Here is a 142,443-nt window from a genome sequence, read left to right on the forward strand (position 1 = left end):
TCAAGGCACATATGGGAGTTGATGCTTCCAGCTCCTTCTCTCTGTCTCTCTCTCCTCTCTCTCCCTCTCTGTCTCTCTCTCTCTCTCCCTTTCTCTCTCCTCTCTAAAAATGAATAAATAAAATTTAAAAAAAAAAAGAAAAAGTAGAAGGGGAGAAGGGAGAGGGAGAGAGAAGAGCTGAGAGGCCTCAGTATAAGGCTGAAGGGGAGGCAGCTGTGCTCTGTATGAACTCACAGACTGACTGGGGTGTCTTAGCGAATGCCAAAGAGAAAGAGTACTGATGATCAAGCACCAGAAGTCCCTGACCCCTCCCCTCAATGCCTCTGGCACATCAGGAACCCTTGAGAAAATTAGCGGCACCTCTGGAGAAAATGGCTGGGGAGTCCCTGCATTCCTAGGGATTAAGTTCTTGTTACTTGATGGGAAAAGGGCTGAAAACAGAAATGGGGTTTGATTATAGAAACATAAGGAAGTTAATATTTCTTGGACATCTAAGTTTGCATCCTGACATTATATCCACTATTTCAGTATTTGATTTTTTCAATGAGAATATAAGACTATATCATATTATTTGTGTAAATTAAAAATGAATTTGTTGTATGATTCCACTTATTGAGGTACTAGAGTAGTCAAGTTCATAGAGACAGAAAGTAGAATGCTGACTGCCAGGGGCTGGGGGATGGGAGCAAGGGGAGTTATTGTAGAACGGGTACGGCATTTCAGTTTGGCAAGATGAAAAAGTTCTAGAGTTCAACAGTAATGATGGTTGCACAACAATGCGAATGTCCATTTTAAATGGTTAAAATGGTAAATTTCATGTTGTTTATCACAATAAAAATGAATGTAAAAGAGAAAAATGATTATTGCAAAATTACTGAAATAGTTCTGATTCTAGGTGCTTCTTGAAAACTGGCATGGTTCATATTCAATCCATTACCACTTACAGAGTGCACCTCCAGCTTACTTATGCCCATAGATTTGGCAGCAAGTCTCTATTTCTGGGTTTCTGCATAGTCACAAGCCAAAAAACAGCTTGCCGCTTCCTTCTCAGCTTAGCCACACACTACCTTGGTTGTCCTTTTCTTGCAGTGGACAGCTTGTGCTTTGTCTTAAGAATCAGGGTGCCTTGGCTGAGTGGCTCAGTTGGTTAGAGCATCATCCCAAAACACAGAGGTTACAGGTTTGATCCCTGGTCAGGGCACATACAGGAAGAGATCAGTGTCCCTGTCTGCTTGTCTCTCTCTCTCTCTCTCTCCCTTCCTCTCTTCTTAAAATCAATAAAATAAACAAAAGAAAGAAAGAAAGAAAGAAAGAAAGAAAGAAAGAAAGAAAGAAAGAAAGAAGAAAGGGAGGGAGGGGGAGAGAGAGAGAGAGAAAGAGAGAGAGAGAAAGAAAGAAAGAAAAAAGAAAGGAAAAGAAAGAAAGAAAAAAGAAAGGAAAAAAGGAAGGAAGGAAGGAAGGAAGGAAGGAAGGAAGGAAGGAAGGAAGGAAGGAAGGAAGGAAGGAAGGAAGGAAAGAAGGAAGGAAGGAAGGAAGGAAGGAAGGAAGGAAGGAAGGAAGGAAGGAAGGAAGGAAGGAAGGAAGGAAGGAAGGAAGGAAGGGCATGAAACCAATGACACACAGTGGGCACCCTGGGTAGCGTCACCCTGGCTCTGCACGCCTCTGGCCCTGGCACACATTCAAGTTTCTTGCACACTTAAAGTTCTGCTTGATCTCTTCATTTGAAGTCCCCTTGAAGATGGCAGAAAGCAGTTGTACCCTTTTGGAAGCCTTTAACAGAAACATTTTTCTTAGCCATTGACTCTCAATATCTCTCTTTTAGTTAAAATAGATTCCAGCAGAGAGACTGTAAATAGAGATGTGTCTTCACCAACTCATGCCTTGTCTGAGTCATCCTGACACACAGTGGGATATGTCAGGGGACAGAGTCTGAGACACCCTTCAAGATTTTGGCTTACCCAGTCCCAGTCTGATTTGCAGAATTGAGGAATGCCTCTGGGTAGCAAGGAAGCAGTGAAGGATGTTGGAAGGGGTGAAATGGTCATTCTCTTGGATTCTCTGATTGTAGAAAAAGAAAGAAAAGAGCAATCCATACTAATCCCCAGGGGTTTTGCTAGGCAGATTCACTTGGATATAGGTCATTTTGGTGAACAATGCTTACACTTTGGTGTCATGTTTTGTCTGTTGTCTATTTCCTGCTCAAATGTCCAAAGGCTACATGTGCTACCCAAAATACCAAGAAGCAGTATTTCTTTTTTCTTTTCTTTCTTTTTTCTTTTTTTTGAAACAGAGAGAGACAGACAGACAGAAAGGGAGAGAGATGGGAAACATTAACTCGTAGTTGTGTCATTTTAGTTGTTCATTGATTGCTTCTCGTATGTACCTTGACGGGGGGAGGGCAAGCGCAGCCAGTGACCCCTTGCCCAATCAGCAACCTTGGACTCAAGCCAGTGACCTCGGGATCATGCTGATGATCCCATGCTCAAGCCGGCAACTTTGGGGTTTCGAACCTGGGCTCTCAGCATCCCAGGTCGATGCTCTATCCACTGTGCCACTACCAGTCAGGCTAGAGGCAGAATTTCTGAGGCAGTATTAACTGCTTTTTAAGAAAATATTACAATTAAAATGAAGAACTCTTATTTATTAAAAAAAAATAAGATAATTAAAAGACAAACCACAGACTTGGAAACCACATGCTACTTCTTTCAGATCACTTAGGACAAAGTCAAAATAATCTGTTTATTGTGTCTCCTTCCAACCCCAATCCCAGAAGATTATAAACTCTTTCAAGTCAAGTGTTGTGTCTTATATATATTTATTCCCAGAAACTAGCATAGGCCTGGTGATAGTATGTAGTGAATAAACATATTTTGAACTTCAATAACTTGCACTGATCAAAAGTCTGAAAGTGGCCCTGGCCGGTTGGCTCAGTGGTAGAGCGTTGGCCTGGCGTGCAGGAATCCCGGGTTCGATTCCCGGCCAGGGCACACAGGAGAAGCGGCCCATCTGCTTCTCCACCCCTCCCCCTCTCCTTCCTCTCTGTCTCTCTCTTCCCCTCCCGCAGCCAAGGCTCCATTGGAGCAAAGATGGCCTGGGCGCTGAGGATGGCTCTGTGGCCTCTGCCTCAGGTGCTAGAATGGCTCTGGTCACAACAGAGTGATGCCCCAGATGGGCAGAGCATCGCCCCCTAGTGGGCATGCCGGGTGGATCCCGGTTGGGTGCATGTGGGAGTCTGTCTGACTGCCTCCTCGTTTCCAGCTTCGGAAAAATGCAAAAAAGAAGAAAAAAAAAAAAGTCTGAAAGTGAGAAAGTGGGCAAAAGGAAGTGGTCTATTTGGCTAAAGCAGTAGGGAGAAGGGACAACAGTGAAGGGATTTGTTATCAGACAAAAGAATTGCATTTAATTCCATTGACAATAGGAAACACTGAATTTTTTTTTTAAATTCAGTGAGGAGGGGAGGCAGAGACACAGACTCCCGTATGCGCCCCAACCCAGATGGCAAGCCCACTTGAGGGCAATGCTCTGCCCATCTGGGGCGTTGCTCCATTGTTCAGCAACCAATCTCTTCTTAGTGCCTGAGGTGGAGGCCATGGAGCCATCCGAAGCACCTGGGGCCAACTTGTTCCAATCAACCCATGGCTGTAGGAGGGGAAGAAAGAGAGATGGGGGGGTAAGAGGGAGAGGGAGGGAAGCAGATGGGTATTTCTCTTGTGTGCCCTAACCAGTAGTAATTGAACCCAGGACATCCACACACTGGGCCAACACTCTACCACTTAGCCAACCAGCCAGGGCCTGAATTTTTTTCTTTCTGAGGAGTGCTTGCCATACCATTTGCCTTTTTATTGTATTGTTGAGTATATCTCATCCCCATCACTAGGCCCTAACCTGCTGGAGGACAGACACCACATCCTCTCTATCTTTGTATCTCCTGCAGTGATTCTCACAGCTCTTGACACATAACAGAGACTCAAAAATGAATGCTAAATGTATCAATAAATGAACAAGTTACTCAAATGAATGGGGCAGAAGTAGGAGAGGGTCAACATATAAATGGGCATGATAAGGATGAAGGTATTTCTCTTCTAAATCCAGAATGGCTATCTTGTCTGGTGTCTAGACTGTGTGCGCTGAAGATATATTCCTTTTAGGTGCAGTTGTGTCTGAGAGACAAGAACAGCCACACTTGCATCTTTTCAAACCTGGAGAAACTGCTTAGAAAACAATGCTTTGGAAATGAATGAAAATTTCTGCCATCAGGTGGTTCCTGAACGCCTCTTGTGTGCTCAGCATCTGGCCGTAGGGCCTCTGAGTAAGTGTACAATAGAAGAGTAGCATCCAATCATTAAGGTAGATTTTTTCAAGCCAGAAACAATTAGAAAAGAATATACTGAACTGTTGTGCTGTAAAAAAGCAATATAGTCTGGCACAGCCAAGGAAGGCTACCCAGAGGGGATGGGGATGGGTGAGATTTGCATAAGGAAAGAGGCATTTCAGGGAAGCCACATACAGAGGCCTGAAGAAAGAGCAGATTGGTGGTTGTGTGTAGAGAAGTTGTTTTTATTCATACCTGGAGTGCCTCCTGTGTGCTTGCTTAGGTGTGACACTACAGGGTCAGGAAACTTTTTGGCTGAGAGAGCCATGAACGCCACATATTTTAAAATGTAATTCCATAAGAGCCATACAACAACCCATGTACCTTACGCATTATCTAATAAAAATTTGGTGTTGTCTCAGAGGACAGCTGTGATTGGCTCCAGCCACCCGCAACCATGAACATGAGCAGTAGGAAATGAATGGATTGTAATACATGAGAATGTTTTATATTTTTAACGTTATTATTATTTTTATTAAAGATTTGTCTGTGAGCCAGGTGCAGCCATCAAAAGAGTCACATCTGGCTCACGAGCAATGGGTTCCTGACCACTGCACTAAACAATGGAAAACAGACAACCTGTCCTTAGGGAGCTTTATAGGTGATAGGTATTATTGTACAAAAATGTAAGTCCCCAGATAGTAGAAACCTTATCTGTCCTGCTCATCACTGTATCCTCAGTACCTAGAACAGTGCCAGGCACAAATTAGGTGCTCAATAAATGCAGACTGAATGAAGAAATGCTACAAGGAGATATAAAATAATAGTAATATTAAGTTATCATTTATTAAGCACATACATATGCCAGACAATATGCTAAGAGTTTTACATACACTATCTTATCTGATCTTCCAACATTTCAAGTGTATTATAATTATCTCATTTTAAATATTTGGGAACCAAGGCTTTATAGAAGTTAATGCTTGCCTCAAGGTAACCTAATCAGCAAGTGACAGAACTGAAACTTGAATTCATAACTTATAAACTTTACAGTCCAACCTCTGCACCTGGAGTCTATTGTTCAAATGCTGTTTGGGGAAGTTTGTCTGAGAGTTTATTGAAAAGTGCAAGGAGCCTGACCTGTGGTGGCGCAGTGGATAAAGTGTCGATCTAGAATGCTGAGGTTGCCAGTTTGAAACCACAGGCTTGCCTGGTCATGGCACATATGGGAGTTGATGCTTCCTGCTCCTCCCCCCCCTTCTCCCTCTCCCTCCCTCTCTCTCTACTCTCACTAAAATAAGTAAAACAAAAAAGAAAGAAAGAAAGAAAGAAAAGAAAAGTGCAAGGAAAGACCTAAGGGAGATTACTGCAGTAAAAACAGTCTACAGTAATGATTATGGACAAAAGTGGTTCTAGTGGGAATGGAGAAGAAAGGACTTACTTCTTTGGCACCTCAAAGGTCTTCTAAATAAAGCTCAGATCTTGATGACTTACTGGATGAAGGAGATGGCTAAGTGTCTTGCCTGTAAATAGAAAAGATGCTGGCAACCCTGAGAGAAATAGCTTTTCTCTAAATCATGGTTTGACAGTACATTCGAGATTCTCCATATATGACCAAATCTCTAGGTGTGCCAATACCGCAAACCACCTGATCAGGTGCTGGTCACATACGGTAAGGGCAAGCCAGCCTGAAAAGTCACTAAAGAGGGCAGAATAATAAAAGCAAACCTGTCCTACGTGCCTCGCATCTTCGAGGCCCGCTGGAACTACAAAAGGAAAGGCGGGGCTTACCCAGAAACTACAACTCCCAGAAGGCATCGGGCCGGAGCAACAGGGTTTCCTGCCAAAGCTTATTTCCGGTCTTTCGGGTGCTGACGCTCTTTTCCGGTTTTTGTGCTTTTTTTTTTTTTCCCCCCTCTCCCCTCCATCCCGTACCGCATCCGAAAATCTTTCGGGATGTGCACGGTAAGTCCAGAGGGTTCAAGACCGCAAGCAAGAGGGACGAGAGGCTCATATGCACAGAGCACCCAGCGGCTGAGGGTTAGCTCGTGGGAGAGGGGGCGAGGACAAGGGAAGGGGTGCACCGCCGGAGGACGTGTAATCTTGGCGGAGGGACGGGCTAGGGGAAAGGGCAGAGGGGACTGAACTCCGGGAGGGACCAACAAAGGGATGTCGGGGCGAGGAGAATGGGATCCCAGGAGAAGGATGGAGGGTGAGATACAGGGATGTGGGGGAAGACCGGCGAGCGCGCGGTGCTGTCTCAGTGGAGCTGGGCGGTGGAAGGAAGGCAGGAGTGGAGGGGGACTGCTTTGCAAAGGAAAGCTGGAAGCTGCTGCAGGTTTGAGATGGGTCGAAACCGGGCGCCCCAAGGAAAGCCCTATTCTAGCCAGATGCTGTCATCTCAGAGACCTACTCCGTTGGGGAGCACCGTGAGCCCCTGGCAGACGGAGGGTAGCGGATATGCTGGTGCGTAGACAGATTTTCTGAGGGCTTGCAGGGCAGAAATGGTAGGAGAGTCACTCGAATAGGTTAGCTCCAGTGGCTTAGAGACTGCTCTGTGGAAGGGGCTGCTGCTTTGATAAGATCAAAGAGCTTTGATAGACTTTGTCAGGGAAGACCATCAGGAAAATTTTGGTGATTTACATACTTGGGTTGACTGCTCACTTTGCTTCTTTTTCCACAGATGAGGCTGCTGGCATTTGTGGTATTGGCTCTATTTACTGTCAGTCAAGCAGAGGAGGGAGCCAGACTTTTGGCTTCCAAATCACTGCTGAACAGATATGCCGTGGAGGGAAGAGACCTGACCTTACAGTACAACATCTACAATGTTGGCTCAAGGTAAGGAGGCTCTGGAGCTCTAGGTTAGGCCCTTTTCAGGCTTCTTAGATATCCCAGCTGGGAACAGGGACCAGCTGCATTTATCCGGTAATCTCCAGGAATAGATAGCATGAGTGAACGAATACACTGCTGGACCTGATTTTGGAAGAGGAGGGCATTCTTACCTAAGCTACAGGAAATCATTTTCCACTTTTTTGAGTTGGAAAAGTTTTAGAGTGGGGAAGAAGTGACCTTGGCTGGGTAGTTCAATAGGTTAGAACAGGGGTCAGGAACCTATGGCTTGCGAGCCAGATGTGGCTTTTGATGGCTGCATCTGGCTCGCAGACAAATCTTTAATAAAAAAAAAATAACGTTAAAAATATAAAACATTCTCATGTGTTACAATCCATTCATTTCCTACTGCTCATGTTCATGGTGGCAGGTGTTTGGAGCCAATCACAGTTGTCCTCTGGGACAACACCAAATTTTTATTGGATAATGCGTAATGTACATAGGTTGTTGTATGGCTCTCACAGAATTACATTTTAAAATATGTGGCATTCATGGCTTTCTCAGCCAAAAAGGTTCCTGACCCCTGGGTTAGAACATCGTCCCCAAGTGCAGAGGTTGCGGGTTCGTTCCCAGTCAGGGCACATACAGGAACAGATCAATGTTCTTATCTCTCTCTTGCTCTCTTTCTTCCTCTCTAAATCTTTAAAAAAAAAAAAAAGAGAGTGGGGAAGACAAGAATTGTGAAACAAGGAGAGGAGGATGAGAAGGCATAAAGTGTATGATCTTTTGTTGCCTTAGGGGTTCAAATTTTCAGCTTTCTTTTTTTATTAACCTACATGCACTTTTGTTGCCTTTTTAAATTTTGTTCCCTTTAATTTGATCCATATGTGTCTTGCTCCTCTCCCCCCTCCAATCCCCAATACGTGGAGAAATTGAGGGAAGAATGGGTTTGGGCCCATTTCTTCTTAGATACTTATTCTAGTCCTTCTGAGCCATAGAATCCAGTCCTTGACTTCGATTCTTCAATGCAGTAAACCCAAGTTACTATCTATGTGACTCATATCTGTCTTTTGTAGTTCTGAATTTTAAGGACAAACAGGCAGATTTGATTGCTGATTGCTTTAATTTAATGTCCATGACTTTCTAAATTTTTTTTGTTACCTTTGTTTCTAGTGCTGCATTAGATGTGGAATTATCTGATGATTCCTTCCCTCCAGAAGACTTTGGCATTGTCTCTGGAATGCTTAACGTCAAATGGGACCGGATTGCCCCGTATCCTCTTGACATTGGATGATGAAGGCTGGTGATGGGGGAGGGAACATTGCCAGCAAAGCAGCAGGGTGACTTCAAACAGTTCAGGTGTGCATGGCCATTGTTCTGTCTCTGTGGATGAGATGGGGCAAGAGATACTGGTGACAGTTGTGTGAGTGTTATTGAGGATAGACCTAAGGTTCTGAAGTTCAGGTTACAAGGCCCTAAAACATACTCTGTTGGGAGAAGTAGACACTTAGATGTTTGTGGCCCAGCAAAGATGAGTAAGGTGGCTTTAAAAGAAATTTAAAGCCACTTTGTGGTGGCACAGTGGATAAAGTGTCAACCTGAAATACCGAGGTCACCGGCTCGAAACCCCAGGCTTGCCTGGTCAAGGCACATGTGAGAGGCAACTACTGCAAGTTGATGCTTTCTGCTCCTACCCCCTTCTTTCACCTTCTTTCTCCTCTCTCTAAAATAAATATTTTCAAAACTTATTAAAAAAAAAGAAAAAGAAAGAAATTCAGTTGGATGCTAATGTGGAGGACCTGGGTATCTTTTAAAGACTATTGATAGTCAGTGAATCTTTTATTCTAATCTACCAGTTATCTCCTGAGTGTTTGAATTACATTTTTTTTCCCTTGTGAATTAAAGTATGTTTAGATTTTCTTTCTTTCTTCCTTTTTAAGATTTTATGTATTTCTCTTAGAGAGAGAGGAGGGGATGGGGGATGAGAAGTAGTTGCTTCACTCTAGTTGTTCATTGGTTGCTTGTCGAATGTGCCGTGCCCGGGCAAGCCTAGGGTTTGGAACCGGCAGCCTCAGTGCTCCAGGTCGGTGCTGTATCCACTGCGCCACCACAGGCTAGGCTAGATTTTCTGATGAAGGTGTACTCTTTGTGGTGTTCTTTTTTTTTAGTTTGGTTTAATTTGTATTTTCAAGAACTTCCTTCAGTTATAGTCATTGAAAGATTTTCTTTGAGCTTAAGTGACTAATTTTTTTTTTTTCCCCTGCATTTTTCCGAAGCTGGAAACGGGGAGAGACGGTCAGACAGACTCCCGCATGCGCCCGACCGGGATCCACCCGGCACGTCCACCAGGGGTGATGCTCTGCCCACCAGGGGGCGATGCTCTGCCCCTCCGGGGCGTCGCTCTGTTGCGACCAGAGCCACTCTAGCACCTGGGGCAGAGGCCAAGGAGCCATCCCCAGCGCCCGGGCCATCTTTGCTCCAATGGAGCCTCGGCTGCGGGAGGGGAAGAGAGAGACAGAGAGGAAGGAGAGGGGGAGGGGTGGAGAAGCAGATGGGCGCTTCTCCTGTGTGCCCTGGCCGGGAATCCAACCCGGGACTTCTACACGCCAGGCCGATGCTCTACCACTGAGCCAACCAGCCAGGGCCGTGACTAATTTTTCATCTATAACATAGATTGCTTTGAAAGTTTACTTCAAAAACCTTGATACTGAGTACATCATAGACTTAAAACTTGACTAAAAATGCATCATATTACGACATGCATGTTAGGCTTACAAAAAAGTGTGTGTTTACTATTCTTGCAGAGTATTGTAAGAATGAAATCACCACATGTGTTGGCAACTTATTTTGTGAATGGTACATTTAGTCCACAAGCTGAAAGGTGGTTACAACTTAAGCTTCATCACTTTCCCTTCCTTAACTCTTGGGCCAGTGCTAGCAATGTCTCACATACGGTGGTTCTGCGCCCTCTCAAGGCTGGTTATTTCAACTTCACCTCAGCCACTATTACTTACCTGGCCCAGGAGGATGGACCCGTTGTGGTGAGTTGCCCAAACCTTTAGCTGGATGGGGCTCAAATTCTTGCAGAGAATTTTCAAAGCATCCACTAAATTCTGAAAAAGATAAGAAGAACTAGAAACTTGGGATATTGTCTTTAGGAGTATGTTTCAAATTGTAAGGTTCTAGAATAAAGTAATTGAAATGGATGGGAGGGGAGTACTGTAGAGCATTCCCTTCCTCTTCATTCCTTCTGCTTAGCTTTTCATTTCGAATGTGCCACTTACTGCCCTGTTTTTTGCCATCTTTGCCCTTCCAATTCGTCTTCTATGCTGTTGTCAGATTATTCCCCACCTTCACTCTTTCTCTTTCCCTTGATTAGAACACTCCTGCTTACCGCATCAAAGCCAAGCTTCACTGCCTGTCATTGCGTCCCCTCCCACAGGCCGGCTGTTCTCTGCCTTGCCAGCTTTCTCTCCCACGCGATGCACAACTCCATCCTCCTTAGGCCAGACTCCTTCTTGCGCTTCCTTCTCCTCTCAGTGCTGTTCTTCTCACTTTGCCTTTGTTCTCTGAAGTACTCTCTCTCCTCCACTTCATTATCCAAAACCTTCTCAAGATCCAGCTCTGAGCTGCAAGTCCTTGTTTATATCTTTTGCTTTTACAGTTCACATTGTTTCTTCCCACTCATTCTTTCAATACTCATCGACTGCAGCCAGACTTCTGTAGCTCTTATATCATATGCCACTTAAACATTTAATTATTTACTGTCTTCAGTAGTGCTCTTATGTATAGGTCTTTCCGCCATCCCCACCTCCCAATGTAATAAAAACTCCTTGAAGCCAGGGACTTTGTCTTAGATTCTCTGTGTTTCCCATATGTAATAGAAACACGGTAGTAAACAATCTTTTGATTGATGTAAAGGTCAAGAGACATTTATTGAGCCCCTACAATGTGACTCTAGGGAATACCAAGACAATTAAGACACTGCTCCAGCCCTCAACAATCTTTGGTCATGAATTTATAAAGGCCTCTGATGGGACCATACAGATGGGCTATAGGCTACTCAGTAAGTGCACGGTAGGGAAGGAACTTTGAGCAGAGTCAGCCATAGAACTAAAAGAAGTCCATAGAACTAAAAGATTCTCTAACATTAAATGAACTTTTTGAATTTTCTTTTTTATAAACCATGTGGAAGCATATTTTTGTAACCCTAATTACATTTTCACATCTTGTGTCATTTCTGCTTTCAGAACCAACTTTAGAAATAGTCGTGGGGATGTAAAGTACAGCATAGGGAATATAGTCAATAATACTGTAATAACTGGTATGGTGCCAGCTGGGTCCTGGAAATACCAGAGGAAACACTTTGTAAAGTATGTGATTGTCAGGCCACTGTGCTGTACACTTGAAACTAATACAAAATAATACTGAACATGACCTGTAATTGATAAGTAAATAAATAAATAAAACATTTTTAGGATTCTTTGGTTCTACCTGGTATTTGATGGGTTAAAAGATAAAACCAAAGGCTTAGCTGCCACTTTAGAACAAAGTTGTTTGCAGGGTGCTCCAAAGCCTTGGCCTCCTCTCTGAGACTGAGGAATGTGGGCAGACTCAGCCCCCTCTAGAAATGTACATTTAGGCAGGGCTTCATACTTTTCAGAATCCTTCTTGTTTCATTTGAGCTTCATGGTACTCTGAGATAGAAGAGATTTTCACTGGAGGAGTAAGGAAATGATTGCCAAGGGCAAGTCATTCTATCAGCCTTTCCAGAGTCTGAGATGAAGATAGAAGGATTTGGTTTGAATTTCAGCTGTGTACCTGGCTTCTTGTTTAGTAAATACTCCTCCTCTGTTCCTCAGGTCTCCTGGCTCCTCATATACTCCTCTTTTTTTTTCTTTCTTTTTTTTGTGACAGAGAGAGAGAATCAGAGAGAAGGACAGATGGGGACAAACAGACAGGAAGAGAAAGATGAGAAGCACCAATTTTTCATTGTGGCACCTTAGTTGTTCATTGATTACTTTCTCCTATGTGCCTTGACCGGGGCGCTATAGCAGACGAGTGACCCCTTGCTCAAGTCAGTGACCTTGGGTTCAAGCTGGTGAGCCTTGCTCAAACCAGATGAGCCTGCACTCAAGCTGGCAACCTCAGGGTCTCAAACCTGGGTCCTCTGCGTCCCAGTCCGGCGCTCTGTCCACTGTGCCACCGCCTGGTCCGGCCTCTACACTCCTCTTTACAGCACAGACTCATCCAGCCATCTAGTTCAAAGCTTTTCCTCCTCTTGAAGCTCTAAGAATCTAATGCTTAGAACAAGGTTGGTTAAGGACTGCCCTTTCTCAGATGAGAAAGTGTGGGACTTGCCTTGAAATGCCCTTCTTTTATTCTTTTCAGGTTGGCTTTACCAGTGCACCTGGACAGGGAGGAATCCTGGCTCAACGGGAGTTTGATAGGAGATTCTCACCTCACTTTGTAAGCTGTACAGTGTTGTTCTGGGACCTCTTAGCTTCCTTAGAAGATTTGTTTATCTATTTTTTGGTATCTGATACAGAAATTAAATATTCTGATTTAACCATGATTAGAGATTTTTGGTATGAGATTATAATTTCCAGAACCAAAATACTCTCCTTTTTCTCTACTCAACCTTGAGTAGAGAGAGCCCCAGAGTCTGTTTTGAGATTTAAAAATAATATATACTTATATTCAAAGAGTTGTTGAACATTGGGAAGGTACAGTGGGAACTTTCTGTGGTTTAGTCTAGGAGAGAATTTTTTGAGAATTCGCATGAAGTACTGAATGAAGAAATTCATTTACATACTCATTCATTCAGTGAATAATTATGAAGTTTCTAATTATGTGCTAGAGATCATATGCCAGGAGCGGAGGAGCATGCAGCAGGAACAGCAAAGCTGGCCTCTGAGAGTCAGGGAGGTTTTTCTGGAGGAGGCAGCGTTTAACCAGTCAAATAGGAGCTTAGGAAGGATGGGCATCCTGGGAAGAGGGAGCAGTTCAGAGTGAGAACGACCATGGTGCAATCCGGGAATGGCAAGTAGTCCACTGAGGCCAGAGGGCAGACTGAGGCGGAGGAGTGGGGGAGAGGAGCTGGAGGTGAAAGTGGCGTTAGACAGGGCAAGACCTGGCCATTTCCCTCCTCAGAGATTGTCTGGAAAAGAAAAGCTTCTCTTCCAGTCTGGGTTGGGTCAGGCGAGGCTTCGACTTCACATCCTGAAAGATAGATTAATCTTCAGAGAGCCATGGTCTATCAGGAGTGGTCAAAGAGGAAATTGCTGTCACGGTTCTGCTTAAAATTTGGGTTGGGCTGCTCCCTTTCTCGTTGGACCCTCCTTCCTGGTCCTTTTCTATGTCCTACTCCAGATTTCTAAGCAGTGCCTTTGTTGTCTTCCACAGCTGGACTGGGCAGCCTTTGGGGTCATGACCCTCCCCTCCATCGGGATCCCCCTGCTGTTGTGGTACTCCAGCAAGAGGAAATATGACACTCCCAAAACCAAGAAGAACTGAGTGTTTTCAGAGCCCTCCCTTCCCAAGGAATCCAGGTGCTTTCCAGACTCCAAAGGGTATCTCACATGCTGTCTCCTTCCTTAGCCACCTTCTCCTGGATCCTGCCCTGCTGTCAGCCAGAGGAAAGGACTAGGCGTCTATGAGCCGTACAAAGAATGCCTTGAGCCCTGTGGGCCCTCTGGTGTGCCACTGAGGTGCCATGGGTTATATTACTGGCAGTGTGACCTCTCGGGTACAGAAGGCAGCATTCGGAGACTGCATGACACCACCCCATCTCCTGCTCTTCCTTCTCAGAAGAGGGTAGAAGATAGAATGGAAGCTGTGGGACTCTTGGAGGCTACTTAGTCTCTGTTCTGGGGTAGGGGAGTGCCTACCAAATGGGTTTTCTAATAAAAACAAATGCTACACTGGCTTGTCCATTTTCTCATCAGGTGGGTGAGTACAGGGTGTTGGAGCTCAGGCCCAAGAGCAGAGGCTCCTGGGAAGGTGAGCTAAACCCCTGCCTCATTGCTGTGGGGGTTGGGGGTCCTGTTCCCATGGACGTATCTGCCCCTTTTGAGCACCTCTGCTTCCACCTCTTATTTTCTTTCTGTTCTCACCAATCACTACATACTCCCCTAAACCTTTCTTGACTGTTAGCTCCTCTCCACAGCTCAAGAAGATAGGTTGGGGAAGCTGTTTTTGTGCAGTGGAAAGATTCTGGTCTGATTTATTTACTGATGTCTTTTTTTTTTTTGTATTTTTCTGAAGCTGGAAATGGGGAGAGACAGTCAGACAGACTCCCGCATGCGCCCGACTGGGATCCACCCGGCACGCCCACCAGGGGCTACGCTCTGCCCACCAGGGGGCGATGCTCTGCCCCTCTGGGGCGTTGCTCTGCCACGACCAGAGCCACTCTAGCACCTGGGGCAGAGGCCAAGGAGCCATCCCCAGTGCCCGGGCCATCTTTGCTCCAATGGAGCCTTGGCTGCGGGAGGGGAAGAGAGAGATAGAGAGGAAGGGGGGGGGGGTAGAGAAGCAAATGGGCGCTTCTCCTATGTGCCCTGGCCGGGAATCGAACCCGGGTCCCCCGCACGCCAGGCTGACACTCTACCGCTGAGCCAACTGGCCAGGGCCTATTTACTGATGTCTTGAAAAGCTATGGCCCCAGATGGGCAAAGCATTGACCCCAGATGGGTTGCCAGGTGGATCCTGGTTGGGGCGCATGTGGGAGTCTGTCTCCCCTCCTCTCATTTGGAAAATAAGGAAAAAAAAGATTTTATTTATGATTTTATAGAGGAGAGGGTAGTGGGAAGTATCAACTCATAGTTGCTTCACTTTAACTTTCGTTGATTGCTTGTCGTATGTGCTTTGACCGGGCAAACCCAGGGTTTTGACCCCACGATCTCAGCATTCAAGGTCGATGCTTTACCACTGGGCCACCACAAATCAGGTCTCTCTTTTTTTATATATATATATATATATTAAAAAGCATCAATCATCAGTTTTTCGTTGGGAGACCTTAGTTGTTCACTGATTGCTCTCTCCTATATGTGCCTTGACCACGGGCCTTCAGCAGACCGAGCAACCCCTCGCTCGAGCCAACGACCCTGGATCCAAGCCGGTGAGCCCTTTTTTTTATTTTAAGCCAGATGAGCCCGCGCTCAAGCTGGCGACCCCAGGGTCTCAAACCCGGGTCCTTCCGCATCCCAGTCCGATGCTCTATCCACTGCGCCACTGCCTGGTCAGGCCAAATCAGGTCTCTTTTTAAAAAATGTTTTTTACTTTATTGATTTTTTTAGAGCAAGACAAGGAACAGAGAGACAGAAACATTGATTTGTTCCTGTGTATCCTGACCAGGGATCAAACCCACAACTTTTGTGTATCAGGATGATGCTCTAACCCAGTAGTCCCCAACTTTTTTTGGGCCATGGACCGGTTTAATGTCAAAATATTTTTACGGACCGGCCTTTAGGGTAGGATGGATAAACGTATCACGTGACCGAGACAAGCATTAAGAGTGAGTCTTAGACGGATGTAACAGGGAATCTGGTCATTTTTAAAAAATAAAACATCGGCCCTGGCCGGTTGGCTCAGTGGTACAGCGTCGGCCTGGTGTGCGGGGGACCCGGGTTCGATTTCCGGCCAGGGCACATAGGAGAAGCGCACATTTGCTTCTCCACCCCCCCCTCCTTCCTCTCTCTCTTCCCCTCCTGCAGCCAAGGCTCCATTGGAGCAAAGATGGCCCGGGCGCTGGGGATGGCTCCTTGGCCTCTGCCCCAGGTGCTAGAGTGGCTCTGGTCTTGGCGGAGTGACGCCCAGAGGGGCAGAGTATCGCCCCCTGGTGGGCGTGCCGGGTGGATCCCGGTCGGGCGCATGCGGGAGTCTGTCTGTCTCTCCCCGTTTCCAGCTTCAGAGAAATACAAAAAAAAAAAAAAAAAAAAGACTAAAAAATAAAACATCGTTCAGACTTAAATATAAATAAAATGGAAATAATGTAAGTTATTTATTCTTTCTCTGCGGACCGGTATGAAATGGCCCACGACTGGTACCGGTCCGTGGCCCCCGAGGGTTGGGGACCCCTGCTCTAACCAACCGAGCTGTCTGGCCAGGGCTTCTAGTCCTCCCTCTATTTAAGAACTAGTTTTTCTTGAACTTGAATTTATTTTTAATGTCTCTGTTTTGAGCTCTGGCCTGGCAGAAGCACCGGGATACCCTGAGTTGTTCCCTGAGCATGGCCTATGGAGAGACAGTGGTTTTTGCTGCAGCAGCAGTGGGGAGAAGCCACTCTGAGCTGACTCTGTCCAACCCAAGAATGCCGTGGTCCGAGAACAGCCTCCCAGGCAGGGGAGAAGGCCAACAAACACCCGCTTTGTTCCTGCCACCAAGTTTCTCAGTTTAGATTCTGCTGGGGATGGGGGGGGGGTGCTGCCCAACCAGTTTAACCTTTCCTTTGCCCAGTAGTGGAGTCTGGGCCCCAGGAAGGATGAAAAGGACATGGAGACAACGGGAGGCTCCAAATGGAGTAGCCCTTCACCAGCTCACATCCCTCCTTCATGGGCTGTGGCTTGGACACCCCAGGACTGGCCAGGTGAGAGGGCGAGGAGGATATATTTGCTGTTGTCATTGTGTTCCTGGTGGAGACCTGGGACTGAATGGGGGAGAAAGCAATGGGTCAGAAGCTTGGGACTGAGAACCCCAAGGACAGGAAAAAGGAGCTGGTTTGATAGGTATCATCTTATTCTCTAGGACTATGAAGTATTAGTGTTGGGAGGAGGGAGCACACTTTTCCATCTGTGTGGTCCCCACTGAAAACAGAATGAGTTAACCTGTATGTAGGAGGAGGTATTCTTTAGAGGACAGGATAAGCTTCCTAACTGGAAGGTGACAGAAGAGCTTTCCTCCCTCCTCAGTCTGAACTGAGAAGCGCTCCTTTTCCCAAAAGCTGGTGCAATCTTTACCTTTCCTCACAGAACTCGGCACTTTGTGTCCTGGTCCTTGTTAGAATGAAGGAGACAGGTGGGGTGGGGTGGGTGGGGAGGAGGCCCGATGGATAACAAGAGAAGCATTGTGAAGGCGGTTAGAGTCACAGGCACCTTGAAAAGGGGCCTAAACCAGATACTTCCTCTCTGAAGAGATCCATTTTCACTGGAGTCGGGATGGAATTTGAGCCTCCCATAAGTAGTGGGCTTGGAGAATATAAGAGCCTCTAAAATCTATAGGCAGCCTTAGCTGGAATACTCGTTGGCTTTGTGATTGAAGCCTGGTAACTTGAGGTAACTGAGTGGGAGGAGCTCACTGCAGACAGCAGTCCTTCGCTGTAATGGAAAGCACCCTCGGAAGGTGGGGAACCCTGATCTCCAGGTTGCCTGCAGGTCTGCATGGGAAAGGGAATGTAAGCCCTGGTCCCACATCCTTCCTGGAGGTTGGGTACCAACACTGAGGGGCTTCTCTCTAAAAGGCAATAGAGAGAGTAACCCAGCTGCCAACATGTTCCAGATCTCACCCTGAAAACCAGCCGTCTGCTCCTCCCACGTCATCCAAACTTTCAGCCGCCATCTGCTCACCCATACATACACCCAGTCCTGGTACCAGGAGGAACCAGGTGCCTGGATTTCCACCTTCTTCACATACTATGCTGTGGGACTCTACTTGAAGAAAGTCAATGGGAAACAGGTGTAAGAATTTCTAAGAAACTGGAAGTAATGCAGCGGCTTGGGGTGGTGGAAGCAGCAATGACCACAAATGGGGAGCAATGTTGGGTGTCCCCCCATCCCCATCTACCACTCACTGGCTGTCTGACCTAAGGTAAAGCAGTCCCCTCCTGGAGCCCGTGTCCTCATCTGAACCATCACGAGATTGTTTAATTAGAGGATTTTGAGGACCCCCACCACCACCAGTAAAATGAGGCAGGTGTTTTGCCATGTTGTGAAGTGAGAAGCTAACCCTGTTGCCCATCATGTGGTTTGAGGCCCAGCCAGGTAGGAAAAGGTGCACAGTTTCTAATTCTGGAAGTAGCTGCCCTATTCCTTTCACCCAGAGTAAGAATTTTTGAGCAAGCATAGACCATGGATCACCTCATTTAACCCTCTTATTTAATGGATCAGGAAAGGCACAGACAGTGAAGTGGCTTATCCAAGGTCACAGCAAGTGGCAGCTAGCTTATTTATTGAATAACTAAGATGGGCCCAGCACTTGTGTGTCACTATTTGCACACATCTCATTTAACACCCCCATTTTACAGATGAAGAAACAAGGCTAATAAGTGACTTCTCCAAGGCCTCATAACTAGTGAGTTGGCAGAGCCAGGCAAGGTCTTCCAACTCCAACAGGGCTGTCAGCAGAAGGGCTCCTCATTACCTCAGGAAGTCCAATGTCTGCCCATGCTGTCCTCTGCCCCAGGGAAGTGAGGGTGAGTCAGTCCCCCTAAGCTGTTATCAGGGAAGGGGGTGGGGGAGCTGGTCAGATATCCTGCACCTGGTGTCCACAACAATGGTGGAGCAAGCCAGAGCCGTGTATATGCTGAGCCACTTGGTTACCATGTTCCTGTGCGCTGAAGAGAGGGCCTGCCTCAGATGTAGCTGCCACTCACTGTAAGGGCTCCTCCCAACATCACAGAAAATCCAGTCTTGGCCCTGGCCAGTTGCCTAGCAGTAGAGTGTTGGCCGGGGTGTGGAATTCTCAGGTTCGGTTCCTAGCCAGGGCACACAGGAAAAGTGACCATCTGCTTCTCCACCCCTTCCCCCCCCCCCCCCAACTCCCACTCCCATTTCCCTTTCTCTTTCTCTCTCTCTCTCTCTCTCTCTCTCTCTCTCTCTCCTCCCCTCCCACAGCCATGGCTCAAGTGGTTCCAGCAATTTGGCCCAAGGCACTGAGGAGGGCTCCATGGCCTTCCCTCCTTTGCTGAAATAGCTCAGTTGCAGAGCAATGGAGCAGCATTCCCAAATGGGCAGAACATTGCCCTGTAGGGGGCTTGCCCCAGGTCTGGGCACATGCTGGAGTATGTCTCTCTGCCTCCCTGCTGCCCTGCCTCCCCGCCTCCCCACTTCTCAATCAAAAAAAAAAAAAAAAAAAAATCCAATTATTCTTCCTCTACCCCTGCTGAACCTGCCTCTTAAAGGGAACAACAAGCAATTTTGAAGCCAAATTTGAGAGAGGGCAAAGGGCCTCCCTGACCCCGATAGGACCTTGTTGTTAAGTAAGTTTCCAGCTGTGGGTCTTTCCCTGAGATAATCTTTTTCTCCCCTTAGCTTCACCCTGTCCCTGCTGGAGGGAGGGCGAACGTTCCCTAGGATGTCATGTTCCCACATAGCTAGCTGTCCCCTCAGGGTGACCTCAGCTTGACTTCCTCTACCTATTTCCACAAGAGCCTGAAATCTGGTGGCCACCCTTTGTCCAAGGAATTCTAAAGATAGGGGACCAAGGAATCCTCAGCACCAGCAGTGGCACCCAAGGAGTTAAAGGCCTGCTCGCAGCACTGTAGGGTGTTTAAAGTTGGGCGGGGAAGGGAAGTGCTAGAGTAATTGAAGAGGCAGCTAGTCTGGACTGGAATGAGTGCCCCCTGTCTCCTATGCAAACTTCTGGATCATGAGTCCTTCCCTTAAAAGGACCAAGAGAGAGGCACACCTATTAAGGTGCTGGACTGGATTCTTAGAGGGGCTACCTGAAGCAAGATTTTTACCTATATTGAAATCACCGGCTGAGGGCAGAGACAGGTGCCCCGTCTTTGGGCTATCTCCCAGGTCTGGTGAGTTTCCCTTTTTCCCTGGGTCCTTACCCTATAAATGGGCATTCCCCCAGAAGCAGAGGTCTTCAAGCACTCCCTGTGCCCCAGGAAGAAACGTCCAGAGCTGTTTGTAGCTTCTCTACCAGCCCTTTCCATTCAGCTCCCATTTTAAATTAGGGGGCTGTGTGTGTGTGTGTGTGTGTGTGTGTGTGTGTGTGTGTGTGTACGCTTGCAAATAGGGAATCACAGTTATGGACAACAGTTAACACTTAACTACTTGTATGGCAAGTGGTATCAAACCCTTCATATACAGTCACAGTCTTCACCATCCATGGGGTTGACATACCATAACCCCTATATTAAGGATGAGGTTTAGCCCCTGGCCGTGTAGCTCAGTTAGAGCCTCATCTCCAAAAGGCTGCTGGTTCCATCCCTGGTTAGTGCACATACAGGAAATCAATGAATGTGTAAATAAGTGGAATAACAGATTGATCTCCCCCCCCCCCCATACTCCCTCTTTCTCCCTTCCTTTCTCTAAAATCAATCAATAAAGTAAATAAAGATGAGGTTTAGAGAAGTTAAACAACTAACGCTTGTAAATTGAGATAAATTGTAGGACTGGGGTTCAGACTCAAGTTCCTCTGACACCAAAGTCCATTATGTTGTCTTCTGGTCTCTTTTCTTACTCAGGAGGTATGGACAGGAAGGATGGCTCTGAGATTTCAGAACCTTGATATCCAATTCATTTACAGTCCTCTTCCTCTAGGGCCTAACATTGTTCCTTTATCCCTGGGGGTTAATTGTGAAATTTAAAAGGCCACCAACTCATACCTGCAGCCAGGGATGTTCTGATTTTAGATTATTGTACCTATCAGATTAGGGGTTTCCTATTCTTCCCACTACTTTTAGCTGTCCCCTGGGATCTAATGGGTTAATTCCCTGGGACACAGTGGCCAAAGTCTTCTCAGGTGTGTCGCTCTGAACCTCAGACCCTCTCTTGCCTCTCTGGCACAGTACCCATAAAACATGCCAAGAAACTGGCAGGGGCAGGTAGGAGAGGACTGGTTGGTTTCTCCCTCTCTTTCATATCCCCCACACATCACGGGCTACTCTGGGTCCCAGTAAGCATTAAGGCCAGCAGAACCTGACCAGGCAGTGTTGCAGTGGACAGAGCGTCAGCCTGGGATGCTGAGGACCCAGGTTCGAAACCCCAAGGTCGCCGGCTTGAGCATGGGATCATAGACATGACCCTATTGGTCTCTGGCTTGAAGCCCAAGGTCTCTGGCTTAGCAAGGGGTCACTGACTCAGCTGGAGCCCCCCGGCCAAGGCACATATGAGAAAGCAATCAATGAACAACTAAGGTGCTGCAACTATGACTTGATGCTTCTCACCACTTCTCATCTCTCTCCCTTTCTGTCTGTCTGTCCCTGTCTGTCCCTTTCTCTCTCTCTAAAAAAAAAAAAAAAAGCCTGACTTGTGGTGGCGCAGTGGATAAAGGATCGACTTGGAATGCTGAGGTCGCCGTTTCAAAACCCTGGGCTTGCCTGGTCAAGGCACATATGGAAGTTGGTCCTTCCTGCTCCTCCTCCCTCTCTCTCTCTCTCTCTCTCTTCTTTAAAATAAATAAATAAAATCTTTAAATTAAAAAAATTTAAAAAGGCCCAGCAGAAAGAAAGAAGGGGATTTTGCAAACGTAGGCTTGGTTTGCAAAACAATTTTTTTTAAAAAGTGCTCACACTTGGAAGAATAGAGCAGCAAAATTCCTGACTAATTTGTGAGCCTAGTTTATCAAAGAGGTGGGGGTTATTTAGGGTGGTTGTTTGAGATGCCTGATTGCTGACTGAGAAGAAGGAGGTGTGGTTAGTTCAGGGACTGGGAATGCCTGACTCTCCAACTTTGAACTTTGGAATCAATAACTCTGCCCTGTGAGCCCTGGAAGCAGGTTGGTGCCTCTTGGAAGTCAACCTGGAAGCTGATATGGGCAGATGACTTTTGCCTGTATTTAGCCCTGTCCCACTAAGGGATGGTATACATGTCCCACCATTGTATTTATGCATAGATCCTACTGGGGTCTCTTCTCTGTGCCTGATACCTGAATGAACAAATCCTCTTTGCCTTTTATTTGATTTTTTGGCCGTTGACAGGGAAGTCAGAGAAGGAGAGTAAATTTTAGAACACCATTGTGTAACACATGTCAAAATCTCATATGTCTTACACTGAGAAATAGAGTAGTGACATGGCCATCAGGGTGAGGAGGGGAGACAGAGACTCAGTTGCTATGACCTGCCATAAAGTGGGGTGTCCGGGGAGCAGGGTGGGAAGGAACTGTGGTTACTGGGGCCTTCTTCATCTGAGGCTAAGGCTAAGAGAAGCGCTCCTTTAGCCCACTTTGCAGACACTGTTGGATTCATGGTTTACTTTCTACAGAAGAAACAGGTAGGTTAAATTTTGAACCATCAAAGGGTTTTCTATGATCTGCCACTGCCCTCCCCAACCTGGGAAACCAGGAGGAGAGCCAGCAGGCCTCTCGCTCCCATTCTTTACTATCTGGTTCTCTGGGTCTTGCACGTTGTTGCCCCCTCAGAAGATTTAGGATCCCAATACCAGACCCAGGGAGCCCCGCAGGCTGCAGAAGGGCTGTGTGGTTGCCAGCAGCAGTTACTATCTCCAGTGTTTGCTGGCACAGGCAGAGCCCTGCCTGCCCTGTGGCCTCATTCAGATTTCTAAGATAACAGAGGGAGTAGAAAGGACAAATTTAACTTTTTTGGAGCCTCCATCTAATTTCTTTAGAAGTTTCTTCTTTTCTTGGCTGGGGTCAGGGTGGGTGGAATGTGGGGTGATGAATAATAACAACATTGCCAGGTTTCTTTCAAAGCTAGCTACTTGCTCTCTTTGGTTGCTTCTCTTTTGGTTTCAGTAAAGAATCAGGCCCTATAGCAGGGGTCCCCAAACTTTTTACACAGGGGGCCAGTTCACTGTCCCTCAGACCATTGGAGGGCCAGACCATAAAAAAAACTATGAACAAATCCCTATGCACACTGCACATATCTTATTTTAAAGTAAAAAAACAAAATGAGAACAAATACAATATTTAAAATAAAGAACAAGTAAATTTAAATCAACAAACTGATTTAAACTATGCTCCTCTCACCGATCACCAATGAAAGAGGTGCCCCTTCTGGAAGTGCGGTTGGGGCCGGATAAATGGCCTCAGCGGGCCGGGCCGTAGTTTGGGGACCCCTGCCCTATAGTGTGATGGATTTGCTTTGAAAACTCAGCTCCACTTCCTACAGCCCTGTGACCTTCTAGTTATTTTACCCTTCTGTGCTGCCTGTTTCTTCAAATGGAAAATAGGGCTAGTGATGTATTCTAAGAAATGGTGAGGGTCCTACAAGGTTATGTAGGTGCTCATAGGTTAACGTTCTCCCCCCTGTAGGCTCCAGAGGCTGTTTAGGAAATGGGTATGTTGGGGTTTTCAGTGCTCCTCCTCGCCCCAGCTTGTGGCAGAAAGACTGGTTGGTGTGCAGAGAGCTTTAATGTCTTTCTTTGATCTCTTTTTCCTCCTTCCTAAGATTTTGAGACCCAGTTGCTGTAAGAAATTGGCAAACTTTATCTGTAAAAACCCAGATAACAAATATTTTAGGCTTGTGGGCCACATGATCTCTGTTGCAACTACCATTTTTTGCTGTTGTAATGCAAAGACAGCCACAGATCATATGTAAATGAATGAGTATGGCTGTGTTCTAAAAAAATGTTATGAGCACTGAAATTTAAATTTTATATCATTTTATATATATATATTTTTATTTTTTTATTATTTTTTTTATTTTTTTGTATTTTTATGAAGCTGGAAACGGGGAGAGACAGCCAGACAGACTCCCACATGCGCCTGACCGGGATCCACCCGGCACGCCCACCAGGAGCGAAGCTCTGCCCACCAGGGGGCGATGCTCTGCCCCTCCGGGGCGGGGCGTTGCTCTGCCGAGACCAGAGCCACTCTAGCGCGTGGGGTAGAGGCCAAGGAGCCATCCCCAGCGCCCGGGCCATCTTTGCTCCAATGGAGCCTTGGCTGCGGGAGGGGAAGAGAGAGACAGAGAGGAAAGCGTGGCAGAGGGGTGGAGAAGCAAATGGGCGCTTCTCCTATGTGCCCTGGCCGGGAATCGAACCTGGGTCCCCCGCACGCCAGGCCGACGCTCTACAGCTGAGCCAACCGGCCAGGGCCTAAACTTTATATCATTTTTATGTGTCACAAAGTAGTATTCTTCTTTTGATTTCTTTTTCAACCATTCAGAAAAGATAGGACAGATTTGGCCCACAGACTACACAGTTTGCCAACCATTCTGCTTTAAAAGTACCAGGGGTGACTTTGTCCTTCCCTTCTCTTGGAAGAGGACAGCTCCGTCATGGTACACCAGAGGCCCAAAGGACAGAAAAACTATTTCTTGTTGCTCCTTCTTGTTCTGGTTGTGTGCACTGTATTCTATCAGAAGTTATTTGTGATAACTAGTCCCCATTACAGCCATGACCTCTAGACTCTCGGGTTATTTATTCTTTCTCTTTTTAAAGAGATAGAGAACTAAAGACGCATGTAAGAAGCCTGGCATTTGTGGTGCATGCTCAGCAGCAGGAGAGACCAGAAGTTCGCAGTCCAGTATGAGGGTTTTGAGTATAGTATATTCTCATTTTGGTAGGCTCACCTTTCAGGTAAGGGTTTTCTAGACCTTTGATCCTTAAAAGAGACACAGTTCCAAATATATGTGTAATAAATCTGCCCTGTAGAGAAATCTGTGGGAAGTCATCTACATGCCTTGGGTAGACAACGGGAATTTCCCTCTTCTCATACCCCGGAGTTTTCTTTGTAGAATATCAAGATTTCTAGGTTCATAAGAATGTATGGCCCCACCTGTGGTGGCGCAGTGGATGGAGCGTCAACCTGGAATGCTGAGGTCGCTGGTTTGAAACCCCGGGCTTGCCTAGTCAGGGCACATGTGGGAGCTGATGCTTCCTGCACCTCCCCCTTCTCTTTTGCTCTCTCCTCTCTCTCTAAAAATGAATAAATAGCCTGACCTGTGGTGGTGCAGTGGATAAAGCGTCGACCTGGAAATGCTGAGGTCACCGGTTCAAAACCCTGGGCTTGCCTGGTCAAGGCACATATGGGAGTTGATGCTTCCAGCTCCTCCCCCTTCTCTCTCTCTCTGTCTCTCTCTCCTCTCTCTCTCTCTCTGTCTCTCTCTCTCCCTCTATCTCTCCTCTCTAAAAGTGAATAAATAAAATAAAAATGAATAAATAAAAATTTTAAAAATATATTTAAAAAATGATTTTGTGGTTAGGTATGAAGTCTAATGCATATCTGGTAGTGAGGATTGGAACAGGAAAAATGGGGGCAGGGCTTTACTTGTTATACATTTGCTGTTGTTTGTTATGTTAGGGTTTTCAAAAACCAGTTTGAACAGTGGGAATATAATAGGTGTCCAACAACTATCTGCGGTCAGTTGTGTAGGAATAAGATTCAGCCAAGTGTAGCCTGACCAGGCGGTGGCTAAGTGGATGGGGTGTCAGACTGGGATGCGGAAGGACCCAGGTTCAAGACCCCAAGGTTGCCAGCTTGGGTGCTGGCTCGTCTAGTTTGAGTGCTGCTCACCAGCTTGACTCTAGTTTGAATGCTGCTCACCATCTTGAGCCTAGGGTCACTGGCTCGAGTGGGGGGTCACTTGGTTTGCTGTGGCCCCCTGGTCAAGGCAAGTATGAGAAAGCAATTGATGAACAACTAGGGTGCCACGGCGAGGAATTGATGCTTCTCATCTCTCTCCCTTCCTGTCTGTCTGTCCCTCTCTCTGACTCTTTTTGTCTCTTGTCACAAAGAAAAAAGAAAAAGATTCAGCCAAGTGTATGCTAAAGACAGAGAAGGGAGGAGAGAGGACCCAGTATTCTGAACTCAAGTGGTTGTAAAGCAAGGCACTATACAAAACTTTGTGAGAGAGAATATTAGTGAGAATTATAAAAATTGCTGCCACGTGCCTGATCTGTGGTGGCACAGTGGATCAAGCATTGACCTGGAACACTGAGGTCACCAGTTCAAAACCCTGGGCTTGCCTGGTTAAAGCACATATGGGAGTTGATGCTTCCTGCTCCTCCCCCCTTCTCTCTCTCTCTCTCTCTTTGCCTCTCATCTCTAAAATGAATAAATAAATAAAAATAATTTTTATTTTATTTTGTTTTTATTTTATTTATTCATTTTAGAGAGGAGAGAGAGAGAGGAGAGAGAGATAGGGGGGAGGAGCTGGAGGCATCAACTCCCATATGTGCCTTGACCAGGCAAGCCCAGGGTTTCGAACCGGCGACCTCAGCATTTCCAGGTCGACGCTTTATCCACTGCACCACCACAGGTGGCTAAAAATAATTTTTAAAAAATTGCTGCCACAATTTATTGAGGACTTTCTATAGGCCAGTAATCAAACTAAGCACTTTATATATTTACTGTCTATATATGTGTGTGTGTGTTTAAGCACACATACTGTTTTCTTTGCTCCACATACCAAATATTAACAATAATTTCGAAGTAAGAACACAAATGAGCAAATAATAAAATTTAATTCTATAATTAAATTTAATTATATGATAACAAATAAATAACCACATTCAGGCAAACAGCCTTCACTCTATTTTGCAAATCACATGTTACCTTCTCTCATTAGGTAGAGGATTATTGAAATGTAATCCAAATACCCAAACAGGTACATGTACTTCAAATACAGCTTTTGATTTCTATGGTCTTATTTTTAGGTTGACCTTTTAAGTGAATCTATCACTATTGAAGCAGATAGAGAGTTCTTATATTTTAGAAAGAAAATTACTTGTAGTAAAGATAAATACTACAAAGTTCTCTCAGTATCTCTAATAATATTGAGGTCCTTGAGAAATACAAATAAAGATTTAAAGGGCAGAGTAAAGAAACAAACTGAAGTAAGCTCAAGTTTTTCCCCATCGGCAAGGATTTCTGCAACCCTACAGGAGCCACTTCCAGGGAAATTAACAGCTCTCAGTTCATCACTGCTTTATGCTAATGCATCCCTTGTTGCCTGTTCCTAGAGTTGGTCCTTCCACTCTTCCCTCCAACCTACTGCTCATATACGAATTAGAACTCAGAAAATGGAAATTAGAGTTACTTTATGAGAAAGAAAGAATTCTGAAGGAAAAAAGCCTGGATGTGAATCTGTGTTCTCCATTTTATGAACAAAATGATCTGGGCTTAGTAACAATGTTTCTGAACCTCAGTTTTCCTATCATTAAAATAGGGCTAAAATAGCCTGACCAGGCGGTGGCACAGTGGACAGAGCGTTGGACTGGGATGTGGAAGGACTCAGGTTCGAGACCCCAAGGTTGCCAGCTTGAGCGTGGGCTCATCTGGCTTGAGCAAAAAGCTCACCAGCTTGGACCTTGCTGGCTCGAGCAAGGGGTTACTCGGTCTGCTGAAGGCCCGTGGTCAAGGCACATATGAGAAAGCAATCAATGAACAACTAAGGTGTCGCAACGAAAAAATGATGATTGATGCTTCTCATCTCTCCCCTTTTCTGTCTGTCTGTCCCTATCTATCCCTCTCTCTGACTCTCTCTCTATCCCTGCAGAAAAAAAATAGGGTTAAAATATACATATACAATGTGTCTGTAACGTCATGGTGCACTTTTGACTGGTCATAGGAAGCAACAAAAGATGATAGAAATGTGAAATCTGCATCAAATAAAAGGAAAACTCTCCCAGTTTCATACCTATTCAGTGCAGTTCAATGTGGGCTCATGCACAGATTTTTTTAGGGCTCCTTAGGTAGCTATCCCGTATAGCCTCTACAGACTCATCACTGACTGATGGCCTACCAGAACAGGGTTTCTCCACCAAACTGCCGGTTTCCTTCAACTGCTTATCCCACCGAGTAATGTTATTCCTATGTGGTGGCGCTTCGTTATAAACGTGCCGATATTCATGTTGCACTTTGGTCACAGATTCGAATTTAGCGATTCACAGAAAACACTGAACTTTCCTCTGTACCATCCACATCTCAACTGGCATGGCCATGTGCTGCTCTGCTGTATACACGGTGTTATGTCATCATTTGCACATGTGCACATGCTGCCACATCATCCTACAGAAACTGGGAGGGTTTTTCTTTTATTTGGTGCAGATTTCACATTTCTATCGTCTTTTGTTGCTTTCCTGTGACTGGTCAAAAGTGCACCGTGACTTTACAGACACACTGTATATAAAAAAAGAGAAGATGGTGGAGTAACCATCTTATGATACCTATTCTGCTTCTGTGTTGGGCCTTTCTCTGTCCAGCTCTCCATTTCTCTATGGCACTATCTTGTTTCTCTGCCTCTAGATAATAAAAACAATAATAGTATTATTTATTAAGTAAATAATATGGTTCAAGCACAATGTTAGTCACATTACATACATTATCATTCAAGTCTGTCAACATCCTTACAAACTTGCCAAATCCGGCTTTGTGGGCAGAACTGGGGCAAGGATAGAGGATAGAGGCTGGGTACAGGGGGTGTAGCTCAAGCAGTGTTTTCTCTTCTGTGAGGTCACTACATGCCAGACCCAGGATTCTCACAGTGTTCCCTCAGTGCCCCTCAATTTATGTCTTGTTCCAAGTCCCCATTCCTTTCTTCCTGATCAGCATCTCCACTTCCTACTCTTCCCTCCACTACTGCCTCACTTTTACTTTTTGTGAACCCTCCACACCCCCAGAACTTAGTTTTGGAAACCACTGGTTGGCAGGGACAGTGCCCTGGCCCTCAGGCTCTGCCCTTCTCCCTGCAGATCTACCTATCCTATTTACAACAGCACATCAGATGGCAGGAAGCCCAGGTCTGTTGACAAGGAGAGAGAGGATCTTTCCCAATGGCTGCTGAGGGGTGCTCTCTACATTGCTTCCAGCTGTCATGATTATGGATGGGCACAGGGGTTTCCTGAGCCTCTTCTTATTTATCCTTAGACCTACCCATCAGGGCAAAATGGCACAGCAGAGGCCTGAGCACTGTCTCCTTCCTTCCCTCTGATAGGCAAAAGCATCTTCTCAGCAGTCCTAAGGGACATGGGAGCAGTGCACAGGTTGAAATGACAGAGGCAGCCTGACCTGTTGTGGCGCAATGGATACAGCATCGACCTGGAATGCTGAGGTTGCCGGTTCAAAACCCTAGGCTTGCCTGGTCAAGGCATATATGGGAGTTGATGCTTCTTGCTCCTTCCCCCTTCTCTCTCTCTCTCTCTCTCTTTCTCACTCCCCCCTCTCTAAAATGAATAAATGAAATCTTAAAAAATATCTATATCGATATAGATAGAAATGACAGAGGCAAAAGTAGAATGAGGGCCCTGGCCGGTTGGCTCAGCGGTAGAGCGTCGGCCTAGCGTGCGGAGGACCTGGGTTCGATTCCCGGCCAGGGCACACAGGAGAAGCGCCCATTTGCTTCTCCACCCCTCCGCCACGCTTTCCTCTCTGTCTCTCTCTTCCCCTCCCGCAGCCAAGGCTCCATTGGATCAAAGATGGCCCGGGTGCTGGGGATGGCTCTGTGGCCTCTGCCTCAGGCGCTAGAGTGGCTCTGGTCGCAACATGGCAACACCCAGGATGGGCAGAGCATCGCCCCCTGGTGGGCAGAGTGTCGCCCCCTGGTGGGCGTGCCGGGTGGATCCCGGTCGGGCGCATGCGGGAGTCTGTCTGACTGTCTCTCCCTGTTTCCAGTTTCAGAAAAAAGAAAAAAAAAAAAAAAAAAAAGAAAAAAGTAGAATGAAAGGCCAGATCTGTGGTGGTGCAATGGATACAGCATCGACCTGGAATGCTGAGGTTGCCGGTTCAAAACCCTGGGCTTGCACGGTCAAGGCACATATGGGAGTTGAAGCTTCCTGCTCCTCCCCACCTTCTGTCTCTCTCTCAATCTCTCTCTCTCTCTCCTCTAAATTAAAAAAAAAAAAAGAAAAGTAGAATGAAGGAACAATTTTTCCAACAACTTGGACTCTCCTGGGTGGAGTGGGTTAACCAGATAACTTGGAGTAAGTAGGTCTGACACCCTCACGGAAAGCTTGGGAGGAGGCAGTTTTCTGGCTCACTGCTTCCTGGTCCTCCTGGGTACTCCCAACATCGCACGCAGTAGCTGGGAGTGGTCCTGGGAGAAGGGGCGCCTGGGAGACTCATTCTAGCAGAAGGTCTAGAGAGACTGGATCTGGAAGTGAGTTGTTCAGAGATATGCAGTAATTGTAAGTTCCCTCCCCACCCCTTCAACACCTTGGTGCTCTGGAATTTGGTACTTCTTCCTGGAATGGGCTTATCATTTTCAACTTTAAGGGCACTTGAGAGTTCTTATCTTTGAGATACACCGAGGCAAGCCCTGGTGGCAGCCAGAAGTGTTGGGCTGTGAGAACAATGCCCACTCGGGAGAGAGAGGGAACTGCCCCGTGATTGATGTTAGAGCCCTTCTCTCTGCTCTGTGGGAGGGGTCGTAATGGTGCTCTTCCTCCCCATGTGATCAGTCTGAGAAGAAATCATAGTACTTTCTCACTCATGAACCTTTTCTCAGACTGCTTTATCTGCTTAGACTCCTCCCTCTCCAACTGGGCCAAATCCTAACCACTCCACCCCTCCAGGCCCATCTCAAAGGCTATTTCCTGTTTTCCCTTTTTTGAATCCTGCAACTGGTTATATACACTCATTCCTTTGATAGCACAAAGACTTTTGTTAAAACATCTCTAGTGGCAATTGACATACTCTGGCAAGTTAGTCATTTGTGACTTGTATTTCTGTCTGTGTGCACGTGTACATGTATACCCATGCACACACGCATACCGCACACGTGTCACTCACTAGACTAAATTCCTTGAGGACAAGAACAATGTCTATTTCTCTTTGCTTGGTTTGGTTTTCTGCCACATAGGTGCTCACTAAATGGAATAATAACACTAGACTGGGTGTCAGAAAACCCAACTCCTGGACCTGGCTCCTCAGTTAACTCCTGATGGGACCCTGAGTCAGCCACTCTCCGACTCTGTGGCTCAGTAAAGGGATGGTGACTCCACGCTCTAGGCCTGACTAATTGTGACACCTTTCTAGTTACAAGGTTCCAGAGTTCTAGAACTTGGCTCACCCTTCTCTGTCTTCTTGACTCAGACTGGCCTGTATGTGCCTCTCATGAACAGAGACGTCCCAGAGGTGTCCCTCACAGGTGGAGACCTGGTGCCCCAAGACCGTATTCCCTGCTGCCTGTCTGCGGGTGAATCCAGAGAGCAGCTGGAGGAAGAGGAGAAGGCGGAAGAGAAAAAGAAGGGGAGAGATGCCTTCCATGCTGTACCCCTTCGAAGATCGGGGGCTTTCCGTGCCCATACCCACAGCTATGACTCCTTCAAAAGACATAGTTGGGGGCCAGACAGGGAGCACCAGGATCCACTGAGCAGGTAAATCCCCAGGGGCTTTCCGGTCCCTATTTCCCTTAATTCCTAGACCTGGTTGGAAAGGAACCACTTGAATTAAAGATACCTGGGTCCCTGGTTCCTTCCCTAGAGGTGTAGAACCTGGGCGAGTCCTTGGGGAAGATGGACCTGGGGGAAGATGGATCCACCTTTCAAAACACAGCTCTCCCTAGTGGTTTTTTTTTTTTTTTTTTTGTATTTTTCTGAAGCTGGAAACGGGGAGAGACAGTCAGACAGACTCCCGCATGCGCCCGACCGGGATCCACCCGGCACGCCCACCAGGGGCGACGCTCTGCCCACCAGGGGGCGATGCTCTGCCTACCAGGGGGCGATGCTCTGCCCCTCTGGGGTGTCGCTCTGCCGAGACCAGAGCCACTCTAGCGCCTGGGGCAGAGGCCAAGGAGCCATCCCCAGCACCCGGGCCATCTTTGCTCCCATGGAGCCTTGGCTGCGGGAGGGTAAGAGAGAGACAGAGAGGAAGGAGGGGGTGGGGTAGAGAAGCAAATGGGTGCTTCTCCTGTGTGCCCTGGAAGGGAATCGAACCTGGGTCCCCCGCACACCAGGCCGATGCTCTACCGCTGAGCCAACTGGCCAGGGCCACTCTTCCCTAGTGTTTTTATGTTTTGTTTTGTTTTGTTTTGTTTTTGTACTTTTCCGAAGCTGGAAACGGGGAGAGACAGTCAGACAGACTCCCGCATGCGCCCGACCGGGATCCACCCGGCACGCCCACCAGGGGGCGATGCTCTGCCCCTCCGGGGCGTCGCTCTGCCGCGACCAGAGCCACCCCAGCGTCCGAGGCAGAGGCCAAGGAGCCATCCCCAGCGCCCGGGGCCATCCCTGCTCCAATGGAGCCCCGGCTGCGGGAGGGGAAGAGAGAGACAGAGAGGAAGGAGGGGGGGTGGAGAAGCAAATGGGCGCTTCTCCTATGTGCCCTGGCCGGGAACCGAACCCGGGTCCCCCACACGCCAGGCCGACGCTCTACCGCCGAGCCAATCGACCAGGGCCCCTAGTGTTTTTAGCTCCTTGTTCCTACCTGGCCTCAAGGGCAGGTGGGTGGGAATAGAGAAGGGGAGCTATGGAGGTGGGGTATCAGGACACTTGGGTCTTGTTGCCTCCATTTCCTACTTGGGTTTCAAAGAACCACACGAAGGTTCAATGCTGGAAGGGACTCAGGGATCATATGACCCAATCTCCTTATTTTACATATGAGGAAACTGTGGGAGTTTTTTTGAGAGAAGTGATCCCAGGGCTGGGGCATTGAACTGGCTTCTTCCAAATTGCTGCCTACTTGCTGGTTCCAGGCTGAGGCAGACCCAAGATGTCTTGGATATCATAGTGCAGCCCTGCAACGGGCAAGAGCGACTTGCTCAGAGGTCTGCATATGCTTGGCAGACCGGAAGTCAGGGACCCATCTCTTTTCCCTCTCCTGGAAAATCCCTGACCACTTTCCCAAAGACAAAGGAAGTCAGAAAGCAAAGACCCAGGGGTCAGCATGAAAAGTTCAGTGTGAGTGGTCATTGTGAGGGCCTGCTTGTGATGGGAGAGCCCTGTCTCTCTGCTTTGGCAGTGGTCTTGTCGCACAAGTTACTTTAGCTCTGGTGAATAGGCCAACTTCTTCTAGCTCTTGGGCAGGGTGAGGGGAGAGGACCCTGTGCCTTGTCCAAGAAATGGCTTGGGCCAGAACTCTAGTGAAAAACCTTGCCTGCAAGACTCATGGCACCTTCCTAATAGCTGGCTGAAGGCAGAGATGCCATGAGTACCCTGTACGTGGTGCCAACTGTACTTCAGGTCTTCCAGGTGTCATCTTTTATGATCAGGCATTAATTCTGCCCCCTCGGTAAAGAGAGAAGGGATTCCCTGGGTACACCATTTAGATGAGTAGAGACAAAAGTTGGCTTTCTTCTGGAAGGCAGTACTGTCTTTTGACCACAAGAGGCCACACTTGCCTGCAGCCTGCTCTGCAGTTCTGCCAAAGCACAGCCCCAAAGGGAGGGAGACCAGTGTGGGCCTGGGCTGCACCTATGCCAACAGGAAGGGCTGGGCTGGGGGCAAAGCAACGGAGCTGGGCTGAGGCGGTGTTCCTCCCTGGTGCCTGTCACTGGCCACTGAATACAGAGGGCCGTGGTGGCAATGTGTGTTTCAGGAGCAAACTGCAGGCATTGGGATGCACAGGCCCCCAGGAAGCCCCCTTACTGCAAAGCCAAGAGGACTTGGACACATTTCTGGAACTGCAGCACCAAGGTGGCCAACCTTCTAGTATGGTATGGATGGACAAATCCCCAGGGAACCCCTTGCCCCCTCCCCTTCCTCCTGCCCCCTTGCCTGTCCAGCCACCACTCTTTGCCTCTTCTGTTCTGCCAGCTTCTGGGTCTCTTTGCCCAGGCATCACTCTGACTCCATCTGACCGAATCTGAATCTATTGCCTATACCCCTCTGTCTGCTCCCTGGGCCTGCACACTCAGCCTCCCACCCTTGGTCTTCTGCCTCTGTCTCTTTTCTCTAAAACTCTCTGTTTCTCCCTTTATGGGCCTGTGTCTCTGTGCTGATGTGGGAATCTCTGTTCTCCTCTCATTAAAAGGCCCCTGTTCCCCTTGTTGTTACAACCACTTCTCAGATTTGAAGCTGAATTTATTATTTGTGGGAATGAAACTAGGCATCTGTTACTCTAAAGACAATAGTTCTCTAGAAAGATAATCAGAGGGTTATTGGATGAGAAATACAGAGATTGCTCAGCCTTCTGGCTTAAGGGATGTAACTGGAGGATCTCAAACCAGGACCCATGGGCCGCTGAGGGTACACAAGGGCTCAGAGACACCACTTGGTTAGCAAGCTAACAGTCTCTGAGTACGCAGAAATGTCTCACGCTCAGTGACTAAAAGACTGCCTCCCTTCCAGCTCTTCCTCTAGATGGCCAGGGAAACCAACTCCAGCCTTATTGCTCAGGTACCTGCAGTATGGGAGAGAGGCCGATTAAAAGGGGCTGTTACAGCCTATTAGGGGAGCAGCAGGACCCATCTTATCCCCTCATCTATTTTTCCCATCAGCATCTCTGCATGTCTCTCTTACCCTCATTTCAATGTGGTATGGTAGAAAGAACAGGATTTCAGAATCAAACTGACTCCTAGATCCTTCATTTACCAGCTGAACAATTTATTTCAACTTTCTAAAAATCAGGATAATAAAAATGATCTTTAAAAGTGATTGTTAGGCCTGACCTGTGGTGGCGCAGTGGATAAAGCGTCAACCTGGAAATGCTGAGGTCACCGGTTTGAAACCCTGGGCTTGCCTGGTCAAGGCACATATGGGAGTTGATGCTTCCAGCTCCTCCCCCTTCTCTCTCTCTCTCTGTCTCTCTCTCTCTCCCTCTCTAAAATGAATAAATTAAAAAAAAAAGTGATTGATCTGTGGTGGCGCAGTGGATAAAGCATCGACCTGGAAATGCTGAGGTCGCTGGTTCGAAACCCTGGGCTTGCCTGGTCAAGGCACATATGGGAGTTGATGCTTCCAGCTCCTCCCCCACTTCTCTCTCTCTGTCTCTGCTCTCTCTCTTTCTCTCTGTCTCTCCCTCTCCTCTCTAAAAAAAAAAAAAAAAAATGAATAAAAAAAAAAAAAAAGTGATTGTTAGCCTGACCAGGCGGTGGCACAGTGGATAGAGTGTTGGACTGGGATGCTGAGGACCCAGGTTTGAGACCCCGAGGTCTCCAGCTTGAGCACGGGATCATCTGGTTTGAGCAAAAGCTCACCAGCTTAGAGCCAAGGTCACTGGCTTGAGCAAGGGGTTACTCGGTTTGCTAAAGGCCCGTAGTCAAGGCACATATGAGAAAGCAATCAATGAACAACTAAGGCAGGGGTCCCCAAACTTTTTACACAGGGGGCCAGTTCACTGTCCCTCAGACCGTTGGAGGGCCAGACTATAAAAAAACTATGAACAAATCCCTATGCACACTGCACATATCTTATTTTAAAGTAAAAAACCAAAACGGGCCTGACTGGGCGGTGGTGCAGTGGATAGAGCATCAGACTGGGATGCCAAGGACCCTGGTTCGAGACCCCGAGGTCGCCAGCTTGAGCACGCGCTCATCTGGTTTGAGCAAAGCTCACCAGCTTGGACCCAAGGTCGCTGGCCCTAGCAAGGGGTCACTCGGTCTGCTGAAGGCCCACGGTCAAGGCACATATGGGAGAGCAATCAATGAACAATTAAGGTGTCGCAATGCGCAACAAAAAACTAATGATTGATGCCTCTCATCTCTCCGTTCCTGTCTGTCTATCCCTCTCTCTGACTCTCTCTCTGTCTCTGTAAAAAAAAAAAAAAAAAAAAGGAACAAATACAATATTTAAAATAAAGAATAAGTAAATTTAAATCAACAAACTGAACAGTATTTCAATGGGAACTATGCTCCTTTCACTGACCACCAATGAAAGAGGTGCCCCTTCCGGAAGTGCAGCGGGGCTGGATAAATGGCCTCATGGGGCTGCATGTGGCCTGCGGGCCATAGTTTGGGGATCCCTGAACTAAGGCGTTGCAATGCACAACGAAAAACTACTGATTAATGCTTCTCATCTCTCTGTTCCTGTCTGTCTGTCCCTGTCTATCCCTTTCTGACTCTCTCTCTCTGTCTCTGTAAAAAATAAAAAAAGTGATTGTTAGATGAAGAATAGTTGTCAAAGTGCCCAGTACAGAGACTAGCACACAGAACCAGCATGAGAAATAAGTTTCTTTTTCCTCTTCTTTCCTCCATTCCTTCATTACTGCTTTCCCTCTCTTCTGCCTTTCTCTTCTCCTGCCCACTTCCCCTTCTTAGTTCTGTATGTTTTCTTCTTTCCCCCTTTTCCCTAGTATTTTTCTCTGCCTTCCTGCTCTGATTTCCCTCCTCTCTCCATCTACTCATTAAGCAGTCTCTTCTTTGATTTTCCTTTGTCTATATGTTTTGGGTTTTTTGTTTCTTCCCGCAATTGCAGCTGCAACACAAAGATAAAAATCAGAAACAGAATATTAAATGAAAATGCAAATTATAGAAGATTTTGTACACTATAACATCATTGTTTTTAAATTCAGAAACAAGAAAAAGTATAATATTAGATAATGCATATATTTGTGTTAAAACTATTTTTATTTTTTAAATTTAAAAAAATTATTGATTTTAGAGAGAAAGGGGGAAAGAGAAAAAGAGACAGGAACATTGGTCTGTTGCTGTATGTACTCTGACCAGGGATCGAACAGGCAACCTCTGTGCTTTGGGATGCTGCTCTCACCAACAGAGCAATCCAGCCAGGGCAAAACTAGTTTTAAAAGTAAATAGGAGAAGCGCCCATTTGCTTCTCCACCCTCCTCCCCCTTCCTCTCTGTCTCTCTCTTCCCCTCCCGCAGCCAAGGCTCCATTTTTATCATTGTTCATTCATTTTCTTTTTTTTTTTTTTTTGTATTTTTCTGAAGCTGGAAACGGGGAGAGACAGCCAGACAGACTCCCGCATGCACCCGACCGGGATCCACTGGGCAGGCCCACCAGGGGCGATGCTCTGCCCACCAGGGGGCGATGCTCTGCCCCTCCGGGGCATTGCTCTGCCGCAACCAGAGCCACTCTAGCGCCTGGTGCAGAGGCCAAGGAGCCATCCCCAGCACCCGGGCCATCTTTGCTCCAATGGAGCCTTGGCTGCAGGAGGGGAAGAGAGAGAAAGAGAGGAAGGAGGGGGGGGGTGGAGAAGCAAATGGGCGCTTCTCCTATGTGCCCTGGCCGGGAATTGAACCCGGGTCCCCCTCATGCCAGGCCGACGCTCTACTGCTGAGCCAACCAGCCAGGGCCCATTTTCATCCCATTCTTCCGTTGATGGACATTTGGATAATTTCCATTTTTGTGTGTGTGTGTGTGTATTTTTCTGAAGCTAGAAACGGGGAGAGACAGTCAGACAGACTCCCACATGCGCCCTACCGGGATCCACCTGGCACGCCCACCAGGGGCGAAGCTTTGCCCACCAGGAGGCGATGCTCTGCCCCTCTGGGGCGTCGCTCTGCCACGACCAGAGCCACTCTAGCGCCAGGGGCAGAGGCCAAGGAGCCATCCCCAGCGCCCGGGCCATCTTTGCTCCAATGGAGCCTTGGCTGCGGGAGGGGAAGAGAGAGACAGAGAGGAAGGAGAGGGGGAGGGGTGGAGAAGCAGATGGGCGCTTCTCCTGTGTGCCCTGTCTGGGAATCGAACCCGGGACCTCTGCACACCAGGCCGACACTCTACCACTGAGCCAACCGGCCAGGGCCTACATTCTTTTTTATTTTAATTGATTTTTTAAATACAGGGGAGGGGGTAGAAACAGAAAGCATCAAATCATAGTAGTTGCTTCATTGACCGGGCAAGCTCAGGGTTTTGAACCAGCGACCTCAGCATTCCAGGTTGACTCTTTATCCACTGCACCACCTCAGGTCAGGTGGTTAATTTCCATTCTTTGCCATTATGAAGTATGTCACTATGAGTATTATTGTATCCATCTCTTAGTACACATTTGCAAGAATTTCTCCATGCTATATACCTAGGAGTGGAATTCTTGGGTCATAGAATGCATAGATGTTCACTTTAACAAGATGACAAATTGTTTCCACTCCCACCAGCAATATCTAAGAGTTGCCATTGATCTGTATCCTTTACAGCATGCTGAGTCATCAGACTTCTTAATGTTACCAATCTAGTGGTTATAAATCTCATTGTGGTCTTTATTTGAAATCCTCATTTCAAATGCAATTGAGCATCATTTCATATTTGTATTGGTCATTTTATTTCCTCTTCTATGAAATTCCTATTTGTCTTTGGCTTATTTTTCTTTTTCCCCCCCCTTTTTTCGTATTTTCTGAAGTTGGAAATGGGGAGGCAGTCAGACTCCCGCATGCGCCCGACCGGGATCCACTCAGCATCCCCACTAGGGGGCGATGCTCCGCCCATCTGGGGCATTGCTCCATTGCAACCAGAGCCATTCCAGTGCCTGAGGCAGAGGCCATGGAGCCATCCTCAGCGCCTGGGCCAGCTTTGCTCCAGTGGAGCCTTGGCTGCGGAAGGGGAAGAGAGAGACAGAGAGGAAGGAGAGGGGGAGGGGTGGAGAAGCAGATGGGCGCTTCTCCTGTGTGTCCTGGCCAGGAATCGAACCTGGGACTCCTGCACGCCAGGCCGGCACTCTACCACTGAGCCAACCGGCCAGGGTCTGGCTTATTTTTCTTTTTTTTTTTATTTTATTTTATTTTATTTTTTGTATTTTTCTGAAGCTGGAAACGGGGAGAGACAGTCAGACAGACTCCCGCATGCGCCCGACCGGGATCCACCCGGCACGCCCACCAGGGGCTACGCTCTGCCCACCAGGGGCGATGCTCTGCCCCTCCGGGGCGTCACTCTGCCGTGACCAGAGCCACTCTAGCGCCTGGGGCAGAGGCCAAGGAGCCATCCCCAGCGCCCGGGCCATCTTTGCTCCAGTGGAGCCTTGGCTGCGGGAGGGGAAGAGAGAGACAGAGAGGAAGGAGAGGGGGAGGGGTGGAGAAGCAAATGGGCGCTTCTCCTATGTGCCCTGGCCGGGAATCGAACCCGGGTCCCCCACACTCCAGGTCAACGCTCTACTGCTGAGCCAACCGGCCAGGGCTGGCTTATTTTTCTATAGGGGTTTTTGAAGGTTTTTTCTTTACTCTTTCGAGTGTGTGTGTGTGTGTGTTGTTATTTTGTTTTTGTTTTTGTTTTGAGAGGGAGAGAGAGAGAGAAAGAAGAGGAGGAGGGGTGGAAAAGCAGATGGTCGCTTCTCCTGTGTGCCTTGACTGGGAATCAAACCTGGAACATCTACACATTGGGCCGATGCTCTTATTAAGCCAACCAGCCATGGCCTAATAAGAGTATTCTTAAAAAATTTGTCTTGTGGTGCATTTCCAAAATTACTGACATTAAGTTGTAATATTAAGGTGATATTCTCTTATCATTGTAATCACTGTTCTTTCTGTAATTAGCTACACTTTTCCATTCTACTTTTAAAAAATTTATTGATTGATTTGAGAAAGAGAGAGAAATATCGATCTGTTCTTGTATGTGTCCTGACCAGGGATTGAACCTGTACCCAAGACCTCTGTGTAACCTTTGTGTATTGGGACGACGTTCTTAACAACAGAGCTACCTAGCAAGGGCTCTATTCTATTTTTATTTGTGCTTTCTTTCTCTTTGTCATTCTTATCAGAGATTTATCTATTTTACTTGCCTAAAAAAACAAGTTGGCTTTACTGATTCTATTTCATCTGTTGACTACTTTACTGATTTCTGCTTTCATCTTTATCATATCCTTCCTTTTGGGTTTTTTGGGGGGAGGGGTTGTTTTGTTGTTGTTTTTCTAACCTTTTAAGTTGGCATAGCTCATTAATTTGCAGCTTAATATTTATTTATATTAAATAACATTTATTGTATAGATTTTAGAGAGGAAGGGAGAGACTGAGAGAGAGAGACAGGAACATTGATTTACTCATGTGCTCTGACCAGTAATCAAATTGGACAATGCTCTAACCTAGTGGTCCCCATTATTTGTTTTATTTATATTTAAGTCTGAACAATGTTTTATTTTTTTAAAATGACCAGATTCCCTCTGTTACATCGTCTAAGACTCACTCTTGACGCTTATCTCGGTCACGTGATACATTTATCCGCCCCACCCTAAAGGCTGGTCTGTGAAAATATTTTCTGACATTAAACCGGTCTGTGGCCCAAAAAAGGTTAGGGACCACTGCTCTAACCAACTGAGCTATCTGGCCATGGCTAAAAGTTTTCTCAATATAAGCATTTTAAGGCCACAAATGACTTTTTTATGTGTGTGACAGAGACAGAGAGAAGGACAAATGGGAACAGAGAGGAAGGGAGAGAGATGAGAAACACCAATTCTTCATTGCGGCACCTTAGTTGTTCATTGATTACTTTCTTATATGTGCCTTGATGGGGGGACTCCAGTTGAGCCAGTGACCCCTTGCTCAAGCCAGCAACATTTGGGCTCAAGATAGCAACCATGGGGTCCTGTCTATGATCCCACACTCAAGCTGGTAACCCTACACTCAAGTTGGTAAGCCTGTGCTCCAGCTGGATAAGCCTGCAACTCAAGCTGGCAACCTCTATGTTTTGAACAACCTCTGGGTCCTCAATGTCCCAGGCCGATACTCTATCCACTGCACCACTGCCTGGTCAGGCCCACATGTTTTGTTCTATAGTATATATTTTCATTATTGTTGTTATAAAGTATCTTTTTTAACAAAATTTTATTTATTCATTCTAGAAAGGAGAGAGAGAGGGAGAGAGAAGAGAGAGAGTGACAGAGAGAGAGAAGGGGGGAGGAGCAGGAAGCATCAACTCCCATATGTGCCTTGACCAGGCAAGCCCAGGGTTTCGAACCAGCGACCTCAGCATTTCCAGGTCGACACTTTATCCACTGCGCCACCACAGGTCAGGCCTATAAAGTATCTTTAAATTTGCATTATGATTTCTTTGACCAGTAAGTTTATTTAAAATGGTGTCTTTTTTTTTGTTTTTGTTTTGTATTTTTCTGAAGCTGGAAATGGGGAGGCAGTCAGACAGACTCCCGCATGCGCCCAACTGGGATCCACCCGGCATGCCCACCAGGGGGCGATGCTCTGCCCATCTGGGGTGTTGCTCTGCCGCAATCAGAGCCATTCTAGCGCCTGAGACAGAGGCCACAGAGCCATCCTCAGTGCCCGGCCAAACTTTGCTCCAATGGAGCCTTGGCTGTGGGAGGGGAAGAGAGACAGAGAGGAAGGAGAGGGGGAGGGGTGGAGAAGCAGATGGGCGCTTCTCCTGTGTGCCCTGGCCAGGAATCAAACCTGGGACTCCCGCACGCCAGGCCGACGCTCTACCACTGAGCCAACCAGCCAGGGCCTAAAATGGTGTCTTAAAATTTCTAAACCATGGAGATATTTTCAAACTTAATTTTTTTTTAAATGGTACATACAGAAAGGCATATAATGAATAATTAGGAAGCAAACATCCATGTAACTACCCAAGGTTAAAAAAAAATTATCGCCTGACCAGGCGGTGGCGCAGTGGATAGAGCGTTGGACTGGGATGCAGAGGACCCAGGTTCAAGACCCTGAGGTCGCCAGCTTAAGCGCGGGCTCATCTGGTTTGAGCAAGAGCCCACCAGCTTGAACCCAAGGTCGCTGGCTCCAGCAAGGGGTTACTCAGTCTGCTGAAGGCCCACAGTCAAGGCACGTATGAGAAAGCAATCAATGAACAACTAAGGCATTGCAACGCGCAATGAAAAACTAATGATTAATGCTTCTCATCTCTCTCCGTTCCTGTCTGTCTGTCCCTGTCTATCTCTCTCTCTGACTCACTCTCTGTCTCTGTAAAAAATAAATAAATAAAATTTAAAAAACAAAAAACAGGTATAATTTAGAGAAAAAAAAAATTATCACCAAAAGCCAGATGTCCCTAACTCCTTTTTTTTTTTTTTTAATATTTTATTTATTGATTTTTTTAGAGAGAGAGGAGTGAGAGAGAGAGACAGAGAGAGAGAGAGAGAGAAGAGGGAGGAGCAGGAAGCATCAACTCCCATATGTGCCTTGACCAGGCAAGCCCAAGGTTTCGAACCGGCGACCTCAGTGTTCCAGGTCGACGCTTTATCCCACTGCGCCACCACAGGTCAGGCCTGTCCCTAATTCCTTTAAAATCCACTCTCTCCTGGCAGAGATGACCACTTTCTTGACTTTTGAGGTGGATTTTTCTTACTGATTTACCACCTTTATATGTATCTTTCAACAATATCAATTAGTCTTGCCTGTTTTAAACTTTATATGAAGTTACCATACAGCATATAAATCTTTTGTGTCTTGATTCTTTCACTCAACATTATGTTTGTGAGATTTATCTCTATTGTTGGATAAGCTGTGGTTGGTTTATTTTTATTACTGAATAGCATTTTGATGTTTAAATATATCACAGATTACTTAGCTAATCTACTGGAAAGGGACTGGGTTATTTGAAATTATTAAAATCTCTCTTAAGGCCTGATATGTGGCCAGTTTTGTAATGCTCTGTGTTGGCTTGGAAGAAAAAGCATTTTCTAATGGTTTGGTGTGTGATTTACAAATATTTTTATTCCCTATTGCCTTAAACCCAGATGGCCTCAGTGTTTTTCATTACCTGTCTGGCATCCATAGGTTGAATTTGTCATCTCTGGAAACCATTCAGCATAAATCTTTTCTAAGATGTTTTTTATATATATTAAGAAATCCAGCTTGACCTGTGGTGGCACAGTGGATAAAGTGTTGAACTGGAATGCTGAGGTTGCTGGTTCAAAACACTGGGCTTGCTTAGTCAAGGCACATATGGGAAGCAACTACTACAAGTTGATGCTTCCCACTACTCCCCCCACCCCTTTTTTCTCTGTCTCTCCTCTATCTAAAAGAAAAAAAAATCCAGGGCTTGAATTGTACAGAGTAGTGACTGGTAACTAGCAGGAAGAACTTCTCAACTATTTCAAGTGTAACATCCCAGATATGGGTGATGGAGAGGGGCAAAGGGCCTGAGGCCCTGAAGAAGGGCCACGCTGTGTAGGAAAGTGAAAAGCAGGGAAAGGGGAGAGGATGAATGAAGCCTAACCTTTGTGTGAGGATTCTTATGTGATTCTAGGGCCAGGGTTCCTGTCATCCATCTCTTGGCCCTTTGGACCACTCAGCCACTGGCATGCTTTCCAAGTCTGTGTCCATGAGTGGCATCAATTGCTTCTTGGGCGGCTCAGATTCAGCTGGTGAGTGCAAGTGGGGAGCAGAGCAGTGGTAGTCCCTTCCCTGTCTGTCGCCACCACTCCTCAAGGCCAGCTGTTTAGGGTTCAGCTACCCTGGGTTAAGTCTAACTACAATTTTGAAAACATTTTGGAACCACCAAAATGCCTTTATTTAGATGAAAGATCTGAATTTAGGACTCTGGCATCCTGACACTCTCGTTCCAATGAAGGATAACATGGGACAGCCTGAAGCTCTCCAGCTTCCCTTATCAGCGGAGATAGAGGACAGTTAACTGCAGTGTACCTTTTCCTCAAGATGAGGCACTGGGAGCTCAGTGTGAATCCTCTGCCCTCCCCATTCACCAGAAACAGGATTGAGACTTTGGGTCCTGAGCCGCCTTCTCCACTTAACCCTGGTGCTGTTTCCCTGGTTCCCGAGTTGTTTAGCTCCGCTCAGACCCCGCCCTCCCTCCCTACTCCCCAGAGCTCCCCCTCAGAAATGGCGTCACATGCACCTGCAGCTTGGGAACCTGATCCAGGTGGAGGGGGTGGAGGAGGCAGCCATGGACGCCTTTGTCTAGTTTCAGCTGGATACTTCTCGTCTCCTTTTGTGTTGGCAGGAAATTTATCCCAGTCCTCTGCCGCTGACCTCAGCCAAAGGTGAGTTTGAGAAGTCTTGGAGCCCTTCAAAGGCCTAGATGGGGTTAGGACAATGCCTCCTAAAACATAGCTCCCCTTAACATTTGATCAAAGACCTCTAAATATCCTTCTCTCTGAGCTGCATAGAATTGGCCATCTTCTCATTGGCCTGGGAAGGTTCTGGAAGTTTCCTTGTAGCCCATGGGATGGGGAAGAAATTAAGGAAAGAAAACAAGTATACAGACCTCCTAGTGTCAGTTAAATAAAAGAGAGTGGGAGTTGCTTGCTACCATCAGTGCCAGAAAGGTGAGCAGGAATATGGGCTGTTGAACGGTTTTAGGGAGAGATGGTAACCGTGGAACACGGATCAGCTTTGGCTAAATGGCTCAGGTAATTGACCAATGGAGAGTGGCTCTAAGGAGAGCCCAAAAGAACGAGGGCAGGGTCTGAAGGCATAATTCAGAAATCTGGGTGGAGGCTGGGAGATTTCAATAACAATGTCAGTAAGCATGCACAATCAGCACCTGTTTATTTGGCTTCTACAGTTGAAGCCTGATTAGAGTGGGTCAGTCCTCTCAGACAGTGTGGGTGTGTGAGCTAGAAATGGGCCCTTTAAGATATCAGGCTCTGATTTGTGGTCCTGAAAATCTCTAGCTGACGCATCCTCCTGGCTCTGGGTTTGGGATTAGCTCATGGGATGGAGCTGATGAAATCCCAGGAAATTCAGTCCTTATTGGCTTTAGGCCCAGAGGCCCTTTCCAAACAGAAGAGAGGGTCGTACACAGGGCTCTTGTTTTAACGAGGGGAAATTGCTACCCCAGAGAGCCCCCGCCCCGTATCCTTCCACTGGGAATAGCAATAGAGAGGAGATTGGGCCTGGATTAAGTATGGGGGTGGGATGGGAGGTGGGTCTGCATTTATCTGGGAGGAGCCTGGAGTTTTCCTGATAAATAGGAGGCCTGAGAAACTGTAGTGTTCACATCCAGGAAGTCCTAGGAGAAGGGGTGTGATATCTTTCTCTGGCAGTTTAAGTTCTTTCTCTCCCTTCCTCACCCTTTCTCAGAGTCCTTTCCCTCATACCTTCACTCCTTCTCCTTATCTGGCACTTTCATCCACCATCTCTTTGGTAGCAATCTCTTCACCTCTTCCTTCTCTCTGCAGCTGTAGCCAACTGGAACAGGACTCAGGGACCTGGACAGGCTCTGCCCTGCGCCGGACCTTCAGCTTCCTCTTGGGCATGACCGGAAAGGCCAAGGTAGGAGTCAGCTGGGGAAGTAGGAGGCCTGGGACCCACTTCCTCTCCAGTTCCCTTGCTCCTCACCCCACCGTCAGCTCCCTCCCCAGCTTCTCCTAGTAGACAGAGACTCAGGGCAATGTTCACGTTTTAAGGGAACACATGCTATCTCTCCTAGCCTTTCTTCCTATATTCCAGTAAATCACCTTTCCTCTGTTTTCCCCATGCCTGCAGCTTAGCCAGCTGTAGACAAATGGAAGAGACAGCCAGGAGTCTCAGCAGCTGTAGAGCAGCCTGGCCTTCCCTTTCTTTAGGCCTCACATAGCTAAGAGATGAGCAGAAATCATAATCATTGGGCATAATAATAATAATTATAGCAATACTTCTTATTTCTTCATAGACTATTAGGATTTGCAAAGTGCTTTTACACTCATAATAATTTTATGGGTGGATATGGCAACCACAGGAGTTGAAATTAGACTGTAGGCAGAAAGGCAGCCAGTAAAGTAGATGATTATGGAAGCATATATACACCGTCCATGTAAGTCCATGTGCAGTTCTATCCCTGGGCAGGTAAAGGCACATTGTTCTCTTCCTTATTGCCAACCCCTGGGTTTTGGTCAAACTGGGAGCTCTGTCTGCTGTTCAAATTCAGTTCCACTTTAATCTTTATTTACTGGCAGAATAAGCCACCCCCCTTTTCCTCCAGTGGCCTCCCCAGTTATGCATGTATTTTCCATCTCCGGGTGGCTGAGTGGCTCCCAAGCATCGAGAGACATCCCAGAGAAGGCATTGTCCTATTCACCTGGAAGAATCATGGGAGTCTCACCCAGGAGGATATCCAGGCTCCTCCTGGCCTACCCACAATGCCAGGGCTCTCTTCTCTGCCAGCCTCTTAGCCAAGATTGCCCTTCCTCTGAGTGGACAAGGAAGGCAGAGATAAAACCAGGTCGTAAGCACTGTCCAAGCAGTGGGGAGTTGAGGCTTGAGACCATGTAGTCTGAGAAGAGGAGGAGCAGCTGGAGAATCCTAAACCATCCTAAACCTGGGGGTGGGGGAGGGCAGGTGGGGTAGGGAGGCCTGTCCTCTCCCATGGGGGAACAGAGTTCTTTAAAGAACAAAGCAAACACAGTCCTTTGGTCTGAGTCCCATCTCCCCATGGGCTCTCTGGTTGGAGAATCTGCTAGGAGAGCCACCCTCTTCCTGAAGTGGGAGTGGTAGTGGAGTCAGTACTTCCCAGGGCCATCCAGGTCCCAGTTGGTCTGCACTTGCCTACCCCTGGCCTAACGGCAGAGAGACTTTGGGGGCCAGACAGGTAGCAGGAAAGAGCCAGAGTAAGTCAAGGACATTATCCCACTCAACCTTTCCTCACCAGGGTCTCTGGTCCTGTCCTCCTGTTTCCCTCTGTCATCTCCAGGTCCTTTTTCCTTCCACCCTCAGGAATGTGTGTGCTTGCTTCATCAAATCTCTTCCTCTTCCTCCCAGCTCAGGATAGGGGCTGTAAGCAGGTAATCATTAGGGGTGGGGCTGGAGAGAAGCTCAATCAAGCAGTGAGAGAAGGAAGTGGCTTACTCCTTCCTATTTGACTAGCATTTTAGAGCTGATAAACACTTTCCAGAGGTAATCTTATTTAATCGTTATAACACTCTGGGAAAGATAAAGTTATTAAAAAAATTTTTATTGATTGATTTTAGAGAGAAAGAAAAGGAGAGAAATAGAAAGAGAAAGAAAAACATTGGTTTGTTGTTTTACTTATTTATGCATTCATTGATTGATTATTATATGTGTCCTGACCAGGGATGATTGAACTGCAACCTTGGTGTTGGGATGATGCTCTCTCTAACCAACCGCTACCTGGCCAGTGTGATAAATTTTTTTTTTTTTTTTTTAGTGAGAGTGAGAGAGGGACAGACAGACAGGAAGAGAGAGAGATAAGAAGCATCAGTTCTTCATTGCGGCACCTTAGTTGTTCATTGATTGTTTATATGTGCCTTGACCAGAGGGCTCCAAATGAGCCAGTGACCCCTTGCTCAAGCCAGCGACCTTGGACTCAAGCCAGTGACCTTTAGGCTCAAGCTGGCAACCCCGCGCTCAAGCTGGTAAGCCTGCATTCAAGCCAGTGACCTTGGGGTCTTGAACCTACCCCTCAGCATCCCAGGCTGATGCTCTATCCACTGTGCCACACCTCATCAGGCAAATATTTTAATCTCCATTTTTTCAGACAAGATAACTTAGAGCAGGGGTCAGGAACCTTTTGGCTGAGAGAGCCATGAACGCCACATATTTTAAAATGTAATTCCATGAGAGCCATACAATGACCCATGTACATTTTGCATTATCCAATTAAAATTTGGTGTTGTCCGGGAGGACAACTGTGATTGGCTCCAGCCACCCACAACCATGAACATGAGCGGTAGGAAACGAATGGATTGTAATACATGAGAATGTTTTATATTTTTTTATTTTTTTTATTTTTTAATTTTTAATTTTTATTTTTTATTAAATTTAATGCAGTGACATTAATAAATCAGGGTACATATGTTGAGAGAAAATATCTCTAGATTATTTTTACATTTGATTGTGCTGTATACCCCTCCCCCAAAGTTAAATTGTCTTCTGTCACCTTCTATCTGGTTTTCTTTGTGCCCCTCCCCTCCCCTAACCCCTCTCTCCTTCTTCACCCCATCCCCCCTCCCCTAACCCCTCGCCCCTGTTGCCATCACCTTCTTGTTCATGACTCTGAGTCTCATTTTTATGTCCCTTCTATGTATGGATTCATCTTAGTTTTTTTTCTGATTTACTTATTTCACTCCGTATAATGTTGTCAAGGTCCATCCATGTTATTGTAAATGATCCGATGTCATCATTTCTTATGGCTGAGTAGTATTCCATAGTATATATGTACCAAAGCTTTTTAATCCACTTGTCCTCTGACGGACACTTGGGCTGTTTCCAGATCTTCGCTATTGTGAACAATGCTGCCACGAACATGCGGGTGCATTTCTCCTTTTCGAGCCGTTCTATGGTGTCCTTGGGGTATATTCCTAAAAGTGGGATAGAATGTTTTATATTTTTAACGTTATTATTTTTTTTTATTAAAGATTTGTCTGCAAGCCAGATGTAGCCATCAAAAGAGCCACATCTGGCTCGCGAGCCATAGGTTCCCGACCCCTGACTTAGAGGCTAAGCTACTTGCCTAAGATTAGTTAGTAAGAGGTGGAGTTGTATTGCAAACCTGGAACTTTAACTATATAATGTTGCCTCTGCCTGTCAGTAACAGTTTATCTTCTCTCTTCCCTTCTTCCACCATCTTCTATTGGATGTGCACTGGAGTCAATTATGTCTTAATCATCCCCTCCCAGAATGCACAAGGTCCAGAGTAATAAGAAGAAAAGCAAGCTTCCTCCTGGGCACTGGAGTATTTGGGCCCAGGTATCCCTGTGGCTCTATTTGTTCACTTATTGGCCAAGACTCTGCCTCTAACAACCAGGTTTTTCCCTGGGATGGCCTCTCCACCTCTGAAGTGTGGGAGACACTCTCACCATTAAGTTAAATGAGCTAAAGAAGGTGGTGGCTACTTTAGATTCTGGCAGAAATTAGGGTTGCCTTTTATTTTTGTCTATCTGAAAAGATAATTTCTGAATATCTGGGAGGTATCACTAGATAGGAGTAGAGGGGTTGGAATGAAAGTGGTTTGGAAGAAAGGTAGGGGATGCCAATGACAAAGGAAAAGGGCTCACTGTTCCAGAGGATACAGAAAATGAAAATTAAGCCAAGCTGCCGGCTTAGCTCACTAAAAGCCCTGGTATTTTAAATTTTTTTTATTTTTAATTTTTTTACAGGGACAGAGAGAGAGTCAGATAGAGGGATAGATAGGGACAGACAGACAGGAATGGAGAGAGATGAGAAGCATCAATCATCAGTTTTTCGTTGGAACACCGTAGTTGTTCATTGATTGCTTTCTCATATGTGCCATGACTGCGGACCTTCAGCAGACTGAGTAACCCCCCGCTCGAGCCAGCGACCTTGGGTCCATGCTAGTGAGCTTTTATTTATTTATTTATTTATTTATTTATTTATTTTAGAGAGGAGGGGGGAGATAGTGAGAGAGAGATAGAGAGAGAGAGAGAGAGAGAGAAGGGGGAGGAGCAGGAAGCATCAACTCCCATATGTGCCTTGACCAGGCAAGCCAGGGTTTTGAACTGGCAACCTCAGTGTTTCCAGGTTGACGCTTTATCCACTGCGCCACCACAGGTCAGGCTCTAGTGAGCTTTTTGCTTAAGCCAGATGAGTCCGCATTCAAGCTGGCAACCCCGGGGTCTCAAACCTGGGTCCTTCCGCATCCCAGTCGCATCCCAGTCCGATGCTCTATTCACTGCGCCACTGCCTGGTCAGGCAAAGCCCTGGTATTTTTAAAGGTGGAATGGTTTCTTACTACACATCTAAGAAGAAGAGCATAGTGTGAGTGAGGCATAGCGTGTTGTAGTGTGGGACGGAAAATAAACTGAAGACAAGAGTGGGAGTCCTGGCTGGGTGGCTCGGTTGGTTAGAGCATCGTCCCTTATACCAAGATTGCCAGTTCAGTACCTACCTGGTCAGGTGACATACAAGAATCAACCAATGAATGCATAAATAAGTGGAACTACAAGCCAATGTTTCCCTTTCTCTAATCTTTTCTCTCCCTTCCTCTCTCTCTCTAAAAATAAATCAAGTATAGAAAGAAAAAAAGACTAGGGTGGGAACAGACAAGGGTTGAAGGGTTAGATCCTCTTCTTCTTTCATAGAGAAATAGCTTTTTTTAAAAAGTTTTTATTTATTTATTTTTTTAGAGAGGCAAGAGAGAGAGAGAGGGAGAAGAGAGAGAAGAGAGAAGGGGGGAGGAGCAGGAAGCATCAACTCCCATATGTGCCTTGACCAGGCAAGCCCAGGGTTTCAAACCAGCGACCTCAGCGTTCCAGGTCAATGCTTTTTCCATTGCGTCACCGCAGGTCTGGCTCATAGAGAGCTTTTAAGTTAAGTTTGGGGACTGAGAAAGCCCTAAAAAACCTTTGGGATTCAGGTCTAAGGTTTATTGAGTACTCAGATTGGAGTTTGGCCCTTAAGAGTCCATCCTTAACTCACAGAATCTTCCCACCCCCAGGTCTGGGAGAAAAGCTGAGGTCCTAGCTCACCTCTTATCTCTGGGCTCCTAGTGGGCAGACCCATGCAGCCAGGATTCTGGCTTCTGACTGGTTTTAAATTTAGTACATTTTTGGCATTGGCTACCCACTGAAGTGGGGGTAGGTAAGTGTAAGAGGTTCTGAGTTGGGAGCCTCTGGACTGCTGGTTTGGGGAGTTTCTAGGGCCTTGCAGGAGGTCTCCCCTGCAAGTGTACTTCTGGAGCAATCAGCCTCTCTCATGGCCCTGGGAAAGTCCTTTTTGCTTTCTACATGCCATCCTTCCTAGACAGGCATGGTTCTTTTCTTTTTTCTGGTCTTTGCTATATAAGGATGCTAACAGGGGAATGGGTGAAGGAGGTGAAGGAGTTGCTAGGCAGGAGGGGAAGCCAGAGAGCAGTGTGGGGGTGGTGCTGCTGGGGATGAGGAGCCCAACCAGCTCAGCCAGTGGTGAGGCAGTGGAGCTAGAAATAGTGGCAGAAACTAAAATTGGCACCTACAAGAGTGCTGAGTTGGGCTTGAAACCTGCAGCCTGGCCCGGTTTCCCAGCCAGCCAGGCCGGGGAGCTACTAGATCTGGGTTGGGCTCCCTCCTTCCTTCCCCCACACTTTTTGGGACCAGAACTGGGCAGGACTCTTGTAAACATGAGATGCTCTATCTCAGGGCGTTCTGTGCTTCTGGTCTCCAGAGAAATGGGAGACCCTAGAAGGCAGAAATGAGTGGCAAAGTAAGTGGGTATAGCTAGTGTGGAGGAGGAATTTTCCCAGTAGCAGGAAGCTCACCAAAAGTGGAGGTTGCCTCAAGAGTTGGGTCTAAGGGTCCAGATACTCTTGGCTCAGTGCTAGAGCATTGGCCCAGTGTATGGATGTCCCGGGTTCAATTCCTGGTCAGGGCACAAGAGAAGTGATCATCTGCTTCTTTACTCCTCCCCCTCCCCCTTTCCCCTTCCCTCTCTTCCCCTTCTGCAGCCATGGCTCCTTGGTTTGAGTTCATCAGCCTGGGCTCTGAGGATGGCTCCTGTGGAGCCTCCACCTCAGGCACTAAAAATAGTTCAGTTGTGAGCATGGCCCCAGATGCGCAGAGCATTGGCCCCAGATGGGGTTTGCTAGGTGGACCTGGTCTGGGTGCATGCTGGTGTCTGTCTCTCTACCTCTCCATTTCTCACTTGGAAAGAGAAGAAAAAAAAAAAAAAAAAAAGAACATGCCCCACCACACTTCTTGTGGAGAGACTGGCCATAACAACTGCACCCTGGTCTCTAGACTTTTGGTTCTGGCCTTTCAACAGAGAGAACTCGAGTTAGACACAAGCAAGGACTTCCTCAGCTTCTTAGCTTCCACTAAAGGTGGCAAATTCTTCCCCTCCCTCCCACAAGTATTTGGCAGAGGCAGACACAGGAGGGGAGGCCAATTGACAGAGTGTAGTCAGGAAGGCCCTGGAGGGGTGGGGGCTTGCGGGACAATTCTCTCCTCTCCCCATCTGTCCTCTGAAAGTGAATCCTCTCCTTCATGTCTTCTAAAGACCCAAACTTCAGTTCCTCTTTGACTTCCCGTCCTCTCTCCACCCCTGCCCCCAATCGTAAAAGGAGTCTGTCATCTCCGGCCTGCTTTGATGGGCCAGAGGGCCGGGAAGGAATTGGTTGTGGGTTTCCTTGAGAGCTGGGGCAGCAGGAATCTTTCTGCCTGCGGAGTCTTGAAGTCCTACAAACTGGGAGGATGGGGAGAGGGCTGCAGGGCTGGGCAGGGGTGGCTTTTAGGAAGACTGGAGCTCAGAGGCGTGTCTCTGGGGCTAGAGGACCGCCCAGGCGCTGGAGGGGGCCCTCAACTTGTCCGTGGAACCCCCCTCACTTTTTCGAACTGCCCTTGCCCAGACCAAACAGTTAGTCCCCTGGGCACCCGCCCTGCTCCGCCCCGCCTTCCCCTTCCTGCGCCTGGGCGGGGGTGGAGACTCCGGTTTGAGGAACTGGCGCCGGTGCCGCTTGAGGGGAGTCCGACTTCCTGTCCCCAGAGCTACGCGTGCGGGGCAGCCCGTGCCCCTCCTCCCCCCACAATAGCTGGACGCCTGGGTCCCACAGTATCCCTCTGGCTCCCCCGCATCGGGGGATTATGTCTCGGATCGAATCCCTCACGCGGGCGCGTATCGACCGGAGCAAAGAGCTGGCGAGTAAGGTGAGCCTTGCAACCTCTCTCCTCCGCGCGCGTGTCCCCAGGGTGTCCTTAGACCCCCGCCCGCAAGCGCGCGCCCTCCCTTCCTCCCTCCGTCCATAGCTCCTTGGACCAAAATCCTTGGAGCGTGGACTGGGCAGGCAGCTGGCGGGGTGGGTGGGGACTGTGAGTAAGGGGGGGGGGCAGTAGACACGATTAGCGCTCCAGCGCCACTTCCCTCAGTGCTGGGGTCTGGGGGGAGAGCGGACCTGGTATTGATAGCCTCTGATCCGGCGGGACCGGGTGTTTGGGGCCCTGCGAAAGAAAGTTGCTCGGGTAAGGGACAGAGCGGGAGGAAAGGGTGTGTATCAGGGTGGGGGTGGCGAGAACTCTGCGGCTCCCACCCGCTTGCTCTCTGCGTCCCTACACCCGTCAGTGCAGTCGCTGGCTTGGTTGTTCCCCCTTTGTCCTCGCCATCCAGTGTAGGGGGCGGGAAGGGGTGGTTTCCCGCTTCCTCCCACCATCACCTCCAACACCACCCCTCTAAGACAAAAGTCAGCTCCTCGCAAATGGACTTTCCAGCTGTGATTCAGTTCTCCTCTCTGGTGGGCGGGTAGGTAGTAGGGTCAGGGAAGGCTTAGTTCCCCCCCAGCCGGCACCTTCAGGTGAAAGGAACCAGAGGTCTTTGTGTAGCTGGGATCCTTTTCTCCATGCTTAGGAGTCCTGAGCACCCCCTGTTCCTGCAACACAGGGTCTCCCACCTCTATCTGCCCCTCTAGCTTCCAAACTCCCCTGTTCTCACAACCTGAAACAACCTGAAACCCTTAGGCTGACCCACTGGGCACTGTGCCCTGTCTGTCCCTCCTGCCCCAGCACACTTATCTTTTGGTCTGGGGTTGTTCACATACCATTTTAAGAGTCTGGGTGTATAATTTCCTTTCCCCCACCCCCATTATGACCTCTTGGCCACTCCTTTCCAAGTATCCTTTATCTCTGTCTTTGTACCCAGACCCACTCCCAAAGGTCTTTCCACACCCAGACCCCAGGAATTAATGAAGCTGACTTGCAGTGAGAGCTGGGAGGAAGGTGGTACATGCAGACAGCACTACCCAGCCACTCAGGGCACCCACGTGGGAGCCATTCTCAGAAAGGCCAGGATTCAGCCCGTAACTGGTTTAATCTCTGGCTCCCCTCCCACCCCTGGGCCCCAGTGCCCTGTTCCAGGCTCCCTTCCTATGCTGATCACTACCACCATCTTTAAGGCAAGGAAACTACCCTTTTGGAGCCCTCAAGGATGGTGGAAACCCACCCACTCCTAGCACCTAGCCTGCCTACCTGTCTTGAGGCTAACTTGAGAGAGGTTCCATCCTGGAACTTTTCCTTAGGGGGTTGAGATAAGATTCTGCTAACAGGAAAACAGCTGGAGATTTGAGTATGGCCTAAGACAAACTGAGGGCCAGGAGAGGTGGCTGAAGTGTGGAGGAACAGTGGGTGGCAGGCAGGCTCTTCTCAACCCTGTGCCAGGCCAGGCCCCGGCTCTGAAAGTCTGTTTATTTTTCAACGGTTTGAGCTGCGACCCTGGAGTAGAGCCAAGGGAGGTGGAGAGGTTTTTTTTGAAACCGCGGAAATTTGGTTCCACCCTAAAAAGGAAAGCCCTGTGTAAGCCAGTGAAGGTCAGACCTGGAGACAGGGGGTATCAAGAGGAATTCTGGGAGAATAGATTCTGGGGGTTCTTCATTATTGGCAGGAACGGGTGGGGGATGCCTGGGTCCTCATCCTGTTTTTGTTTGTTTGTTTGTTTTGGTAGTGGGGAACTCGGAATCTAGAAGCTTGGCTTTTTATATTCTGGGGTGGCCATAGTGGGAGGGGGTATTGGAATCTAGTGGGGGTTGAGAGGCTGAAGGGGTGGGTTTTTGAGGGCAAAAAGGCCAGGCAGGAGAGGAGGGTAGTTGTCAGTTTGGGCTGGTCGGGAAGGGGAGGGCTTTCAGGGCCACCTCCGGAAAGCTGTGGTTACAGAAGCGGGGGAGTTGGTTCTTAGCCAACAAACCCTGGATCCCCTCTTCCCCCTCCCCCAAGCACACCAGCTGTCTCTTTTCTTTTTATTCTGTGGTGGGAAGTAGAGGGGGGGACTATGGAAATGAGATAATTTCAGGAAGATGGTCTCTTCTGCTACCTATTGGGGGGATGGCTCAGAGATTAGCCCTGACCCCCTATTCCTTTCCGTACTCACCAGGATCTCCTTGTAGAAGGAAAAATTTAAGTCAAACCTGCCCTTTTTCCTTCCCACCCTCATAAAGTCTTTCTTTGTGGCTCCCCCTCCCCATGCTTCTTTTTCCTTTTCGGTCCATTTTCTTTCAGGCTGTCTTCAGCCCTCCACCCCCTCAACTCTCTCTGCTCTACTTCCTACCTCCACAGGACCCAAACCCAGAGGTCTCTTCTCTATTTAGCCCACCTCCGCTTTTTTCTCCTCCCCCAAACCCTAACCTTCATGCCTCACAGAACAAAGGGTCTTTTCCTGCCCAGGAGCCAGCAGGGGCCACAGATTCAGGGATGGCTGTAGAGGCTGGGGGTATGCCTCTACATACCCCCAGCCTCTTGGAATCTCTAGGACCCCAGCATTGGAGTGTCGTGGGCAGGTAGAGTGGGGAGAGAGGAGAGAGACTATTTCTTTGTCCTGAATAATGGAGAGGTGGCTGGCTTTGTGTGCAGGACTAGGCGTGGAGCACACTGCAAGGCTGGGTGAGCCTAGAAGAGAGTTGAGAGGGGTGGCAGTTTGTGGGGAAAGTTGAGTTGGGGATCCCTAAGAGGCTGAAGCTTTTGGGGGCCATAGGAAAAGATTCTAGGGGTCATGGAGGTTAGGGAAAGAGCTGAGGGGGAAGGGAGAAGCAAGGATGGGGGAAGGGAGCGAAAGCTTAAGGAAGTCACCGAGTGACAGCAGGGGAGTTGAATGAGCCTAGAGAAGAACCTGCTGGGGCTGACCAAAGGGTTTAAAGAGGGGTCTGATCTCAGTCCCTCTGGCTTCCCTGGATCCCTGACCTTGGAGTCAGGGAGGGGACAGATCTGAATGTATGAGTCCCATGCATGCACATGACCTGCAGTGGGGTATATGTATGTATGTCTCTGTCCATTCCCAGATGTTCTGGATTAGTCATTTGAATGGAGGAGGCTGGTACTTTGGATGTAAGGAAGCTGTTCCATTCTTAGCTTCTATCTCTGGTTTGAAGTGTCGTCCAGGAGCTTGAGTGAGATTGCTCAGGGTTTCTTGTGGCTGATAAGAGAAATGACTGAGAGGAGCTGCCTGGACCTTTCTGGGTTTGTTTATGTCTCCTTGGGGGAGGGGGCCTGCAGGCAGCAGCTGCCCCCCTCCCAGCTCTGCCAGCCTGCTCTGTGCCAGGAGGGCAGGGAGTCCTGGCATAGCTATTGTTCACTTGCACAAATGCCCTTCTGTCTGTATCACTCCCCCCTCCCTCTACTGGTCTCCCTCTCCTGGCCTGACAGGTGTGGCTGGCTGGGGGGCAGGCTGGGGTCCAGGATGCCTGGGTCTCAGGGTCTTTAGCCTAATTTTATTCCCGATGGCCCTTACTACCCCTCTTCAGCTTCACCAGTGTGCCCATCCTCATTGTCTAGTGTCTCATCCTCATTCATCAAGCAAACATTTATTAAGTGCCTTTGTGTGCTCAGTGATATCTTTTTGTGTTATGTGTCTGGCTTTGCCGTTACTGTTTCAATTGGCTGCCTTTGCCTCAGCCTCCTTTATCTTGTCCCTGGAAGCTCATAAAGAAACGGAGCCTGGCTGAGACCATCCCAAGGCCTCTTCTCGGTCCCATAGTCAGAAGCCCTCTGTCTCATTTCCCAGCCCTATACCTCATCGCCCATGACTCATGCCCTTCGCGGCCTGTGACTCTGTATCCCTGCAGGCCAGGGGATGAGCCACAGATGACTCGGAGCGTTCCCAGTGGAACCCTCCAGGGCCTTCTGGTCACCCATCATACAGAGGGTGCTGCCAGTTGCAGCTGGAGCACAGGCAATTCTGAGTACCAGGTGACTCCCCCAGATCTCTTGATTTGGACATACCCGATGGAGGAGCAAGGACAGCTGAGAGCGTAGGCTTTGGCTTGGAGAGGCTCTGACTCTCCTGGGTAGGCTCTGCCACCCCTGCTGCCTGCTGGGAGCACAGGAAGCCAGAGTCCAGGCTTTGGCATTGCCTTGTCCTTCATTTACATTACTGTTTTCCTTTTCTTTTGGCCTGGGTGACAAAGTCAGAGAAGTGGGGAGACTGCCTCTGCCTTTGAGTTTTGGGGCCACTAGCCACAATGCCCTCGGCCGTTTACCCCATCTTTACTTCCCCCAAAGTAACCAAGATCTGAGATGACAACGAAGGGGGGTTTGGGTTGGCCTTCTTCTGGCCTCTAGGTCTCAGCTCAAAGGATGTAAGAGGAGAGAAGGGCTGGGAGCCCCGCAGGAGGAGGGAGAAGAAGAGAAATGAAAGGAGACTGAAGGCTCTGAACCTCTGAGAAGGAATGAGGGTGCTGCTGGGACCCCTTCCTTGTCTTGGAATCCACTTATTCATCTATCTGTCCACTTATTCATCTATCTGTCCACTTATTCTTCCTTGCTTTCATTTCTTTCCTTCTTTCCAAATGTGTTGTGTAGGGCATGCTGTTTGTTGTATACCAGCCATTGTGCTGGGTGCTTATTCACTTTACATTTGATGTAGCAGTGGTGTAGATGAAGACTGTGTAGCAAGAAAGACTTCCTGTTAGGGTTTATGAGGAAAAATGACTCTAGACACTGGGCAGCAGAGTATTGAATCAAGCAGGAAGGGCCTGTGAGTGTTGGTGGTGAGTGTTATGGATTGTGGAGTAATGGGCCCTTTTCTTGGTGGACAGATTAGGGCGTGGAGGCAAAGGGCTGTCTGCTGGTGGTGGGTAAATGGGAGAGCAATGTGATTATCTTAAGAATACATGGAGGCCCTGGCCGGTTGGCTCAGTAGTAGAGTCCCGGGTTTGATTCCCCATCAAGGCACACAGGAGAAGTACCCATCTGCTTCTCCACCCCTCCCCCTCTCCTTCCTCTCTGTCTCTCTTCCCCTCCTGCAGCCAAGGCTCCATTAGAGCAAAGTTGGCCTGGTGCTGGGGATGGCTCCATGGCCTCTGCCTCAGGCGCTAGAATGGCTCCAATTAGCAGAGCAACGCTCCAGATGGGCAGAGCATTGCCCCCTGGTGGGCATGCCAGGTGTATCCTGGTCGGGTGCATGCGGGAGTCTGTCTGACTGCCTCTCTGCTTCTAACTTTGGAAAAAAAAAAAAAAAGAATACCTGGAAAAGAGTAAAACAAAGAACCAAACAAGCCTATTCATTCCTTCTCTGGGTCAGGCACCCATGGTGAGCAGTCCCTGTGTAATCCTGTCTTCACCAGCCTGAATCCTGGGGCGGGCACAGTCTGCCTCCAGGACAATAGCACTAGGCAGTGCCAGGGCCCCTGCTGCTGGGCATTGCCCTTGTTGGGATGTGCTGTTGCTGTGGCTGCTGCCCACTGCTGGCCCACCTAAATAGGGGGTCACTTGGAGAGAGGGTGAGTGTTGGGAGTTTGAGAAGCCTGGACACAGAGAACCTGGGTTGTCTGTGGCATCAATTCCAGAGAGGGCCACCAGAGACCTTATTCTCTGGCAGCCCCAGTCCTCTCCCTTCTTTTTCAGCTTCTCCTCCTGGAGGCCCAAGGGTGGAGGGTAGAGGTCTGGAGAGGGGGGAGAGCGGAAGCAGCATTAGGGCAGATCTGTGAGGTCTGGAGAGGGGGGAGAGCGGAAGCAGCATTAGGGCAGATCTGTGAGGTCTGGAGAGGGGGGAGAGTGGAAGCAGCATTAGGACAGATCTGTGAGGTCTGGAGAGGGGGGAGAGCGGAAGCAGCATTAGGGCAGATCTGTGAGGTCTGGAGAGGGGGGGAGAGCGGAAGCAGCATTAGGGCAGATCTGTGAGGTCTGGTGAGAGGGGAGAGTGGAAGCAGCATTAGGGCAGATCTGTGAGGTCTGGTGAGGGGGGAGAGCGGAAGCAGCATTAGGACAGATCTGTGAGGTCTGGAGAGGGGGGAGAGCGGAAGCAGCATTAGGGCAGATCTGTGAGGTCTGGAGAGGGGGGAGAGCGGAAGCAGCATTAGGGCAGATCTGTGAGGTCTGGAGAGGGGGGAGAGCGGAAGCAGCATTAGGGCAGATCTGTGAGGTCTGGTGAGGGGGGAGAGTGGAAGCAGCATTAGGACAGATCTGTAGCACTGTCCATTCTGGAGTTGACCTTGATTTAGACAATCAACCTTGATTTTACTATGATTATTATATTAATATTCATGTTTTTGTTTGCTTGCTGTAATTTATTTTTACTTTAAAAAATTTCCGGCCCTAGCCGGTTGGCTCAGCGGTAGAGCATCGGCCTGGCGTGCGGGGGACCCGGGTTCGATTCCCAGCCAGGGCACATAGGAGAAGCGCCCATTTGCTTCTCCACCCCTCCCCTCCTTCCTCTCTGTCTCTCTCTTCCCCTCCCGCAGCCAAGGCTCCATTGGAGCAAAGATGGCCCGGGTGCTGGGGATGGCTCCTTGACCTCTGCCCCAGGCGCTAGAGTGGCTCTGGTCGCGGCAGAGCGACGCCCCCGGAGGGGCAGAGCATCGCCCCCTGGTGGGCAGAGCTTCCGCCCCTGGTGGACGTGCCGGGTGGATCCCGGTCGGGCGCATGCGGGAGTCTGTCTGACTGTCTCTTCCCGTTTCCAGCTTCAGAAAAATACCAAAAAAAAAAATTTTTCAATTATAATTGACATTCAATTTTATTTGTTTACTTGCTTTTAAATCAAACATGCTCAAAACATTTTGTGTCATACAGAAGGCTGGGAGGACAAAGAGGGTTTGAGAAAGGAGTGCGCATGGCAGTGAGAAAGATGTTCGGACTTGGTCTCCGCAGTCCAGTCCAGTTAATATTCAGAGCAGGATTTGGGCTTCTCAAGAGCAAGACATGGAGATTAGACCAAAGGGAGGATTTTCTAGTGATCCAGATAGGTGGGTACCAGAACAGAAAAAGGAGGCCTGGAACATTGGAGGCTAGAGTTAGAGGCTGGTCAGGACTATGTGGAAGAAAGGGGGAGGGAGAGGCTAAGGGCAGTGGAGGAGAAGCTCCGGTGAGAAAGGGAAGGCAGAGGTGGAAGAGTAGAGGAGGGAAGGCAAGGCATGGGAAGAAGACCAGGAGATAGGAAGAGAAGGAGTGAGAGGAGAGGAGAGGAGAAAAATGATGATGTGGGTGGGGATTGATCTTAAGACCTCTGGTCTCTGCTCATCATCAGACAGACCTGAAGCCTCCGAGGGCAGGCAGGAGAGAAAAGGGTCCTGGGACACCAGGAAGTCTGGAGATGGGCTAGAGCACTGTGGCCCAGTGCCCTCTGGCCCCTGTGGTGTTGACTCAGCCCCTCCACACTTCCCTTTTCCAGCCAGAGCACCAGACCGGTGCCTCTCCGCTCCTCCTCCACCTCTTAACTACCAGTGTGGCTGGAGCTGAGAGTCCAGCCTGAAGACTTTCCCCTGAGTTCTAATTCTCCGTCCCAGGACTCCCACCAGTGTTCTCCAATTTGGGGCTCAAACCTTCAGCTTCAGCAATATGATCCACTCATTTGTTCTGAGAGGCCAGGAAACCTTAAGAGGGTGGTTTTGTCAGCTCCTATTCTTGCTCCCCTTCCTCTAAGAGTGGAGAGAAAATTCAGACTGAAATGACTGCTGTAGGAGGCCCTGGAGTTGGTGGGAAGGAGGATATCCCATCTTCTCATCTTCTCAGGCTTTCAGGGAGGCTCAGGAGCTTGAGGGACAGAAAAGAGGTGCAGATGTCAGAGGGGAGCAGGAGAAGAGAGCAGAGATGGGAACAGCCAGCATCTGAGGTTTTGAGGACGAGCACATTGTATGCCCCATATTAGGGGAGACCAGAGCTGGCAGAACTGATGTTACAGCTGGAGGATGGAGGGTAAATGCCATAAGGGACTTCCTAGGACTGGAGAGACTAATTGGGTGAATAGAAGGAGGTATCTTAGGTTTTGGAGGGTTGTATGAGAGGGATAAAAGTTAGACTGCAGGAAAGACTTCCTGTCAGGAATGGCACCTAACCAGCTGGGTTTCCTTCCTTAAAGGGCTGGAGGAGGAGTGACCCAAGACCAAAACCAGGCTCCTCCTCCTATTTCAGGGTTAACAGAGAACATGCTGCCTCCTGCCTCCTGTGTACAGACCCTGTGTACCTGGCTGAGTGTGTGTGGAAGAGTCAGAGGTTTGGGATTCTGACTCTGAGTTGGAGGTGGCAGTAGAGGCATTCTGCCCCCTTCAGCTAATCTGATAAGGGGACTTCCTCCCCTACCCCCCTCCCTGACTGCCACAGAGACAGTAACTCCAATACCGGTTGTCATGGTTATAAGAGGAGCTAACTCCCATAGATCTAAAGCGCTGGTGAGCTGGCACCCTCTGCTTCGCCCGCTCTCCCTCCTCTCTGCGCATATTCCCCTGGCACAGAGAAGAGACACGGTGGCTTGGGGGCGAGCAGAGCTAGGGCTAGGAGGTGGAGTGAGGACGCCGAGGTCTAGTGCAGGGATGAGTGGCCACAGGAGGCAGCCCAGCCGCAGAGGCCAGGTAGGTCGGGGGCCAGCAGGGCCCTCGGGGCTGCCTGCTCATTCCTGGGCAGCTGCAGCAGGCTCTGCCTTAGGCGGTGGTGTCTTTCCAGTATCCCCGGGCAGGCGTTCGTCCCTCCCTCCCTGGCCTATCTCTCTGGGCTCCTCAGACACTCGGGCATTTTCCAGCTTCGGTGTCTTTCTCTCCTTCCACAGACCCGGGAAAAGGAGAAGATGAAGGAAGCCAAGGATGCCCGCTATACCAATGGGCACCTCTTCACCACCATCTCTGTTTCGGGCATGACCATGTGCTATGCCTGTAACAAGAGCATCACAGCCAAGGAGGCCCTCATCTGTCCAAGTAAGTTGGACCCTGAATGGCATTCTGACTCGGTGCCCACTGACCCTAATCTTTCCATCTGCTCTGGATCCGTAGGGGTTACTCTCCACTCAGATCCCCAGCTGGGCCCAAATGCCAGCGCCAGATGCTTGATCTCTTGTTCCCTTTCCTCCCGTCTAGGGGTGGTGGCAGTCAGAATATGGCATAAGTAGGACTATCTGGAACTGTGGGGGTGAGGGGACTAGGATGGCTCCCTATGCAGCTGTCACCCTCTGGGATGGCTCCCTGAACAGCTGCTGATGGTTCAGGGAACTGATTGGAGAAGGAGCAGGAATGTGTGTGAGGGCAAGGGGGGGGAAGATAGGGGAGCTGAGTGGCCAGCTACTGACCTTGCAGCTGGCTCTGCCTGTCTACTGGACAGAACTGGACATTTGGGACTTCAGGGGCCCCTTGCTCCTCCTTTTCTATTGACTGTGGGTGGAGCCTGAAATCTCTAAATCTCTGTAACTTGAAGGAGAAGGTGGGTAAAGGACCCTCTGGCTTACGTTGTAGTCGGACCGACTACACAGTGGAAAGGGCATACGGTAAGGATGGGTGTTTTGAGAGGTGAGGGTTAGAATTGCTGACCTTCACTCACATTTGAGAATAGCCCTGTATTTAGGAAGTACAGTTCTCCTTCCCCAAAATGCCTGTGTTTATACAGAGGGCCAGAGAGCTCCTGCCCTGTTCCATCCCTGACCCCCAATTTATGGCAAAGAGCTGCTTGTGATTAGGCAGGACTGAGGTATTTGACATCCTGCCGAGTAGTGGGACAATAGCTCTAGCCTCCAATCCCTGAGGACCTGGGGAAGGAAGCCCCGGAAAGAAGTGAGACCTCCTTACTTCCTGCTGCTCACCTTAGAGTTATGAAGATGAGGAGGGAACCCCAGTCTACATCCCTCTAGAGATCTGACAAAATTCCCAATCCAGCGCTTGTTGCCAGGGGAACCAGTGAGGCGGGCAGCCAGCAAGAGTTATTTTGAGGCAGGTGGAAAGCGGAGGTTCACTGCAGAGACACTGGGTGCTGGGGGGTAGGAAACAAGAGCTCCCGGGGTGTGGGGAAAGCCCCCCACCCCCGCTTCTGTCTGCCCCTCTGCCCCACCCTGCTTGCCTTGTATTTGTGGAAGTGATCATGGTGCTGGGTATTGTCTGAAGGAGTTAGCAGAATTTCCGGTGTTGTTGAATGGGGGTGGGAAGCTGGAGAGGGCCAAGGGCTGAGTTCATGTCAGGGGAAAGGGACAGCCAGTGGTCCTCGTGCCTAGGCCTGACTGCTTCTCCCTTCTTCTTCTCTCCTACCTCATGGCAAGGTGTGTGGTGTGAGCGATGGGAGAGAAGCAGATGGAGTGTGAGTGCTATAGGTTCACCTTAGTTGGGGAACAGAACTCCCTGGGCCTGGAATTGAGAAGGCAGATTGACTGGAGACAGAGCAGGCATAGCTGAGCAGTGCAGAGGGCAAGCAGTGGAGGGGAGGGGAGGGGAGAGGAGGCCCAGCCCTGCCTCCAATCTACCAAAGGGTCCATTAGCCTCAGAGGCAGATGTGTGGTTCAACAGAAAGAGCAGCCTTTGGATTCAAGCACACCTGAGTTGAAATCCCAGCTCTACCTCTAGTTGTATGACCTGGCAGAGGATCTAACCTCTCTAGGACAGGTTCCTCATCTGTGAGATAAGGATAACAGTCTACTTCAAAGGATTGTTAGCACCAAGTAAATGTGGCCTGTTTACTCGATGCTCAGGGAATGTTAAATTTCCGCCTCACCCCCTAGCCCCCATCCCAGCTGCTCCTGTGCCGTCTTCTGTTCCGTGGGCGTCCTCTCTTCCATCTGTCATTCTTAACCACCTTTGTGCTTCTTGAGCTCATCTCTGGCAGCCAGGAACCCCTTCTTCCCTCTAGGCCACCTCTCAGGTCACCTTTGACTCAGGATTGCCCACTGCCCTGGCTGCTTAACTGCAGTCAACACCTGTCCCCTCTCTCTTCATTCCCTGCTGGAAGGAAGGGGGAGGTGGGAGGAGAGGCGCTGGGGTGTGGTGATGGTTGAGCAGTGTGGGAAGGGAGGACAGTCTCTGTGACTGTGTGGCCAGGGGGAGATGGGTGTCTGCATATGGGTGTGTCCCCTCCCGTACCACCCGGCCCTCCCTTCACCCTCTTTACCCCACCCTCCCAGCCTGCAATGTGACTATCCACAACCGCTGTAAAGACACCCTCGCCAACTGTACCAAGGTCAAGCAGAAGGTGAGATGGCAGGGAGGGCAGAGGGCTGGGGGAGAGGGTAGTGAGTGTGTGGTACCCTCGTGCCTTTTTTCATTCATTCCCTACCCTGTGTTCCTCAACCCCTCTCCTCACCACCGGGCCGTCCAGACCCTCAACCCCAGACCTCAGGCCCTGAGCGGGTCAGCCTGTTGCTATAGACATATCCCCCCCAGCACTGGGCTCAGGCACCCTTGTGCCCTTAGCCATCATGCCAGCTTTCTCCTGTGAAGGGGCCTGTTGCCCAACTCCTGCCTGTACCTGTGAGGGTGACTCTTGGGTGACAACTGTTCTTGGTATCTCTCTCTTGCTCTCTGTCTCACAGCAACAGAAAGCTGCACTGCTGAAGAACAACACTGCCTTGCAGTCTGTTTCACTGCGCAGTAAGAGTGAGTAGTGAGGGAGTGCAGGAGCTCCCATGGGACCCTGGACCCCAGACCTTTCAGCCCATGGGCTCTGCTGCCCCCTTGAGGTTGTCCAATGGCACAGCACCTTCTTCCCCTTAATTGAAAGCAGATGGTGAGATGTCCAGTCTCATGGGCTTCTGGGCAGGACAGAAGACTCCAAGGGGAAATTAGGGCTTGGGATGGCTGGTCATCTGAGCCTGGTCACACTCTGTATTATTATTATTGTTGTTGTTGTTATTTACACTGTACTTGGATGTTGGTGACGGCTGTCAAGTGTCAGTTCAGATAGCTTTGGTGTAACAGGAAGAGCATGGTGCTTAGTCAAAAAAACCAGGGCCTGAGTCCCTGCTGAGTGACACTGGCTGAATCACCCTGCACAAACCTTGTAATGTTTCTGAGCTTCAGTTTGCTCTTAGGTATCTTGCGGGAAAGAGATAAGACAGCTCTTTGTGTATTGAAAGTATTGTACAAACGTAAGGTGGCGTTACTGTTATCATCTTTCTCTGACTAGAGTGGGCTATTTGGGGCGGGGGGAGAGGAGGCCTCATTTCTAGTCAAGGAACCTGGGAAGGCACCAGGTTTGACTCTGGCCTGCTCGGTGTGCCTCTGCAGCCAGCACGCGGGAGCGGCCGAGCTCCGCCATCTACCCCTCTGACAGCTTCCGGCAGTCCCTGCTTGGCTCCCGCCGCGGCCGTTCCTCCTTATCTTTAGCCAAGAGTGTGTCCACTACCAACATTGCTGGGTGAGCTTCCGCTTGGGGAAGGGAGAGCCCAGCAGGCAGAGAATGTGGCAGTGGAGACCAGGGGGGCTAAGAGGTCCTTGTCATCCCTGGGTTAAGAATTATAGACAGACAGGTAAGGAGAACATGGGGGTGATTGCCTCTCTGATCCCGGCCTTGGTTCCGCACCTGGGAAGGGCTTTCCTGCTTGAGTTGGGGTGATGCAGCTGGCCTCCACTTCCCTCAGACACTTCAATGATGAATCCCCACTGGGGCTGCGCCGGATCCTCTCCCAGTCCACAGACTCCCTCAACATGCGGAACCGAACACTCTCAGTGGAGTCCCTCATTGACGAAGGTGACCGTGTGGGGCCTGGGCAGAGCTGGGGACAAGGGGCTGGTGGGCGGGCCTGGGGACGAGGGGCTGGTGGGCGGGCCTGGGGACGAGGGGCTGGTGGGCGGGCCTGGGGACGAGGGGCTGGTGGGCAGGCCTGGGGATGAGGGGCCTGGAGAAGGACCCAGGCTCTGAGTTGTTTCCCTTACTGATGTCCAGGCGCAGAGGTGATCTACAATGAGCTGATGAGTGACTTTGAGATGGATGAGAAGGACTTTGAAGCTGATTCCTGGAGCCTTGCTGTCGATAGCGGCTTCCTGCAGCAGCATAAAAAGGAGGTGATGAAGCAGCAGGATGTCATCTATGGTGAGCAAGACCACCCTGAGACTTCTCTTCCTTTACCAGGTCCTGTCCATGTTGTCCTTCCTCTGCTAGCCTCCACCTCTCAAGACCCATCCCTCCTACCCCACTGGTCTCTAAGACCCTGCCTGGCATCCCAGAAGCTACCACTAAACCCTCACCTTTTGGAGCTGTTGGTCTCCAAAGTTTTGTTGGTGGTTTTTTTTTTTTTTTTTACAGAGACAGAGAGAGAGTCAAAGAGAGGGATAGACAGGAACAGACAGACAGGAACGGAGAGAGATGAGAAGCATCAATCATTAGTTTTTTGTTGCGACACCTTAGTTGTTCATTGATTGCTTTCTCATATGTGCCTTCACCGTGGGGCTACAGCAGACCGAGTAACCCCTTGCTTGAGCCAGCGACCTTGGGTCCAAGCTGGTGAGCCTTGCTCAAGCCAGATGAGCTCGCGCTCAAGCTGGTGACCTCGGGGTCTCGAACCTGGGTCCTCCGCATCCTAGTCTGATGCTCTATCCACTGTGCCACCACCTACTCAGGCAGTCTCCAAAGTTTTATCTCTTTCTCTTCATTCTAGTCAATTCTTAGTCTTTACTGTATGCCTGTTTCATGCCCAGCACCATGCTAGGGACTGTGGAAACTGTTTAGGTTCTTGCCCTAAAACAGCTTACAACTTGAGATGACAATCATAAAGATAAAAAGTGGCCCTGGCTGGGTAGCTCAGTTGGTTAGACTATCGTCCTAATATACCAAGGTTGCGGGTTCAATCCCTGCTCAAGGCACCAGTGAATGCATAGATAAGTGTAACAACAAATCAATGTTTCTCTCTCTCAAAAAAAAATCAGTAAATTTAAAAAGCAAAATATCTAAGAAAAAAAAGAATAAAAAATGATTAGAAAATAATCTAAGGTCATAATAATGTAGAATGTTAACTTGGAAGTGACCTTGAAACTCAGATAGAGCCCTGAGGTCCCCAGCCTAGATCCCACCAATTGTGGCCAAGCCAGGCTAAAAGGCCAGATGTCCCGTTGTCCACACAGAGCTAATCCAGACGGAACTGCACCATGTACGGACATTGAAGATCATGATCCGCCTCTTCCGCACGGGGATGCTAGAAGAGCTACAGCTGGAGCCAGGAGTGGTCCAGGGCCTGTTCCCCTGTGTGGATGAGCTCAGTGACATTCATACACGCTTTCTCAGCCAGCTGTTAGAACGCCGACGTCAGGCCCTGTGCCCTGGCAGCACCCGGAACTTTGTCATCCCTCGCTTGGGTGACCTGCTCATCAGCCAGGTGAGAAAAAGCAGGACCTGTGGACTACATTCATGAAAGGAGGCGTGACTAGAGTGGTCTTTTTTGCCTCCAAACTCTAGAGCAGGGGTCCCCAAATTTTTTACACAGGGGGCCAGTTCACTGTCCCTCAGACCATTGGAGGGCCGGACTGTAAAAAAAACTATGAACAAATCCCTATGCACATTGCACATATCTTATTTTAAAATAAAAAAACAAAACGGGAACAAATACAATATTTAAAATAAAGAACAAGTAAATTTAAATCAACAAATTGACCAGTATTTCAATGGGAACTATGGGCCTGCTTTTGGCTAATGAGATGGTCAATGTGCTCCTCTCACTGACCACCAATGAAAGAGGTGCCCCTTCCGGAAGTGCAGCGGGGGCCGGATAAATGGCCTCGGGGGGCCGCATGCGGCCCACGGGCTGTAGTTTGGGGACCCCTGCTCTAGGGGGTGGAGCCAGGGAGAGCTGGAGAGGCAGGAAGCCAGCCTGTTTGGCAGGAGGCCAGAGTGTATACAGGAAATAAGGAGTGGCTTTGGGGAATATGCTGACCTAGCCTTGCTCCCCGACTTCTAGTTCTCAGGTCCCAGTGCTGAGCAGATGCGGAAAACCTACTCAGAGTTCTGTAGCCGCCACACCAAGGCCTTAAAGCTCTATAAGGAGCTATATGCCCGAGACAAACGCTTCCAGCAGTTCATCCGGGTGAGCAAACCTCTCCAGGCCCCGCACTCAGCCTCCTCTGGTGGCCCAAACCCAGCCTCCCCCAGCACGTGTGTACTGCACCCACATGGAGATCGTTTGTTCACCAGCCCCGTGGACCGTCTGCTCATGGAGCCCCTCATGGCAGTAGAGCAAGAGCTTTTCACTGGTTGGTCTGACTGTCCTCACAGTGAATCTGTGGCGTGTCCTCATTTTCCAGAGGCACTCACCTGAGCCAGCATGAGGTCAATGGCCAAGTTAGGGCCAGCACCAGAGCGTAGGTTCCAAGTCCAGTGTTTCCCATGTTGCCTGCCCTCTAGCCCCACTCTGGCTCTGAGCCCTGCCTCTGCCCTTGTAGAAAGTGACCCGCTTGGCTGTGCTGAAGCGGCATGGGGTGCAGGAGTGCATCCTGCTGGTGACCCAGCGCATCACCAAGTACCCAGTGCTCATCAACCGGATCCTGCAGCATTCCCACGGTGAGAGGGAGGGCCCAGAGAGAGGAGGGGCTGAGAGCTCTCTGGGGTAAGCAAAGGCTTGGGATGACCAAGGGAAGGGTTGGGGTCAATTATGTGCCTCTGAAGATGGGGACTGAGACTATGGGAATTGGGGCTGGAATGAAACTGGCTGAGCCATCCCTTATGCCAACTCCCATGCCAGGGATTGAGGAGGAGCGCCAGGACCTGACAACAGCTCTGGGGTTGGTGAAGGAGCTGCTGTCCAATGTGGACCAGGACGTGCACGAGCTGGAGAAAGGGGCCCGCCTTCAGGAGATCTACAACCGAATGGACCCTCGGGCCCAGACACCGGTTCCTAGTAAGGGCCCCTTTGGCCGAGAGGAGCTTATGCGGCGCAAGCTTATCCATGACGGTTGCCTGCTCTGGAAGACGGCGTCTGGCCGCTTTAAAGGTTAGTGGTTATCTTGGCAGGTGAACCAAGAGTTTGCAGTCAGAGATTAAGAGGGAGAAGCATCCAGCCCGTGGATCTCTCTGTGTAGCTTTACACCCAGCATGAGACCTAGTGGGAGGAAAAAACATGGTCTCTGTTGCAGTGAAAGTCTGCATTGTGGATTTAACTTTGTGGACCACACAGGGATATCCTTATCAGTATTTTTCATTTCTTTCATCCTTGCATGCCCAGACAGCAATCAGTTTCGATGAGGAAGACAGCAAAACTCCAGAACCATAGGACAAGCTTGGGACTGTTGGCTCTACCCACTGAGAGTCCCAGCTACCAGGGCTGGGAAATGGGCAGTAGCTTTGGGGACACAGCTGGGAAGGCCTACAGGTGCGGACTGAGCCCAACATAGAATGGGCAGACTGGAGAAGACAGAGAAGAGTTAAGGCACACTTTTCTAGGCTCTCTTTCCAGATTTTACTAACCAAGTCCTTCCTACCGAAATTGGGGAAGAGGCCCTGGCTGGTTGGCTCAGTGGTAGAGCATCGGCCTGGCGTGCGGGAGTCCTGGGTTCGATTCCCGGCCAGGGCACATAGAAGAAGCGCCCATCTGCTTCTCCACCCCTCCCCCTCTCCTTCCTCTCTGTCTCTCTCTTCCCCTCCCGCAGCCAAGGCTCCATTGGAGCAAAGTTGGCCGGGGCGCTGAGGATGGCTCTGTGGCCTCTGCCTCAGGCGCTAGAATGGTTCTGATTGCAGCAGAGCGATGCTCCAGATGGGCAGAGCATCGCCCCCTGGTGGGTGTGCCGGGTGGATCCCGGTCGGGCGCATGCGGGAGTCTGACTGCCTCCCCATTTCCAACCTCAGAAAAAAAAAAAAAAGAAATTGGGGAAGAGAGTAGCAGATCTTGGCTTGCGTAAGGGATGAGGTACGCAAGAAATTTGAGCTGCCTAAGGCTAGAGCCTGGCTGAGCCTCTGTCCTATGTTGGAATCCTCATGCACTTGGGGGTTACAGTCTTCACCAGCCACTTTCCTTCATCCCTTTCTCTCCTTCCTATTCCTCCCACAGAGCAGCTAAGAATATAAGCCGGGGTGGGGAGGGGGGGAGGAGGCTGTCAAAACTAGACTGGAGATATTTATTTCTGAAACATTTAGCCAAAGCTCTCCCCTTCTGTGTGCCCGCAGTTCAGTAAGATCTCCCAAGGAAAAGGGTGAGTGTGTTTTCTTGACCATGACCTCTGGTTTTATAGACTTGATCCTGGTTTCCTCCACAGTCTTAAAGTGTAGTATCTCACAGGATCTGAGAGCCTGGAGGGTGGGGCAGAGGAGAAGAGTGAAGGGAGGCCTGCCAGGGTCAAAGGAGATGGCATTGTTCAATTGTGGGAGAGATGGATAAGGAACCCAACTTTCTCCCTGCCTGTCCAGCACGAAATGAAAAGTGGGAGTATGCTGGTTACGGGGACTTTAGGACCAATATCTCAAAAAGGTCTAATGTTAATTAGGTGGAGCTGAAAGCTGAAAGAAGGTGGCCCCATCTGCTCTGAGAATCATTTTTATTCTCACAAAATTTCTTGGCCCTTTCACCCAGAAAAATATATGTGTTGTATTAATATGCAAAGTTGCTTATGCAACTTCAGAGCGCTTGCAGTCTCTGGAGCCCAGCAGTGGACACTGTTGGGGTCTCTGGACCCCAGGTTAAGAAACCTGCATCAATTGGGTAAAGAGGGTTTTCTTTAAAGGCATGTGTAGTCTCTTATGGTCTCTTCTAGTTTTACCTGTTAGCATGTGCATCTTTTATTTCCCCACATATTTTTCTGACTAAGAATAGGGAGGTTTGAGGTCTGCACAGGTGGAGAGAGGAACCAGAGGGAAGAGAGGCCAGGAAAAGGGGGATCTGAAGTTCTCTTTGGATGGGGTAAGACTGGTCCCTGTGAAAGAGAAAACCACTGCTCCCAGGCGTCCCCAAACTACGGCCCGCGGGCCGCATGTGGCCCCCTGAGGCCATTTATCCTGCCCCCCGCCGTACTCCCAGAAGGGGCACCTCTTTCATTGGTGGTCAGTGAGAGGAGCACTGTATGTGGCGGCCCTCCAACGGTCTGAGGGACAGTGAACTGGCCCCATGTGTAAAAAGTTTGGGGACCTGTGGCTCAGACCCTCTCATGCTAACTCCTCTCACACCTTTGTCTCCCTGCCAGATGTGCTGATGCTGCTGATGACAGATGTGCTGGTGTTTCTCCAAGAGAAGGACCAGAAGTATATCTTTTCTACCCTGGTGAGACCTTTCTCAGCACAGATTAGTGTTTCAGACCCCCCCCCCCCTTTTTTTTTAGGAAGGAAAGTACCATTATTTATTTATTTATTTTTAAATTTTTTTCAGGGACAGAGAGAGAGAGGGATAGACAGGGACAGACAGACAGGAACGGAGAGATGAGAAGCATCAATCATTAGTTTTTCATTGCGCGTTGTGACACCTTAGTTGTTCATTGATTGCTTTCTCATATGTGCCTTGACCACGGGCCTTCAGCAGACCGAGTAACCCCTTGCTCGAGCCAGCGACCTTGGGTCCAAGCTGGTGAGCTTTTGCTCAAACCAGATGAGCCCACGCTCAAGCTGGTGACCCCGGGGTCTTGAACCTGGATCCTCGGCATCCCAGTCCAACGCTCATCCACTGCGCCACCACCTGGTCAGGCTGTTTCAGGCCCTTTTTGCTTTGCTACCTGAGTCCAAAGGAACCTTGGAATCCTCTGGAGTCCAATAGCTGTGATTGTAACCAATACTATAATAAAATAAGAAGAAATAGGAATAACTAACAGGTGTTGCTACTGTGCAGGCATTTTTCACTTTTGATGAAGGGCAATTAATATCCTCTTTTTGTAAAAGAGGAAAGTAAAGTTTAAAATTAGTTATATTGTCAAGGGTCACATATGTTTCTAGTTCCTCTCTGGCCGGGGCTCTTAACTTCTCTGGAGACAGACTCTTCTATCATTTGGTTATTCCGGAAAGGCTGAAGATCATCCAGATATCCAAGGGTCAGGATTCCCAGGCTTAATTCTTTCTTCCCCCTGATTGACAGGACAAGCCCTCAGTGGTGTCACTGCAGAATCTCATTATTCGGGACATTGCTAACCAGGAGAAAGGGATGTTTCTGATCAGTGCAACACCCCCTGAGATGTATGAGGTGTACACAGCATCCCGGGAAGACCGGAGCACCTGGGTCCGAGTCATTCAGCAGAGTGTGTGCAAGTGAGTGTGTGTGTGGCCTCAGGGTACCTGCAGCTTCGTGCCCCAGGCCACAGCACCCCAGGGTTCAAAGGTGGAGGCAGAGGCTGGGGTAGGGGGGACCGATGGCCCAACACAGGAAAGGCCATGTTTCAAATGAAGCATGAACTGACAAGCAAAGGAATATTTTGAGCTATCATGTGGTGGCATACCTGCCAGCCTGACAGTCCAGTTTCAGCTGCGTGGCCTGTGGGCAGTGGACCATTATTTGGATTGTATTGCATTTCCCCTTTATTTTCTAAAAATGAGAAAAAGAAGATAATGAAAGCATTGGTACTAAAGATAAGAGGATCAAGTCTTATAAACAAACTCCACACAATACAGGAAAAAAGGAAATCAGTGTGCTAAAGCAACAAATCTTTAGCCTCTGTTGGACACACATTAGATTTGAGGGAGTCAGTCAACTGTGTGTCTATTGTGACAAAAAAAGTTAGCAAAGTTCATGTAAAGTGTTAAAAATGGATTTTTGAAGATTGTACTCAATTAGGATGTTTATAACTTTTTTTTAGCTTTCAGAGAATGGAGTCTTCTCCACTTTATAATAAATATACCAACCAATATTTTATTTTATTTTTTCCTGAAGTTGGAAATGGGGAGGCAGTCAGACAGACTCCCACATGTGCCCGACCAGGATCCACCTGGCATACCCACCAGGGGGCGATGCTCTGCCTATCTGGGGCGTCGCTCTGTCGCAACCAGAGCCATTCTAGCGCCTGAGGCAGAGGCCATGGAGCCATCCTCAGCGCCCGGGCCAACTTTGCTCCAATGGAGTCTTGGCTGCGGGAGGGGAAGAGAGAGACAGAGAAGAAGGAGAGGGGGAGGGGTGGAGAAGCAGATGGGCTCTTCTCCTGTGTGCCCTGGCTGGTAATCAAACCCGGGACTCCTGCACGCTAGGCCGATGCTCTACCACTGAGCCAACCGGCCAGGGCCCAAATTTTTTTTTTTTTTTTTTGTATTTTTCTGAAGCCGGAAACGGGGAGAGACAGTCAGACAGACTCCCGTATGCGCCCGACCGGGATCCACCCAGCACGCCCACCAGGGGGCGACGCTCTGCCCACCAGGGGGCGATGCACTGCCCCTCCGGGGCGTTGCTCTGTTGCGACCAGAGCCACTCTAGCGCCTGGGGCAGAGGCCAAGGAGCCATCCCCAGCGCCTGGGCCATCTTTGCTCCAATGGAGCCTCGCTGCAGGAGGGGAAGAGAGAGACAGAGGAAGGAGAGGGGGAGGGGTGGAGAAGCAGATGGGTGCTTCTCCTGTGTGCCCTGGCCGGGAATTGAACCCAGGACTTCTGCACGCCAGGCCGACGTTCTACCACTGAGCCAACCGGCCAGGGCCCAAATTTTTTTTTAACTTCTGCAATTTAGACTTTTGAACTAATTTTTTAGAAATGCATACAAAACTATGAAATTGCCCATTTTGGTAAAACAATGCAAAATACTTGTCCCATTAAAAGTAGATCCACTGTGGCCTCTTTATTAATAGTATTAATATTTGTAATTGTAAAAATTATAATTAATATTATTCATTGTATTTTATTAAGCTTCTGCCATTGTCAAAGCACTGTTACATCATTGTGTTTAATCCTAACAAGAAAACTATAAGGAAGATAGTGTCCCCATTTTTCAGATGAGGAAATAGAAAGTTGATCACCTGATAAATAGTGGAGTCAGGCTTTGAGCCCAGTTTGCTTGATGTCGGAGCCTCTAGTTGTCTCTCTGCACTGTGCCACCTCTCTGGGTGACATTAGGAGAGGTCCTTACATACCAGTAAATGCAGATGATCAATGCTAAGTGAAGGGGAGGGTCCAGAGTGAGGGAAGCCAGGGCGTGCAGTTCGTGGGTCTTACCAGGGAAGCGAAGAATATGTTTGGGAAGGAGGGAGGCTGATTCCTGGTCTGTAACATAGCTTCTGTCCCCTGCTCCCACCCAACCTGTTATTCTTCCAGATGCCCATCCAGGGAGGACTTCCCCCTAATTGAGACAGAAGATGAGGCTTACCTGAGGCGAATCAAGAGTAAGTTCACCCACAGTATTCGTAGAGTTATTTGGCCTGACCTGTGGTGGCGCTGTGGATAAAGCATCAACCTGGAATGCTGAGGTTGATGGTTCAAAACCCTGGGTTTGCCTGGTCAAGGCACATACAGGAAGCAATGACTATGAGTTGATGCTTCCAGCTTCTTCCCCTTCTTTGTCTCTCTCCCTCTTTCTCTTCTCTCTAAAAAATCAAGAAATAAAAACCTAAAAAATAAAAATAATTTATGATACAATCACACAGTGAAATACTATGGACCTATTTTTTGAAATGAGATGGCTTCTATGAGGGCCGATATAGATCATTAACTAAAATATATTTTTAAGTGAAAAGAGCAAGGTTTAAAACAATGTAAAGTGTATGCTATCATTGTAAAAATAATGGGGATAAATATATGTCATGTGTATTTTGTGTGTGTGTGTGTCATATCTAGAAAGATAAGATATTACTATGACTATCTGTGAGAAGGGGCACTAGGAAGACCAGGGTTGAGGCAATAACTTACTTTTTACTATAGGCCTCATATTAGTTAGGGTATGATGTGCATTCCAGCTAACAGGAGTAAAGGAACAAGGAGAGTTTATACCTATTTCTTTTAAGAGCAGATCTGGAAGACATACCTGTCAGCCAGAATTTAGTCATGTGGCAATGTCTAACTGCAAATCAGGCTGGTAAATGTAGTCTAACTAGACAGCCGTCTGCCCAGATGAAATCTGTACACATTTTCTTTTTTTTTATTTTCTTTTTTATTTTTTTATTATAATTTTATTTTTTTAATGGAGTGACATTAATAAATCAGGATACATATATTCAAAGACAACATGTCCAGGTTGTCCTGTCGTTCAATTATGTTGCATACCCATCACCCAAAGTCAGATTGTCCTCTGTCACCTTCTATCTAGTTTTCTTTGTGCCCCTCCCCCTCCCCCTTTCCCTCTCCCTCTCCCCCCTCCCCCCGTAACCACCACACTCTTATCAATGTCTCTTAGTCTCACTTTTATGTTCCACCTACGTATGGAATAATGCAGTTCCTGTTTTTTTCTGATTTACTTATCTCACTTCGTATAATGTTATCCACATTTTCTAACTAAAGGAATACAGGGAGAATGAAAATTGATAGACAGCCCGTAGTTCCTGCCACAATCCTTTTTACTTTTGTCTTTAAAACAAAAGTGCATATGTTATTTTTCCCAAAACATTTTTTCTTTTTTATAAGTGTCAAAGATAAAAATTAATTCCTGCTATTCTGCCCAGCCCTGGCCCCTAATCCCTGGGGCTGCCTCTGGTGGGGCTGCCCCTCCACTACTGGCTCTTCGGGGTGCCCACTGGGCTCTCCCTTGTGCTCACTTATTCCTTATCCACAGTGGAGCTGCAACAGAAAGACCGGGCACTGGTGGAGCTGCTGCAAGAGAAGGTTGGGCTATTTGCTGAGATGACCCATTTCCAGGTGGACGAGGATGGCAGCAGTGGGATGCCCATGCCCACCCTGCTCAGGGGCCTGTTCCGCTCAGAGTCCCTTGAGTCCCCTCGTGGTGAACGGTTGCTGCAGGACGCCATCCGCGAGGGTGAGGGAGCACCTAGGGGACAGTCCAGGCTCATCTACTCACTGTGACAGAATGTGGACACATGGCTAGAGCTGGATGCATACAGATAAAGGGGAGGTCAGCTCCCTAGTCCGTAAATGCCCTCCAGTGCCTGCTGGGTCAGGTGCTAGGAAAGGCAGGGGAAGAGATGTGGTTCTTATTACTGTTGGACACTTCTCATCCTGCATACTCTTGTGCTATCCTTGGGCACCTTTAATGAACTTTGCCACATACGTGGTGGTGTGAGTGAGAACCCACCTGTGCAGAGGCATTCCCCTAGATAAATGCTTGCATAGTACAAGTGTATCAGGCAGCCTGCTGGGTTCTGTATTACCTCTGTCCTTACCTCTTCCTCTTTCCCTTCAGTCGAGGGCCTGAAGGACCTGCTGGTAAGGCCTGGAGTGGAGCTGCCCTTGACGCACCAAGAACCAGCTGTGTCCATGGAGGCAGAAAGTGGTGGTAACAGGAGTCCTGGAATCACTGCCAGTGAGTGCCAGGGCAGGGGACTAAAACAGTGGGTAGGAGGGACTAAAGAGAATGGGGTGGAACCAGGGTCCAAGTGCTGTCGGGGCCCTGGGGAGGTGAGCTCAGCCCATCCTTTTCTCCTCAACAGATGGTGAGGCCAGAACCTTCAATGGCTCGATTGAGCTCTGTAGAGCCGACTCAGACCCCAGCCAAAAGGTGGGTCCTCAGAGATGTCAGGTCTTAGCGAGAGGATGGGGAAGGGGCTGGTGGCCTGTAGATCCTTGACACAGAACTATCAGGGACAGGCACCAGGATTTGTGTGCCTGCTGACTCCCTATCCTTGCCCATTTCAGCAGGATCGAAATGGAAATCAGCTGCGATCTCCCCAGGAGGTGAGATGGGAATTTGATGGGAGGTGAGATGGGAGACTGAAGGGAGGATATTCTTAGTCTGAGAAATTGGAGCCCACTTTGAAGGGGTGTGGGGGAGAGTCTATCCCTCAAAGTATCTGGAGTGTCACCCACACTTACTCAACTTCTGGGTAGTTCTCCATCCTGAAACTTGGGCCCTGTTTCCACCCTCTGCTCTATCCTCAGGAAGCTTTACAGCGATTGGTCAATCTTTATGGACTTCTACATGGTCTACAGGTCAGTGGGGGCAGGGGCGGGAATGGGGAAGGGGAGGAGCCAGAGCAGAGCTGCCCAATCAGGTGGGCAGAGTCATTCTAACGGCCTTTCCAAGCCGCCTCCTGTTGAAGCGCTCCAGGAATCCTCACCTGGTTCCGGGGGTGGGAGTGGGGGGTAGAAGAGACAGATCTGGCCTCATTTCACCCCAGGCGGCCGTGGCCCAGCAGGATACTTTGATGGAAGCCCGATACCCTGAGGGTCCTGAGCGAAGGGAGAAGCTGACCCGAGCCAACTCTCGGAACGGGGAAGCTGGCAGAGCCGCGGCTACCCCTGTGGCTCCTGAAAAGCAGGCTACGGAACTGGCGTTACTGCAACGGCAACATGCGCTGCTGCAGGAGGAGCTGCGGCGCTGCCGGCGCCTGGGCGAAGAGCGGGCAGCTGAGGCTAGCAGCCTGGAAGCCCGACTCCGGGACAGCGAGCAGGCTCGGGCTCTGCTGGAGCAGGAGGCCGAGGAGGCTCGCAGGCAGCTGGCCGCCCTGGGCCAGGCCGACCCCCTCCCCGCGGAGGCCCCCTGGGTCCGCAGGCCTCTGGATCCTCGGCGCCGCAGCCTCCCTGCAGGCGATGCCCTGTACTTGAGTTTCACCCCACCACAGGTAAGGAAGCTTGGAGTAGTGAACAGACCTGGGGTGGGTATCAGGGTGCATGGGAGAGCCTGAAAGGAATTGGGGATTTGAGCCCAAATGACATTGGGCAACAGACTTGAAGGATATTAGGATACTAGTTAGAGAACTAAAAAATTTAGGTAGGGTGGAGAAAGAAATCAGTCAGTGGTGGATTCACTGAGAGAATTGAGTGTTGGGGCCCAGCAAGGCCCAGGGACCCCGGGCTGACAGGGCCTGCAGTCTCACACTGCTCTTTCCCTGCTTGCCCGTCCACAGCCCAGCCGAGGCCATGACCACCTGGATTTGCCTGTGACTGTTCGCTCTGTCCATCGACCCTTTGAAGATCAAGAGAGGCAGGAGCTGGGCAGCCCTGAGGAGCGGCTACAAGATAGCAGTGACCCAGACACTGGCAGCGAGGAAGAAGGTAGCAGCCATCTGTCTCCACCCCATAGTCCACGAGGTGAGATCCTGGCAGAGACATGGAATAGAAGTAGGGTGCAACCTGGGTTCAGACACTTGGGCTGTGCTTTCCGAATGGGATCTGTGTGCAGGAGCACAGGGACATTTAGGAAGGTTCCCAACTAACCACCGAGGTTATGGTAACTCTTGGGATGCACACAATGATTTCCTCTTTTGTCTGATGGTGAATGAGTGGTAGAACTCTAGGAAGCAAAGACTGTAGGGGCTACTTCTTCTCCAATAAGTCAGTGATTCCCAACTTTTTCAAGTCAAAATAGACTTTTAAAATATTTTATTTACTGATTTTAAATAGAGGAGAGAGAGAGAGGGTGGGGGAGGAGCAAGAAGCATCAATTTGTAATAGTTGCTTCTCATATGAGCCTTGACCCGGCAAGCCTGGGGTTCTGAACTGGTAACCTCAGCATTCCAGGTCAATGCTCTATCCACTGGGCCACCACAGGTCAGGCAGAGTTCTTAAAGTAAAAAAATATTAAAGATCTCCAAGTCCTTATAGTTGGTTCAGGAAATACAAAATAACCAAAAGCTACTGTAACTTCATGTAGTAATCTTACAATATTTTGTTAATCAAATTGTATCTTTATATACTTACAAAGTGTATAAAGTACCTAGGTGTGGGCACATTACTTTGTTGACAGAGGATTTTCCCCAGTCATCGAAGAATTCAGATATTGGTAATCCCTCCCAGCTCTCAGAGCTCCTCAGCCAGTAGATGGCAAAGCCTTGCTGTAGGGCTGCTTATGGAGCCTCTGCTTACTAACTTTGCCCTGTATCCTTCAGATTTCACCCGAATGCAGGACATCCCAGAGGAGACTGAGAGCCGCGATGGGGAGCCTGTAGCTTCAGAGAGCTAAGGCGGCCCCTCCCTCCTTCCTGTGTCCCCTGAAGAACATTACTGAGGGAGGCAAACCTTGGGGACTCCAACCTGCCGATGACCAGAGAACATTTGAACTGCTGATCGTCCTTGCCAGCTCTTGGGATCCTTGGGAATATACCTGCGGCCATTTAGGAAGCTGGGGGAATTAGGCCACAGTGCCCTCTGGTGGCATCCAGAAGCTATACCACAGATGCCAATTTTTAATGCCTTCTTCCCTCTACTTTAGGAAAATTTATTTATTTATTGTTTATTAGTTATGGAGGGAGAGGTGAGATTTAGAGGACCAGGGACATGGGAACCAAGCCATAGGGATAAGGGGGCCTTGTCCTGTAACACTACTGGGGTTTATTCAGATTTAACCACGCTGCTGTTGGGTTCCAGCCCTGACAGCCTCCCAGCAACACCGTCATTGAGGAGAGGCTACAGCCATAGGATCCTCCTGCCCCTTCAAGAAGGGTTGTGGGCAAGGCCATGTCCCTTTCTCTTCAGCCTCTTACTGTTCTCTCATCTCTCCATCTTCCATGGAATCCCAGGGAGATAACTTGGCTTCCTAGAGTTGATGGAACAGAGGTTGAGGTGGCCATAATGGTCTTTTGTGGGTGAAGAAAAACCCACAGGGACCAGAATGTCTTTTTTTTTTTGTTTTTTTTTTGTTTGTTTGTTTTTTGTACCAAAGCCAACTGCACGTGTTTTATATTTTTAAGAGAAGAATGTAGGCAATTAGAAATTACAGCCTTCTATCTCCACATCTCTGAAGAATTTGTGGGGTGGGAGAAACAAGGACTTCTCCCCTCATCTGTAGTAATGGGGGACCTAGTCCGACCTCTTCCCCAGAAATTTGGAAACTAAGTTCTAGGGTGAGTTGGGAAATCTTGATGAACCCTGAGCTTACCTCCCACCTCACCAACCATGACTTGAAACCTCAGTCTGAACTTGGGGGATTTTCAGTAGACCCCCAGTGTACACCAGCCCCAGACATTTTTCTGCCAATTTGATTGTTAAAAAAAAGAAGAAAAGGTAAAGCAGGAAAAAATTAAAGACCTGGAATACCATGAAGTGGTGTCTGAATGTCTGCAGGTTCTGATAGAGCTGCTGCAGGGAGCAGTGAGTGACCTGTGCTCCGAAGGGGCCTTTTCCTCTCACAGGAAGTGCAGATGGCCTCACTGAAGACACCAGGCCCGAATGAAAGAAACTGCTAGCAGTTTTTTTTGTTAATGTTGATATTCACAAACACAAGGAAAGGGGTACCTGGGTTCCAGTGGCTGTTGCGGATTCTGATATTAGAAAACTTGTTTTCATCTCGTTTGCATGCTGTGCATAGAAGCTGCCTTAGCCTCTTGCCTCCTTCCCTCCCTTTTGGCACAGTTCCTGAGCCTCTCCCCCGTGTCATGTTTTCAGATTCAGTTCTCACTCTGCACTGCTTCTTCACCCTGTCAGAGTCCTGGGCTAACCTCTTCAAGATGGTTCTCCTGAGAGGGGCTGCTCCTTTGCTCATTTGGCTCTTTTGAGAGGCAGTGAGAGGTTAGGTTCATTTCAGTTCTTGTTTTGATTAATTTCACTTCCTGTTTCTGGTTAATATTCTACTCTGGGGCTGTGAGGGGAGGTGAGCATTGTAGAAATGCTGGCATGTGTACACATATTTCCATGGGAGCTGATGGGATGAGATAAGAATGGGGCTCAAGAACTCAGAAATAATTGGTATGCCATGGTGGGGCGCCGACTTGGGGGAGCAGCCAGCACCTTCCACTATTGTGATTTTTTCATCCATCAGTATCAGGTCTTTACAAGGTGGTTTCCCATCCATTACGGAATGTGAGGTAGGAATTGCTGTCATTTTACAGATATGGATATATAGGTGCAGAATGGTTGCCAGGCCCAGATAGCTGAGCAAAGTAGGGATCAGCCCTCCTAGTTGCAGTCCTTCCATTTCCCCCCTTCACAACTCTGCCTCAAAATACCAGAGCTCCAGGTTTCAAACACACTGACACGTGGCTTGGCAGCCCTCTGCTACATCAGCTGGGACCCAAGAATGTAAAAGCGGAGGGGAGGACTTGACTGGTGGCTCAGTGGATAGTTGACCTGGAATGCTGAGAGGTGCTCAAGCTGGCAACCCCGAGGTTGCCAGCTTGAGCACGGGATCAGCAACATGATCCCAAGGTTGCTGGCTTGAGGACCCACCAACACACAAGGCACATATGAGAAGCAATGAACAACTAAAGTGAAGCTCTCATCCCTCTCCTCCCTCTCCCTGACTCTCAAAAGTCAATAAAATTAAAATAAAAAAAGAGAAGACGACCAGGGCTGTGTGAGAGGAGGGTATTAGTATCCAAAGACCACTGCGGGGAACACAGGCTCCTCCCAATGCTCACAGGACCCAGTGAAGGATGCTGGAGTATGGAGAAGATCACAGCTCTATTCCTAGAGGCCTCTTGACCAAAATCCCCTCTTAATCCTTGGAAACGTGATGTCACATTGCCCTCTCCCTAATCCCATTTTTTAAAACTTTTTTTTAAAAGATCTTATTTATTGATTTTAGAGAGGAGAGAGAGAGAGAGAAAGGCAGAGGAGAGGAGTAGGAACTCAGTTGCTTCTCGTATGTGCCCTGACTGGGCAAGCCCAGGGTTTCAAGCCAGCAACCTCTATTCCAGGTCAATGCTCTATCCACTGCGCCACCACAGGTCAGGTGAAAACTCAAATGTGCCCCTCATTCAATTTCAAAGCTCTCCAGCTTTGTGCTCCAGGGAGCCAGGGCCCAGCTTTTTGCCATAACAATGCCTTCCTTTTGGAGAGAAGCTGCCCAGCCATCCTCCATTGCTGCATACCCCTCTGCCTCCCCCACCCCTTCTATCTGCATTCATCTTTGGATTGGACTTGTTTAAACTGTTGGTGTTAACTTTTGAGTCTCATGGAGCAGAGAGACGCCTAGAAGAGCCAATATCCGGAGCCCAGCAGAGGCAGGGCCATTGGAAGAGCTGAGGAGTGGGGTGGCAAAAAGGTACCTTGGATGGGTAAAAATTTCCCATCCTGAATGGGCGTGAAACAGACCTGGAGTTTTAGAACCAGTTTAAACATTATCAAAAAGGGGAAATTTAACATCAAGAGGCTAATTCAAGCCCTGGCCGGTTGGCTCAGCGGTAGAGCGTCGGCCTAGCGTGCGGAAGACCCGGGTTCGATTCCCGGCCAGGGCACACAGGAGAAGCGCCCATTTGCTTCTCCACCCCTCCGCCGCGCTTTCCTCTCTGTCTCTCTCTTCCCCTCCCGTAGCCAAGGCTCCATTGGAGCAAAGATGGCCCGGGCGCTGGGGATGGCTCCTTGGCCTCTGCCCCAGGCGCTAGAGTGGCTCTGGTCGCAATATGGCGACGCCCAGGATGGGCAGAGCATCGCCCCTGGTGGGCGTGCCGGGTGGATCCCGGTCGGGCGCATGCGGGAGTCTGTCTGACTGTCTCCCTGTTTCCAGCTTCAGAAAAATGAAAAAAAAAAAAAAAAAGAGGCTAATTCAATATTATTGCTCTTTAGTATTGCTTAACATGTGGTGAGTTGGGTGGCTGTTTGTAGCTCTTCTGAGCAACTGGATGGAGCCCATGCAGGGGTGCCTACAGGCCCCATGGCTGCCCTCTCCAGAGCTGCTCCACACACAGGTGCTGCTCCCAGATGTTGCTGTGGGACCTTGAGTGACTCAAGTTGGTCCAGGTTACAGCACAAGCCAGAACTTGGCGGTGGTGGTGGTGGGGAGCAATAGAAGTGGAAGCTCCATCCCATCTCCTTTCTGCTACCTCCCTCTTTTCCAGGGATTGCCCACCAGAAAGTTCCTTGTGATGGCCAACCTTTGTCATTGCTGGGTCTCAATTTCTGTGGATCTAGAAACCAGAGGCAAACCCCCACCCCAAAGAACACACCTTCAAGAGAGACTAGAGAAGCCAAATTCTCAGTTCTTACATAAAACTTTCATTTCACTCCAGAGCATGTAGAAGTCATTCCAGATGAGACCTCTGTGGCCCCCCAGCCCCATCTCCAGCTACCCGCCTCTTTTTTCCTTTCCTATCTCCATTTTACATGGAGTGTAAGAATAATGGCTAACTTTCTATTTTAGGCAGCAGCCCATTTTACAGGTGAGGAAACAGGTACAGAGAAATGAACTTACTGATCTAGGTGCTTTGACTGAGCAAAGCCCCTCGGGTAGGAAGGACTAGCATCACTTCCCATGCTTTCCACTTCTCCAACCCCACCTTCAGCCTCCTCTTCCCTTACCCCCTTTCTGCATCTCTCACCTCACTATGCCTCACCCATATCCCTGACTTGTCATTATCCTCACTTCTCCCTCTAAATCCTGACTTAAGGAGAGATATATATGGACTCCAGCCAACACCAGGGTTTTACACTCTAGGCTTGGCTGGTGCTAGGGATCCACAATTCCGCATTGTGGAGATGCCGCTGTGGCATCTCCCTGCAAGGTACCTACAGCTTTTGCTGCTGAGGTATCTGCAGGCACCAAGTTTCAGTGGGTACCACTGAGAGAGTAAAAAGGTGGACATGGCACCAGAAGGACAAGGACACAACTCTTTTGAGATGGGGGCAGGGAGGACTTGCAGAGAGAGAATCACTACCCTCTGATCCATGAGTCTAGAGCCCATAAGGAAATTTTCCTGGAAATTCTCAAAGGAGGCAGAAGTAGGGCAAAGAATGCTTTTGTCCACACTGAACGGGAGGTAGAATTGAGGTAAAAGGTCAAGACAACTTGTGGGTGATCAGAAGTGCATTTTTAGATCATTTTTCCCATCTCTAATTGGGGGCCCGGGCCTCCCCATATTCCTTTGTCTAACTTGGTAAGCGCAGTGGAAGGGCCACTCTCCTGGGGGGGTGCTCCACTCACCGCCTGCCTACCTTCTTTCGAGCCACCTGCTTCATCCAGCTCCAGCTCTGGGGCCACAGCTGTGCTGAAAATCCCTGAAGGTGTCTACGGCCATACCACCCTGAACGCGCCTGATCTCATCTGATCTCGGAAGCTAAGCAGGGTTGGGCCTGGTTAGTACTTGGATGGGAAAATCCCTGAAGGTGTCTGCTGAGGCCTACCGGAGCTCCCACCCCCGCCACAGGAGACAGTACAGCACAGGGTTGAGGCAGCTGTTGCTGTGTGCCAGGTGGGTAGTGATAGGACAGACATAGGTATGGGTGGTATAGAAAGTGCTGTCCCAGGGCACCAGGTCAGACTTGACCAGGACACCCCAGAGAGTGACTATGTGGTTGGGGAACCAGCAGGAGAAGAAAGGCCACCAGGATGCAGATGGAGCAGGCCATGACCCTGCTATCCTGCCGCTGCAGGAAGGCCAGCAACAGCAGGTAGTCGATGGTGGTGATGCCCGGGGGCACCATGAAGGCCAGCAGCTGACAGGCCTGCAGCCAATACCTGCGGGGAAAGCACAGCATGCATAGGTGCATGCCCCATACCTCCACCTTCGCCCCAAAGACTACCGTGGGCAGGGTCAATAGGACAGCTGCCACCCACACTGCCATGGGTGGTCATGGGGGCCAAGAGAGGGAGGGGGGATGCCTGTTCTTGCAGCCATGGCCACCACCGAGTATCCAGGAGCACTCAGTGCCACAATGAAGAAAGTGCTGGCACAGATGTTGAAGACAGTGGCCTTCAGGACCATCTTGCAGAAGGCACCTCCAAAGGGCCAGTGGAAGTTCAGTGCTGATTCAGCTGCCCAGAAGAGAAGAGAGAGTGCCAGCTTCAGGTCTGCCAGAGCCAGGTTGAAGACTAAAGTATCAGACAATGGGCAAGGGGCTCGCTGAGCACCGTAACCCAGCACCCACAGCACAGCCAGATTTCCCTGTAACCCAGTGACCCCAACAAGCCCCTAGGCCAGGGCAGCCACAACTCTCAGGGCTAGGAATTAGGCATCGCAGCATCATCCATACTCAGCACACTGCCTGCAGAGGTATTGACCCAGAAAGTGGGCAGGGGGGCAAAGGTATTGGGTGTGGGCACCTCAGGGCATCAGAGGTCGTGGCCACAGGCAGCAGGGCCAGCTGAGTACTGTCAGGGGACACCTGACTCTCAGCAGGAGGCTCCAGACCTCTGAAGGCTGGGTGTGATTGGAACAACCCACCTAGTCCCTGATTGATGGTGGGTGGGGCAGGGTGAGAGAGGACTATTGGAACGCATGAAAGGTTCTATGTGGTAGAGCCAGAGGAGGAGAGGGTGAATTACGCTACTCTGAAGAGCAGCCCCAAGCCTCCACCTCAGGGAGAGAACCAGAGAGAGATACCTTGTCTTAGGGACAACACGAACCAAACTACAGCCCCTCGTCTTAACAGTGTGCAGGAGCCCCTTTCTCGCAGAAAGTGCTCCCTAGGGCCTGAGGGAAGGGACCTGTGGGCGCGTATGGCAGAGAAGCAGATTTGGTATCTGAGAGAGAGAGAGCAGAGGTTCTGGAGGTCCAGATCTGCTACTCACTCCCTGTGTAACTGTGGGCGGGGTACTTGACTCCCCAGAGCCTCAGTTTCCTTGCTTAAAATGTTCACATAAAAGTCTCTGCTCACAAGATTGATGTGATGAAATTAGATAATACATGTAAAAAATAAACTTGTATGTTGCTATTTGCATAAATGATTATTATTTCAAAGGGAAAGTTTGGTGTGTTTGTGGTGGAAGGGAGCAGGGTACTAGGCAGTTATCACCAAACCCAGGGAATAGTGCCAACTAAAACACAGGTTGGAATTCATTGCAGCACCAAGTTACCTTGGAGCTAAGGGCAGGGAGGGAAAGGGAGAGGAAGTCACAACTTCCTATTCCCTCCCTACTGGGAACATGGCCTAGGAGGACCTGAGTGGACCTGGTATGCCTTCCTGCTCCTGAGTATTAAGTTGTCCTGCTAACCTCTATCACTGCACTGCCTTTGCACCTTTTCTGCTCTGGTCTGTGGAGTTAGAGGTCAATAGCACCCCCTACTGTTGTCTCCAACCCCCAAACCCTATTTCAGAGCTATGAATCCTGAGATACACTCTCACCACACCTTATCCTGTCTCCCATGATCTCAGTCCTAAGTGGAAAAAATGCTTTATTAGGTCCTCTCTTTTGTGCCCATATCCTTACCCTTTGTAGAATTTGCTGTGATGGGGAAAAAGACACTGGGGGTGGGTAGGTAGAAGAGTGAGGCTTTTTCAGAATTCCAGAATATTCAACCCCTTCCCGCCCTCTGCCAACTAATTATGATGTTTGATGTTCAATTTGCTTGGAATGCTAGGGGAGGAGAGGGGCCCTTCAATACAACAAATCAGCAGTGGGTTTGATGAACCTTATAGAAGAGACCCAGAGGTAAAGAGATCCAGACTGTGTGCCTGAATGTTTTGGCTTTTCAGCAAGGAATAAACGTAAAGGGGGTAGCAGAAGAGGCGTGCGCAGCCCAAGTTCAGGTAAGCCCCACGGGCTACCTCCTAACCTCACTGATTGACCATGTTTACTCTTTGACCCATCCAGGCTTCACCTTGCCAATCTAGTAGTGAAGATGTCTGCTTAATGCATTAGGCTTATTTTCCCTTGGCTTGGAGAGAAGAAGCTGGGTCAGAATTCCAGGGTTTTACTATCCATTTGACATATCTGACCAGGATCCACCCAGCAACTCTATCTGGGGCTGATGCTTGAGTACTGAGCTATTTTTAGCACCTGAAGCTGACATGCTTGGACCAATCAAGCCACTGGCTGTGGGAAGGGAAGAGGGAGAGAAGAGGGAGAGGAAGGGGATGAGAAGCATATGGTCACTTCTGTGTGCCCTGACTGGGAATCAAACCCAGGATATCCATATGCTGGGCCTACTGTATCTACTGAGCCACTGGCCAGGGCCAGAACATTTTTTTTAACCTTTATTCATTTCTCATCTAAATCATTTCCCTTGCTTTATCAACACCCCCTTGTGGTTATGTAGCAAAATAACATCACTAGCTGGACAAGTCTAAGAACTTTACGTTGGGCCCTTTCATTTTTCTAGAATTTTGTTGGTTCATTCATTGATTCTTTCTTCCTTTCTTTCTTTGCATTATTCCTTCATTCATGCACTAATCACAGAATTTCCCAAATTCTTACTATGTGCTAAGCACTCTGCTAGATGCTGGGAAGATAAAAATTAATAAAATAAGGTCCCTCATCTCATGAAATAAACCTTTTGAGTGGATGGGATCTTTAAGATCATCTGGTTCAAGTTATCATTATATAGGGAGTGAAAATGACTTATCCAAGGCCACCAGGGAAGTGGTGGCAGGGTCAGGATTTGAGATCAAAGTCTCTTGACTTTCAGAATCTGGCTCTTTTCATTACATCACAAAACCCTTGAGGTATTTCTTTCTAGCTACAATCTCTTCTTAAAAGTCAGATGCACCAGCCCCTGTTCTTGGGAAGCTTCTAGGCTGCAGAGGGAAACAGGATATGAACAGAGGAAAGTGACAGCTCTTCTGTAGATGGTCTTCATTTGCAGCTGTTGGGAGATGAGAAGGAACTGGAGTAAACAAAAATGACTTTGCCATCCCTCACATTCATATATTTTACCAGCTCCATTTTCTATCTCAATAGAATGCAGGAACCCGTTGTGGTAGATTATGGTGCTTGCCTAACATAAAAAAGACTTCTAATGAAGGGGTCTTCCCTCATTACTGACTACCCCTCCCTCAGTCTACAAGTCTCTCCACCCCACATCTCTGTCGCTGGAGTCCAGAGCCTAGGCAAAGAGAATGAGGTTGAGAAGGCAATAGGGTCTAAGTTATCTTTTCACAGAGCAAAAAAAGGGAAAAAACTCTGCATTTGTGGCAGAGGAGACAGAGACTAGCTGCTTCGGGAAATACAAGTATCAGGAGTGGGAGACCTGTCCCTAAACCACTCAGCCACCATTTCATACTCCTTCACAGGTCTGATGAGATCTATTGAAGAAAATCCTCCAGTCCTCGTAAAGGGGAAGTACAGCGCCAATGCTCTGAGTCAATCTCTCTGTCTCCGTCTCTCACCCTCCTTTTCTCTCTCCAACCCTCCCTCCCTCCTTCCCTCTTCCCCCTTGCTCAACTTAATATTTTAAAATAGTTTTAGAATTACAGAAAAATTGCAAAGGCAATGAGAGTAATCCATCTCTCTTATTCTCCACATCCAAACTGGCAAAGCATAAAAAATAAAAAAAATCTTAGGGATAAATCTGACAAAAGGTGTGCATTACCGGCACACTGAAAACTACAAAGCATTCCTGAAATTAAAGAAGACCTAGATAAATAGAGAGGCATAAGGAGCTCATGGGTTGGAAGACTCAACAGCATGTCAGTTTTTCTCATAATGGGTCTGTACATTCAATGCAATCCTAATCAAAATTCTAGCAGCCTTGTTTTTTAATAGAAATTGACAAGCTGATTCTGAAATTTAGATGGAAATGCAAATAACCACACAATTTTGTAAAAAGATAATGAAGTTGGAGTATTTTGTGCTCCCCAATTTCTTTTTTTTAATGCTTTTTTAAAAAGGGTTTTATTTATTCTTTTTTTAGAAAGGAGAGAGAGAAGGGAGGGGGAACAGGGAGCATCAACCAGGCAAGCCCGGGGTCTCAAACCGGCAATTTCAGCATTTCAGGTCAATGCTTTATCCACTGCGCCACCACAGGTCAGGCACTCAATTTCAAGATTTATTATAAAACTGCAGTAGTCAAAACAGTGTGGTGTTAGCAAAAGGATAGTCATGAATCAATGGAATTGAGAGCCTTAAAGTAGGCCTGCACATTTACAGTCAATGGACTCTTAATGAAAAGGCAAAGACAATTCACTGAAGAAGGCATAGTACTCCAACTTATTAAAATATTCTTGTATTGATTATGTTTTTGATATTGATCTAAGAAGTCTTTGTCTAACCTAAAGTCACAAATATTTTCTTCTATTTTTTTTTCTAGAATTTTTACAGTTTTAAGGTTTACATTTAAATCTATGATTTATTGATCTATTTTGAGTTTATTTCTGTATTTGGTGTGCAATATGGATTTTGTTATTTATTTATGGGCCAATATACCCATTAGTTGAAAAGGTTGAAAAAGATTATTCTTTACCATTTGCTGAAACGGTTATTTTTCAAATAGTTCATAGATTATCTTGTCAAAAACCAGTCTTTTATAGTGTTAGTTTATTTTTAGATTCTTTATTCTGTTCCATTATCTATTGACTTATACCACACTAGTTTGATTATTATAATTATATGATAGTTCTTGAAATCAGGTAAGTTAACCCTCCAGCTTTGTTCTTCATCTTATAGGTATTTTGACGATGCTAGATCTTTTTTAGAATCACTTGATCACTTTTTACCAAAGATGCTGAAATTTTGAGTTGAGTTGCATTGAATCTATAGATAAAATTAGAAAATTGACATCTCAAAAATAGTCTCTTCATTAATTCATTTCAGCAATATTTTATATTTTCATTTTGTTGATGCTATTATTTTTCACATTTTAATTGTGCATTGAAATGATATAGACATAAAATAGATTTCTGTATATTGACTTTGTATTGTGCAAGAAACAAATGCTTTTCAAATTCAAACTAGATACGGTGATCATAGTTTTGCAGACTTGTGTACTTGCCATATGAGAAGACTCTTCCCCGATTCAGTTGAGACTTTACAATCATTCCAAAGAAGATCAAAATCCATGTTGAAGTCCTGTGGTTAGGCAATGTTTGTAGGAGGTCTTTTGTGGACCAGTGAATGTAAAATGTTGTGTAAATTCATCAGTAAGATTTCTTTAAGACTAACCATTCAATTGGTGAAGCTGCCAATTTATCCTTGTGTTCAGCTGCAATACCAGTTACAAGATATAGGAACCAGCCTCAGTGGACAGAGCATCGGCCTGGCATGAGGACATCCGGGTTCGATTTCCGGTCAGGGCACATAGACCATCTGCTTCTCTCCCCCTTCTTCTCCCCTTCTCACCCTCCTCATTCCCCCCCCCCCCCCCCCCCCCCCCCCCCCCGCAGCCAGTGGTTTGAATGGTTCAAGTGTCAGCCTGCAGATGGTGAGAATAGCTCATCCCAGTCAAGGTGCATGTGAGAGTCTGTCTATTCCCCCTCCTCTCACTTAAAAAAAAAAAAAAAAAAGAATCTTTAGTCCTTTTGTGGCAGCTTCATTTCCCCAAGAGAGTGCGAATGAATTTCGGTTTAAATTATGTCATGATTGGTATATATAGCTTTTTTTTTTTTTTCTGCAGCTGGAAACGGGGTGAGACAGTCAGACAGACTCCCGCATGCGCCCGACCGGGATCCACCCGGCACGCCCACCAGGGGCGATGCTCTGCCCACCAGGGGGTGATGCTCTGCCCCTCCGGGTCGTCACTCTGCTGCGACTAGAGCCACTCTAGCACCTGGGGCAGAGGCCAAGGAGCCATCCCCAGCGCCTGGGCCATCTTTGCTCCAGTGGAGCCTTGGCTGCGGGAGGGGAAGAGAGAGACAGAGAGGAAGGAGAGGGGGAGGGATGGAGAAGCAGATGGGCACTTCTCCTGTGTGCCCTGGCCAGGAATCGAACCCGGGACTTCTGCACGCCAGGCCGACGCTCTACCACTGAGCCAAACGGCCAGGGCCAGCATATTTAAGTTCTTTCTTTCCTCTTTCTTTCTTTCTTTCTTTCTTTCTTTCTTTCTTTCTTTCTTTCTTTCTTTCTTTCTTTCTTTCTTTCTTTTTCTGTGACAGAGACAGAGAGAGAGAAGGACAAATAGGGACAGGCAGGAAGGGAGAGAGATGAGAAGCATAAATTCTTCGTTGCGGCATCTTAGTTCATCAATTGCTTTCTAATATGTGCCTTGACCTGGGAGCTACAGCAGAGCAAGTGACCTCTTGCTTAGGCCAGCAACCTTGGACTCAAGCCAGTGACCTTGGGCTTCAAGCCAGTGACATCTGGGTTCAAGGCAATGACTGGGAGATCATGTCTATGATCCTATGCTCAAGCCAATGACCCTGCACTCAAGTTGGTGAGCCTGCGCTCAAGCCAGCGACCTCGGGATTTTGAACCTGGCTCCTCTGCATCTCAGTCTGACGTTCTATCCATTGTGCCACCACTTGGTCAGGCTTAAATTATTTTTGATGGGAGAGAATTGTGAAGTCTGGGAAGCATTTAACTTATCAAAGAGAGGAAATCATCACTGATCATTATGGCAAGGATGAGCCTATGAGGCATTAACTTGCCTCTTTATTTCCCCAAGTGCTCAGGACATAGAAATAGCAACTGATATCAGCAGTTTTCTCTGGAAACCTTGGCAGTATTGGCTGCTTTGACCCAACAGGGAACCTAAGTGTTGGTTAATCCTGACAGGCTGAAATCTGGCTGAGATGCAGGGTCACTAGGTCAGAACAGGTCATCTAAAACAGAAGAGGGACCATGATACCCACTGTGGTCATCCCTAGGTAACTTTGGCCAGTTTCTGCAATGAATCCACCACCACTACGCAACTCATGATTTCCTGGTTACTAGACTGAGAGCTCCATGAAGGTTGGGATATTTTATTTATCTCTCTGTCCATAGTTTCTAGCACTGAGCCAAACACTGAGGAGGCTCATTCACTGACTGAATAAAAGTGGTTGCAAATCTGTCATCTCAAATACATTACTGTTCCCAAGTCCCCTGTTAGGGAGGTTGTGCTTTCTCCCAGGATATAGACAATCCCTTCTGCCCTACATTATCCATGCCTTATGTCATTCACCAATGAATGGTGAGGAAGACAGGCTTATCCTCAGGGATTCCTCTTAATAGTTAACAATGTCATTAGAAAGAGAGGTCTTTAGTAATGGTTGGTAGCCTCCCAACCTCTGGGCTGCCACAACACCCAGTTTAGGAGAACTCTGTTTTTATTTCCTTAGGGCAACTATATAGATATCTGAACTCCAAATTCTTAACACAGCATAAGGGAAATAAGCACTCAACAAATATTTGTGAGATATTGTGTATAAAGCCTTTCTTAACTGTAAAATGCAGAAACATATTATTATTATCACTGTTTCAGATGGAAGGGTCCCTTTACCCTGACCTTTCCTGCCTTAAGAGCAGAACTGTTTAAAAATGGAATCTCCAACCCTTCTCCAAATATCATTGATTCCTCCAAGCCACACTTACTTGGAGGGCACCCACTGTGAGAGCATGTGCAAGGTCGAGGCTAGGGGGAGGGGTCTCATGGTCATATCCTCCTCCCCCTGGAATTGGTGCTTCCCTGCAGTGTGAACCAACCCTGATCCATCCTGTGGATTTCCCTGGCACGTGTACACAGGTTCCCTGTGGAGTGAGTCACTCCCAGTCCTCACTGCTCAGCTCAGGCTGCTCCTGGGGGATGATGCTGTATGCACTCCCCGGTTTCCTCTGATGACTTTGAAATCTAGCTTGTCCATATTCTCACCACCTTTAGCAACCACATGCTCCACAGTGGGTGCCCTTTTTGGGTTATTTTCATTCCATCCAACCTACTGACTTTCTCTCTTCCATGTCCTTTCTCAGTTCTGTGTTTTCAGGGTATGGCCTCAGCTCAGGCTCCTGCAGGAGACATACTAAAAAGGGACCAAGCTCAGCTTTAGGCTGCAGTCCCAGGGCATGTTTAACACTATCTAGTCCCTCACGCTCTCGGAGGAAACTGAGCGGAAAGAATTTTGAAGAATTCGAATAACAACCTTGTGTTACTAATGATGTAACCGAGGCCCAGTGAGATCAGGAGACTTTCCCAAGCTCCCCCAATCCTTGATGATGACACAGCTACCACACTTGGCCTAAAGGTTCTCTGTACAAAGCACCTAAAATACCCTCCATGAACCCACATCTGAATTCCAGGGGATAATAAATCAAACCGCTATTTCCACTATTAAAACAAAAATATTTGGAGGCCCTTTTCTGGGACAATTCTTTTATCACATCTTTTTCATAATTCTATTATTTATACTCAGTTTTTAATCTTGGCTGACATAATGGAACCAAATAACATGTAAGTATTACGTAAATAAAATTGATTGCAACCATAATTAAAGTATATTTCTGTGAGCATCTATCTGTAAAATGTCTGGCATCTGTGCTAGAAGCTCATCTTTCTGAAGCAGACACAATCTGACTTATTCACCCCATCTCCCCAGAGCCTCCACAAGAGCCTGTCAGATAAAATATTTAGAAAATACTTGTTAAGTAAATAAATAGCAGTTACCAGGAATAACTAACTTTTACCAATGTCTTCTAGTACCAACCATATTTTCAACTAAATCTTATCCTTGCTCTATGCTGAAGCAATAAAAGCAGTCCAAGATTCAAAAACCAATTCCACCATGTACCAAGTATGCTCTAGCAGATGATTTCATTACCCTCTTTAAGTGTATTTCTCTCATGTGTAATAGAGAAGAACATGTAATGTAAAAGAAAAGGCAGCATTAACCACTAAAGTATTGGATGATAAATGCAACATCGCGCAGCAGAAAGGCCCCACTCCCTGGACACTAGCTGCACAGCTACACAGTGCCTACAGCAGAGCCACTGTGGTGCATCTTCACAACCTCCAGGGCAAGGCCCAAGGAGCTGCATTTCAGATAAAAAAAAAATCCAAGGAGATTCACGTGCAAGGTAAAGGTCTCAACCTAAACAACCTAGGATGGAGACCCCAAAAGCCCTAGCGACAATAAGAATGAGTCAGCTGGCCTGATCAGGCAGTGGCACAGTGGATAGAGTGTCATCATGGGATGCTGAGGACCCTGGTTTGAAACCCTGAGGCCACCAGATTGAGGATGGGCTCACCAGCTTAAGGTGGGGTCGCTGGCTTGAGCATGGGATCATAGACATGACCCCATGGTCACTGGCTTGAGCCCAAAGGTCGCTGGCTTGAAGCTCAAGGTCGGTGGCTTGAGCTCAAGGTTTCTGGCTTGAGCAAGGGGTCACAACAGACTTGGCTGGAGTCCCCTCAGTCACGGCACATATGAGAAAGCAATCAATGAACAACTAAAAAAGTGCCTCCACAATGATGCTGCTCAACTCTCTCTCTTCCTGTCTGTCTATCCCTGTCTGTCCCTCTGTTTCTCTCTGTCTTGCTTAAAAAAATTAAATAAATAAATGAGTCAGTGGGAGCAAAGTGAGTTCCTTCTCTATTGTGGCCTTTCAGTGGGAAATGCCTCCTTTTCAAGGGACAAAGAGGACCCAGCTTCCCCAGTCAGGGCTTTTAGGACCTCCACTGTCCTTTAGATTTTCTCTGCTCTAAATGCTGGGGAATCTCAGCCCTCATATGGGTCATTTCTTTGTAAAGGCTTCTGATATTTTATTCTCCTCTTGGAGGAAGAGATGGCCAAGGTCAGCTCTGGGGCTCCACAGGTCTAGGCTTTCTGCTAAGTCACCTAGGTGAGCTGAAAGAGGTCATTACCAGTAGAAACCAGGTCACTAAAGAGGATCCCAGAGGACCATGAGATCATGAGGGCAGGTACTTATGGGGAATAGTGAGGACCATGACATGGTCCATGTAAGACCTACTCAGGTGGGAAAACATAATGACCAATTTTGTGACCAGAGAACCCAGTCTCGTCATTCCGGACTTCTGATCTACAAGACTGTAAGATGACAAATATAGGTTGTTTTAAACCACTGTTTTTGCTGTCTGTTAATATGCAGCAATAGAGAACTACTAGTTCATATGCTTGTCTTTACTCTCCCAATTTTAATTTTCAAAAACATGCATGCTAATCCCTGTAAGAGCATAAATAAATAATAAAGAACCACAATAAAAATCTTGTCCTCTCCTTCATGTGACAAGGGCTTGGGAATAGTCACATGAAGGACATGACGATGGGCGTTTCAGGTACTGGAGGAATGTCTCCATTTAAAGAGGATACAATACTCAACTCCATGAAATATTATCTGTGAATTCACTATTTTTCACTATTTCTTATGGCAGATTATCTTTAGTTCATTTCTCTCCTGCATTCACTAGACAAGGTTTTATTTATTTATTTATTTTTTACAGGGACAGAGAGAGAATCAGAGAGAGGGATAGATAGGGACAGACAGACAGGAACGGAGAGAGATGAGAAGCATCAATCATCAGTTCTTCATTGCGACACCTTAGTTGTTCATTGATTGCTTTCTCATATGTGCCTTGACCGCGGGCCTTCAGCAGACCGAGTAACCCTTTGCTCGAGCCAGCGACCTTGGGTCCAAGCTGGCGAGCTTTTTGCTCAAGCCAGATGAGCCCGTGCTCAAACTGGTGACCTCAGGGTCTCGAACCTGGGTCCTCCGCATCCCAGTCCGACGCTCTATCCACTGCACCACCGCCTGGTCAGACCAGGCAAGGTTTTATAGCAAATACCAATTACCATCATAGCGAAACCAATTCAAGAAAAGCAATAGAACAGCCATTTAATATTAAATTTCTCCCAAAAAAATCCTTTGAATGCAATCTCTCCTCTTATTTTTACTAGAAATAAAGAAAACATCTTATTTTTAGTCTCAGTCTAATGAAAGTGTAAGATTAAATGTCTCTGGACCCAGGCCAGCTGGCTCAGTGAATAGAGTGTCGGCCCAGCATATCAACATCCTGGATTTGATTTCCTGTCAGGGCACACAAGAGAAGCAACCATCTGCTTATCTTCCTTCCCTCTCCCCCTTCTCTCCCTTTTCTCCTCCCTCAGCCAGTGGATCTATTGGTTCAAGTGTTGGCTCCAGGAGCTGAGGACAGCTCGGTTGATTTGAGCATCTGCCCCAGACAGGGGTTGCCGGGTAGATCCTGGTTGGGGTGCATGAGGGAGTCTATCTCACAATCTTTCCTCCTGTCACTTAAAAATAAATTAAAATTAAATGTCTCTGTTTTCTGGTGTTCATTCTGTTCAAGCCCAGTCACAGAACCTCACTATTCAGAACATGTTCCCAATTTGCTGCAGCCTGGGTTTTCTGTCAATGAAAGTCACTTAAACCCAAACTTAGATCTCTTCTATGCACCAGTCTCCCACTCTCAAATTCCAGAACAATGCAGTAACATCCACCATACAAGGGTGATATGTTTGCACTGCTTTTAGCTCAGATTATCTAAGAGAATAGAACAAAGAATAGAACAGGAAAAAAAGGTATTGATTTCAGCTTTTTCAGGATGTCAAAATTATGAAGTAACCTCATAATTTTAAATCAGGCCAGTAAATGTACATTTGATGAAATCTCTCAATAGGGGTTAATTGTTGGCAAAAATAAATGGTAGTTACAGATGCTATCCAGTGTTGGCAAGAGGTTGAAGAAAAGAATAATTTCTTCCAATAAGTGATTGGGAATACAAATTGGTATAGCTTCTTTGCAAAGCAATAGGGCAATGATCAGCAAAATTATATATATACAAATGTACTTCTTATTTTTTAGATTTTATTTATTCATTTTTAGGGAGAGAAGAGAGAGAGAGAAAGAGAGAAGGGGGAGAGAAGCAGGAAGCATCAATTCCCATGTGCCTTGACCAGGCAAGCCCAGGGATTTGAACCAGCAACCTCAGCGTTCCAGGTCGACACTTTATCCACTGCACCACCACAAGTCAGGAATACAAATGTATTTCTAAACTGAGCAATTCCCTTTACAAGAATATATATCAGAGAAATACTTACACAGCAATGATGGGGATATATGAATATATTTATAGATGTCCCCTGTAGCACTGTTTGTAAAAATAACCAATGGAACCAATTTCATGCCTATCAATTGGAGAATATTTATTTATAAGGTCTCATCCAGACCCTGAAGGAGTCTGCCATTATTTAAAAGAACAGGTGATGGGCTGCTGATAAGAGCTAATTTATGTACTGAGTACTTACTGTATGCCAGGCACTGGGCTCAATACTTTACCTGCACATATCATTTAAAATCTGGGACAACCCATGTAAGAACTCTGATTTGACCCATATTTAAAGGAGGAATTGAGCCACAGAAAACTCAAGAAAACTAGTCAAAGTCACACTGTTACCCTGCAGGACTGCACTTGTGATACTAGGGTACTCTCTTGTCCTGCGAGAAGGAAAAAACACCAGCCTCTGATGCCTGAACTATTTGACACTCACAGTCTGGCCATTTTGTTCTCATGTTAGAAATAATCTCAGCTACAGAATATCAACCTCAGATAAGATTATTATGAGAACTAGATAAAATGAGACCAAACAAGAGCACCTCATAATTTTGTCCAGGCACAGATAAAAGGTCACTGTGGAACCTACAAAATCCCAAACCTCCTGCTCTTTAAGAAAAAATTAATTTATTCATTTATTTTTTTTTTTTTTTTTTTTTTTTTTTTTTAGAGAGGCAGGGAGAGAAAGAAAGAGACAGAGAAAGAAGCACTCATTTGTTTTTCCACTGTGCATTCATTGGTCACTTCCCATATGTGCCCTGACCAGGGATCCAATCTGCAACGCTGGTGTTTCCACAGGACACTCCCCAGTTGAACTAACTGGCTAGGGCCACTTCCTGCTCTTTTCATAAGAAAAAGACTGTTAACTTCTTTATTCCAATGATAGAACTGCTCATGCTGAGTAGTGGTATTCATTATAGAACAAATCCTGTTTCCTTCCATCCTCCATCATATCACCCAACCAAAACCCAGATCCTATAATAGGTTAGAGAGATGTTAGAAAGAACTAAGACACTGGTACTTAGACCATGGGGTCTGCTTGCAAATAAAAAGAAAAACAATTTGTTTAATGAGAGGTGTGTTCCTGGTGGTTTGGCTTAAGTGAATTAACACCAGCTTTCTTTCTACCAATCCCTTTAGTAATTAATTTGAATGTTGGGAGTTCAGAAAGGATTTCCTCACATTTGGTTTAAAGTGGAGTTTGAAGATAAGGTTAAGAAAGAAGCTAATTAAGAGAATTAAGGTTAAGAAAGAAGCTAATTAAGAGAAAATGTGTAGCACAAACCTAGCTTAGGATCTGTCAAATACCAGTATCTTAGCTGGGCTTGAACCACCAATGCTTCGGTAAACAGATGAACTCATCAATGACCCAAGAAAATGTAAGCACTGGTTTTTCAAGCAAGATCTTCTCAGCCCCAAGCTGCAATACTCTGGGCTCTCCTATCTTGTCTAACTTCACTAACTCCAAAGATATTGAGCTCAAGAATTGTGTTGAGAGAACTACAGCTACCATCATGTCATATCATAAGAATAGGAAATTTCTGTTGGTGAAATACGTCTCATATGCCCACATTCAGAAGGAAATGCTACAGTTCTTCAAGAGATTGATCAAAATATCATCCAGCTTGATCGTGGGATCACCAGCTTGAGCATGAGTCCCCAGCTTGAGCATGGGATCACAGACATGACCCCACGGTTGCTGGCTTGAGCCCAAGGGTCACTGGCTTGAAGTCCAAGGTCACTGGCTTGAGCAACGGGTCACTGGCTCTGCTGGAGCCCCTGGTCAAGGCACATATGAGAAAGCAATCAATGAACAACTAAGGTGCCACAATGAAGAACTGATTCTTCTCATCTCTCTCCCTTCCTGTCTGTCCCTATCTGTCCCTCTCTCTGTCTCTCTCTCTGTCTCTGTAACACACAAAAAAGGAGATTGGTCAAAATAAAGATAATATTATTACCTACCAAAGTTAAATGTATGATGTTGTGGAATGTATTTTTCTGTATCATGTGGCAACCGCTGTTCTACCCAGTTTTGATGCCTGGTGTCTGGGCCCCTTCCTAAGTTCACTCTCTTTGCATGAAACTGCTCCCAACCTCTTCACCCTGGTGAGTGTGTGACTGTCACAACAGCTCTTCATTTTCTGGGAATACTGTTTCGTATAGCTGGACTTACCAGACACACCTTTTGAGTTTATCTTTCTTTTATTCCCTTAAAACTTTTAAAATAAGATTTTATTTGTTGATTTTAGGGACAGAGAGGAGAGAAAGAAATAGGGATGGGGGAGGGGAGCGGGAAGCATCAACTCTAGCAGTTGCTTTATGTATGTGCCTTGATCCAGCAACCCTGGATTTCAAACCAGCAACCTCAGCATTCCAGGTCAACGCTTTAACCACTGTGCCACCACAGGTCAGGCTCCCTTAGATTTTTTGTTCTGATTTCTAGAATACATCCTTAGCATAATTCTACAAATCTTTTTGTTGTTCTTCTTCTTATTCCTACTGATATGGTATTCATTTTCAAGATCTCTTTTTCTAAGTCGGTCTCTGGCTTGAGGGAATGTCACCCTGAGGAGGGAGGCCAAGGAGTCCACCTGGAGTACAGGGACCTCACTTCCTGCTGGTCTACAGGCCCTTGGATGGAAGGGTGGGGTGGGAGGGGTAAGGGGCGGGGCATGGGTTGGAATAAATAACAGCAATAAAGCCAAGCAAGGGGCCTGTCTTCTGTAGATGAGGCTGCTGTTCTGACATCTGTTGTTCATAGACTATGTTGACTTCTAGTATGACAGGAACCCAATCCAGGGCTGTTGCCTGACTTTGAGCATAAGTTCTGTGTGGAGGGTCTGGAGGGGGAGAGGGGAGAAGGGGTGGAGTGGTTGTCCTAGAGAGCGCGATTGTACAATGTAAGTAATATAGACTATGCCAGGTGGCAGGAAACAATTTTCCACCTATGGTACAGCATATATCCCCAAAATGGACGTACTTCTTTAGGATAAGATTGCTCAGTTGTACTTTATATTTTCTTACCACTGCTATTTTCCTATGCAGAAGTTTCTATGCAGAATTGACTGTGTAATATGTGATAGTGAGTTACAGTGTATGGGCTTTATCCTGTTTGGAATTTAATGAGAGCTGTCTTAAACCTGAACTGCTAGCACAGTTTTTCTGATCTTTCGTTCCCCTAACCTTCCCTTCCTCTCAAATTTGCCACTTTAACTCTTCTGCTGAGTAAGGTTCTCTTCTGCCCACCTTCTAAGGCTTACCACGGACTCTAAAAGAAAAGCAACCTTGGCCAGATTGAGTGTCTCTACTGTGTGCTGTCAGCAATTGTTTTTTTTCTTTTAGTGTTGCCCTGTGAGTGAGTGTATGTGTTTTCCCACATGTTTATATTGGGGTGAGCTTTGGGGGACATGATAAATTGGTTGCTGGAAACTTCAGGCCACCTTCTGTTGGGTCTGTCTCTTCTCTGATGGTGTGGTCTCTCCCAGGTGTTAAACTCTGTTGGATGCCATCGCCCCTTCACTTCTGCATTTGGCATTTTCTATCCAAATGCCTCTGAGATACTTGGAATGTCCTGGCAACCCTGCCCTTGTGGAGCTCTTCTTTCAGCATCTATAAAATATCTGGGGGTAACTGGGAGCTCCTTTTCTCTGCCATAGTTACCACACAGACTTCCTGCTTTGAAAGCCCTCACAAGTTAGGACAATTCTCTGCTTCCCCCGTCAAAAAAATGTGACACTTCAGTTCATGGCTCTAGAATGGACTGGATTCTAACCTTCTCAGAGGTACTGCTATTGGTCCTGCAGTAAGACAAGAAAGAGTGGGTCTAAGGATTAGAAAAAAAAGAAAAAGCTATTAGTAATTGTTTATTATATTCATTCATATAGAATACCCAAGAGAAACCAGATACAAATTATTATAATTCCTTGGCAAGGTGGCTGATAAAAAATAAGGACACAGAAATTAATTGTATTCCTAAATAGCATCAATAAATCATTAAAAAAATTTTCTTTTTATTTATTTATTTATTTATTTATTTATTTATTTATTTATTTATTTTTTGTATTTTTCTGAAGCTGGAAACGGGGAGAGACAGTCAGACGACTCCCGCACGCCCACCAGGGGCGACGCTCTGCTCACCAGGGGGCGATGCTCTGCCCCTCCGGGGTGTCGCTCCGCCGTGACAGAGCCACTCCAGCGCCTGGGGCAGAGGCCAAGGAGCCATCCCCAGCACCCGGGCCATCTTTGCTCCAATGGAGCCTTGGCTGCGGGAGGGGAAGAGAGAGACAGAGAGGAAGGAGGGGGGGGTGGAGAAGCAAATGTCTCCTATATGCCCTGGCCGGGAATCGAACCCGGGTCCCCGCACGCCAGGCTGACGCTCCACCGCTGAGCCAACCGGCCAGGGTCTTTTTATTTATTTATTTTTAATTTTTTAAAGTTATTATTATTTTTTTTAGATTTTATTTATTCATTTTAGAGAGAGGAGACAGGGAGAGGGGGGGGGGAGGAGCAGAAAGCATCAACTCCCATATGTACCTTGACTAGGCAAGTCCAGGGTTTTGAACCGGCAACCTCAGCATTCCAGGTCAACGCTTTACCCATTGCGCCACCACAGGTCAGGCCATTTTCTCTTTAAAAAATTTTTTTAGCCTCACCTGTGGTGGCACAGTGGATAAAGCGTCGACCTGGAACACTGAGGTCGCTAGTTCAAAACCCTGCACTTGTCTTGTCAAGGCACATATGGGAGTTGATGCTTCCTGCTCCTCTCCCCTTTCTCTCTCTCTCTCTCTGTCACTGTCTCTCCTGTCTAAAAAAAAAAAATTGAATAAAAAAATTTTTTTTTTTGTTTTTTTAAAAAATTTTTTTTTTAATTTATTCATTTTAGAGAGGAGAGGGAGAGACAGAGAGAGAGAAGGGGGGAGGAGCTGGAAGCATCGACTCCCATATGTGCCTTGACCAGGCAAGCCCAGGGTTTTTTTTGAACCGGCGACCTCAGCATTTCCAAGTCGATGCTTTATCCACTGCGCCACCACAGGTCAGGCCCAAAACAATTTTTTTAAAGACATTATTTATTCATTTTAGAGAGGGGGGGAGAAAGGAGGGAAGGAGCAGGAAGCTTCAACTCCCATATGTGCCCTGACTGGGCAGGCCCAGGGTTTTGAACCAGTGATCTCAGTGTTCCAGGTTGATGCTTTACCCATTGCACCACCACAGGTCAGGCAAATTTTTTTAAGTGATAGTTAACTTAGCCAGGATTGTACAGCCACTCTACAGTGGAAGTAAGATTTGAACTTGAACTCAGGTCTTCAGGGCTTCAAGTGGGCCATTGCCTGTGCATTAGGCTGCTCAGGAAACAGGGCCTTTGAAGACTGGCCCAATGTGATACAGCCTGGGAGAGTGTCCAAGTAGCAGCCTAACTCCTCAGAGCAGTGAAAGAATGCTATTTCTTCCACATCTCACCTGGATGGCTTTAGGGAAATTTCTCATTCTTTCTCAGCATTGCTCTTTTAATGGTTAAAATGAGCACAATAAAATATGTCATAGCAAAAATTAAATGTGCTAATGCATAAAAATGCTCTGTTACTAATGCTCATTTCCCCAAGTATCCACTTTGGTACATAGATGGTAATCCATAAATACATGATCTTTGATAGACTAGATCCTGAACATTATTCCATCCATGCAGCAAGAGTCTCTGAGAAGCCCATTAAGTATGGCCAGCCTAGGGGTAGTCAGTCAGGAAGGGAACTGGGGGTGGGGGACTCAATTTGCCCCCAGAGAGCTGCGTAGGGGCCACTGAATCCTACCTGCTGAATGAGAGCACAGCAGTCATGGTCTGGTCCAACTCTCTCTCTCTCACTTCCTTTCCTTCCTTTCCCTTCCCTTCCTTTCTTTTAAATTAATTGAATTTATTGGGATGACATTTGTTCACAAAATCATACAGGTTTCAAGTGTCCATTTCTTTTTAAGAACATATCGGAAAGAGAACTAAGGAAGATATTTCTGAACACAGTGAATGCTTTCAGGGATTGCACATGGTAGGAGAGCTCCCTCATCTTTCAGAGGCTGGAGGATGTCCTGACCCAGCAACTCTGTTCTCGGTGTCTTGTCTGCAAAATGTCACCATTATTTCTCCCTGACTACCTGACAAGGGTATTGTCAGGAACAGGGCATAGAAAGTTAAAAGGGCTATTTGATAAGAGCAGGTAAGCAAAAGACTTAGAATGAAGCACCAAACAAGGGAGTGTGGTCAAACTCCCAAGAGAACTATGTGGGTTCCCTGCCAGCAATTCAGACTTGCCCACAGTCACTGGTCTGACTATGGGCCAGGAGCTAGGAAGGCACTTCAAGTATTTTTAATCCCCTGAGTATTTACAATAACCCAACAAGGACATTTTGGTATTATACCCATTCCACAGATGAAGAAACCAAGCCACAAATTGGTCAAATGTTGGCCATACTAGAAAGCTTGGGTATCTCTCTTAAGCACTAAGTTACATGACCCCATTGTTTAGACAAAGTTCAGGGCAACAGAATTTCATCAGTGCCATGTTGTACTTAGTGAAATCAGATGAGCAAGGCTGATCTCCATGCCATAAAGAGCCTCACAGGCTAATGGGGCAAACGACAATTGATGAGTCTTTGCTCGCTGGCCTCACCAGGCATCACTGGGTAAGCTCAGGAAAGTCCAGGGTCCTGAATGATTTCTGGCATCGAGAAGGAGTTCAGAAATTGTGCTCTAGAAGCACCTTCCCCAGGGTCCTCAGTGGGAGAAGGACAAGATGTGGAGATATGTGTATAGGGCTGGGAGGGCCCCAGGGAGAAGGGAGAGTAGTTCTGTGGTTCAGAGTGAGCATATGGATCCACCCTTCCTGATTACTCTTACAGAGGAGATGTCTGACCCCCTCAGCCATTCTGCATGCCCTGCACCAAGCTTTGGCTGGCTATGAGCTCTTGCATAAAAAGCCCTTGGCACCAGCCTCTGCAGCTCCTCCATTCATCAACTCCATCACTTTCTGCTTCAGTCATTGGCCCAGCCTATGGGCATCCTGCATATCCAGGCCATCATCATACCAGCCTCCCGGATCAGCCTAACTACTATCAGACAAGCTTCTAGGATCAGCCTAGGAAAACAGCTGTATTAAGCTTGCTCACTGGTTTCCTGGCTGCAAGCACTTTGCACGATTAATGTGTGAGCATGTGACAGAAAGCTACATACGTGTTTCTATAAAAAGCTATGGGTGCTTTCCTTTGGTAGCGATTCTCCCAGATAGCTCTTCTGCCACCTTGAGGTGTGGATACCCAATTTCCTTAGCCACCACCATGAGGGGTGGTTTTCCTGAAAGCGGTTTTCCTTTGTGTAGTGCTGGTGACCAAGGTCCAGTAGGTTCACATTGGATTCGGGCAGATAATAGAAGAACCGTGAAGCCAGAAAGCATTGGGCCATTCCTATTTAATAGATTCTTGCAATGGTGGATGAGCAAACAGGAAGGGCAAAACCACTTCTCACAACAGCAGGCAAATGAACAGCAAAACAGCCCCTCGCAGTGGCGGACAGGCATTCCATAATCTGCAATCCATAACCCACCCTGAGGGCAAGCACTTGTAGCCTTGCATAGACTATACACACATGGCTCTGCCACGTGCTCATGCACTGATCAAGCAAAGTGAAGTGAGCAAGCTTAACACACCTGTTTCCCAACAAGCCACGCCTTTAGGGTTGCTTGCCTCACAATCTACATGACGGGTATCTTCCTTTTGATGGTCTCTGTGCAAGGAGTGAAGTACATTATATCACAGAAACCATACAGAATACAGCAACCAAATTAAAAGGCACATACTATACCAAAAGTGACAATAATTACAAAGGTGCCCTTCACAGTGTCTCCCTGAGCACTCTGCCCAGGCAGTTAACTGAAGATCTACTTCCATCCCTTTACAGTGGGGGGGGGGGGGGAGGGCTGTATAGTCCAGGGCTATGTCCTTTGAAACGATAAAGTGTTGTTGTTGGTGCATATCTGTAACTGGATAGGAGCAGCTTCCTGGTGCAGAAGGGCCTCCACAGGTGCCCCGCCCTGTCCCCTCCTCCCATCAAGGTCTCTTATAGTACTGTTCACAAGCAGCATGTCCATCCAGAAAGGGAGTCAGTGGCCTTCTCTGGTTGCAATCCAAGGATCCATTGCATACTCCCATCCAAGTACTAACCAGGCCCGACCCTGCTTAGCTTCCGAGATCAGATGAGATTGGGCGCGTTCAGGGTGGTATGGCCATAGACATCATTGCATACTCAATGATCACTCCACAATAGACAAACCAGCTATCTGTGCAAATCCCCCAAGGTGAAAGTCCATTACAGGCAATTAGGCATACAGTTCTTTGATAACAGACTTCAGTACCTTTCCTTAAGCACTCTGTCCATTGCCACAAGCCCCATCCAAATCCCTCAGCAAGCTCACAGGGCCTGGCAAGGTCAAACACATTCAAGGCCTGTGCATTGATAGTTCTCTTAGCTGCTGCAAAAGTACCTAATGCCTGCTAACACCAACACCTGCTGCACATTAGAAGGGGACCAGTAGATTGCCAATTTCACATGGAGTCTCTAGTCCCTGCCTGTCCCCATTAGACAGGTCCCTCAACCTTCTCCCTATTCAAACTGGAACAACAGGTCTTGGGAATTCGCCTCTCCCTCAGCTGTCTCCAACAAGTAATCCTGCAGTCGTGCAACCTGAATGCCAGCCATTTTCTTGGCAGCTGCCAGGGCCACCCACTTCCCCTGATTTTTCACTGGCTAGAACCTCTGTTGCAGCTTAAGCTGCTGCTGAAGCTCTAACAGAACTATTAGACCTGCTGTTCAATTTCTCCCTATTTTCTCCGGCCACAATCAAATCTACCCACATGTATGTTCAGGGAACCTTCACAGGCCCATGGGCTGTAATGGTTAGCTGGGGAGGCAGCATGGGCAGCAGCCTGCACAGTCTTATGATTTCATGCAGCCTCCACCCCCCCAACTCTGCCACCATCTGTGGAATAGTGTTGATGGGCTGCCCCACATAGGGGCTCAAGATAGCCACTAGTGACCCAAAAAGGGCTGATGGGGTACTACAGAGAATAAGGTCCCTCATCCCTGCCATAAATGCTTCCTCATCTGGCCCCTGGGACCTCAGTTTGAAAGCAGTATTTTTCATACCTAGTTTCTGGAGGACCTGCTGCAGCTTAGTATATGACTGCCACTGACTCACTGCCCCTGGCAAATCTCCAGCATTCTACCAGACTGTACAAATGGCAGCCATCACCCATTCTAATAGGGCATGGTTTCCTGTGTTATTATGGCAGTTCTGAAGATGCTTCCTCAAGGAGGAGTGTGTTGTAATGGTGGCCAATTTCTCCATCTCTGTTCTGGAGAGCATGATGCCATCCACCCCATGTCCCACAACTGCAGCAACCAAGCTGCCAGGGACTCAGTGGATTTCTGCCAGAACTTTGCCCCCAATTTCATCAACTCAGTCTGCATGTAGGCCAGACTACAGAGTGCTCAACTACTTGAGGAGGGAGTTGTGCCTGTCCCTGAGGCACTCTTGACTGCTGGGGTTTTTACCATCTGGGTGACCACTGGCCAGGCTCTGAGTCTGCCAATGGCAATTTCATCCCAAACCTTCTCCTCAGAGGAGTCAGAAATGACTATAACCACTGACTCAGAGCCACTCCGCCAGCACCAATGCAGCTTCTTCAGCAACCGCTTCAACTCTTGCGGCTGCCAGCTCTCAGCCTGAAGCTGAAACTCGAGCTCTTGAACCCGCAGTTGTTTCTCTAACAACCGCCGGTGCCAGCATTCAGCTTCCAGGGCAAACTGCAGCTCTCAAACCCAGTCAGTCTCCTTCTCCAGCAACTGTTGCATTCCTTGCACTGTTGGCACTCAGTCTGCATCTCATCCAGAACCTCATGCAGCCTCTTGCACAGAGCTTTTGGTTTCTTCTTGCAGATCTATAAAACACACCCAGCTCACAGCCCCCAACAGGAGAGCCACAGGGAACAGCCACTCCTCTATTCCACCTTTCAAGGGTGTCAGTGGCTCCATACTGAACTGATCCAAATTCTGCCTACTATGCCAGATGTAATGCCAATAACTGAGGTCAGGCAGGTTGACACTGGATTTGGGCAGATGGTAGAGGAACTGAGGACCTGGAAAGCATTGGGCTATTCCCATTTTAATTCTCACAATGGTGGATGAGCAAATTGGCAGGGGAAAACTGCTTCTCATGGCAGCAGGCAAACGAACAGCAAAACTTCCCCTTACAGTAGTGGGTAGGCAATCCACAATCTGCAATCCTCAATCTACCCTGAGGGCAAACACCTGTAGCCTTACATAGACTATACACACATGGCTCCACCACGTGCTCATGCACTAATCATGCAAAGTGCAAGCAAGCAAGCCTAACACAGCTGTTTTCCCAAACACTTTGCTTATTCACTTGCCTGTCTCTGTGAGCCTTCAATAAATGGGAATGGCCCAATGCTTTCCAGCTCTGCAGTTCCTCCACTGTCTGCCTGAATTCAATGTGAACTTGCCTGGCCTCGACCACCAGCATTACACTGACCACCATCAAATCCTCAAAATCCTGGAGACTCTGATTCTTTCTAGATGGGGCTGATCTCAGAGTCTTCCACTACAGAGCCTGGTAGCCAACACTTCCTTGGACTCCTTCCAAGTTCCCTTGAGGTCCCTGTATGCCTACTGCCAGGGACCATAGTCAAACCTTGCACCTGTTGCTACCTTCCCTGCTCTTGGAGCATAGGTCCCCACTTTCCCACCCAACCGAGTCCAGAATCCATTCTTTGGGCTCCTGGGATTCCCTTCAAAAAACTGTCCCTTCCTCTCACCAATGTGTTTGATTCAGGGATTCTGTCTAACTTTGGGCCACACTGGTCCATTGAGGAAACTACTCATATCTCCACCATCCCCTGAATTATTGTAGAGTAGGCAGGGCTAGGGAAACTCAAAATTGGAGTAATTGCTGCAGGCTTCCTGGCAGGTGCTGGCCTTAAACTAGTTCTAAAATCAAGGTCAGATTTAGAATGCAGAGAGAGGAAGTAAGAACATTTAATGTGAAGTAATAGCAAAAGCAAAAGTATGGTGCCATAGAGTGTCCTCCTATTAATACACTATCCAGAGCCCCTCTTTCCTGAGCACATAGTAGGTAGTGGGTCTCATGGGCTATAGGAGAATTAACACAAGGTGACTAGTCTCACCTACCTTAAAACCTTATAGGAGAGAAAATACATTGTCAAATAATGCAATGTGGGTGAAATCAGAGATAAATCAAGGTAAAATAGAGTGTTACGGGAGTTCAGCAGAGGGATCTGTCTGTGCCGAGGAGGAAAGATGCACTACAGAGGAAAACGGCAGGGTGGGGCAGGCGCCTGGTGGGGGGCAGGGGCGGGTCACACGGGCCTCAATCTCAATGGCAGATGAGAAACTGGGATTTGGTCCCAAAGACAATTGGGAGCCCTAGTAGGTTTCTCATATGCCTCATGGAGGCCAGTAGGCAGAACTGTGGGCACTGAGGGACCTGATCTGAGAAGAGGAGACTGCCCCAAACTTTCTCCTCTCAGTTCAGCCTGAGCCCAAAAGGCCCTACTTCTCCAGCTCTGCTACTAATAACTGCATTATCCTGATCAGCCCCCACCCCTGTGTCTCCTTGCACAGGTAAGAGGAGTTAGCAGTTCTGTATTCTTTTTTATTTTTCTTTTCATTTTTCCGAAGCTGGAACCGGGGAGGTAGTCAGACAGACTCCCGCATGCGCCCGACCGGGATCCACCCAGCATGCCCACCAGGGGGCGATGCTCTGCCCATCTGGGGCGTCGCTCTGTTGCATCCAGAGCCATTCTAGCCCCTGAGGCAGCAGCCACAGAGCCATCCTCAGTGCCTGGGCCATCTTTGCTCCAATGGAGCCTTGGCTGCGGGAGGGGAAGAGAGAGACAGAGAGGAAGGAGAGGGGGAGGGGTGGAGAAGCAGATGGGCGCTTCTCCTGTGTGTCCTGGCCGGGAATCGAACCCGGGACCCCTGTATGCCAGGCCAACGCTCCACCGCTGAGCCAACCGGCCAGGGCCAGCAGTTCTGTATTCTGATCACGGTAGTGGTCACCAGAATCTACATGTTAAAATTTATAGAACTGAAAGTGCAGTGGGTGGAGCGTCGGACTGGGATACGGAGGACCCAGGTTCGAGACCCTGAGGTCACCAGCTTGAGCGCGGGCTCATCTGATTTGAGCAAAGCTCACCAGCCTGGACCCAAGGTCGCTGGCTTGAGCAAGGGGTTACTCAATCTGCTGAAGGCCCACGGTCAAGACACATATAAGAAAGCAATCAATGAACAACTAAGGTGTCGCAACGAAAAACTAATGATTGATGCTTCTCATCTCTCTCCATTCCTGTCTGTCTGTCCCTATCTGTCCCTCTCTCTGATTCTCTCTCTGTCTCTGAAAAAAACAAAACAAAAACTTAATGTCACTGAATGTTAATTAAAAAAAAACAACAAAACAGCGGTTGGGAGAAACATTGCTGAACTACCTCCAGATCTGGTCACTGGAATCTGTAGCCAGCAGGCAGCTACATCTTCATCTTCAGGATTTTCATAATAAAAACCTCTTATCACTGCCCAACAATTGATGGTTCATCATGGCACTTGTATGGCCCCCATCTCTTTGGAAGCAAGTTGATGAGGTAGACTAATATAGAGGCTAGCTGAGTTACCCAACACATCACACAGCAAATTCCCTGGTTGACAGAGCAACTCTGCTCCATGTGTCACCCGGGTACCCAGGTTCCTCCCACTTTGTTTCTCTGCCTTTCCTGTGGTGTAGTCCTCCTGTGAATGGTGGAAGCTAATTCACCAGCGTTGCATTTGCCTTTCAACCCACAGGAAGTAGGAGAAAGGAAGGGAAGTGAAAGGCACTCTAACTCACATCTCTTCTCACTTCAAAAGTTGTCTAGCACAAAGAGCTCAATGAATATAGCTTTTATTATCTTTAAAAATTATTAATTGAGATGGTTAAGCTTAAATACATTTATCCAGAGACTGCAAACTTTTTTTTTTTTTTTTAGTGAATGCAGACAGAGACAGAGAGAGGGACAGACAGACAGGAAAGGAGAGAGATGAGAAGCATCAAATCTTTGTTGCGGCACCTTAGTTGTTCATTGACTACTTTCTCATATGTGCCTTGATGGGAGAGGGGTAGAAAGCTCCAGTGGACCCAGTGACTACTTGCTCCAGTCAGTGACCTTATGCTCAAGCCAGTGACCTTTGGGCTCAAACCAGTGATCCCACACTCAAGCCAGTTACCCCACACTCAAGTTGGTGACATCAGATTTAGAACGTGGGTCCTCTGCATCCCAGGCCAATGTTCTACTCACTGTGCCACCGCCTGGTCAGGCCAGAGACTGCAAATTTGCAAACTGCCCACTTGCTGTTGGCCTGCAAAGTTAAAACAAATATTTGAATAAATTACAGCCATTTAAATCTGAGATTCCATAACAATATATAGAATTCTGGCTTATTTGAAAACCAAGATGATATCTCAGCACTGGACCTGGATTCTTGCAAGGCACTGACAGGCTCCTGCAGGCCAATGACTTTCCACTTTTGATGGAGTCTATGCTCTTTAGCTCACCATGGTCCCAGCACTCCCTACACTTATATCCATCACCTTCATTCACTTATATCACCCGCATGACCCTGTGCACATTTGAATTTGTAACTCAAGGAAGACAGAAAAGAAGGAAGAAAGAGAAAGAGGGATGAAAGATGATAAATTCAGTCAGTGCACATGTTTTTTTCTATTACTACATCAGCAATAATCAATAATCAAAATGTGTTCTATTTACTTAGGAGAAGCAAATCTGCCTTTGTAGGTTAAGAACCTATTTCAACCATTAAGACAAAGCAAATGTTTGATTTGGAGACCTGTTCTCATGCAGTTGTTTGCAAACTATTTTTTTAACTTTATTTATTGCTTTTAGAGAGAGAGGAAAGAGAGAGAGAAACATCAATCTGTTCCTATATGTGCCCTGACCAGGGATCAAACCCACAACCTTTGTGTATTGGAACAATGCTCTAACCAATGGAGTTATCTGGCCAAGGGGTTAAAACTATTCTTTTTGAATGGAAGATGCTGTCTCTCTTTAGGAAGAACTTCAGGAAAATGTGTATGAATGTGTTTGTAAAATGAGGATAGGCCAAAATATTTTGAAAATATTTTATTTTTGGCCCTGGCCGGTTGGCTCAGCGGTAGAGCATCGGCCTGGCGTGCGGGGGCACATAGGAGAGGCGCCCATTTGCTTCTCCACCCCCCTCCCCTCCTTCCTCTCTGTCTCTCTCTCTTCTCCTTCCGCAGCCAAGGCGCCATTGGAGCAAAGATTGCCGGAGCACTGGATGGCTCCTTGGCCTCTGCCCCAGGCACTAGAGTGGCTCTGGTCGCGGCAGAGCGACGCCCCGGAGGGGCAGAGCATCGCCCCCTGGTGGGCGTGCTGGGTGGATCCCGGTCGGGCGCATGCGGGAGTCTGTCTGACTGTCTCTCCCTGTTTCCAGCTTCAGAAAAATACAAAAAAAAAAAAAAAAAAAAAATTTTAAAGTTACTTTTTAAAGAAAATTTTTTATTTAAATTATTTAGCTCTCCTTTACAGTCTTACCTTTCTGTATGGTCTAAATCAGTATTAAGTTTATCCCCCAGAACTAGGACTGCTGCTTTTTTAGAAAGGGTGTCAGTATGAAGGAATTCTGTGCTCTTTCAAAATTTAAAATCTTTTTAGTATTTTTTGATTTACTGCTTTGTCCTAAATTATTGGAACTATTTAACATCCCAAGGGAGGCTGTAGTTATTCTTATCTTCAGTGGCATATAATGAGTTTAAATATGCCCTGTCTTCCATGTGACTGCATCTGCAAATGCCTCCCCTCTACCATTCCACATCAGAAATGAGGAGAATCTTGTCCTTTTCAAGTCAAGAATTGAGGCCCCCACTGTCACATGTAGCCAGTTGAGGAGCTGAACTTCCATCCAAGCCAGGGTTTCAACCTTGTCTCCTGACATGAGAACACTGTGGGACCAGAGTGGGGCTTTGTTTACCTTGGTGTTCTAATGGGCACTTCCCTGGTCCCAAACAAGAGAAAGTCCACAGTTTATATCACATTTAACAATCTGCCAATCAGTCACACTTGTGAAAAATGCGGGACCATTAAAGAAGCTTGAGTAAAGGTTATTATTAAATTAATATAAACACAGAGGAAAGCTAGAAAATAAGAAAAATAGAAAAAAATCACCTATGGTTCCATCATCCAAAAAATAATCAGGTTTAACACTTTGTTGTAGTTTATGCCAAGCTTTTTTCTTGCAAATATTAATAATCATAGTGAATAATTTTGCATTTTGGTCTTTCCACTGGCCGTGCTCTTGTCAGCATTTCACTCTGTTATTTCCTATCCTTTGCAGACAAAATTATAATGGCTAAAAACAGTGGTGGGATTCAAATAATTTAACAACCAGTTCTCTGCCCTAATGACCATTTTAAGTAGAAGGAAGAATTTTAAAATATTAATTAAAAAACATTAAATAATACCTGACAAGAAACAATAGGACTGTTATTTGAGATATTTCCGATGACAGTATGTCACCCCCTGTTTGTTTAGCACTTTTTCTCCTCATGTTATCTGTTTGTTTACTGAAGGAACAAAGTGATGGAATTAAAATGTAGTATTTCATCAAAGAATAATGAGTTTTATGAAATGGATAAATAAGTATTACAAGCATAGGTCCGTCAAACTTCTTTTTTTCACCTATGAACATTACTATAGCGCTGTTGCACAGATGAACATTAAAAAAGAGTAAGAAATAGAACTTTGTGATTTCCACATTGAGCAGGTGCCCAGGCGCCCACCTTAGAGAGAACCCTGATTACAAGTGCCATTTTAACAACCAATTCACCAAACTCAACAAAAAATTAGGTATCGGTTCTGTCAAACCCATGTAAACTGGCTGAATCCCACCATTGGCTAAAAATATTTCAAGAGGATATATCATAATTTATGGAATTATTTCCCTAATACTTGTACTTTCATTTTTTAAGAATAAATAACATGCTATGAACATCATTATATATAAAGTTTTTTATATATTTAGGATCATGTTCATATACCAGATTCTTAGAATTGAAATTAGTAAGTTAAAAAACATGAAAATTTTTATGACTCTTCATGGATATTATTGTTTCTCAAAATGTTTTTATTAATTTAAACTGCAGTGACTATTGTGTTGTCACCACCTTACCAAGAGTGGGTATAATCAGGTTTTTTAAATCTTAAATTGGCCCTGGCCTGGTAGCTCAGTTAGTTAGAGCATTGTTCTGACATGCCAAGGTTATGGATTCAGTCCCTGGTCAGGGCACATACAAGAATCAACCAATGACGGAATGAATGGGTGGAACAACAAACTGACATTTTTCTCTCTGTCTCTCTCTCCCTTCTTCTCTCTCTAAATATCAATAAATAAAAATTAAAAATAATAAATCTTAAATTGGTTAGCATGGTATTTAATAATTTTAATTTATATGTCCTAGACCAGTGGTCCCCAACCCCCGGGGCCGTAGACCGGTACCAGTCTGTGGGCCATTTGGTACCAGTCTGCAGAGAAAAAATAAATAACTTACATTATTTCCATTTTATTTATATTTAAGTCTGAATGATATTTTATTTTTTTTAAATGACCAGATTCCCTCATCTAAGACTCACTCTTGATGCTTGTCTCAGTCACGTGATACATTTATCCGTCCCACCCTAAGGGCCGGTCCGTGAAAATATTTCCTGACCATTAAACCAGTCTGTGGCCCAAAAAAGGTTGGGGACCACTGTCCTAGACTATTCAGAATGGATTATATTTCATTTAAGAACTTTTTTTTGAACCAGGCAGTTAAGCACAGTTAGTTGAGAGTGTCATCCCAAAACAACAAAGTTGCAGGTTTGATCCCAGTCAGAGCACACATGGGAAGCAATCAAGGAATGCACGACTGAGTGGAACAACAAATGCTTCCCTTCCCCCTCCCCTTTCTCTCCCTTCTTCTTTCTGTCTCTCTAAAAATTAATAAAAATTAATCCCTGGCTGGATAGTTTGGTTGGTTTGAGCATCGTTCCAGAGCACGGAGGTTGCCTATTTGGTTCCCTGGTCGAGGCACATACAGGAGCAGCTCAATGTTCCTGTCTCTCTCTCTCTCCCTGCCTCTTTCTCTCAAAAAAAAAGTTATTTTTTCCTTCATGCTGAATGACATTCAATGTCTCCTGTGCACTTATATATTAACATTTTAGTGTTTTCTTATCTTTTTGTGGGTTCTTTATATAAAGTGATATTAATCTGTTATTCTATTTGTTGGAGACACTTTTTTAGTGGTTTGATTTCTAAAAAATATTCATATTTTGCAAACATAAACAAACATATAGAGAATAATATAGAAAACATTCATGAACCTACATCCAATTTTGTCAGATATTTTGCCATAATTTTATAATTTTTTCAAGAAGAAAAAACTACAAATACAAAAATATATATAATATGCAAGATACTGATATTTTGGAAATTTTAGTGACTTACTTTGTGACCTTTTTGTTGTCAGTTTTTATAATTATTTCATGTGCTTTTGAAAAGAGGAGACATTTTTTGTTTACCACTTGAGCAATCTCTACATTCCTATTAGATCAAACTTGTTAGTTTTACTTTCTAAATAGTCTATATCCTTTCTAATTTTTTGTCTTCTTGGTTTAATAGTTTCTGATAAAAGTGTTAAAAAATTCCCACCATGATTGTGGATTTGTATTTCCTTGTCATTCTCTTATATTTTTTCATGAAATTTATTTTAATTTATTGTGTTTACATAGATTCTAGTATCCCCCTGAATACATCCTCCCCTCCCACATGTTCCCCAGTACATCCCCCCCGCCCCCCTTCCAGTATCACCCTTCTTTTATTTTATTTTATTTCCTTTTCTGCTCTCATCCCATGCTGTTATCCTATCATCCCCTTTCCCTCTGGATCCTTTAATCCCACCTTTGTCTCTATTCTGCTCCTCAGTTCATATCATTCATCAGATTCCTCAAATGAGTGAGGTCATAAGATATTTTTCTTTCTCTGCCTCGCTTATTTCACTTAACATAATAATTTCCAGGTCCATCTATATTGTCACAAAAAGTAATATTTCCTTCTTTTTCATGGCCCCATAACATTCCATTGTGTATATGTACAACAGCTTTTTAATCCACTCGTCCACTGACGGACACTTGGGCTGTTTCCAGATCTTGGCTATTGTAAACAATGCTGCTACAAACATGGGGTTGCATTTCTCCTTTTGAATCATTGATGTGGTGTTCTTGGGATATATTCCTAAAAGTGGGATGGCTGGGTCAAAAGTATGAGGAGTCTCCATACTGTTTTCCACAGTGGCTGCACCAGTCGGCATTCCCACCAGCAGTGCAGGAGGAGGGTTCCCTTTTCTCCACACCCTCGCCAGTACTTATTCTGTGTTGTTTTGTTAATGTGCGCCATTCTGACTGGTGTGAGGTGTACCTCATTGTGGTTTGTTTTTTGTTTTTTTTTTTTTTTTTTTTTTATGGATTCATCTTAGTTTTTTTTCTGATTTACTTATTTCACTCCGTATAATGTTATCAAGGTCCATCCATGTTATTGTAAATGATCCGATGTCATCATTTCTTATGGCTGAGTAGTATTCCATAGTATATATGTACCAAAGCTTTTTAATCCACTTGTCCTCTGATGGACACTTGGGCTGTTTCCAGATGTTTGCTATTGTGAACAATGCTGCCACAAACATGGGGGTGCATTTCTCCTTTTGGAGCCGTTCTATGGTGTCCTTGGGGTATATTCCTAAAAGTGAGATAGCTGGATCAAAAGGAAGTTGGATTTTCAGTTTTTTGAGGAATCTCCATACTGTTTTCCACAGTGGCTGCACCAGTCTGCATTCCCACCAGAAGTGCAGGAGGGTTCCCTTTTCTCCACATCCTCGCCAGCACTTATTCTGTGTTGTTTTGTTGATAAGCACCATTCTGACTGGTGTGAGGTGATATCTCATTGTGGTTTTAATTTGCATTTCTCTAATGATTAGTGATGTTGAGCATTTTTTCATATGCCTATTGGCCATCTGTATGTCCTCTTTGGAGAAGTGTCTATTCATCTCTTTTGCCCATTTTTGGATTGGGTTGTTTGTCTTCCTGGTGTTGAGTTTTACAAGTTCTTTATAAATTTTGGTTATTAACCCCTTATCAGACGTATTGTCAAATATGTTCTCCCATTGTGTAGTTTGTCTTTTTATTCTGTTCTTGTTGTCTTTAGCTGTGCAAAAGGTTTTTAGTTTGATATAGTCCCATTTGTTTATCCTGTCTTTTATTTCACTTCCCCGTGGAGATAAATCAGTAAATATATTGCTCCGAGAGATGTCCGAGAGCTTACTGCCTATGTTTTCTTCTAAGATGCTTATGGTTTCATGGCCTACATTTAAGTCTTTTATCCATTTTGAATTTATTTTTGTGAGTGGTGTAAGCTGGTGATCTAGTTTCATTTTTTTGCGGGTAGCTGTCCAATTTTCCCAACACCATTTGTTAAAGAGGCTGTCTTTACTCCATTGTATTTCCTTACCTCCTTTGTCAAATATCAGTTGTCCATAGAACTGTGGGTTTATTTCTGGGTTCTCTGTTCTGTTCCATTGATCTATATGCCTGTTCTTATGCCAGTACCAGGCTGTTTTGAGTACAATGGCCTTGTAGTATAACTTGATATCGGGAAGTGTGATACCTCCCACTTTATCCTTCTTTTTTAAAATTGCTGAGGCTATTCGTGTTCCATATAAATTTTTGGTTCCATATAAATTTTTGGAATATGTGGTCTATATCTTTGAAGTATGTCATTGGTATTTTAATTGGTATTGCATTGAATTTATAGATTGCTTTGGGTAATATAGACATTTTAATGATGTTTATTCTTCCTAACCATGAGCACGGTATATGCTTCCACTTGTTTGTATCTTCCTTGATTTCTTTTATCAATGCTTTGTAATTTTCCAAGTACAAGTCTTTAGTCTCCTTGGTTAAGTTTATTCCTAGGTACTTTATTTTTTTGGTTGTAATTGTGAAGGGGACTGTTTCCTTAATTTCTCTTTCTGACTGTTCATTGTTGGTATATAAAAATGCCTCTGATTTCTGAGTATTGATTTTATATCCTGCCACTTTGCTGAATTCATTTATCAGGTCCAGTAGCTTTTTGACTGAGACTTTAGGGTTTTCTATATACAATATCATATCATCTGCAAATAATGATAGTTTTACTTATTCTTTTCCAACTTGAATGCCTTTTATTTCTTCTTCTTGTCTGATTGCTGTTGCTAGGACTTCCAGGACCATGTTAAATAAGAGTGGTGAAAGGGGGCACCCCTGCCTTGTTCCTGATCTTAAGGGGATTGCTTTTAATTTTTGCCCATTGAGTATGATGTTGGCTGTGGGTTTCTCATAGATGGCTTTTATCATGTTGAGGTATGTTCCCTGTATTCCCACTTTGCTGAGAGTTTTGATCATAAATGGGTGCTGGATTTTATCAAATGCTTTTTCTGCATCTATTGAAATTATCATATGGTTTTTCTCCTTCTTTTTGTTTATGTGATGAATCACATTGATTGATTTACAAATATTGTACCAGCCTTGCCTCCCCAGAATAAATCCCACTTGATCATGGTGTATGATTTTTTCCATATATTGTTGGATCCGGTTTCCTAATATTTTGTTGAGGATTTTAGCATCTATATTCATCAGAGATATTGGCCTATAATTTTCTTTCTTTGTGTTGTCTTTGCCTGGTTTTGGAATCAGAATTATGCTTGCCTCATAAAAGGAGCTTGGAAGACTTCCTTTCTCTTGAATTTTTTGAAATAGTTTGAGAAGGATAGGAGTTAGTTCTTCTTTGAATATTTGGTAGAATTCCGTTGTGAAGCCATCGGGCCCCGGACTTTTCTTTGTTGGGAGTTTTTTGATAAATGTTTTGATCTCATTTGTTGTAATCGGTCTGTTTAGGTTTTCTGATTCTTCCAGATTGATTTTTGGAAGATTGTATGTTTCAAGGAATTTGTCCATTTCATCTAGGTTTTCTAGTTGTTTGGCATACAGTTCTTCACAGTATTTTCTTACAATATTTTGTATTTCTGTTGTGTCAGTTATTATTTCTCCTCTCATTTCTAATTTTATTTATTTGAGTCCTCTCTCTCTTTTTCTTGGTGAGTCTACTTAAAGGTTCATCAATCTTGTTTACCTTTTCAAAGAACCAGCTCCTAGTTTCATTGATCCTCTGTATTGTTTCTTTAGCCTCTATGTCATTTATTTCTGCTCTGATCTTTATTATTTCCTTCCTTCTACTACATTTGGGCTTTACTTGCTGTTCTTTTTCTAATTCTTTTAGATGCAGGGTTAAGTTGTTTATTTGAGTTTTTTCTAGCTTCTGAAAGTGTGCCTTTAGTGCTATGAACTTCCCTCTCAGCACTGCTTTCGCTGTGTCCCATAAATTTTGAGTTGTTGTATGCTCATTGTCATTCGTTTCTAGGAATTTTTTTATTTCTTCTTTGATCTCATTCTTAATCCATTCATTATTTAACACCCTGCTATTTAGTTTCCATGTGTTTGAGAATTTTTGAGCTTTTCTGTTGTGATTCATTTCTAGTTTCATGCCATTGTGATCAGAGAAAGTGCTTGATATGATTTCAGTCTTCTTAAATTTGTTGAGAGCACTTTTGTGCCCTAACATGTGGTCTATCCTAGAGAATGTACCATGAGCACTTGAAAAGAATGTATATTCTGCTGCTTTAGGGTGAAAGGTTCTGAAGAGATCTATTAAATCGAGTTGATCTAGTGTTTCCAATAAGTCTGCTGTTTCTTTGTTAATTTTCTTTCTTGAGGATCTATCTAGTGATGTTAGTGGGGTATTGAAATCCCTTACTATTATAGTACTGCTGTTGATCTCGCCCTTTAAATCCAACAAAGTCTGCTTTATATATTTGGGTGCTCGTATATTAGGTGCATAGATATTTATAATAGTTATATCTTCCTGTTGGATTACTCCCTTTATCATTATGTAGTGGCCTTCTTTATCTCTTACTATATCCTTTGTTTTAAAGTCCAATTTGTCTGATATAAGTATCGCTACCTCTGCTTTTTTTTCATTTCCGTTTGCATGAAATGTTTTTTTCCATCCTTTTACCTTCAATCTATGTGTGTCTTTTGTTCTAAGGTGTGTCTCTTGTAGATAACATATGTATGGGTCCTATTTTCTTATCCACGCAGCTACCCTATGTCTTTTGATTGGATCATTTAATCCATTTACATTTAAGGTTATTATTGATATGTAGTTGTTTATTGCCATTTTCTTCTTTAAAGGTGTATTCCTTTTTTTGCTATATTCTTTTCCCACTTTGATCTGTTTACAACAGGCCCCTTAACATTTCCTGCATCATTGGTTTGGTTGTAATGAATTCCTTGAGTTGTTTTTTGTCTGGGAAGCTTTTTATTTCTCCTTCGATTTTAAACGATAGCCTTGCTGGATAAAGTAGTCTTGGTTGTAGGTTCTTGTTCTGCATTACTTTGAATATTTCTTGCCATTCCCTTCTGGCCTCAAGTGTTTCTGTTGAGAAGTCAGATGTCATCCTTATAGGGGCTCCTTTGTAGGTGATAACTTTTTTTTCTCTTGCAGCTTTTAATATTTTCTCTTTATCGCTTAGCTTTGGTATTTTAATTATGATGTGTCTTGGTGTAGGTTTCTTTGGGTTTCTCTTTAATGGAGTCCTCTGTGCTTCTTGGACTTGTGAGAGTTTCTCTTGCATTAATTTAGGGAAATTTTCAGCTATGATATGATTGAGCAACATCTCTATTCCTTGTTCCTTTTCTTCTTCTTCAGGAACCCCTATGATGCGGATGTTATTTCTCTTCATGTTGTCACAGAGCTCTCTAAGAGTTTCCTCTGACTTTTTGAGTCTTTTTTCTCTTTTCTTCTCTGCTTTCATGCCTTCATTCCAGCTGTCCTCTAACTCGCTGATTCGATCCTCTGCTCTATCTATCCTGTTTTTAATTCTTTCCATTGTGGTCTTTATTTCTGATATTGTATTTGTCATCTCCGACTGATTCATTTTTATACTTGCTATTTTTTTATTTAGGTGTTCATAGTGACCATCCATTGTTGTTCTAAGATCCCTAAGCATCCTTACAATCATTATTTTGAACTCCGCATCTGGAAGTTTGATTATTTCCATATCACTCAGTTCATCTGAAGGTTTCATTTGGATTGCACTTTTTTGTCTTCTCATTTTTGGTATTTTGTTTGTAGAGTTGATTGAGTCTAGGCTTGGTGTTGTCTGCCTCCAGTTTTCAGTTGTGTTATTTCTAGGTCTTCTTGGGTTGGTATCAGCTATTATTTGTCCTCATTGTGGTTTTAATTTGCATTTCTCTAATGATTAGTGATGTTGAGCATTTTTTCATATGCCTATTGGCCATCTGTATATCTTCTTTGGAGAAGTGTCTATTCACTTCTTTTGCCGATTTTTTGATTGGATTATTTCTCTTTCTGACATTGAGTTTTACAAACGCTTTATACATTTTGGATATTAACCCCTTATCAGATGTATTCTCAAATATGTTCTCCCATTGTGTGGTTTGCCTTTTTATTTTGTTCATATTGTCTTTAGCTGTGCAAAAGCTTTTTAGGTTGATGTGGTCCCATTTGTTTATCCTGTCTTTTATTTCACTTGCCTGTGGAGATAAATCAGCAAATATATGGCTGCGAGAGATGTCGGAGAGCTTACTGCCTATGTTTTCTTCTAGGATGCTTATGGTTTCATGACTTACATTTAAGTCTTTTATCCATTTGAGTTAATTTTTGTGAATGGTGGTCTAGTTTTATTTTTTTGCAGGTAGCTATCCAATTTTCCCAACACCATTTGTTAAAGAGACTGTCTCTACTCCTTTGTATGCTCTTACCTCCTTTGTCAAATATCAATTGTCCATAAAGGTGTGGGTTTATTTCTGAGTTCTCTGTTCTGTTCCATTGATCTATATGTCTGTTCTTATGCCAGTACCAAGCTGTTTTTTGGGTTTTTTTGTATTTTTCTGAAGCTGGAAACAGGGAGAGACAGGCAGACTCCCGCATGCGCCCGACTGGGATCCACCCGGCACGCCCACCAGGGGGCGACACTCTGCCCACCAGGGGGCGATGCTCTGCCCCTGTGGGGCGTCGCTCCATTGTGACCAGAGCCACTCTAGCGCCTGGGGCAGAGGCCAAGGAGCCATCCCCAGCACCCGGGCCATCTTTGCTCCAATGGAGCCTTGGCTGCGGGAGGGGAAGAGAGAGACAGAGAGGAAGGAGAGGGGGAGGGGTGGAGAAGCAGATGGGCGCTTCTCCTGTGTGCCCTGGCCGAGAATCGAACCTGGGACTTCTGCATGCCAGGCCGATGCTCTACCACTGAGCCAACTGGCCAGGGCCCCAAGCTGTTTTGAGTACAATGGCCTTGTAGTATAACTTGACATCTGAAAGTGTGATACCACCCACTTTATTCTTCTTTTTCAAGATTGCTGAGGCTATTCGTGTTCTTTTTTGGCTATTCATGTTCTTTTTTGGTTCCATATGAATTTTTGGAATATTTGTTCTATATCTTTGAAGTATGTCATTGGTATTTTAATAGAAATTGCATTGAATTTATAAATTGCTTTGGGTAATATGGACATTTTAATGATGTTTATTCTTCCTAACTATGAACACATTATATGCTTCCATTTGTTTGTATCTTTCTTGATTTTTTTTTTATCAATGTTTTATAATTTTCTGAGTACAAGTTTTTAACCTCCTTGGTTAAATTTACTCCTAAGTACTTTTTTGTTGTTGTTGTTGCAATAGTGAAGGGGATTGTTTTCTTAATTTCTCTTTCAGCCAGATCATTGTTGGTGTATAAAAATGCCTCTGATTTCTGAGTATTGATTTTATATCCTGCCACTTTGCTGAATTCATTTATCAGGTCCAGTAGTTTTTTGACTGTGACATTAGGATTTTCTATGTACAGTATCATATCATCAGCAAATAATGATAGTTTTACTTCTTCTTTTCCAATTTGGATGCCTTTTATTATTTTTTTTTCTTGTCTGATTGCTGTGGTGAGGACTTCCAGAATTATATTGAGTAAGAGTGGTGAAAAGGGGCATCCCTGTATTGTTCCCGATGTTAAGGAAATTGCTTTTAACTTTTGTCTATTGAGTATGATGTTGGCTGTGGGCCTGTCATAGATGGCCCTTATCATGTTGAGATAATTTCCCTATATTCCCACTTTGCTAAGAGTTTTGATCATAAATGGGTGCTGAATTTTATTGAATGCTTTTTCTGCATCTATTGATATTATCATGTGGTTTTTGTCCTTCCTTTTGTTTATGTGATGAATCACATTGATTGATTTGCAAATATTGTACCAGCCTTGCCTCCCCAAAATAACTCCCACTTGATCATGATGTATGATTTTTTTCGTGTATTGCTGGATCCGGTTTTGTTGAGAATTTTAGCATCTAAATTCATCAGGGATATTGGCCTATAGTTTTCTTTCTTTGTGTTGTCTTTACCTGGTTTGGAATCAGAATTATGCTCACCTCATCAAAGGAGCTTGGAAGTTTTCCCTCCTCTTGAATTTTTTGAAATAGCTTGAGAAGGATACAAGTTAGTTCTTCTTTGAATGTTTGGTAGAATTCTCCTGTGAAGCCATCTGGCTCAGGGCTTTTGTTTGTTGGGAGTTTTTTGATAACTGTTTCAATCTCATTTGTTGTAATTTATCTATTTAGGTTTTCTAATTCTTCCAGATTGATTTTTGAAAGATTATGTGTTTTAAGGAATCTGTCCATTTCACCTCGGTTGTCTAATTTTTTGGCCTACAGTTCTTCATAGTATTTTCTTACAATCCTTTGTATTTCTGCTGTGTCCATTGTTATTTCTCCACCCTCATTTTTAGTTTTATTTATTTGAGTCCTTTCTCTTTTTTTCTTGGTGAGCCTGGCTATCGATCTTGTTTACTTTTTCAAAGAACCAGCTCTTGGTTTCATTGATCCTTTGTATATATTTTTTTAGTCTCTATGTCATTTATTTTTGTTCTGATCTTTATTATTTTCTTCCTTCTACTTCCTCTAGGTTTCACTTGCTGTTCGTTTTCTAGTTCTTTTAGTTGCAGGATTAAGTTGTTTATTTGAGCTTTTTCTAGCTTCTTAAGGTATGCCTGTAATGCTATGAACTTCCCTCTCAGGACTGATTTTGCTGTGTCCCACAGATTTTGAGTTGTTGTATGCTCATTTTCATTTGTTTCAAGGAAACTTTTGATTTCTTCCTTGATCTCATTGTTGACCCATTTGTTATTTAATAACATGCTGTTTAGTTTCCAAGTGTTTGAGTATTTTTCAGTTTTCCTATTGTATTTGATTTTTAGTTTTATGCCATTGTGGTCAGAGAAGATGCTTGATATGGTTTCAATCTTCTTAAATTTGTTGAGACTCATTTTATGCCCTAATATGTGGTCTATCCTAGAAAATGTACCATGTGCACGTGAAAAGAATGTATATTCTACTGCTTTAGAGTGAAAGGTTCTGAAAATATCTATTAAATCCAGTTGATCTAGTGTGTCCCTTAATTCTGCTCTTTCTTTGTTAATTTTTTTTCTTGAGGATCTATCTAGTGATGTTAGTGGGGTATTGAAATCCCTACTATTATAGTATTGTTATTGATCTCTCCCTTTAAATCCATCAAAATCTGCTTTCTATATTTAGGTGCTCCTATATTAGGTGCATAGATATTTATAATGGTTATCTCTTCATGTTGGATTGCTCCCTTTATCATTATGTAGTGACCTTCTTTATCCCTTACTACAGTCTTTGTTTTAAAGTCTATTTTGTCAGATATAAGTATTGCTACCCCAGATTTTTTTTCATATCTATTTACAGAAATATTTTTTCCATCCTTTTACTTTCAATCTATGTGTATCTTTTGTTTTGAGGTGTGTCTCCTGTAGCCAGCAAATGTACGGGTCCAGTTTTCCTATCCATTCAGCTATCCTATGTCTTTTGATTGGAGCATTTAATCCATTTACATTTAAGGTTATTATTGATATGTAGTTTTTATTGCCATTTTTTTCTTTAAATCTACTTTAATACCCTAAAGTCTCAGTCAAAAAACTACTGGACCTGATAAATGAATTCACAAGGTGGCAGGATATAAAATTAATATTCAGAAATCAGAGACATTTTTATACACCAACACTAAACTGTCTAAAAGAGAAATTTAAGGAAACAATCCCCTTCACTATTGCAACAAAAAAATACAGTACCTAGGAATAAATTTAACCAAGGAGGTTAAAGACTTATACTCAGAAAATTAGAAAACATTGATAAAAGAAATCAAGGAAGATACAAACATAAGCAGTAAGCTCTCTGACATCTCTCGCAGCAATATATTTGCTGATTTATCTCACAGGCAAGTGAAATAAAAGACAGGATGAACAAATGGGACTATATCAAACTAAAAAGCTTTTGCACAGCTAAAGACAATATGAACTAAATAAAAAGACAAACCACACAATGGGAGAACATATTTGACAATATATCTAATAAGGGGTTAATAACCAAAATTTATAAAGAACTTGTAAAACTCCACACCAGGAAGGTAAACAATCCAATCAAAAAATGGGCAAAAGAAATGAATAGACACTTCTTCAAAGAGGAATACAAATGGCCAATAGGTATATGAAAAAATGTTCAACATCACTAATCATTAGAGAAATGCAAATTAAAACCACAATGAGATACCACCTCACACCTGTCAGAATGGCACTTATTAACAAAACAACACATAATAGGTGCAGGCGAGGACGTGGAGAAAAAGGAAACCTCCTGCATTGCTGGTGGGAATGCAGACTGGTGCAGCCACTGTGGAAAACAGTATGGAGATTCCTCAAAAAACTAAAAATAGAACTGCCTTTTGACTCAGCTATCCTACTTTTAGGAATATACCCTAAGAATACCAAATTACTGATTCAAAAGAAGAAATGCACCCCCATGTTTATTGCAGCATTGTTTGCAATAGTTAAGATCTGGTAACAGCCCAAGTGTTCTTCATCAGTGGACGAGTGGATTAAAAAGCTGTGGTACATATACGCAATGGAATACTATGCAGCGTGAAAAATAAGGAAATCTTACCTTTTGCAACAACATGGATAGACCTGGAGAATATTATGCTAAGTGAAATAAGCAAGGCAGAGAAAGAAAAATATTATATGACCTCACTCATTTGAGGAAGCTAATGAACAATGTGAACTGAGGAATGGAATAGAGGCAGAGGCTGGATCAAAGGGACCAGAAGGACAGTGGTTAGAGGTAAAAGGGATGAGAGGATGAGATCAGAGAAGGGAAAGAGATTGGTGAAATTATACACTGGGGAACAATTTTTTTTTCATTTTATGTTGCATGAGGTTTTAGAACTGTTTCTATATATTTCTGCATTGCTGATTCCAAATCTGAAATCCATTTTTTGGTGCATGCTCTAGTTTTTATGCAATTTTAATTTCTTTTTGTTACAGTTAATGGCATGCATTGGTTTTTAAATTGGAGTTAAAGGGCAACGACTCTTAGATTGAACATAACCACAAGGCAATTAATGTTTTACAAACATCACTTTTACATCATTGTAGTTGTTTTTAAATGTAAAAAATTATTATCTGATAAAAACACCCTCTTATTTTGTTTTAAGATTAAATCATGGCTTCTTCGAGTAGGCATAAATGTAAGAATAGTCCTGACACCTTCTGTTATATATATGGCTGTTACACACTTTAATGTCAAAGGCACAATATTTCATCATTTGTGACACGTGCATATATTGCCTATTTTCAGCGGTTCCAATTGGTTATTCAACTCATCTGTGAGAAGATTATAATGACATAAAAATTGTCCTCAACTTTCTGAAGTATGAGGAGCATAACTGGATCATTTGTGTGGATCTTAAAATGATAAATTTCCTGCTAAGACAACAGAGAGGTTTCACAAAGTATTCTTGCTTTCTGTGTTTGTGGGACAGCCAACCTTGGGAGAAACACTGGACACAGAAGGAGTGGCCAAAACGTGAAGCTCTGGAAGTAGGGATGCAAAATATTGTGAATGAACCTGTAGTTAATCGAGACAGGATCATTCTCCCCCCCCCCCCCCACTTCACATCAAACTTGGCTTAATGAAGCAGTTTGTTCAGGCCTTGAATAGAGAAAGTGAATGCTTTCAACATATTATTTCTGCTTTTCCTGCCTTGTCTTTCTAGAAGATAAAAGCAGGTGTATTCGATGGACCTCAAATTCGAACCATCATACATGACAAAGAATTTTCCAGGAAGATAAATAGGAGGAGAAAGCAGCATGGCAGTCACAAAGAATTTTCTTGGCAAAAAAAAGCAGAAAACTATGAACTTCTGGTTCAAAGGATGCTGTTGGCTTTCTGCGACATTGGATATAACATGAGCGTTAAGATTCACTTCCTGGACAGTCATCTTGATAAGTTTCCCGAAAATCTTGGAGCTGTTACTGCTGGAGCATCAAACAAGATTGTCCTCAACAAGTACACAAACTCAAGAGCTACAAATGCAAATTTTTGCCTGAATAGAATTTAAATAAGTTTTGCACAAATTTTATGATTAAAATAAGTGTTTTAATATGTTCTATTTTGAAATTGTAGACAAATTCTGATGCAATCATATCTTTTAGTGTATTAGTGTATTTACTGCATTATATAAATTATTATATTTTCACAAAGATGATGCCTAAGAAGACATTCTACTTCATTATGTTAAACTAAATGTTGAAAAATTTACATTAAAATGAAAACCTAAAATCTTGAATTGAAAAAAAAACTGTAGCTTACAGAGAAAAACTAATGTCAGATTTGAGATCAGCACACTCGAATTAGGTAAGGACAAGTGTTTTTGTGGATGCAACAAAAATTTTGCTCCCCAGTGTTATATATATGATACATAACACAGCATTATAGAGAGCAGGACAGCAAATCCTGGAGGGAAGAAGGGAAGGCATTGGAGGGAGGGGCCAAGGGAGTGTCAAGGGGAACACTGGGGTGTGGGGGGGATATATTCTGTGGGACACTTGAATCTATGTAAACACAATAAATTAAAATTAATAAAAATTAAAAAATAATAAATAAATAAAATAAAAATTAAAAATATCCACAACATGCTTACAAAGCTGGAACTGCTCTTACAACTATTTTATCAGTAGGAAAGTTAGGCTTAGATACAGGATCTCACACACAGTGAACTGCAGAGCAGAATCCCCATTACAGTACTCCTACCTGAGCCCAAACTGCTGGTCTTTCCCTCCACTGGGCTGACGCAGGCTAATGAGGAGGGGGACTTGCTTCCCAAGAATCCTAGCCAAAGGAACATGAATCCCCACAGTGCCACTGACACAGCCTCAGACACACTGACTGCTCAGTCAATTCTGATTGTCAGAAAACAATACCAATGATAAGGATGGCCTTCCAGCCCTATGAAGATTTTACACTTTTCTATTCAACGCAAAGGTAGGATCTGATTTGGGAAAGGGAGTTAGTCCAGAGGTAGGGCAGAAGAGAAGTGATGGGAGATAAGTGCCAGAGAGACAGAGAGGGACAAAAGAAAATGGGAGGAGAGTGCTACTGAAGATAACTTTACTTCTACATTGGTTTGCGGTAGCCAGGATCAGATGAGTCTTCGCCATAGTTATTGTTAATGAAGGGGCCAGTCAGACCTGTCCCCATTTATTTCATTTCATCACTTTCCTTTTCAAATGTTAAAATCTAATTTCCTTTTTTAAAACAAATCTGTAGAATTATTTAAAACAGGATTACTTTGCCTGACCAGGTGGTGGTACAGTGGATAGAGCACTGGCCTAGGATGCTGAGGACCCCAAGTTTGAAATCTCAAGATGCCTAGCTTGAGCCCAAGGTCACTGGCTCGGCTGGAGCAAGGTCACTGGCTCGGCTGGAGCAAGGTCACTGGCCATATGAGAAGCAATCAATGAGCCACGAAGGCGTCAAAACTGCCAGTAGATGCTTTTCATCTCTCTCCCTTCCTGTCTGTCTCTCTCATGCATGCATGCCCTCGTGCTGAATAAATAAATAAATGAAACAAAATAAAATAAAATAAAACAAGATTACTTTTTTTCTGTGAAATATTTGTGCCATATTAAAAATTGATATTCTTTAGGCCCTGGCCGGGGGTCTAGTGGATAGAATGTTGGCTCAGTGTATGGACTTCCCTGGTTTGATTCCTGGTTATGGCACACAAGAAAAGCAACCATCTGCTTTTCTTCCCCATCCTCTCCCCCTTCTCTCTCTCTTCCCCTTTCACAGCCAGTGGCTCAATTGGTTTGAGCGTGGCCCTGGATGTCTGTTGGTCCAAGCACATCAGACTCAGACACTAAAAATAGCTTGGTACTGGAGCATTGGCCCCAGACGGGGTTGCTAGGTAGATACTGGTTGGGGCACATGCAGGAGTCTGCCTCACAATCTCCCCTCCTCCCACCTAAAAACAAAAACAAAAACAAAACTGCTATTTTTTAGACCATGTATTTATTTTATTTTATTTTTATTTTTTAAATTTATTGTGTTGATATGGTCTCAAGTGTCCCATTCAATATGATACCCTCTACACAATGCATTGTGCTACCCCCCATGCCCCATACAAAGTCTCTTTCCATTCCCATTTCCCTCTCTTTACTCTTCCTCCCCCAAGCCCCATGCCACCCCTACTTTCCCTCTGGCTATTGCTACCCTGTTGTCTGTATATATGTGTTATGTATATATGACTTTGACTATCCCTTTACCTTCTCTTCCCCTTTCCCTCTGACAGCTGTCCATCTGTTCCTGTGACCTTGTCTCTGTTTCTACTTTGTTCCTCAGTTTATTGGGTTCATTAGATTCTATATGTAAGTGAGATCATATGGTATTTGTCTTTCTCTGCCTGGCTTATTTCACTTAGCATAATCATCCATGCTGTCACAAAAAGTAAGACTTCCTTCTTTTTATGGTCGCATTGTGTAAATGGATCACAGCTTTTTTATCCACTTGTCCACTGATGGACACCTGGGCTGTTTCCAGATCTTGGCTATTGCAAACAACGCTGCAATGAACATGGGGGTACATTTTTTCTTTTTGAATTAGTATTTTGGGATTCTTAGAATATATTCCTAGAAGTGAGATAGCTAGGTCATAAGATCTATTTTTAATTTTTTGAGGAATCTCCATACTGTTTTCCACAGTGGCTGCTCCAGTCTGCATTCCTACCAGCAGTGCAGGAGGGTTCCCTTTTCTCCACACCCACACTAGCACTAGTTGTTTGCAAATTTGTTAATGAGCGCCATTCTAACAGGTGTGAGGTGGTATCTCATTGTGGTTTTAATTTGCATTTCTCTGATGATTAGTGATGTTGAAAATTTTTAATATGCCTATTGGCCACCTGTATGTCCTCTTTGGAGAAGTGTCTATTCAGGTCCTTTGCCCATTTTTTAATTAGATTGTTTATCTCTCTGGTTTTTTTTTTTTTTTTCTTTTTTCTGAAGCTGGAAACGGGGAGAGACAGTCAGACAGACTCCCGCATGCGCCCGACCGGGATCCACCCGGCACGCCCACCATGGGGCGACGCTCTGCCCACCAGGGGGCGATGCTCTGCCCATCCTGGGCGTCGCCATATTGCGACCAGAGCCACTCTAGCGCCTGGGGCAGAGGCCACAGAGCCATCCCCAGCGCCCGGGCCATCTTTGCTCCAATGGAGCCTTGGCTGCGGGAGGGGAAGAGAGAGACAGAGAGGAAAGTGCGGCGGAGGGGTGGAGAAGCAAATGGGCGCTTCTCCTGTGTGCCCTGGCCGGGAATCGAACCCGGGTCCTCCGCACGCTAGGCCGACGCTCTACCGCTGAGCCAACCGGCCAGGGCCATCTCTCTGGTTTTGAGTTTTATAAGTTCTTTATAAATTTTGGTTATTAACTGCTTAGCAGATGTATTGGCAAATATGTTCTTCTATAGAATGGATTGTCTTTTTATTTTGATAATGGTGTCTTTTGCTTTGCAAAACCTTTTCAGTTTGCTGTTGTCCCATTTGTTTATTCTGTAACTTTATTTCAGTTGTTCAAAGAGATATAATGGTAAAAATATTGCTATAAGACATGTCTGAGAGTCTATTAGGTTTACTTCCAGGATTTTTTATGATTTCAACACTTACATTTAAGTCTTTTACTCATTTTGAGTTTATTTTTGTAACTGGTATAAGTTGGTGGTCTAGTTTCATTTTCTTAAATGTACCTGTTCAATTTTCCCAACATCATTTATTAAAGAGACTTTACTCCATTGTATAAGAGTATTGCTTCTTTTGTCAAATAATTTTTAAAAAATTTTTATTTATTTTTTATCAAAACAAAGAGAGAAATAGGAACAGATAGGGACAGACAGACAGGAAGGAAGAGAGATGAGAAGTATCAATTTGTTATAGCACTTTAGTTATTCATTGATTGCCTTCTCATTACATGCCTTGACTGGGCAGTGGGGGGTGGCAGGGCTCCAGCTGAGCCAGTGACCCCTTGCTCAAGCCAGCGACCAGGGACTCAAGCCAGTGACCTTGAGCTTCATGCCAGTGACCTTGAGCTTCAAGCCAGTGACCTTTGGGCTCAATCCAATGACTATGGGGTCATGTCCCACACTCATTCCAGTGTTCCCATGCTCAAGCTAGTGAGCCCACGCTCAAGATAGTGACCTCAGGGTTTAGAACCTGGGTCCTCTTCATTCCAGATCGATGCTCTATCCACAGCACCACCACCTTGTCAGGTTCTTTTGTCAAATATTAATTGACCATAAAGGCATGAGTTTATTTCTTGGTTCTCTATTGTGTTCCATTAATCTGTATGCCTGTTCATATGTCAGTACCAGGCTATTTTGATTACAATGGCCTTGTTGTATAGCTTGATATCAGGAAGTGTAATAACTCCCATTTTATTCTTTATTTTCATGATTGCTGAGGCTATTCGAATTCTTTTTTGGTTCCATATACATTTTTGGAATATTTGTTCTAGAACTGTGAAATATACCATTGGCATTTTAATAGTAATTGCATTGATTCTATAGATTGCTTTGGGTAGTATGGACATTTTAATTATTTTAATTCTTCTTATCCATGAATACGGTATATGCTTCCACTTGTTTGTGTCTTCCTCAATTTCTTTTTTCAATGTCTTATACTTTTCCAAGTACAAGTCTTTTACTTCTTGATTAAATTTATTCCTAAATACTTAATTTTCTTTTCTTGTTGTTGCAATTAGTAAATGGGATTATTTCCTTAATTTCTCTTTCTGGCAGTTCATTGTTGGTGTATAAAAATGCCACTGATTTCTGAATATTAATTTTATATCCAGACACTTTGCTGAATTCATTTATTAGGTCTAGTAGTATTTGGCAGAGACTTTAGGGTTTTCTATGTACAGTACCATGTCATCAGCAAATAATGACAGTTTTAATTCTTCTTTTCCAATTTGGATGCCTTTTATTTCTTCTTCTTATCTGATGGCTGTGGCTAGGACTTCCATTACTATATTGAATAAGAGTGGTGAAAAGGGACACCCCTGTCTTGTTCTTGATCTTAGGAGGATTGCTTTTAGTTTTTTTTTCCATTGAATATGAGGTTGGCTGTGAGTTTGTCATATACAGTCTTTAGTATGTTGATATATGTTCTGTCTATTCCCACTTTCCTGAGAGTTTGATCATAAATGGCTGCTGGATTTTATCAAAAGCTTTTTTCTGCATCTATTAATATTATGATGAGATTTTTATCCTTTATTTTGTTTATATAATGAATCATGTTTATTAATTTGTGAATAGTGTACCAGCTTTGCCTCCCCAGAATAAATCCCACTTTATCATGATGTATAATATTTTTAATGTATTGATGGATCTGATTTGCTAATACTTTATTTAGAATTTTAGCATCTATCTTTATCAGGGATATTGGCCTATAGTTTTCTTTCTTTGTAATGTCTTTACTTGGTTTTGGAATGAGGATAATGCATGCCTTGTAAAATGAGCTTGGAAATCTTTCCTCCTCTTGAATTTTTTGAAATAGTTTGAGGACAGGTGTTAGTTCTTCTTTGGATGTTGGGTAAAATCTGCCTGTGAAGACATCCGGTCCAGGACTTTTTTTTTTTTTTTTTTTTTTTGTATTTTTCTGAAGTTGGAAAAGGGGAGGCAATCAGACAGACTCCCAAATGCGCCTGGCCGGGATCCACCGGCATGCCCACCAGGGGGCGATGCTCTGCCCATCTGGGGCGTTGCTCTGTTGCAACCAGAGCCATTCTAGCGCCTGAGGCAGAGGCCATAGAGCCATCCCCAGCGCCCGGGCCAACTTTGCTCCAATGGAGCCTTGGCTGCGGGAGGGGAAGAGAGAGACAGAGAGGAAGGAGAGGGGGAGGGGTGGAGAAGCAGATGGGCGCTTCTCCTGTGTGCCCTGGCCGGGAATCAAACCCGGGACTCCTGCACACCAGGCCAACGCTCTACCACTGAGCCAATGGGCCAGGGCCCGGTCCAGGACTTTTTGCAGGAAGTTTTTTTGATAACTGATTTGATTTCATTTGTTGTAATTGGTGTGCTCGGGTTTTCTGATTCTTCCAGATTCAGTTTTGGAAGACTGTATTGAAAGGTTGAAACTAGGGGGCCAGTCCACTGGGGAGGGGGAAAGCCTGTTGTCAGTCTCCCTTGGCAACTGGCAGGTCAGTATAAATCCCCAACTAGGTCAGACTGGAGGGACACCAGCTAGACTGCCTTATCCTGTATGGGAGAGCTGACAGGCGAAGCCTTTTGCACCCGAATGGAAGGTGGCCATGGGGAAGTGGGAAAGCCTCCTTTCAGCTTCTCTTGGCAACTGGCCGGTCGGTATAAATGCCTGACTAGGTCAGACCTGGAGAGAACTCCAGCTGGACTACCTTATCCTAAATAGATAGCTGACAGGCTAAACCCTTTCCTGGATCTATAGGTGGGCACTAGGCGAGCTGAACCAAAAACACAAGGTTGATATATTCCAAAAGGAAAATTTATTTAAAAAGCTTGGGTGCAGGTGGACTGAGACAGACCAAAAGCCTTGTCAGCAGCAGGGAGAGCCAAAGCAGGGTATATATAGGTTAGTTACAGGTCTTAGAAAAAGTAGCTGATGTCGTTGCCTCTATACCCAAGGTAATATTTTTTTTTGTATGTGGACTGGAGTGGCCCCACAGCTTCTCCAAATTGTTTATCTCCCTACTCAACTGTCTAAAAGAAAGCCCTGAGTTGGTTAAAAGGTCCCCGCAGGGCTTCAAGCAAGCCAGTACCTCCCCCTCCCATGGGTTTGCACTGCTCTGGGGATGGTGGCTGATCTATCAGAAGACAATTTCTCTGGGCCAGTGGCTAGGTTTTTACAAACTATTGTGATTTGAACTCCCCTAATTGTCAGGTCCCTTCCCAATGTAAGCTTAAACTTTTTGCTACATTTCAAAATGAAGGCCAGGAAGACATTAAATAAGAGAGTAGCAAGCAAATTAACTACACAGCCTCACAATAGGGGATGAGAATGTTCTGTTTTGAGCCTGGTTGAGAAGTTGGATGAGGTGAATTTGAGTTTTAAAGGGGCTCTGGATTTAAAAGAGGCTGAACCTAAACTTAACATGTATGTTTCTAGGAATTTATTCATTTTTCCCAGGTTGTTTAATTTTTTGGCATATATTTCTTCATAGTACTTTCTTAAAAGCCTATTTCTGTGATGTCAGTTGTTACTTTTCTTTCATTTCTAATTTTATTTATTTGGGTCCCCTCTCTCTCTCTCTCTCTTTTTTTTTTTTTTTTTTTGATGAGTCTGATTAAAGGTTTGTTAATCTTGTTTACCTTTTTAAAGAACCAGCTAGTGGTTTCATTGATCTTTTGTTTGTTTTTTTTTAGCTTCTGTCATTTATTTCCACACTAATCTTTATTACTTCCTCTGGCCTTTGTCTATTCTTTTTCTAGCTATTTTAGTGTAGGGCAAGATTGCTTATTTGAGATTTTCTTGCTTCTTTTTATTTTTTAATTTTTTTATTTATTTTTTGTATTTTTCTGAAGCTGGAAACGGGGAGAGACAGTCAGACAGACTCCTGCATGCGCCCGACCGGGATCCACCCGGCACGCCCACCAGGGACGATGCTCTGCCCACCAGGAGGTGATGCTCTGCCCCTCCGGTGCGTCGCTCTGCCGCGACCAGAGCCACTCCAGCACCCGGGGCAGAGGCCAAGGAGCCATCCCCAGCGCCCCGGCCATCTTTGCTCCAATGGAGCCTTGGCTGCGGGAGGGGAAGAGAGAGACAGAGAGGAAGGAGGGGGGGTGGAGAAGCAAATGGGCGCTTCTCCTATATGCCCTGGCCGGGAATCGAACCCGGGTCCCCCGCATGCCAGGCTGATACTCCACCGATGAGCCAACCGGCCAGGGCCGAGATTTTCTTGCTTCTTAAGGTATGCCTGTAATGCTATGAACTTCCCTCTGAGGACTGCTTTTGCTGTGTCCCATAAATTTTGAGTTGTTGTATGTTCATTTTCATTTGTTTTGAGAAAATTTTGTATTTCTTCCTTGATCTCTTTGTTAACCCATGCATTATTTAATAACATGCTATTTAGCCTCCAAGTGTTTGAATGTTTTTCAGTTTTTCTATTGTAGTAGATTTCTAGTTTTATGCCATTGTGATCAATGATACTTAATATGATTTCAATCTTCTTAAATTTATTGAGACTTGTTTTGTGTCTTAACATGTGTTCTATCCAAGAAAATGTACCATGTGCCCTTGAAAAAAATGTATATTCTGCTGCTTTGAGGTGAAATGTTCTGAAGATATCCATTAAATCCAGTTAATCTGTCATTTAAGGCTGCTGTTTCTTTTTTTCCCCTCAGCACTTATGATCAGCATTATTTATTTTAATTTTTTATTTATTCAGTGAGAGAAGAAGGGAGAGAGAGACAGAGAGAGAGAGAGAAAACATTGAGCTGTTCTTGTATATGCCCTGATTGGGGATGGAACCAGCAACCTTTGCACTTTAGGATGATGCTCTAACCAATCAAGCTATCTAGCTAGGGCTAAGGCCATTGTTTCTTTGTTGATTTTTTGTCTGGAGAATCTATCCATTGATATCAATGGGTTGTTAAAATTACTATGACTTTATTGCTGTTGATCTCTCCCTTTTTGTCCATCAAGATATATTTTATATATTTAGGTGCTCCTACATTGTGTGCATAAATATGTACAATGGCTATATCTTCTTTGTGAATTGCTCCTTTTATCATTATGTAATGACCTTCTTTGTCCCTTACTATAACCTTTGTTTTAAAGACTATTTTGACACATATAAGTATAGTTACCTCAGTTTTTCTTTTTCTTTTTTTTTTCATTTCCATTTGCATGGAATTTTTTTTCCATTTCTTACTTTCAGTCTATGTGTATCTTTCATTTTGAGGTTGGTCACTTGTGGACAGCATATATATAGACCATGTTTACTTAACCATTCAGGTACCCTATGTCTTTTGATTGGAGCATTTAATCCATTTATATTTAAGGTTATTATTAATATGTGCTTATTTATTGACATTTTATTTTTTAAACCTATTATACTCTTTCTCTCAGTTTCTTTCTTCCTTTCCTCTTCTTTTAGAAAACCCTTTAACATTTCTTTACAATACTGGTTTGGTGGTAATAAACTGCTTCAGCCTTTTATTTTGTCTAGGAGGCTCTTTATTTCTCCTTCAATTTTAAATGATAGCTTTGCTGGTTAGAGTAGTCTTGGTTGTAGGTTCTTGTTTGGCAATACTTTGAATATTTCTTACCAGTCCCTTAGGCCTGAAGCGTTTCTGTTGAGAAATCAGATGTTAGTCTTATGGGAGCTCCTTTGTAGGTAACTAATTGCTTTACTCTTGCAGCTTTTAGGATTCTTTCTTTGGCATTTTAATTATGTTTTGGTGTGGGACTCTGGCTTCATCTTTAATGGGACTCTGTGCCTCTTGAACTTGTGTGACTTTTTCCTTAATCAGGTTAGAAGAGTTTTCAGCTATGATTTCTTCAAACAAGTTCTCTATCCCTTTTTGTTCTCTTCTCCTTCAGGAACCCCTATGATGCAGATGTTGTTTTGCTTGATGTTGTCACAGATGTCTCTTAGAGTTTCTTCAGCCTTCTTGAGCCTCTTTTCCTTTTTTACTCTGCTTCTGAACTTATGTTTTTCTTGTCCTCTAAATCACTGATTTGATCCTCCACTTCCTCCAACCTGTTTTTGATTCCTTCTAGTGCAGTCTTCATTTCAGATATTGTATTTGTCATTTCTGACTGGTTCTTTCTTATCATTTCAATGTCATTTTTTAATGCTTACTATCTCTTTATTTAAATTCTCACTGAGATCGTCCATCCTTACTCTAAGATCTTTGAACATCCTAATAACTATTATTTTAAACTCTGTCTGGTAGTTCGGTTGTTTCCATTTTATTTAATTCTTTTTCTGGAGATTTCTCTTGTTCATTCGTTTGGGGCATATTTCTTTGTCTTCCCATTTTGTCTGTGTGTTAGGTAACTTTGCTCTGACTCCCAAATTTGTTGCAATGTCTTTATGAGGAAGGTGGGCTCAGTAGTACTAACCTCCAGGCCACCTAAGCTCCTTGCTCTAGGAATGTTTCTTGAGGTTATATTTACTTTCTTGTTGTATGGGAGGCTTGAATGCTGTTGGCATTTTCATGGGTGAAGTTAACCCTTCAGGCTGGCTGGCTCTAAGGGTCAACCTTGATCATGTGTATTAGACACTATACAATGTCTGTCTTATAAGGCATAGTTATTCTTAGAAGTGGCTGCTACTTATTGGACTCTTCTTTTGGATGTGCTGCTTGTGTGGTTAGTTGAGTCTAGTGCTGGTGTGGTCTGCAACCCACTACTGTTTATTTTGGTTCAGGGTCCTCTAGGGCAGGGTTTGGGTACAGGTTGATGTCAGATGTTGTTTGTAACCTACCATGAGTTACCACTCCGGAGCTATCAGTCTGTTTGCTGTTTGTGTCTGCATTTTCTGTGCCTGGGGTTGTGTATAAGGATCACTTCCTCTCTGCTTAGAGCTGACAGCAGCTCCATAAAAGGGCCCAAGTTCTTTAAGATTCATTTCCACTTTTCAGCTGCTCCATCTCCTCTTGCAGCTACCTAGTTTTCAAAAACTGATATTAAACACCTGACCTGTGGTGGCTCAGTGGATAAAGCACTGCCCTGGAACACTGAGGCCACTGGTTGGAAACCCTGGACTTGCCCAGTCAAGGCACATACAGGAAGCAACTACTATGAGTTATACATCGTTTCTCCCCCATCTTTCTCTCTTCCTCTCTTTCATTCTCTCTCTCTCCTCTCTCTAAAAATCAATAAATAAAGTATAAAAAATAAATAAACTGTTTTAAAAAAACACTGATATTTAAAAAGGTGAATTTTTTACTATGTTAATTATATCTCTATTTAAATCACAAATTGGGACTACAGTATTTAGGTAAGAGCCCTGGAAGGATGAAAGTAAATGTTCAAATTTATCCTAAAATCAAGACTAAACTCACTTATTTTTATTTATTGATTTTAGAGTGAGGAGATAGATAGAGAGAAGGGGGAGAAACAGGAAACATCAATTTATAGTAATTGCTTCTCATATGTGCCTTGACTGGGCAAGCCCAAGGTTTCCAATCAGTGACCTCAGTGTCCCAGAACAGTGCTTTATCCACTGCCCAACCACAGGTGAGGCCAAGACTAAACTCACTTTTTTTAAAAAAAATTTTTTACAGAGACAGAGAGAGTCAGGGAGAGGGATAGATAGGGACAGACAGAAAGGACTGGAGAGAGATGAGAAGCATCAATCATTAGTTTTTCATTGTGACATCTTAGTTGTTCATTAATTGCTTTCTCATATGTGCCTTGACTGGGGGGCTACAGCAGACCAAGTAGCCCCTTGCTCAAGCCAGCGACCTTGGGTCCAAGCTGGTAAGCTTTTGCTCAAACCAGATGAGCCCACGCTCAAGCTGGCGACCTCGGGGTCTCTAACCTGGGTCCTCCGCATCCCAGTCCAACGCTCTATCCACTGTGCCACCGCCTGGTCAGGCTAAACTCACTTTTTAATCAAAGATTACATTCTTCAGTCTGTCAAATAAAAATTGTATCTATTCTAGGAAAATTCCTTTGGAAAAACTCTTGAATGCCCAAGATAGAGCAATAGTGAGGATTAGTATATTCTTTACCATTTCATAATAAATCCAGCACAGCCAGTTTTTCTCCAGTTTTGGAGTCCATCACTGTTTCTATTGTTTGGCAACAGATCCAGTCACTAGCTTACATTTTAGGACTAGGTTGTATGAAAAATACAATCTGAGTGTGCATGGTTGACTTAACAGAAATTAAAGATATAGATGCAATTAGTATCATTGTATTCTTAAATCTTGTTATTTACTTCATACTATTTCATCTAATTCCTTTCCTCACTTCTATTAACTTTATGATTAAACTCTACTACTGAATCCTAGTGACCTTAACATTCTTTAATATATATGCCCCTGCAAAAACACCAAAGCCATCTAGTCCTTCCACATATACATAACCTTAACATTTTAATATATTTTCTTATGGTCATTTTTCCAAATTTTTAAACAGTTGAGGTCATTACAAATTTTTACATTTTACTTTTTTTGGTTTTCTGATATTATAAGTAATGTTGCTCCTAATATTACAAATATAAAATAGTTCTTGACATTTTTAATGTACTTTTTATTTTTAAAAATTTTAAATGACATTTAAATTTTGAAGCAAATACAAAAAATTGAAAGTATAGTTCAAAGAATTTTATTTTCCTAATCATTTTAGAGTAAATTGTCAATTTTTTTTTTTTTTTTTGTATTTTTCTGAAGCTGGAAACAGGGAGAGACAGTCAGACAGACTCCCGCATGCGCCCGACCGGGATCCACCCGGCAAACCCACCAGGGGGCAATGCTCTGCCCCTCTGGGGCGTCGCTCTGTTGCGACCAGAGCCACTCTAGCACCTGGGGCTGAGGCCAAGGAGCCATCCCCAGCACCCAGGCCATCTTTGCTCCAATGGAGCCTCGGCTGCGGGAGAGGAAGAAAGAGACAGAGAGGAAGGAGGGGGGGAGGGGTGGAGAAGCAGATGGGCGCTTCTCCTGTGTGCCCTGGCCGGGAATCAAACCCGGGACTCCTGCACACCAGGCCGACGCTCTACCACTGAGCCAACCGGCCAGGGCCTAAATTGTCAATTTGATGCCACATTACCCCTAAATATTTCTGAGTGTTTTTCTAGAAATAAGAATATTATCCTACGTAACCATAAAATAACAGCAAAACTCCAGAGATTAACATTGGTATACTACTACCATCTAGTAATATGTAGTCCCCATTCAAGTTTTGTTGATTGTTCCTTTATAGCAAAGTCATCTGATTCACAGTCAGGTATTACAATTAGTTGTCGTGTCTCTTTAGTCTCCTAGATACTGGAACATGTGTTCAGCCTTTTCTTGATCTCATGGGCTTAACACTCTGGGGGAATACAGTCCCATTATTTTGCAGCATGCCCCTCAATTTGGTTTTAATTAATGTTTTCTCAAAATTGAATTTTTTATTATGAATTTTTAGCAAGAAGAATACGGAACTGATGCTGAATTCTTTGCTTTGCATCCTTCCAGGTGGTGCATATTTTAAATGTGTCCCATTACTGATGATGTTTACTTTGACCATTTGATTAAGGTCTTGCCTGCCAGAATTCTTCATTGTAAAATTATTCTTGCCCCCTTTGTAATTGATAATTATTTTGTAAGATGGTACTTTAAGAGTATAATATGTATATATAGCATAATATATATATATTTATTCATTTAGATCAGCATGGACTTGTGATTCTTATTTTATTTATTTGATTATAATCCAATGTTATAATTATTTATGTTCATTTTCAAGTTGTCTCTGACTTGGCAAATGGCAGCCTATTCAAGCTGGTTTCTGTGTCCTTTTGACATTTCTATTTTATTCTTTGAACATTTTTTTTTTTTATGGTACAACAAAATATTCTAGACTTACCTTGTACTTTCATTGTATCAGCCCTGGAATCAGGCATTTCTCCAAGGAAACCTGATTTCCTTTCATGAAAAATGGTTATTGAGAAGCCAAGACCTGGGGTTAGGTGTATTCACTGCTGTTGGGATGTGGCTGGTCAGTAGAGAGCATATGCTCATACCCACATACAGATGTTAACAGCTAGAATTCTTTCTATACTTACCTACATATGTTGAAAACCATGAGTTCATACTGATACTGATCTACACCTAGTTCCAACCCAATGCCTTTTCATATTGTTCTCTAATAGGAGAAATCAGGCTTCCATTATCTTTAAACTATTTGCTTATTTAATCAATTTTATATGTAATTGTACTGCATTGAATGATGGTCCCCCAAAAGATATGTTCACATATTAACCCCTAGAACCTGTGAATATGACCTTATTTGAAAAAAAAAAAAAAAGAGGTTTTGCACATGTAATTAAGTTAAAGCTCTCAAAATGAGATCATCTTGGATTATCTGGGTGGACCCTAAATTCAATAACAGGTGTTTTTTTGTTTGTTTGTTCATTTGTCTGTTTTATTCAGTGAGAAGAGGGGAGGCAGAGAGATAGACTGCTGCATGTACCATGACTGGGATCCACCCTGAAAGCCCACTAGGGGGCGAGGTTCTCACCATCTGGGGCATTGCTCCATTGCTCAGCAATCAAGCTCTTCTTAGCACCTGAGGTGGAAGCCATGGAAGCTATCCTTAGCACGTGGGGCCAACTTGCTCCAATCGAACTATGGCTGCAGGAGGGGAAGAGAGAGACAAAGAGAAAGAGAAGCAAGAAGGGGAGGGATGGAGAAGCAGATAGACATCCACATGCCAGGTCAATGCTTTACCACTGAGACAAATGACCAGGGCAATAACAGGTGTTTTGACAAGACTCACACACAAGGGAGGGACACAAGGAGAAGAGGGGAAGGTCACATAAAGACAGAGGCTTGTGGAGGTTCTGCAGCCACAAGCCAAGGAATACCTATAGTCACCTGAATATGGAAGAAAGAGACAAGAAAGGATTCTGCCTTAGCGCCTTCAGATGTAGCTCTGTCCTGGAGAAACCTTGATTTGAGACTTCTACTTTTCAGATCTGAGAGAATAGATTAATATTAAGATACCATATTGGTGGTAATTAGTTCCAGCAGCCTTAGGAGTAGCATACCCCATCTCTTGCCAGTGCCCTTCTTTCTCTGCTCCAGCTCTGATCCCTTCACTGTGGGCCTCTCCTACCCTCTTCACGGAAGCCCTTCTCACCCTTCTAGAGCTCCAACACCCCGCACACCAGGAAGCACTCTGTATACATGCACTTCTCCTTCTGTTGCTGGAAAAAATTTAAATGGAATTTTAGATAAACTACAAATAACCCTTGCAAGATTTGAGATATATTTGTACTAAAAACTATTCATTGTTTATCTGAAATTCAAATGTAACTGCGTGTCATGTTTTATTGGCTTTCTTGTGGGGGAGGACTAAGTTTATCAATTCCACCTCCTTGCTCTACGTCAGCTAGGACCTCCACCCACCCAACCAGGCGCTTCTCTGTAGGATGACCTCTGTACGCCCCTGGGGCTCTGATCTTCATACTGAGCTGTCTCTCTGATGACACCCTTTTCTCTCCACTCAGACTCTTTTAACCCACACTAGGCCATCATGGCTCCTCACTCTGCCCTCTACTACCACAGACACATACCTGCTTTGACCCATCTAATGACTATAGGACTAAATTATTTAGGAATAAAAAGGAAGGAAAGAAAATAAAAAAAGAAGAGGAAAGGAAAGAAGTCAGATAAGTGTGATTTATATTCTCCCTGTGATATAATGGTTTTTAGGTGAAGAAATGGCTTGTATTCAACAGGGTTCCCCAATAGAAAAATAAAACCAATAGGATGTAAATAGATATAAATCTATAGATATGAAGAGATTTATTATAGGAATTGGCTCACACAGTATAAAAGTTGAGAAGTCCCACAATCTGCTTCCATATAGTGGAGAACCAGGAAAATGGATGCTGTAATTCAGTCTGAGTCTGATGGCCTTCAAGCTGGGGTGGAGGATGAGGCTGGTGTAAGTCCTGGATATCCAAGAACTAGAAGCTCTGATATCTGACAGCAAGAGAAATAGCTGTCCCAGTTCAAGAAGAGAGAGCCAAGAATTTGCCCTCTGTTTACCTTTTTTGTCTTATTTGACCCCTCAATAGATTGTATAATGCCCACACACATTGGTGAAGGAAAATCTCTTTTACTCGGTCTACTGAATTAAATCTGATCTCCTGCTGAGACACCCTTACAGACACATCTAGAAGTAATGTTTTACCAACTACCTGGGCATCCCTTAGCCCAGTCAAGTTAACACATAAAATTAACTGTTACATGGTTTATATTAGGAATTCATAGCCCTTTGTCAGTCATGAAATGGAAAATAATTTTTTCTGTCTACTTTGTCTCTGCCACAAGTATTTTCATCTTTGTATCTTGGACTTGTTGCTCAGTCGTGTCCCCTTGCTGTTAGGCTGAAGCAATAGGAAAACAACGTGTGGCTTTTAATTACCGAGTCCGCCCTTTTAACTTATCTGAATAACTTTTATAAAGTTACAAGGCAAAAATCAAAAGTCAGGCCAAGTTTTGACCTAAAATAATAATGAAAAATTAGGATCTCTAATTTAGGGTATCAGCTTGATGTCCACAGTGCATTCTAATTATGTTTTTAAATTTACTCTTAAGCCAACTATGACTATAAATTGAAGCATGATGTTTCGAGGGCATATTTCTGACCAAATAAACCACAAATCCAAGTAAGCTAGTGAAAGCATAACATGATGTTTTCAGTTTTTATAGATGCAGGAAAACAAGGAGTATTTTGCAATCAAGCAGTTTTAAACTTTAAGAAAACCCCCATATAGTATTAGTAGTTACATTACCGCTATGCCAATGTAATAAATTCAGATATATTTTATAGTTTAGATTACAAGGGTAGTCAACCTTTGTATACCTACCGCCCACTTTTGTATCTCTGTTAGTAGTAAAATTTTCTAACCACCAACCGGTTCACGGTAATGGTGATTTATAAAGTAGAGAAGTAACTTTACTTTATAAAATTTATAAAGCAGAGTTACAACAAGTTAAAGTATATAATAAGAATTATTTACCAAGTACTTTATGTTGGATTTTTGCTAAGTTTGGCAGAATAAATCTTTTTTTTTTTTTATGGTCTACTATTTTTTTTTAATTTTTTTTTTTTAATGGGGCAACATCAATAAATCAGGATACATATATTCAAAGATAACAAGTCCAGGTTATCTTGTCGTTCAGTTATGTTGCATACGCATCACCCAAAGTCAGATTGTCCTCTGTCACCTTCTATCTAGTTTTCTTTGTGCCCTTCCCCCTCCCCCTTTCCCTCTCCCTTTCCCCCTCCCCCCCGTAACCACCACACTCT

General features: G+C 45.6%; 3 protein-coding genes and 1 non-coding gene across 9 annotated transcripts; 3 read left to right on the forward strand and 1 right to left on the reverse strand.

Moving 5' to 3' along the window:
• Nucleotides 1–6,154: 6,154 nt before the first annotated feature.
• Nucleotides 6,155–14,064, forward strand: SSR2 (signal sequence receptor subunit 2). Its single transcript, XM_066366101.1, has 6 exons — nt 6,155–6,277; nt 6,996–7,150; nt 8,315–8,413; nt 10,074–10,182; nt 12,533–12,610; nt 13,547–14,064. Exons 1-6 carry the CDS (start codon nt 6,269–6,271, stop codon nt 13,655–13,657), a joined length of 561 nt encoding a protein of 186 aa, XP_066222198.1. The 5' UTR covers nt 6,155–6,268; the 3' UTR covers nt 13,658–14,064.
• Nucleotides 14,065–19,747: 5,683 nt separating this feature from the next.
• On the forward strand, nt 19,748–79,063 carry ARHGEF2 (Rho/Rac guanine nucleotide exchange factor 2). 6 transcript variants are annotated; one of them, XM_066362226.1, is made up of 27 exons: nt 19,748–19,883; nt 31,022–31,305; nt 33,464–33,581; nt 42,960–43,077; nt 43,674–43,713; nt 44,854–44,947; nt 61,055–61,199; nt 63,380–63,447; nt 63,788–63,851; nt 64,482–64,611; nt 64,835–64,944; nt 65,140–65,286; nt 66,315–66,565; nt 67,145–67,270; nt 67,626–67,743; nt 67,925–68,173; nt 70,353–70,429; nt 71,231–71,400; nt 73,381–73,448; nt 74,831–75,031; nt 75,416–75,535; nt 75,663–75,730; nt 75,871–75,906; nt 76,111–76,161; nt 76,350–76,793; nt 77,079–77,262; nt 78,060–79,063. In XM_066362226.1, the coding sequence occupies exons 2-27, from the start codon at nt 31,043–31,045 to the stop codon at nt 78,131–78,133; spliced, it is 3,534 nt and encodes a 1,177-aa protein (XP_066218323.1). In that variant the 5' UTR covers nt 19,748–19,883; nt 31,022–31,042; the 3' UTR covers nt 78,134–79,063. The 6 variants fall into 6 exon arrangements, with proteins under 6 accessions (XP_066218323.1, XP_066218318.1, XP_066218322.1 ...); XM_066362221.1 differs by lacking the exon at nt 19,748–19,883 and having other exon boundaries at nt 31,051–31,305; nt 75,868–75,906; XM_066362225.1 differs by lacking the exons at nt 19,748–19,883; nt 31,022–31,305; nt 33,464–33,581; nt 42,960–43,077; nt 43,674–43,713 and adding an exon at nt 44,502–44,577 and having other exon boundaries at nt 75,868–75,906.
• Nucleotides 79,064–81,268: 2,205 nt separating this feature from the next.
• Nucleotides 81,269–81,344, forward strand: TRNAA-AGC (transfer RNA alanine (anticodon AGC)). Its single transcript has one exon. It is a non-coding gene; the product is annotated as a tRNA-Ala (tRNA).
• Nucleotides 81,345–82,918: 1,574 nt separating this feature from the next.
• RXFP4 (relaxin family peptide/INSL5 receptor 4) lies at nt 82,919–94,482 on the reverse strand. The gene is given in 4 exon segments (XM_066364052.1): nt 82,919–83,472; nt 83,474–83,675; nt 83,678–84,014; nt 94,477–94,482. Coding segments are annotated over 4 exon segments (795 nt in total). The 3' UTR covers nt 82,919–83,222.
• Between the last annotated feature and the right edge of the window lie 47,961 nt (nt 94,483–142,443).

This window comes from Saccopteryx leptura, chromosome 2, assembly GCF_036850995.1.
Source record: "Saccopteryx leptura isolate mSacLep1 chromosome 2, mSacLep1_pri_phased_curated, whole genome shotgun sequence".
In the NCBI taxonomy this organism is placed as follows: Eukaryota; Metazoa; Chordata; class Mammalia; order Chiroptera; family Emballonuridae; genus Saccopteryx; species Saccopteryx leptura.

What these genes read in the sequence shown, in the direction of transcription:
- ARHGEF2 (XM_066362226.1), top strand. Translation starts at nt 31,043, where the DNA reads ATGAACAGAGACGTCCCAGAGGTGTCCCTCACAGGTGGAGACCTGGTG. An exon ending in AGTATATCTTTTCTACCCTG is followed by an intron (nt 70,430 to 71,230) that starts GTGAGACCTTTC and finishes CCTGATTGACAG; the next exon opens with GACAAGCCCTCAGTGGTGTC. An exon ending in ACTCAGACCCCAGCCAAAAG is followed by an intron (nt 75,731 to 75,870) that starts GTGGGTCCTCAG and finishes CCATTTCAGCAG; the next exon opens with GATCGAAATGGAAATCAGCT.
- SSR2 (XM_066366101.1), top strand. An exon ending in AGGAGGATGGACCCGTTGTG is followed by an intron (nt 10,183 to 12,532) that starts GTGAGTTGCCCA and finishes TATTCTTTTCAG; the next exon opens with GTTGGCTTTACCAGTGCACC. An exon ending in GGAGATTCTCACCTCACTTT is followed by an intron (nt 12,611 to 13,546) that starts GTAAGCTGTACA and finishes TGTCTTCCACAG; the next exon opens with CTGGACTGGGCAGCCTTTGG.